Consider the following 116,800-nt stretch of genomic DNA (forward strand, 5'->3'; position numbering starts at 1 on the left):
GGATATAGTTGTTGTTGTTGTTGTTTTTTAATGATCTGTCATTGGGGTTTTGTGGGGGAAAATTTTATGAATCAAAAATACGACTGGTATTGGTGGTAGATATCGGTATCAGTGACTACTCCAGTTGAATACTTGTACTGGTATCAGTCAAAAAAAAAAAAGTGGTATCAGACTGTTTTAATTATAGTAATTTACATAACCAAGTAATGATTTCCCCCCCAAAATTATTATTTTTAATTATTGACTGGTTTATTATTGAACTATAATTAAAACAATAATTATGATAATCACGAACATATTATTGATATAATCATATTCATATTGTTATCATCCTTATTACTAATAATAATTTGCCAAATAAAATGAATAATTAAGTCTACAATATTCTCACGGGATTTATCATTAAAATAACATTAACGCTAACGACTACTACTCGTACACTGCAAATTCTGTAGAGTAAATTTGACTCTATTTAGAGTGGGACCAAATAGACTCAGTAATATTTACACTAGGAAGAGAGCAAAATAGATCAAACAGACACTGAAGGTCATGAGTTCGTTCCTCAACCCTTGAGTGACATTTTTTTTCAATTCTTTATTTTATTTTCCTCCAAGTGTAAATATTACTCTAAAACTGATTTGGTCCCACTCTAAATAGTCAAACTTACTCCACAGAATTTACTGTGTACTAATCATCATACAGATACAATAATAATGATGATGATAATAACAACACATCATCATCATCATCATCATCAACAGCTTGTTATGCAACAACGTCTTTTATTCCGAAATTCAAATTCGAACCTGCACATCTCAAAATCAAGAAAAATGAAGCTCAGATAGCACAGACACTGTATATTGCATACCAATGATATTTTCTCCGTTTCAATTTGACACAGATATACTTCCATAGCTTCCCTTAATACGTTCCATCGGAATGACTGTCACTTGTCCCAAAACAGATTGAAAAATCCATTACCTGGCATTTGTGTTCCGGAACGCGCAAGAATACCTTCGACACTGTTCAAACAGATTATGTAAAACACTGAAACACGAAGGAATCGCTGACTTCGTAATCAGCGTGTCAGACACACAACAGTGAGTGTGCTACACATTTAGCGTCATTACTTCTGCTCCGTGGCCGCTGAACACGACTCGGCACTTCCCCACCCCCCTGCAGGAATTAGGCCGGTGTGGTGGCATGCAAGCAAGGCGCGACCCCACGTGGTGCCAGTGACAGAAAGGCGTGGGACGTGAGATGCCACACCATTAATGAACTCAAAGGTTAATGTGCAGACCAGGCCCAGACCGCACACAAATTTAAATAGTGCACTGAAAATAGACTCGCTGGACACACTTGCTGGAATGCAAGCGTGTGGAATTGGTATTGAATACAGACTAACAATGTCATTGCCAAATTAATGTGTAGAAGAGGTATCATGATATCATGATACTATACTATGAGTCATATTTTGATTATTAGGGATTTGTGGTTCGAGATGTTTCACAATATTAGTTGTACTAATTTTGGGTCCTAATTGTGGTCAAATCACAGTAGCTGTATCACAATGCTAGTTGTATATTGATACCAGCTAACTTGTAATGCAAGCTTATTTTTATACGGTCCGTATCGTTATGCTAGTTGTATCGTCAGGGTTTAAGTGCACATTTTGTTGTAAATGTACAACAAAAAAAAAAATTCACGTTTTTCATACTCCTGTTAAAAAGTGGCCAAATATGGTTACCAAATACAAATGTGGTTGCATCTTTGTGTTCATTGATACAGTAATTTTTATAGTCAGAAATTTACAATTAACTGTTATGGTTCAAAGAAGCGTAAAACATTGGGTCATAGATTTCTGTTGAGGACATTTTCGGTCACTAGGTGGTTACATGTTACGTTGATAGCAAGAACAGCACATTTGTCTTTTCAAATTCTGAGAAATCGGTATAGTGATTCCCCTGGCGCGCCTGACAATTTGGTGACTGAAAGTAGACTAGACCTTAGACAAGGTGAAACCAGGTCTAAGTTGTGGTGGATCATGTATGTATCATAATGCCATCTGTAGTTACTAGTTAGTATTTTTAATTCCTGTTGGTTGGTACTAAATGACATGATAATAAATGCATGTGATTTATTACCAGTCGGCAGTTAAATAGGTATTTACTGAGTGTATTTTTTCAATACACAAACCCAAGTGGATGCAACAATGACCTTTCTAAGAAAAAGAAGAAGAATTGCAGCAGGACTGCACAATATCGCGATTATGGTTTAGTGTTTTGTTCATTTAAGATCTTATTACAGTCTGAAGACACAAAGAAGGATTAAGGCTAACTTCATTTTCGCCGCGTCGGCAGATTGTAAACGTGCCTTCATCGATTATCAAAGCAATTCCTGAACAATTTTCCACTTTGGAACAGCGGTGACTCGCTACGTGTGGCTGGCTTGCTTTTAAATAAAATGCAGCACGTTTTTTGTGATTTTGGAAGCCTTTTTTTTTTCTCCCTGTTCTATTTGCCGCCGCCCACATTCTGTCAGGCTATCAGACGCAAAAACGGCACGTGCGGCGTTAAAGGGGGGGGCGGACAAGACATGAGGCATCGGCAAACTGGGCCTAATAGAATTCAATGGGTCGACAACACCAAGGTCATGCTCAGAATTTGTCTTCCTTCTTCTCTATCCAGGATAAAATATGTAATAACTCGTCTCTTATCCGCTGAGCTTTGACCGAATGTGTTCAGCATTAAGCAACTGGGAAAAAAAATGCACTCGGAACGCGGATGCAGTAACAAACTGAAAAAAACTCAAACCTTGTGTAAACTTTGCCCGTTAGCGAAGAATAATTGTGAATTAATTCCAACGTGAGTGCATCTGGTCCACAATTTATGATGAAGCATTAGTGTGTTTTCTTACAGTTTGCTCTCAGCGGCGAGGAGCAAATCAGGATTTGCTGCAAATCATTTTTGGGATGATCCGATCTGATTTGTGATACTTGCTGTGTGGTAATAAAACAAAAGTGTATCATGATACTTAAGACAGGTCCAAGTCAGCTTAATGGTGCCACCAACGTTTACTGTCCTTCCACTGCAAGGAAACCAATGTGAATTGATGGTGTCTGAGCGTTGTGATATGTGCTGCCGCCATCTAGTGGCGGGGGTATGAAGCGCATTATTTTATCTCAAATAAGTGGCGAGTCGTATCTTAAGACACCACTCAATTTATATATATATATATATATATATATATATATATATATATATAAATATATCTTTATTTATTATAATTAATCGCATGACTTCAATAGTTAACTCACAATTAATCACAACTTTGATATCTGTTCTAAATGTACAATAAAATGTACAATAAAAAAACATTTCCTACGTTTTCATACTCTTGTTAACATAAAAGTGGAAAACATTTTTAAACTAATAGAAACATGGCTGCATCTTTTAGTCATTGATAAAGTAATTTCAAAATCATTATTATTTATTTTTCCCCATATGTTATTTCTTCTTTTTTTTAATCTAAGAAACACGGAGTAATATGTCTCCATCGTCTCCCCCTGTTGATCATTGTTTTCATGTTTCTTTAACGGGCTGTCACTGAGGGGGATTTTTTTTTAGGGATCAATAAAGTCATCAGATTTTGAATCAAGGATACGTATCATTTTGGGCGACTTTAAATGTACAGTTTTTATTTTTTGTGTGCATGTTTTTATTCAAGTACTTCTCAAGGGCAGTATGGAAAATATGGTTGCAGTACACATCTGGACTCACAGTCAGAGCGGTACCGCATGAAGGGCCTGAATCAAGATTCAAACCAAGAACCTTTTGGCTGCACGGCAGACATGCTACCCACTTTTTTTTCCAAACGCACTGCCCTTCAAGTGGTCCCACTGTGTGCAAAAAGTTTTTTCGACCTAACCATACCCGAAAAGCACACTGTAAAGGACAAGGGCTTGCTAATTATTGAGGAGCGTGACTCCAACTTACACTTTCACTTTCAGTCCTTTCCGAGGTGAAATGCAACTTTTGCCCCAAGGCTTTTTTTTTTTATTTCCTCGCCGTGGCCAATGTCAGACTTGAAATAAAGTTTGACTATGCGCTTCTCTTGATGGTTCCTACAGGAAAGGTCAGCCCCTATAGCGCGCCGTAGTTCCTTTGGTGCACGGCGACGTCCGTCACGCCGTGGACCTGCGAGAGCTGCCGGCAGTGCATCGACGCCAGTAATTTCCTGGGCCCGGCAAGCGTGGGCACCAAGTGTTCAGTCAGGGTGACGGTGGCTCGGCTTCCGATATCTCTGAGGGGAGGGACGGGAAATGACAAGTTATAAAAATAAAAAAAAGGGGTGGGGGCGGCACAGTCACAGCGGTTTGTTTTTTACTCACCCATAATGAATCTTTCGAGCGGTGGCAAGGCCAAGTCCCTCCACATGGAACATGACCGACTTCAGCACCTGAGGTAGCGGGTTAGTGAAGGAAATCTCCACCGCCATCTTCTCCCCGACAACAGCCTTCCCCATGGGCTGGAACGTTTACATATTTAAATATCCAATGTTTAATTCCCTCATGTGTTGTGTCCGTTTTGCAGTAAACTTCAACCATCTTACCTTTAAAAGCAGGTCTGGGGTCCTGAGTCGGAAATTGAACTGAGTGGCGAGGACCTGCTGCGTCTCTTTGACCCGGCCCGACAGCGTCAGCATGAGGGCAGCCTGGTCCACCAGTTGGTCCTTGTAGTCTTTGTACTCCAAGGTCCACTCCAAAACCTCCTCTAAAAGAAATAAAGATGACACGCGCCATTAAAAAAAAAAAAAAAAAAAAAAACATCCCACTGCAATCACACAAGTGACTGACAGCCGCGCTGATTCGTCCTGCCATTTGATATATTGTGTTTGTGCTCAAAACCAAGTGAGGCAGACGGCGGATTGCCAAGACTGATAAAATTGTGGCAGTCCCATCAGCGTCCTTTCAAGGTTTAAATGTGGTGGAAGTAGGAGGCTACACTGAAAGCTAGTCAACAATAAACAGACACTTCATTGAAAAGAGAGCGTTCAATTCAATATAGTACATCGTGAAGTGCGAAAACCGCGCCGTGGTGAAACTGAATCACGCTGACAAAAAAGAGAGTGAGGGTCTTTTATCCAAGAGGACAGGGCAGTGAAAAAAACAGACACTCGAATAATGCAGCATCCAGAACTAAGAAATTGTATTTATTTTTTTATTATCTATGAGGAGACTGTGGGGAAAAAACAAAAATACAATACTGCAGTGTACGGAACTAAGCAGTCTTCTTTTATATATGAGAATGTGGGGAGCAAGAAAATGGATCAGTGCAGAAAAGCAGAAACTGTGGAGTTTAACATTACAGAGTCAAGAGGGGTCTTCTTTTATTCAAGAGGAGACTAAGGGCACTGAGAAAATGCAATGCTGCAGCAAAGCGTAGACTGTGGTGTATATTACTACAGTTTCTTGACCTTACAAGGTTTTCTTTTATCCAAGAAGAGACAAAGCATAGTAAGAAAACGGAGCACTACAGCAAAGCAGAGACTGGGGACTATAATATCAGTGTCCTAAGTTTAGAGGTCTATTACCAAGAAGAAAACTCTTGAAGCAAAACCCAAACTACGGGGTATAATGCTGAAGCGTCCAGAACTAAAGGATTATCTTTTATCCCCCAAAAAAACAGGACAGCTGCAGTAAAATTGAGATTATGGAGTAAAGGGCACTCACGGTTATTGGGCAGCAGATCCAGGTTGGTGTGGTCCGTCCTGACGGTGGCCTTATGAACGCCGGTGTAGTACATGATGGCCACCTGGCTGTGCAGGATGACGTGTCGGTGCTCTGCGCTGCTGTTTCGCAGCGTGATGGTCAGCTCGGCGTCCCGCCCCATTTGGGGGCCGTCGCCCTCCATGGCCACCTTGATGAACACATCCTCCACCTCGGGCGAGGAGTACGCGGCCGCCTTGGAGCCATAGCGACATGCCGTCTCCACAGCGATGCGCTCCGCCTCCGTTCCTGACCGCATAACACAGAGGAAACTTTTCAAATTCATATCAAAGGACTCTAACGCATACACTTACCAGCGAGACTACCAGAGTCAGTCAGATGAGTGACGAGCTCCAGTTCGAAGATCTCAAAAGTTCCAGTTTACGCATACACTCGCAGGTGAGATGTTAGATGAAACAAGCAAAGTGGAAGAGAAGACGGTTGAAGGACAGACTAGCTAGCACACTAGCGTGTGAGTCCAACCTGCTAGCTTGCTAGCGAAATCAAGAACAGTGTTATGCATACACTCACTGGCAAGATGCTGCTCACTGTTACACTCACACTCGATGGTGAGGTACGACCCACTGTTAGACATGCACACTTGCCGGAAAGATATGATCCACTGTTACACATGAAGTTCAGAGGTGAACCAGCCCATCATTATGCACACACTAACTGGTGAGATCCAGCCCATTTTTACGCTCTAACTAACTGTTACACGTGCAATCACCAGCAAGGTCCAAACCCTGATACACTAGCCACCAAGATGCAGCACAGGGTTATGCATACACTTCCTGGTGAGATACAGCACTTCGTAAGATTGTTGCACATGCATTCACTGGTGAAATCAAGAACTGTTATGCACACACATGCCAGCAAAATTCAGCCCACTGTTTAATAGGCACCCGCCAGCAATGCATACACTCACTGGCAAGATAGTTTTTGTGATTAGACGTGAATCAGTTTAATTGCGTGAATGTTTATTATATCATACCTTCAGGATGCTTGTAAAGGTGCGTGATGTCGCTGCGTTCGTCCGATCCGACAGCCTTGGTGCTGATAAAGTGGCCCACGACTTTCTTCTCGCTATAGATTTGAGAGAAGGTCCCGTCCGGGTTCCTCTGCCAGTAGATTTTATCGCTGTTCACCTGAGGATGTCCGGAGGGGAGAAGAAAAAAAAGCGCTCAGAACAGATGCAAAGTGTCCCTTTTGACGGGCGCCATATGGCGGAGTGTTGTTACACGGGGCACGAAGGTATGCTGTCAACGCTCGGGTCTGGTTGTGTCACTCGTGTAGGTGCCATTGCTCAGTGACAAGACTAGTACTCATAACACTGCTGGTTTGATTCCCATTCCGGCCTCTGGTTAAGCTACATTTTCAAGGATGTGTTAACACTTTTGAGAACAACAAAAAGGAGATGAGGAGTCTAAATCCCAGAGTTATGTGTTTTTCTTTAATCCAAGAGGGGATTATATGCAGCAAGAAACAGAGAAAAACAGAGACGGTGGAGTATCCATAAGGACACTACGGGCATCAAGAAAAAAACTGTGCTGAAGAAAAGATATTTGTGGAGTATAACGCCGAAGCACCCAAAGCTAAGCGGTCTTATTTTATCCAAGAGGAGACTTTGGGCAGCGAGAAAACTGAGTGCTGCAGCAAAGTGGAGATTGTGGAGTATAACACTGCAGCATCCAGAGCTAAAGGGTCTTTTGTTTTGTCTGAAAAGAGAGTGAGGGAAGCAATAAAGTGGAGCGGTGCAGTAAAGCAGAGACTGTGTGAACACCAAAGCATCCAGAGCTATAAAGCAAGAGGACACTAAGGGCAGTGGGGAAAAAGGCAGATTGGAGTAACATAAAACATCATCCTGGGTTAAGCGATCTTCTTTAATCCAAGAGGAGACTAAATGCAGCAAGAAAACAAAGTGGAGCATAACACCCAACGTCCAGATATTAAGGGTCTTTTTTTTTTAATCCATAAGGACACTAAGGGCAGCAATAAAATGGACCTCTGAAGAAAAGCAGAGATTATGGCGCCTATCTACGCAGCATTCAGAGATAAACAGTTATCTTCTATCAAAGGGGACACTAAGGTGTTATTTTGCTAACCAAAACAGCAGCAACTACACAAAAAGCCACCCGCAACCGATACCCCCACCCGCCCCCACCCACCCAACCTCCATCTCATCTTTGAACACATCATTTGTGACCCGATCGCCATCGACTGACCTCGGCAAAGACAAACTGGGCGTCGTGCTTGAGGAAGACGTGACCGTTGCGGATGGCGGCGAGAGAAGCGGGGCCGCAGCGGAAGGTGCCCTGACTGGTCTCCTGGGGCGTGGCATCCAGCGCTTGCCAGCCACCCGTTCCCGGGGGCAAATCGTGACGAGCCATCCAGCAGTCGTTCCACACGTGGAAGTTCCTGCACACATCGCACACTTCAATCAATGACTCTTGGTGAACGATCATGTCGTCACTCTATGCCAAGAACGTATAGTGACAAGCAGAACAATCAGTTCATTTAAAAGCCTCATCCGGAACCTTTTAAACCCACATTTTGAAACCCTAACCCTCACTTGAAACCCTAATTTGATGCCGTAACTTTTGTTTGAAGCCTCAAACCAGGCTTAAAACCTGAACTGGAAACTCTACTTTCAAGCCCTCATCCACCTAACCGGTCTTGAAACCATAATTTGAAACCCCATACCTGACTTGAAACCCTAATCTGACACAAGCCCTCGGTTGGAACTCTAAACCAGGCTGGGAACCTTACTTTGAAATCCTAACCAAGGCCTAATTTGACACTCCAATCTGGTCTTAAAACTCTCATTTGAAACAGCAACCCTGATTTGAAACCTTTGATACCCTAACCTCTCTTGAAAGCAGAATTTGAAACCCTAACCCAGGATTGATGCCCCAATTTGACACCCAAATCAAGTCTTCCAACCCAAATTTGAAAGCCTAATTCCTTCTGAAACCTTAATTTGAAATCATAACCTTTGTTTGAAAACTTTAACCCTGACTTGAAACCTTAATTTAAAGCCCCAACTTCTGTTTGGAACCCCAACCCAGCTTTAAACATTAACTTGAAACCAAAATTTCAAATACTAACACTTGCTTAAAACCCTACCTAACTAATTTGATACTAGCCCTCGTTTTGAACTCTGACCCAGGCCGGCAACCTTTGAAACCCTAACCAAGGCGTGAAATCCTAATTTAACACCCAGAATCAACACTTTCAACAATCAATATTTGTATGATTTATTTATTACTGTTTGCTTCTGTGCTTGTGGCCACACGATGTTGACACTCTAATGGAAATATTAGATTTTTTTTCCCCCTCAAATGTGGACTTGGATCGATTTATTTCAGTCACGAGCGCGTCACAGAACTCAATTTATTTTTTCACCATGATGACACCAAAATGTAAGTCATCGAGCGGCGAGGCTCACATGAAGCCAATATCAATCGTACTGCTTTTTTTTTTCTTTTTTTTTTTGGCAATATACATTTCTTCATGTATATTTTCGCTACTTGGCCGCACACCAATCATCCATTTCCTCTCGGATGAACTGGTGTGTCATGATGAGTAAAAAGCGTAATATTGGACACAGCAGGACGAGGACGGCGATTGCACACACCAGACGGAGTCCGAATTCAGATGAGTCAAAGGCTGCATGTTCTCGTCCAGGTACACATCTGTTGTCAGGGAGACGTCGGTGTCGTGGGCTGAGCTGTAGTTGGTCACCGTTCGGCTCGGAATGCCCAAACACCTCAACACTGCGCACAAAAAATCGCCACATTTTGCTTCAGTAGAGAAACAACTGCTTAGGAAATAGAAAAGAAAAATCGAAAAGTCCAGTTGTTGACTTGGATATCAAATCACCTTTCGCCATTGAAATGAATGAGAAATGCAAAATTAATCCATTGCGGTTCCCATAAAACACATTTTTTGTAACGTGTGTAAAATACCAAAAGCAAAAGTAATTTGTCATTATGAAGTTTAGTGTAATGTGACACACCACATAGAAGAGGAATGTTGCTCCAAAAAAAAAAAAAAAAAAAGAGGCTTCAATTCTCTCAACTCTCCACAAGTTTGTTGAATGCGCAAAAAAAAATAATAATAAAAATGACGCACTTAAGTATAAACTTGGGCCCGATCGATATGGCTTGAAGCCGATGTTTCGGCAGAATAAAATTCAGATAACTGATTAAGTAGCCGAATAATTAAAAAATATACAACAAATAAAATAATAAAATATATTCTGGTCTTATAACGCTTATTAAAATTAAAATAGGAATTACAGGCAGAACATTTGACTGCTTTACAAGTTACAGTTTGTCCTTTAGGAATTCTTTGAAACAGATAAAAAAAATAAAAAAAAATCAGTTGATTTTTATTTTTTGGGGTGGTGTTGAATGACATCATGTTTGTCTTATGCTGTAATGTGTGAATAGGGGGGGGGGGGGGGGGGGCAAGAAATGGACCTATGTTTGTGCATTTGAATGTTATAATCTGGGTCAGATTAACCCATGTTGAAAATATAGGAAAAAGTCATGGTTTAAACTTAGTCTGTAGGCCTCCATATTTTTTCATTTACGGTTGTTTACTATTAAAAACTACGGAGGAGGATTAGGGCCAGTGAAGAGATATTATTATTGTCAGAATTATGACTTTAATCTCAGAATTCTGAGAATAAAGTGAGAATTCTCATTTTAATATCAGAATTTTATTGCTGACTTTAAAGTCAGAATTCTAAGAATAAAGTCAGAGTTTTTACATTAAAGTCAAAATTCTGACTTTATTAGTGCTACTATTATGCTCACTTTAAAATGAGAATTCTGATTTTAAAGCGAGAATTGTGACTTTATTCTCAGAATTTTATTGCTGTCTTTAAAGTCAGAATTCTAAGAATAAAGTGAGAATTCTGACTTTATTTAGTACCACTATCATACTCACTTTAAAGTCAGAATTCTAAGAATTAAATCAGAATTATGACTTTAAAGTGAGAATTGTGACAATTTTCACTTTAAAGTCTGAATTTTGAAAATAAATTCTGACTTTATTGTCAGAATTCTGACAATAAAGTCAGAATCCTGCCAAACTTTTTTTTTCTTTCTTCACTGGCCCTAATCCTCTTCCGTAATTTGCATCGCATTATGTAATGTTTTTTGATGATTAAACATTAGAGCGGGTCACATTAACCCATGAACATTGTTCAGAAACAAACACATGGGAGAGTTAAATGAGCTCAGAATCAGCCAGCCGATTTTCTGTAAACTTCTAACGGTCCACAAGCTGGTAGTCACATTGAACTTGAAATTTAAAAATGGCAAAACACGAACATGCAAGAGTTCGTATTCCTTCGTAACCAACCTGTGGTGACGATCCCGGCAAAGATCCAACATTGGCCGTACTTGACGGGGGTTCCGTTGTTTTTGTGGTATTCCGTCAGTATTTCCATACTTCCACTCCAGACGGTCGGACATGTTCCTTGAGTGTAATTTTCCGACCAGTTTCCCTCCACGACGCCTTGGTTATCGCGAGAGTTGATCTACAGTCGATGATGACAGCAAAGACTATTTAAAAACAAAAACTAAAAAGACCAAATGATCCCATTTTCTCACCATGCCTGACACGACTCGCACCACATTGACAGGGTCCCCCCACCCAGATGGAGGAGTTCCACTCTTTTCCAGGACGAACAGACACGCGTCCAGGATCCCCTCGTCGAACTGAATATGAGCAAAACCCGTCAACGTGCGCTTTAAATTCTTTCTTACTCACTCCTCACCTGTCCGTAGTCCCACGTCCGGACAGCAATTTGGTCCTGCGTGCCGTAATAGATGCGGCCCACGTCGTTGAGGACGTACTCCTGACGCTCGTCTTCGGCGTCCATGAAAACTGCGTCCTCTGACAGCAGGAAAACAGAACCAAAAACAACAATACTGTACGTAAGTTGCAGTCGGGTGACGGGTGTGATACATACCGATACAAATGGTGCGATACAATTGATAGGCAGTACATTTGAAAGTGGAACGATGCGATTCAGTTTGATGAAATGCACTCTTACATCTTTGAAATCAAAACCGATTATACGACTCAAATCATTTTTTGTTACATTCTTAGTTCATACTGTATTTAAAGTACTTTTGGCTTTCTCTTGCACCCATGGCTGACAACGAGGCACTCTAAAGGAGCCATGCCTGCCCGCAGCCACTGTCCACACGCTGGCATTCAAGTCTGCCTTAAGAAGTAAAAATCCCTTTTTCTTCATCTTCAGTCTTCTCTGGGTGAAGTTTTTGCACTCAAGGCCGACAACGGGGCGCTCTAAAGTTGCCGCACCAGCTGACTATATGAAGGGAAGATGCATTTTTGGGGTGTAGGCATAGTTAGGTAGCTAACTGCATGTCACAACTGATGCGAACAAAAGTGCTCAAGTTTCTATAAAGTGCACACTCACAGGCAACAATGAGGCACTCTAAGGCAGCCTTGCCAGCCTGATGGCTTGGTCTACGCAGGTAACTGAAGGTACAAATGAATGTTTACCTTTATACTTCAGTACATTTTAGAATCTGCACTTTTAAAGCATTGAATCATTACTTTGAGATTGTTTTCATTATTATTATTATTTTTATTTTTTTACACAAGTACCATATCAGTAATTTTGTATGAGTAGAATGTGAGAATGTCAGTAGAGTGTGAGAACTTTTATTCCATCTGCTCATTTCACATAACACAAACACAAAAGTCACCACATCTCATACGCCGCCATGACACAAAGACAAGAGAAGCATCGATTGCATTTTCACTTGCAGCAGCAGCACTTCGTCAACACTTGTCAATTAGAGTGGCTTGTGACACATCGCACGCATTTCAAAGTCACTATTTGGGAACATTCAGAAGGGCTCTCTCACACAGACATATTTCGGTTCAGAAAAAAAAAATATTGAGTTGTTTAATTTCACACTTGTTTAGTGGGGGCAAGCGTACCAAAGCCCAATTTGTACACATGCATTTAAAAAGTCAATTTTCCATATGTCTGCTCTTTAAATTGACTTTAGCACAAGCACTAAGTCATCAGATGGCATCCATGGAACATTTTGGACAACAAACACAACCATATGGTGTGCATTCCGTACTGTAAACAAGCGTGTTGTTATCATTATGATTTCATTTTGCTTCAGGGCTCTCCACTTGCAACAGTTTTTCTCTCACTAAATGTTCCAGGCTGGTGCGCCAAAATTAGAAGCAACAAAAATCCTGCAGGTGATCAAAAATGTGCCATCCAAGATTTCGCATTCCAAGTTTGGTTTGTGTGCTGATTTCACGCGATAAAAATACATGAAATTGTTTCCCGTTATTCTCAAAGTGATTGGCTCTGTCCTGTCTCTTGTCGATTGAAGAAGTGACATTTTTCCCTTGACATTTACAATACCAACATTTTCAGAGGGAAAAATGTAATGATTAAAAAGAACAAAGTACAATTTTATAAAGATAAAAATTTACAATCTCATAAGAATGAAGTAATATTTGTCTAAGTCGCAATATTATGATATTAAAGTCTAATTTTAACAGAGGAAGGAAGTGAAATGTCAAAAAGTATTTTACTCTTCTTCTAGAGCAACTACTGTAATAATATAACTATTTTTGTTTAAAAAGAAAGAAAAAAAGGCAAAATTCTAATTCTATTCTGCTATTAGGCTAAATTCATTAGCATAATAGCCTGTATCGTTTTACCAGTTTGCTCGCTAAAAATTGTGTTTTAATTATCTATTATTATTATTATTATCTGTGTAGCTTCTCCATCATCGAGCTCATGGTAATCTTCAAAAGTTGACTGGAAGTACTTAGACTCTTCTTGTTTGTTGAATTAGTTGTACTTTTTCTTTTTTTTTCTGGGAAAAATGACAATTATGCGATTAGGCTAACGTTCTATTGGGCCGGTTTCCCTCTCATGCTTGTATGGATGGAAGATCAAAACTGCCAAAATAAAATAAAATAAACAAATGACTAAATAAATAAATAAAAACAGATAGAAAAAATATAATTCAAAAAGTAATTACAAAAAATAAATATAAATGGAATTAAAAACAACAATATATATATATATATATATATATATATATATATATATATATATATATATATATATGTATATATATAAATAAATAAATAAATAAAAGTAAAATAAAAAATAAAATAAAAAGATTCAAAAACTAAAAATAAATATAAAAAATAAATGTGGAAATACAAAAATAAGTATATAAATAGAATTAACTAATAATCAATAAAATAAAAATCTATTAAAAAAAATCAACATTTATTAATTTCATGCTGCAGATGCTCTATGAGGTCGAAATGTTATTCAAATGAGGGGGCGGTCCTAAGTGTGTCTTGGGTAGGGCTGTAAACTGCCCATCGACCAACTCAAGTCGCATGTTTATATCCATTTTTATTTTCACTTTTGTTCATTTATTTAGTTATGTATTTATTTTGAATTTGGGTAGTTTTGGTCCTCCATAGTATGCACTTTTATGATCTGAGTCAGACTCACGGACCCCCCCTGGAGTTCCCTGAAAATGCGTTTTGAGAACCACTGCAGTGTCAAAGATCGGACAGACCCCCGACAGGGACACGAATCTTATACATTTGGTATTGTTAGTGTTTTTCCATTGTGCTTTTTTTGTTTTTTACCGTCACACCAGGGGTTGAACAGCACATAGATGTCATTAGCCGGGTCGTGTGCAGAAATAGCACGTCCGCTCGGACACTCCGTTTCCACCTGGAGGCGATAGCGGCCGACGGCGGCGCCAGCCGAGGAGTTGACGGACAGCTTCAACCTGGCGCCGTCCCATTCCACAGGGGCGGCCTGCCAGCGGTTGTCCTGCAGCACTTCCACCAGGGGGATAATGACGTGCGTTCCCTTTGACACCGTCGGCAGAGGCCCTGAGGGGGAAAGTAGAGGCGGGCACTCGTGAACCTGTCTCGCTACGCCTCAGAGATCAGCAGGTTTATTTATTCTGCTGCCACACCTGCATTCCGACATCGACAGGTTTGCTCTGACACGCCAGAGAAGGAGTAAAAACTCACAAGGCGCTGCTATGACGACGACAACAAACACTCATAATGGAGGAGGAGACACTTTCCACACTTTCAAATGGTCTCAAGGTGTCTTAATAAAACATCAGTGACATCCATATTCACATTTTCTATACAGTAACACTTAATAGGGGTGCACAATTAATCAAATTCAAATCGACATTGCAATGTAGTACAATGCTGGACAATAATGGTGGCCACAGAAAATATTGGCCATTTTCACTTAGGGGTGTACTCACTTTTGTTGCCAGTGGTTTAGCTATGACTATTAATTGTTGCATTTCAAGTTATTTTCAGGGAACTATAATATTACACTTATATAAACTATACACTGACTACTTAAATCTGATATTGCTTATTGTAATACAGATAATTTTTTTGCTTGTTAAAAAAAACATGGGTATGTGGAAAAAAATAATGGCATATTAAATTGTACAGCCATACACATAAGTGTAAGAAAAACACACACAACTGGTCTTCTTCTAACACAAGATCCGTATCAGCAAGTTTGCCTTTACTCAACAAATAAATAAATAAATAAAGTTGAATATTCCATTTTGATGGACGCCATCATGTTTTGATGTATTATTAAGTCCGTAGGCTTTGCGGCGATGTAAATAAAACACAGCACTGCATCACCCTTGATACTTCGACATACTCCAAAAATGATGCTCTAACTAAGTCTACTCCATTCCCTGCCAAATGCAACCTAAATCATACACTTACTGTGGAATTTGTACTTTTTTAGAAATTGAGAATTGTTACAATTTTAGAGAACAGAAGGGGAACATAAAAAAAAAAAAACAGCCTTGAGAAAGAATTTAAAATATTTCTCAAAAGAGTCGATGAAAATGTTCAAAATGAAAATCTCCAAAGCTCACTGGAATTGAAAGTGTCTGCATTAAAGCACCTCATGATGCTGGATGGATAAAATAAGTACATAGCTTTGCCTCATTAAAATCTGTTTATGGTAGTACCATATAATGTCATGTAAAATATAAACAATAATTACGAGCATATTTTTTTTATCCTCTGTCTCTATGTATTATTATGTACCCAAGTGGCAAGGAGCAGCACAATGTCCATTGAATTTAAGCACAAACCGTGGCAAAAAACGATTTAATTCTTTACATGCTATTTATTTATGTCATTAATGTATGTTGTCATGCAGTAGAATATTATCTAGTTATTTTCATTGCAAAAAGAAAATAATTCCAATCATTTTTGTCGTTCGTTTTGAGAGGCAAGAACAGATTTATGGCATTTCCATTCATTTCAATGGGGAAAGATGATCTGAGATATGAGCATGAATACAAAATCTCAAGGCACCACTCCTTTTTTTTTTTTTTTTTTTAAATGACAAGTCATGATTAGCATATGAGCATACGTTCAAACGGAAGGCTGATTCTCATGCCCTACGTGGCCTTTGAAGCATCCGCCGTGTCCTCACTAAAATGTAAATGTGACCTAAAAAAATAACGAAATCATAATCGCTGACTCATTCGCAAATGAGCGCATGGCAAACAATCATTTGATCTCATCTGCAGTCGCACTCTGAAAGCGCCAATTGCGCGTGCGTGTGGTAATTTGTTGTTTGGTTGCAGTGCTGTCGCTCGAGATGCCCGCAAGGATAAGCTTAGTTAACAGCTTCATAACTTGGCCCACATCAATTATCATCAGGGGTGCCCAAGTTCGGTCCTCGAGAGCCCCCTATCCAGCATGTTTTCCATGTTTCTCTCCACTAACGCACCTGATTCATGATCAGGATCGTTATCAGGCTTCTGCAAAGCTTGCTGATGAGGCTGATCATTAGATTCAGCTGCGTTGAAGGAGGGAGACATGGTTAGGGGCTCTCGAGGACCGGACTTGGGCACCTCTGATTTACATGATGACACACACGTGCTGCAGTTGTTAACTCATTCACTGCCATAAATACTTTTTTTTTTTTTTGAAATTCGGGCGGGTCAGGCGATTAACATTTTTGAATCGTAATTAATATCATGACTTCACTAAATAACTCACAATTAATCACATATTTTATATCTGTTCTAAATGTACAATGAAAAAGTTGTTCTAGGTTTTCATACTCTTGTTGACAAAAGTGGAAAAAAATGTTAAACTAATAGAAATAGTTCGTATGATTTTTGTTACGTTTATAGCCGTGAATGGAAGTGAATAAGTTAATGAGAACCAACAAGGTAGCTTTAAAAATAACTAAAGAAATAAAAATCACCAATGAGAAATTACATTTCTGTTTGAATGCACTTTTTTTTTTTTTCTTACTTCTTATTTATTTATTTATACTAATTAATTAGTTCGGATTTGGTCATTTAATCTACATGAGTTTCACTTTTAGAATGGAAGTACTGAAATAAATAAATAAATAAAAATAGATAATGTTCTATGGGATTTGAATTTATTTTTAATTGAATACTATATATGAATAATATTGGATTTAAAAATAATAATAATACGAAAAACAGAGTAATAATATAAAGACATTTTGTCTAGTGTGCCTTTCTTAATTTTCATTACACAGACACAAACGAATGTAAACAACGCCGCTACTTTCAGTGACTCAGTAAGTTGCAATCATATTTGATTTAGTCACATTTGTTTTTTTTTGCAGAGGATAAAGAAATATATGCCTGCGAGTATTGTGATATTATATACTTTTATCCCATTCAATAGTATTTTTCATTATGGTAGCGATAAGCGAGCAGGAGGATTCTTAAGGCAACGTTTTTGGGTTGTTGTCACCACTGTGATACTAATGCTAATGCCATTGGTTAAGCTAATGTCCTCAAACATTGGGTTTTTGGCCGATATTCGCCCCGCCGAGCTGCCAATTCATAAGCGGAGAAACTTGGTTGGGAGCTGTGATGAGCTTAATGGGTAGGCAGGCACTCCAGAGAGCAAACTATTTGCATATGATACAAGAAATGCCAATTCTCCATAATATATCTCCTTCCCTATACTGTATATTAAGTGTTCCACAATCCACTTAAAGATCCGCATGAGACTACTTGACTCTAATTGAGGGATTTCATGCTGCATTTTAAAGAGTTTCTGCATAATGATTGCCCCCCCCCCCTAACATCTTTCACCGCTGTTCTATGTTAATACGCCCACAGAATAAAACTAATCATTAAGATACAACTCGTGTTTATAGAAAGCTGTTTGACCTTTTTTTTTTTCTTCTAAATCCTTGCTCTCCATCTTGAAGTACACGTACTCGTCTAGTACGCTATTTGTTCTCACCAGAAGAACTTCTACGTGATACTAATTGGACTAGTTGACATCTAGTAGTACTAGTAGCACAGCTTGTTAGGGACATTTGCTTTGGACTCTACAAAATTGCTGCAGTTGCATACATTCAATCACAAGACGAGACAACTTAAAACATTAAAGCATCAAATCAGACAACATAAAACACAGGCGCAATCCATAAAAAAGTAATGAGATATTTTGGACTCCAACTTTCACACACACACAAAAAAAAAGTTCTAAACGGTAAAGCGGACACAGTAGAAGCCGCAGATGAATAATGTCAAAACATGCCACGGACTAAAACAGAGATCAGAAAATCAATCGAGTAAAATATGAACAAGGCACACAAAAAAACAATTCTACAGACTAAAAACAGTGAAAATGTTGTAGTGATTTGATAGCCAACATCACAAAATGGTGAATTGCTGGCCGGTGTTTGGTAAGAACAATACAAATGGGAGGGGCAATGTCTTATTTCAATGTTTACCAACACAACGAGGCACTCTAAAGCGGTTATGCCAACCTGAATTCCAGGTCCACACTCTGGCTGTCAAGACAGACTGAAAATAAAAATAATTAAAATTCTCCCCCTCCTCGCTCGTCTGCCAGTCTCTCTGTGACATGCGCACACTCACAGCCAAAAATGGTGCACTCTAAAGCAACCATGCCAATCTGAAGTCCTGGTCCACACTCTGGCAGTCAAGTCGGACTTAATTTATTTTTTTTATTCTCCCCTTCCATGCTCTTCCGCCAATATCTCTGTGACGTGCGCACACTCACAGCTGAGAACGAGGCACTCTAAAGCAGCCACGCCAGCCTGAAGCCCTGCTCCACACTCTTTTTTTTCCCGCCCTACTTGCTTTCCTGCCCTCCGCTCTGCAACATGCTCATATTCCACCAACAACGAGGCACTCTAAAATGGCCACGAGACCGGACTAACCGAAGGGGAAGATGTATATTTTGGGATGTAGTGTTCGCGAGCTAGCTAACGGCATGTTGCAATTGAGCTGGATATGTAGTGTCTTGTCTGCTACATGGACTTTAAAATGGATCTCACAAATGGAATGCACAAGACCTTCACAGCACTTGCTTTCAATCTCGCAACAGGTGACATAGGCAGAGTAGTTTGCATACGTTCACACCAAGTGGAGTTTTTTTGTGTTAAATTACAGCCTAACATCTTGTTACTGGTAGATTGCACAAAGCACCAGAGTCGGCCTCAAACGGTTGAATTTCAATCAAATGTGCGAAAAGTAAGCACAGTTGTTGTTGTTGTGAACGGCGCTGTTTGTGCTCAGGTTCATGCGAAGACATCCGCAGTCAAGTGCCTTTCAGATGTCGGGAGTGCCATTAGTTGCCAGCTGGATGCGTCTTTGTGCTGTCACATCAAACGGGCTGGGACAGTGGAAAACGTGTCCTTCTATAGTAATCCCCTTTTAATCCTCACAAAAACAATATAAGGGACTAATTACCTCCGCTGAGCAGGTTGCGCTTTGAATTGATTAATTTGTGGCTTTTATACATAAATTTGGATTATCCATGGATGTCCCGCTTATTTTGAGTTATAATCATCACATTGTAAAAACACAGGAGCCCTACTATTCACAGGGAATAGGAACCGGGTCGGTCCAGGATAAGCAAAAATCTGTATATAATTGATTATAATAGCAATGGGGAAAAAATCTTTAAAAAAAAAAGGGGGGGGGGAGAAATAAACCTCCAAGTGTTTTTTTCACAAAAAAACTAACAACAAAAAAAAAACCTTTAAACTCATTCACTCCTAGCCACTGAAGTAACCCCCTTTGGTCCCGGCTGTTTTACTGGATTTTGACTGATTTTGCAACCTACCAAAAGGGAAAAAGGTATATTTCTATCTGTTTGCATTTTGCAGCAATTAGCATTAGAATGTAGCTACGTTTCATCATTATTCACAAATCTGTTTAAAACAGTGGGGGGAAAAGAGCTTTTTGCAACATGGCCCTGGTTGTCCTCTTATACTCTGCTGCCACCTGCTGGCCGTTTTTGTAATAACTACCATTGCTTCAAACATTCTCTTCAGTTCAGAGGCTGCATCAAAGCCTTCTGTATGCACTAGCATAAAAAAAAACATAAAAATGTAAAAATACATCTTTGGGAGCAAATAGAACATATTTATACGTTTTTGGGAGCAAATTAGTCAATAGCAGGGGGCCTAAAATTGAACCCTGCGGAACACCATATGATAGTTTTTAAATTGTAGTTATTTCATTCGTTGTTTTTTTTAAATAACTAATAACTAAAATAACTTTGGACCCAATTAGATGTTACCATTCGATCCCAGTTTATTGCTGAAGGGAAACATACTCTTCACAGCCCCCCCCCCCCATATTTCGACTACATGTAATTGAGTCATCTGGGAACTGCTTTAAAATGTTTAAAAAATAATAATAATAAGCATCATATGGCATAAGGCAAGTTTATTTGTATAGCATCATTCATACTCAAGGAAAATCTATAGTGTTTTCCAGAGGTAACAAAATCGTGATTCAAAACAAAATTAAATGAAAAGAGCCTTGCTTGGAGGGGTCTGGTTAAGAAAGCCTTTACATTTCATGGCTTCTCTGCATCGTGGCTTCCAAACACGGATGCACAATAACTCTAGTTAAGTCCGGCAGCCAAGCGTCACATGCAGCTATAATTGCTGGATGCAGACGGGCCCCTGTCGCGGCATCTCCAGACGACAGCGCGAGTGGGATAAACACAAAGCTCCCACCGCGTCTGTGGCAAGCGCAAGGGCGGATTGTCACTCGGAAGGACCGAGCGCTCGGCGCCGGCTCGCTTTCTGGAGCATAGCAACCGAGAGTGGTTGCCATAGCGATAGTCGGCCCAAAAATCCACCCTCCTCCCTGCGCCTCACCCTTCCATCTCGCTTTTTTTGTCAATCTCCTCCTCCCCATCTCGCCGAAGAAATTGCAGCAAGATGTCCTTATTCCATTCGTCAAGTCCGAAACCTGTTGGCGTTGCCCTTCGATTTAGCAGCTGCCATTTTTAGACAAGGCGGCGGCCAATGTAGGGGCAATTCTCACACGTGGAATTAGAATTCCCACCCATGCCTCGGGAGAGGATGTGGCCACTGATAGGAATTAATGAAGTCAAAACGGAGATTTTTCCGGTTACCGGTATTTTACTCGACGACGTGACTCACGATGAGATTTTCGAGATTTGACTTGCAATAACAAACACTATGGCGATTGCCGTCAATTCATCCCACTTCACAATAAGCAGCAACTTTGACAATTAATGAGCAATTATTTAATGAAAAGACTACAAGCTGTTTCCCCTGGTTGAAGTTTACTGTCAAATTAAACAGAAAACTAAGAGAATTAGAGAAGTTGTGTATTTACAACAACCACATGACTGCCTAAAGAAAGGCCTTGCTAGCCTAATACTAGCCATTGACATGCTAATGACTAGCATTGTCGCAGTGTTGGATTACGGAGCAACACATGTACATGTAGAATATCACAATACTCGCAGGCACATATTCTTTATCCTCCTATATAATGTGATGTGACTGTATTATACTGCCGCCTGGTGGCCAACGCAGGCGCACTAGGTGGAGCAGCAGAATGAAATGAAGCATTAAATATGAAGGACCAACTTAAAAATAAATAAATTAATTCATTCATTCTATTCAGTTATCTTATTATAGAGTGCTAATTTCCTTTTTAACTCATTCACTGCCATTGACGGCTATAAACGTAAAAATTTCATTTGAACTATTTTTACTAGTTTAACGTTTTTTTCTGCTTTTGTTAACAAGAGTATGAGAACCTAGAAAAAAAAGATTGTACATTTTGAATAGATAAAATTTGTGATTAATCGTGAGTTAACTAGTGAAGTCATGCGATTACTTAAAAATTGTAATCGCCTGACGCCCCTCATTTTTAATAATATTTTCCTTTAAAAAACTAAAAATAATAATATTTTTTTTTTAAATATATATATATATATATATATACATATATATTTTTTTAAATAGTATAGTTATAACACTTCTCTAGTTAATTCACGATAAAATTTTATATCTGTTCTAAATGTACAATAATTTTTTTTTTTTTTTTTTTATACTCTTTAACTAATAGAAATTGTTCAAATGAATTTTTGACGCCTATAGCAGTCAATGGCAGTGAATGGGTTAAAAAAACACATTACAAACATCTTGGTTGGGTTTTTGGTGAGGCGGAACGCATTAATGGCATTTCCATTCATTTCAATGAGGAATGATGATTTTATACGAGTATTCTGATTTTCAAGCGTGCTCACAGAATGAATTAAACTCTCAAGGTTCCACATTATTTGTAAAAAAAAAAAAGGAAATATAAATAGGCCTACTTCAGTACCAATAGCTGAAAAATATTGTATTTTTCACTGTCCTGCTCCATATTTTTACAGTGTGAGTACAATTGCGACCCCTTTGACTGACCCGTTTTGAGTTCCAGGTGAAGTTTGTCCGTGTCCGGCCGGAACGCTCGCGTCAGCGTGAGCCACATGTGAAACATCTGCCCTCTCCGGATGATGAAGTCGTCGCATTGGTAGAGGTGCGTGCGGTGCGACAGGCGCTCGGCTCCCGTTTTGCTCTTCATCAGCTCGATTGATTTCACCTTGAGGGGAAGCTCTGTGGAAGCGGAGCACACAGACGGGTAGATGAGAGTCGACCGGGGATTTGCGACAACTAAGAGATCAGGTGCGCCCTACAGGAAAATATCCACTTTCACGTAATTGGTGCATTTGTTCATCTAACTATGGAGCTTCATATAGTGACAGGTACGCATTTAAATGTGCTTTCTGGCACAGAGGTCAACAAGTTTTACTGTGAAAAGAGCCATTTTAGGTCAAATAAACAAATAAAAAAAATGGAACCACATGACTGTACCCCAAAAGCTCATTAAAGCTTCATCATAACACAAAAATATGCAGTATACAATACTTTGAGATTCATTTTCTTCTATCTTTCGTCTTCTGAGTAATTTTTCATACATTTTTAGTCTTTTTTGCCTTTATGTATATATGGCAAAATTTCTGCCTCTCTTATTCACTTTTTTGACATTTTATGGCAAATGTGTCAAACATGCGGCTCAGGCTCACAAAAGGGTTTAATCAGGCCCGCGAGACGATTTTGTAAAAAAAAAAAATATATATATTGTAATGTCAGACCAATTAATCAGCCGGCCACAATCGAAACATATGCATTTGTAATTTTACAAGCAGTCCTCAGGTGCGCAATGCAACACACACAATGTACACACAATTGTCCTGGATGTCATTATTTTACACAAAACTTAAAAGTTATGTTTTTTGAAAAATAATAATAATAATTTAAATTATAGACCGACATAAACGTGTTAAATACGACACAAATTCAATTACTGGTAACACAAATACATATGACAAGGATTAACGTCCTTATAACTGCGCCACACAATGCATTCTGGGAACAATGTATATGCAAAACAGGTAGATGTAACATGTCCAAAACTCATACAGGCAAAGTGTTGTTGCGTGCTATTTGCATTTGTGTTATTTTTTGGAACAACAATATTACAGTTAAACTCCGTAATTTAGGGCTGGCCCACAAATCGTGAAAATATGTGTATAATTGACGACAATAGTTTTTAAGTTATACCATTATTTTACCAATCCGGCCCACTTGGTAATATATTTTTCTCCAAGCGGCCCCTGAGTTTGACACCCCTGTTTTATGGCCTTTTTTTTTGCTTTTTTTTCTGACTTTCTTGCTATCAATTTTCTGCCATTTTCGTCAATTCTGCAGAATTTTTATGGTAATTTTTGGGGTTCTTCTTTTGTTTTTGTACAATTACATACTGATACTTTTTGAATGTTTTCTCCTCTGCCTTTTTGGGGGTTGGCAATTCCAAAGGCATTTTATGGTAATTTTTGCTTTTCCTTTTTTGTTTAGACTTTTTGGACTTTTTTTTTTTTTTTGTAATTTAAGAAAAAAATCTTTTAACTTTCGTCTCTCTTTTTCTGACTTTATTTCAATTGTTTATTTTTCCTTTCATCATTGATTCATTTGAAGAATATTTTATGTAAAAAAAAAAAAAAAAGATATATGTAAACAAAATATAAATTTCTACTCATTTGTTTTAGAGATCCACAGGGAGCCACAGGATAGGGATTTAAGAGGCACATGTGGCTCCGGAGTCGCATATGCCAGGGGTTACATTCCATATTATTTATGTATATTTAGAAAGCTTTAAGCATAATGCTAATACAAAATATGCTCGTGAGGTGCAGGTACCATGTTTGCGCGCTTGGTGTCGCCATCCATCACGCTTTACACTGTAGTATCTGTGACGTGAGCGACATGGGAATCAATCAACGAGAGTGTAGATTCGCCTCCCTCCAAATATAGTTTTTTGGTGTGCCATGAGACTTTTCCAATGTAAACAACATGCCTTGGTTGAATGAAGGTTGGGAAGACAATAAACAATATGGCGACCTACCTCCAAGCTCGCTATCGCCTGTCGCAGGCGTCTTGCCGAACTCGCCGGGGTCCTTCCCCTCTCCCGGCCCCGTCACCAGCGTGTTGGCGATGGCGATGGTGATGTCGTCGTCGGTCTCGGGGTAGCAGCACTGGCCCACCCGGCGCAGCCACCGTCGGCACGCATTGTCTTTGGCCTCCTCGTGGGGATCCTCGGTGCCCTCCTCGGGGTCGCCGTCAACCGCGGTGAGAGTGACACTTGGGAATCGACCCACGGCTGACATGTCTCGAAAGGAGTGCGTCTCCACCGGCATCCTGAGGACGAGATAAGAGAAAATATTGATTGAATGTGAAATAAATTTCATTTCATACTCTCTGTGGTTTTTCATTTATTTTTGATACACTGAAAATTTACGTTTTTTGTTATTATTGACTCATGACTCGCCAAATAATGACTTCACTCCACTTCCTTTAAATTTAGTGGAAACTCGACTGGCTTATAAAATTGCCAATAATTTCATGCAATTTTAAGGAAAAACGATATAATTGGATATATAGGTTAATAGGTATATATGGGGTGTCAAAATTTGAGTTAATTTAAAGTTCCTTTAAAGCACTATTTTTTTACGCTTAATTAACGCCCACACCTTGCACTGAGCCGTCATCAATGTACAACATTAAATGTTTATGCCATCTACTGGCAGAAAAAAAAGACATCAACACAAATTAATGTCTCACTTTTTTTTCTCTTTTTTTTTTACAGTGAAGTTGAGTCTTAACTTCAAATAACTTTGTGAATTACTATGAAATTACTGTAACAATGAACAAAAAGATCCATTTATTTTTGTTAACAAGAGTATGAAAAACTGAGGGGAAAAATATTTTATTGTAAATTTTTTATTGTTCATTTGGAAAATATACAAAATGTGTGATTATTTTTTCCAAGAGAGTAAAAATTAACCCCAAAAAAAGTAGTTGCATAACTGTGCACACCCTCTCATAACTGATGTGGCTATGTTCAGAATTAACTAATCATACTCAAACAAATGTTAAGTCACTGAAATATAGAATCTGCCATGTACTGTTGGAAAAAGTGTTACGGTTCCGTATGTTTGCCGCAAACATAACACTGCTCATTATTAAAAGAACACCATACCTACAATGAAGCATGGCGGTGGCAGAATCAAGCTTTGGGGCTGTTTTTTTTTTTTTTTTCAGATGGAATTTGGGACAAGGTGAATGGAACAATGTACAGTTCAAAACAAAACCTGAGGCTTCTGTTAGAAAGCAAAAAAGTAAAGAAAAACTGTCAGTAGAAACTTACTAGAACAGCTGAACTTTAATTGGACTTCATCAGAGGCACTTTAAATGGTAGCAAGTGTGTGCCAACTCCCATTTAACATGACTTTGAATGTGATTGTTTCATTCTGAAAACAGCCACATCACCAGATATACGAGGCTTCTGCACACTTGCCCCACAAAAAAAAACAAAAAAACTGATCAGGCATTAAATCATAATTAGAGCTGCAGCGTCAATCCAGCCTTAAGTTAAACGTTCAACACCTTCCAGTGATTGATCCTACAGCTCGGCCTGCCCGTGCCAAGGACCGCAGACTCCAACCCGCCTCTTAAGCCTTTCCGTAATAAAACCCCATTCAGATGTAGCTTTAAAGCGCCATTAGCGATGACTCACTTTTAATTAGCACTATCATCCTTTTGTTTCCTGACAGCCCTGCTTCTTCCTCCTCTCCTCTCTTCATCTCCCTTGCACTAAAATCGGCCGCTGCTGCTCTCAGGGGGGCGGGGGGTTATCATTCAACCATAACCTGTGATGTTAAAACAAAAATGACGAATGTGTTTAAATAGGATTTCAAAGAAGCTCTTGTCATAGCATTGTTATAGTAATTATACATTATTTTTGTCTGTCTCTCCAGGCTTGTTCTCTGACAATATTTTGTCAATACAACCTACTGTGTGATTCAATTAGGAAATATATTACATTTTTATTTTCTATGCCCATACAATGACTTTTTGTTTCTCTATGTGCTCAAGCTCAAAGTGTTAGTGAGGATAAGAGGTATGTAGGATGGATGGTAAATTATAATCCTGACAATCCCAAATCACCGGCAACCATAATGAGGATAGCGCCACACAAAATGGATGACGCATCGATGAAACGAAATGTTTGTTTTTCAACAGTTTGATACTTTACCAAGAAGTCACAAAACTCTTACAATCTAGGGATTGCAATCTTTTGTCTTTCATCCCTGGCTTCCTCCCTAGTGGTCAGAAGCAGGAAGTACAATGTGCTGATCCCATCAAAGGCTGTCGAGATCCAGTTGAATGATGCCCATTTTGATTGATGAGCGAGGGAGGCCTTGAGGAAGTGAGCGTGTGCTCTGATTTACAACTCCATACAGTTTTACTTTTGATTAACTCACAATAGCACCTTTTCTAAACCTCATTTGAAAGATTAGATATTATTATACAAGGTTTTCTTTTCCAAAAATTATAATTGTGTATTTTTTATTCACGGAGGCCGCACTTCATCACTGAGCCAGTTACACTTGTCAATCAGTGAATTTTGCTCACAAAATAAAATAAAAAACGAAAATGCTTGTTAAAAAACGAAAACTAACAAACTACATTTTATGTTTACAAAACTAACTAGAGAAAATGTCCTTAATTTTAGTCTTTGGTAATTTATTCAATACATAAACCTTTGGGGCTGATTTTAAATGTGATTTTAAGTATATTTTTGTTCCGATATTAACTGGAATAAGGACGTTTGAAGGAAGTGAAGTGATGTCATCTAGCAGCAGCCAATAGAAAAGCACCTTCAGATGACGTCACGACAATTCGTGCTCCAATGGCTCGGCTCGCCTGCTTTTTCGTTTAACTCAGCCAAAATGCAACGCTAGGTTAGAAATGCATTACTTTTTTTCATTTTACCGTGGTGTTTATTAAATTTTGCAAATAAAAAAAACTACTACTGAAACTAAAACTAAACTCAAATATATATATATATATATATATATATATATATATATATATTTTTTTTTTATATATATATAAAATAAAAAAACAGAATCCCCTTGAAAATTAATTAAAACGAACTAAATAAAAAAAACTCAACTCAAAACAAAATAAAAACTAACTAAAATGAAAATTCCAATAATAACCCTTGTTCTTAAGCTAATAAGCTTTTGACCTTCTTGCTTCTGCATAGTCGCTTGAAAATGTTGGATCTTCACCCCGCCGAGCTACCGACTCGTGCAGAAGAACATTGCGGATTCGACAAATCTCAGAAAATCTTGCTCACAGGCATATTTTTGAAAATAAGAAGGTTACAAAACCAACTAAGACATTTTTGCATCGCCTGTCCCGTTTAATGCTTTGTTTATTCTTTTCAAAGGGGTGCTGTGAAGCGCTGCGCCTCACCAACAGTGGCGCTTTGAAGAACATAGCAATGTACCAACAATGGGCTTGCACTGCATTCATATGAAAATGGAACCCAGACAATGAGTGGGCTGCAAGCAGACAGACAGACAGACAGACAGACAGTGGAGAAAACAACTCCTTGAATTTCAAGTGCGTCACGTTGCTGCCGAATGGCTCAGGGCCCTTTCACAATGCGCCAAAAAAATCCACAACAACCTGATGAACAGCCGAGATATGCGCACAAGATGACAATCTTCTTTGCATTGTTGACATTGGGGATGGCTTGGCGAGGAAGAAGTTGCTATTTGGGGGCGTATTAGGAATTAAGCCAAATTCAGATTTTTTTTTTAAGGCAAATACGTCATATGTCAAAATTTGAGATTCTACACTGATTGAATTACTTTTTTTTAAATATAAATTGTGACTGATGGGATTTATACAAATTGTGGGAAAAATAATGAGTGCTATGATATTGGCAATAATAATTAAAAAAGAAAGCAAATGTTTAGAGAAAAAAATGTATTAGTCAGCTGGCGGTACCGCATTACTTTTCTACTAGACAGCGTGATGACCTGACTAAATAAAGCTCAATATAGACCCTCAGCACCAAGATAACACAAAATAACGCCAAAGCAACACTTTTATATCAGATGAGGGTGAATTCACTAATAGTGAATACTGTATGTGGAACACTGTAAAAAATTAAATAAAATCATCCCTCTATGCCAATGACATATAGTGACAGCGAGACCATTTAAATGCTCATCCACTAGATGGCAGAAGGTACAATGAAGCTGTGTGTTCACCGATACCAAGTCAAGTCATCTTGATTTATACAAGTACAGATACCACTCGTACTTTTTACATGAAAATTTCCCCTAAAAATAACAAAGACAAATCATTTGAAAGAAATTGTATTTTTACTTAAAATTGCATGAAATGAATGGCAATTTTAAACTTGTCTAATTTCCCGTTCCTGATCATAAAAGCGCAGAAAATTCCATAAATGAAGATCATAAAACAAAACAAATAAAAGAACCCCACCCCCAGCACCAATCCCCCCCTCCCGCCCGCGTGATGTCAGATCCAACATGGCTTCCTGCGGGAGGATGCTGCCGAAGCAACAAGGCCCACTTGTGACCCGCTTTGCCTGCAGGCTGCTTGTTGTTGAGGATGGCTGGCAAAAACAAAAGGGAACATTCACTTTTGGAATGTTGCGCTTAAAGGCTTGCCAGGGTTGCAAAGATTACACACTGTGCTTGTTTGTGAGCTCGCCACGGATTTAATTCAGCACAGCGATGACAACAAACGTACAAAGTCAAGTAGCCCAAAAGTGGTACACTTTGGCTAACTACAGAACTGGAACGGTGACATTGGAATGGCTCTCAGAATATGAGGGGAAAATATGTAGATGACGAAATATCAACGACATGCACATATTTTCTACAAGTAGATACTAAAATACATTAAATGCATTTAGTTTGCACTAGGGGGTTATAAGTTGTGGTATGTGGTTCACATTGGGTATAGCAATAGAACAAAATGCTAAATATGTGTTTTTCTTTTGTTTTGATTTGTAACAAAATAAAATAAAAACATTAAATTATTTGTAACAGCTCTAATATTTTTAAGAGCGCAGGTTTGCCTTCCTTTTTAGGAAAGGGCTACATTGTTTTTTCAGTTTGAATGTTTTAACTTCTATTTAGGAAAGTATAACAATATTTGTTTTCTTTCATGGAAAATATTTATTATTTTAAAGAAAGTGCATCATCAATAAATTGTCTTATTTTTAGGAAAGTGACACAAATAGTTTGTCTTCTTTTTAGAAAAATGTACAATAAGTTTTGTCTTCTTTTTAGGAAAATGCTTCTTCGATTTTCATTTTAGGATAGTGCAACGTCAACATATTAACTTTTTAGGAAAGTATAACATCAGTATTTAGTTTTCCTGTAAGCAAAATGTAACCAAGTTTTTCTTCTTTTTAAGAAAGTGCAACGTCAATATTTTGACTTTTTTTTTTTAGGAAAGTATAACATCAATATTTTATTCTAAGCAAAGTACAACGCCAAGTTTTTCTTCTTTTTAAGAACGTGACAACTCAGTAGTTTGTTGTCTTTTTTAGGAAAACCATATTGTCCTATTTCGGAAATAATGCAGACAAGTGCGATTTTTTGTAACATTTTCACCAATGTGAATTATTATTCTACAAAACTACAACTGGCAACTTTTTGCTTTGACTCCGTGTGAAGAGCCAGAGAGCGGCTCTTTAATTGCCACTGGAAGCACCGAGCTGCTTCCCTGTGAGGCACGGGAGCAACGGCTCAGCATGGCCGTCAAAACAACAAACAGTGAAATATCGTGCATGAAGTGCTGCGAAAGTAGGTTGGAATGCAAGTCATCACCAAAAGGCCCAACAGTTCCCACAAACTACAAATAAAGGTACTCTAGAGCGACTCACTCAAGTCAGTGGCAGACGAATTGGGATACAAAAGAGGAGGGCGAGCGGAGGCGTAAGAAGAACTTGTCTTTCTTTTCCCGAAGGCTTTGTGGTGTTTCTGAGACTAGTTGCACGCTCATGCCTCTTTTTAAGTAGGGCTCAGACGCTGAAGTCACACCCTTCTTACTACACACCCACACACTCATTTGAATGCTACTTTTGCCATCCAAATGACATCATAAACGCCACAATTTGACTTGACACAATGTTTAAAAGTGAGTTTATTACTGATTTAGAAGTATGATGACTTACTTTGTCTCTACCTCGACGTGACTCCTTTGGCGGCGCGACGTATGTGAAGGAGGAGTCGACACCTTCGGGAGAAAGAGAAAGGCTTGAGGAAGAGGTCTTGGTGGTCCATGTATACACAATCGGACTGAAATGACATTAGATGACTGATTCTTGTTATCCGCACTGACAGGTTAAGTGGGTTTTTAGCAAGTTAACTCTGAAGTCTGTATAGTAGAAGAATAAAGGAAAACTACTCACCTGTTGAAGACGACTGCGACGGAAAGGAAACATAGGAGGGTGTTTGCAGGAGCAACAAAAAAATTGGCCTGTTTGAAGATTAAAACTTGGGGGGTTAAAAATGACAAAATGACATAAACTTGATAAATATATATATATAAATAAATATATATATATATTTATATAAATATATATATATAAATAAATATATATATATATATTTATATAAATATATATATATAAATAAATATATATATATATAAATAAATATATAAATAAATATATAAATAAATATATAAATAAATATATATATATATAAATAAATATATATATATAAATAAATAAATATATAAATAAATATATATATATATAAATATGATATTTCTCAAATTTGCGTATCAAAAAGATTGACCTAACACAAGGAGCTAAAAGGGAAGAGAGAAAAACAAAACGTACACATTTTTGAGTTACGTTTGCAATTTATGAAAAACTTTTTAATGGTTAAATAAAAACGATAATAATAATAAATTTAAAATAAATAGGATTAAAGTGTGACTCTGTGCCAACACATTCCAGTTGCATCATTTCGGCTTTTGTTGTATTATAAAGTTCAACAATTCAGGCTCATGACCCCATGAAAGGAACAACAGAAAGAATTTTTTAAAAAAGTGTCCCAATAGCAGCAGCTGAGTCAGACGACACTCCCTTCTCTTGAAAAATGCCTGAGCGAGTCATTCAGTTTAATACATAAATCACACGGGAAGCGTTCAGTTAAGGCAAGTGACACCATTTAATGTTTCTTTATAGATCTGTGGTGACTGGGCACTTCTCCTGACATGTACAATAAATACAATACATGTTATGCGCCAGCAAGTGGCTGGAAATTCACGACGACAAGTAGACAACATCGCTATCATCATCATCGTTATAAGCCTAGGCAATTAAAGCAACAATAAGAAATGTTGAACAACAGTGTTTTTCCTATCGTCGTACAATTAAGAATAGTGGTAGGAAACTTTTTAGTACATTAAGATAACACATCAAGACGTGATTTTATGTTGCGGGTTAAATCAACCCATTGAAAGGATTTTTTTTGTTTTTGTAGCGAGCGTAGCGGCTCATTACATATAATCAACTGTTAATTTGATTGGAATGGGAAGTAATTGAATAAAGAGATAATGTTAAATGGGATTAACGTTTCTCACACTTACAGATGAAAAATGACCCATTGTTTTTTTAAGAACATTAAAGGTGTATTCAAGGATTTTCTCGAAAAGTAGAAGCCAAACGTCTGTCACGTTTTAAAAAATGCGCACGCGGAAGACCATCCTATCAGCCGACCTCACTTCATAGACGGATGTCAACTTGCGACTCTCAGCTATTTTCAAAGTACAGTGTTATCTGTACGCGGTGAGCTCGGTGGAGCTACAACGGTGAATGGCTGAATCTGAGAAACAATCATTAAGACGATCCACCCGAAAGACGCAGCGACAAAAAAGTCATTGAATACACCTTTAAGAGGCTTGCAAAGTGTACTTAACATCTTAACAATGCTGAGTGGAGGTAATGACATTTTTGTTTGAGACACGAGGATACATTTTGGGTCAAATTGACATTACTGCTGTGATAGGAAGGTTAACGTAATACGTACATTTTGGTCCTGATATTGAAAAATGTGCATAATATATTTTGAGCATTTGTGTGACCCTGATGAGGACAAGAGCAATTTAAAAAAATTAATGGATAGATGTTTTGGGGGCCTTTTCTTTTTTTTTTAAATAGAGGTGTAATTTGTTTTTAAAATGTCATGTGGCAGATTATGCTTCACAGGGCGGTGTTTCAATATTTGCTGAAGGCCTCCGTCTCAATTGGTGCAAACAGGCTTGATATGTAATTGCATGATTTAGTCATGATCTGGTTGAATGATTCTCTAAGTGTGTTATGTGTACAACTAATAGTACATAGTGATAGGCGAAAACAAATCACTGCCAAAGTACAGTTCGGTTGTATTTAGCTTTTAAGTTCAATAAATGCATTTTATCTTTCTGAACGTTTTGTTTTGGTATTGAACTTTTGTATGCAACACTTTTTAACTAAATTATTTAAATTGGGTTGTTTTCCCCTCTAAATGTAAGCAGTGTTAATGTTACAGTGGCTTCCATGAATATTAAATGCCTGCATTTTAACGTATATATTTTAGGTGGTACTTAGTGTAAAAAATTTAAAACCATCAATCTCGATTCCAATGGGCTCTGCTTACATTATGACAGCAAATGGAGTTTCATTACTGTTGCTTTAAGTGACTTTGAAGCTTATAAAACGTGATCATGCGGATCCATCCACACACTGCCAATTTGTTCCATTATTGGAGATGTTGTAGCATGCATTTGGAGGTATTAATAGACCTTCACTCACACATTGAGAAAAAGCACTTATGACTCATGCACACACACACATACACACAAACAGACTTTTCATTGCAGGTGTTTTGATATCTGCCTTCAGAGGCATTCAGACGAGTGGGGGCTGTTTTGATCAAATTCCTACCAAACAAGTGCAAGTGACAGCACACTTGGAAGAAAAAAAAATCAACCACTCACTCCTTCACAAACCGGCCGCCAACGGCGTCAGCGTTAACTTTGAGTGACGGGCCCGACTCCCGCCGCCGGCACATCAGAGCAGGAGACACGTCACGGAAGGCAGGAGCTCAGCTAGACGCGACTCGGCGTCGGCGCTCTGAGCGACGGGGTTGCCGCGGAGATCGAGATGCCGCAGCTTGGGGCAGGTGGCGAGCGGCTGCAGGGCGGCCAGCGTGGAGATGTCTGAGCGTGCGGGGTTAAAGGAGACGCCTTTTATGCGGGTGTTGTTCAGGTGAGATGTGGCGATGAATACGCTCCATCATCTGCAGGCATGACACTAAAACAAAACATGAAGCCCAAATAGAAACGCAATGAATAGAGAAAGTATCACCCCCATCACAGGCTCTGGATGGTCAAGAGGTGCTTCCAGATGACTGGACAACTACAGAAAATGTGATCAGGGTGACAGGTAGGACAAGTCCTTGGTGTGTGTCATCTGCAAGGAAAGGAGATAAGGAGACTTGGTGGTGGCATGAGGAGGTGCAGAAGTGGATCCAGAGATAGAGGTTAGCTAAGAAGAAGTGGGACACTGAGAGGACTAGGGGTGTTAGAAAAAAATCGATTCGGCAATATATCGCGATATCACAACGCGCAATTCTCAAATCTATTCGATATGCGGCCGAATCGATTTTTAAACATCAATGTTCTATGGGAATATTCAACAAAACGTTTTACTTAGGGTTAGGATTCACACATTAAGCATGGAAGAATGTTATATTAATGGAACATTACGCCTTAATATTTTATTTCAGTGCTGTTCAAACATGAAACAGACGGCAACCTGTTTGTTAAACGCAGCGGCTCAGTTATAAGCCTGAATTTTCAGATAAATAAATACATTTTCATACAAATCTTACAGTGTACATGTACAAGTTTACTGATGAGTATTTTTTTTTTTTTGAGTTAAAAAAAAATTGCACTCATCAATTTATTGATTCGTATCTGTATCAAATCGAATCGGGACCTATGAATCGTATCGCCAGGTACTAGGCGATGATTCACACCCCGAGAGAGGACTGCAGAAAGTAGACAGGAGTGCAGGTAAATGCAGCGTAAGGTGAAAGTAGAAGTGGCAAAGGCCAAACAAGGGGCTTACGATGACTTGTATGCTAGGTTGGATAGTAAGGAAAGAAAGACTGTTCTAAAAAGGTTGGCAAGGCAAAGAGACAAAGATGGGAAGTGTGTTGACAGATGCCAGTAGTGTGATGGGGAGATGGAAAGAGTACTTTGAAGAGTTGATGAATGAGGAAAATGAGAGAGAAGGAAGAATAGAATGAGGTGACTGTTGTGGACCAGGAAGTAGCAAAGATTAGCAAGGATGAAGTGAGAAGGGCATTGAAGAGGATGAAGAGTGGAAAGGCACTCGGTCCTAATGATATACCTGTGGAGGTATGGAAGTGTCTAGGAGAGGTAGCAGGAAAATTTCTGACTGGGTTGTTCAACAAGATCTTAAGATAGTGAGAAGATGCCTGAGGAATGGAGGAGAAGTGTGCTGGTGCCCTTTTTTTTTTTAAGAACAAGGGAGACGTGCAGAGTTGTGGCAACTACAGAGGAATAAAGCTGATGAGCCACACGAGGAAGCGATGGGAAAGAGTTGTTGAAGCTAGACTGAGGGCAGAGGTGAACATTTGTGAGGAGCAGTATGGTTTCATGCCCCCCCCCCCCCCAAAAATCAATAAAAATAAAATAAAATAAAAAGAGTACCACAGATGCAGTATTTGCTTTGAGGATGTTTATAGAGAAGTACAGAGAAGGTCAGAAGGAGCTGCGTTGTGTCTTTGTAGATCTGGAGAAAGAAGAGTTTCAGCTCAAATGAAAGGAAAGGTTTATAAAACTGTGGTGAGGCCAGCGATGTTGTTTGGTCTGGAGACAGTGCCACTGAGGAAAAGACCGGAGGCAGAGCTGGAGGTAGCAGAGATGAAGGTGCTGGGGTTCTCTTTGGGAGTGACCAGGATGGTTAGAATCGGGAATGAGCACATCAGAGGGACGGCACATGGTAGAGGCTTTGGAGAGAAGACTGAGATGGTTTGGACATATCCAGAGGAGAGATAGTGAGTATACTGGCAGAAGGATTCTGAATTTCCAAATACCAGGCAGGAGGTCATGAGGAAGACCAAAGAGGAGGTTTATAGATGTAGTTAAAGAGGACATGAAGGTAGTTGGTGTGAGAGCAGAGGATACAGAGGGCAGGGTTAGATGGAGGCAACTGATTCGCCACGGCGACCCCTGAAGGGAAAAGCCGAAAGGAAAAGAAGATTACAACTGCACTCTAATTGTGTGCGTGTGTGTGTGTGTGTGTGTGATATTGCAAGAGTCTCCTGTGCACAATCCCCTTTGGGATAACCCAAACATTTTTAATTGTAGCCGAGCACTACCAAGACCATGAAAATCAGTCTAAGCTTTTGGGAGACCCGATGGGATTTTTTTGTTTGTTTGTTTTTTTGCTGTGTGGCATAAAAATAACATAACACGACATATCCCGCAGTGAAGCAGGGTGGCAGCAGCATAATGCTTTGGGCTTTCTTTTTTTGCTTGTCAACATAGAGGGTGGCCCAAAACCTAAACACGTCTGCAAGAAATTTGAAGAGAAGAAAATAAAAGTATTCCCGATTGGGCTGCCCAAAGCCCAGACCTTTATTGAACTCTAGAGGGAAAAAAAGTTGTTGTTATTGTCACATTTGCATAATGGATCAAATTAACTTTTTGTGACATTACCGGTATTTTAGAAAATCATGAGTGTAGTGGTTTAATATTGCACGTTGACTGTAATCTAAATAGTAATTCAAATTGATAACAGGTCAAATTTACCGATGGCAAAGTTAACATCAGAAAACGGCAGAAGCGCTCTCTCAATAGATAATAATAATGGAATGATTTTGGCTTGAAGCAGCCATGTTAAGTAGAGTCCTGGGCTTGTGATTTGGCAAGTTCCAACTCAAAATTTGGACCTTATTCATTATCGCCTACTTTGTTTGCACCATAAGAAAAAACAGCTATTTCAACAGAGGGTATGTTGACTCGCTAGCCGCTGTCTTTACACAGTGAGCCTGTCCAAACTGAGAAAAACAAAGACATACAGTAAATGCCTCCTAACCTTCAGAGCTCATTAATCGCTCCTAAGATTAAAGGAGGAAATGAAGCACGAAGAGGAAGGTGCCGCAGTAACTTAATGATGCCTGTTTGTTTTGTGAAATGGCAAGTTGTGAACATTGTAAATACAATTACAAGCTGCAAGTGAAGATGAATGAACCCTCACAGCCACTTTTTCATGTGGAATCCTCCAAATGATCAAACTTTGACGCCCTGCTCTTCCCACTTAAATGGTGCAGGCAAAAAAAAAAAAACATTTACAATTTGGTTCCTATTCTAAATGGTGCTTCCCAACCTGTATTGAGCCAAGGCCACATACTTTATATTAGAAAACTCTCATGGCCCACTGCTAAACAAAAATGTCACAAAAATTATAAATCCAAAACTGATGTTGATCTGATGATGATCTCGTCTTTGTTTACTCTCAATTGCACTTGTGAAATCTGAGCCCTTTTATTTGAACACAAAGCTATTATTAGGTGTGCTCTCTAGTGGAAGAGCAACACCGTAATTGTTTTACCTATCACGTTATGTCGCTCATATATGGATGAGCAAAGACATTATTTGTGGTAAATAAATAATTTTCGGGCCTATTCAGTTCAAGTCTACTATACCTGCTCTCAACTGGCGCTCATTTGGACACCTATCCGATGTCCTTACTTTTTTGGTGTTGTAGAAAAATTATAGAGGTTTATCAGAGTATTTTGGAAAAAACTATTTAGATTTAACAGTGTACAGTATTGTGGAAAGATTATACCCCCCCCCCAAAAAACAAAACAAAAAAACAACATTAATTCAGAATATAACTGGTAAAGGAAGACTTTTTTTATAACGGGCAATAATTTCTATTTAGACAGACGGCAAAGTGTGTGTAAAAAGATTGCTGTAACATATGTACATTTTTACTTTACCATTTTTAATGTCTGGCTACTAATTCCATAGCAAACACACCACTCTGTTTGGCTCAAAAATGTGTAAAAAAAAATAAAATATATATTTATTTACATGGACTCTCTTTGCACGCCGTCAGATGCTCGCGCTTGTTTTTGCAGCGATGAGCCAGAAACGCTTGGTCTTGATTCTCACATTTCCTGAGTCACCGCCAACTGTGCGCGGAGATTAAATATAACATTCAGCCCCGTAATGCTGTTGACGTCCCCTAGAGCATAATGATAACGTGTAAACATAACGCCGCACCACACAGAGGATCCCTTTGCCTGTACGGATTATTTATTTAGGTTGACTTTTTCGCTCTCACTGCGACTTCTTGCTTAAAAGTATTGTTAATCTGGGCAACAAACGTCTACAAAAATAATTAACATGTTGGCGGCAGTAGTTCAGCCTGAAAAGATTTAGCTGGAGAACCAGAGCGTTCATTGCAAGGTCAATTTCAATAACAGATGGACAACCGGGTAATTAGGACTGACATTGCTCCTTTGTGTAAAGACAATTTCCCTTTTGGGCTCAATAAAGTACAATAAAAACTGACTACAATAGGACCTGGTGGAATAAAGAGCAGCCAAATCATCATGTCCGGCAGGTTTGTTTGACTCACTCTGGCGGTAATTAACATTACAAAGTGTCTGTTGCAGGCATTAAGCATATTTTTTTCTGAACCACAGCCTCAGCTACAGGATCTGCCCGACTACCCCCAATGCAAACGGACTGTAACTGCACCAAAAATGACTTTTTCGCTGCCCATGTGCCACCATGACAAAGTTTAAAAAAAAAAATGAACGCTTGCAGCTCGCTACAAGAGTTAGCATGTCTGCAATTGGTGAAATTAATACCATTTGCTACTGAGGCAGATCACATGGTTAAAGTGGAAGTCAACCATAAACATTTGTTGACAATATGTTATATGTGACCTCACTAGTCTAAACACGACATTCTGATTAATATTACATTTGTGGAATATGAGTTATGAAGCAAAATGCAGCTCCCCACCCCATCTCAGGGGGGCGGCAATTTTGCCACTTCAGTTAACTGAAGATGACATCATAGTTGCTCAGTTCTCAGGTAACAACCAATCACAGCTCAGCTTCACAAAACAGGTGAGTTGTGATTGGTCGTTGCTTGAATATTGATGGCTGGAGCACCACAACTCAAGTGGCAAATAGAATAAAAATATTGAAATATGAAGGATACTATTGTTCTTCAACAGGACCTCCTCCAATTTGGGCAGGCAGTAGACTCCTTCCAAGTCTTCTATGGAGTTGTCATCAGCCTCAAACACCTACAAGAATCGAAGGCATGAAGTGGAATGCGACATATTGCAAAGCACACAAAAAAGAACAAATATGAGCAAATGGAACAAGCACAGTCCCGACAGGACAAATATTGAGTTTGCGTCTTTTTTCACCTCCAGGCACTGCAACATGGAGAAGTGAGCGGAAATGCGCCGCAGCTGGTTAGAGGACAGATTTATGTGAGTGATGAGGAGCAGCTGGTCCAAATGGCACAAGGTGGTCAGGTTCTGTTGAGTGTGGAAAGAAGCCAGAAATGACTCCACCAAACCCTTGGCGACTGAGTGGCGGGAAAAGGATTTTGTGCGCAAACCTTGTCGGAGACGCTGAAGACGTGCACTTCAGCATACTCCATTTTCAAAATGGTGTTTTCGATCATAAATTTGCTGCAAAGGTCGCTGTAATAGGCCGAGCGCATGGAGTCCACTTCCTGAGGGAGAGGAAGTAATGAGCATGTTGCGCGTGAATACATCTCCAGTTAATAGAATGGACACCAAATTGCTGTTGCTTACTTTGAGAGTTTGGAAATGATTGAGCGTCTCTTTTTCGTAGCCAAGGGGGTCTAGCGCCCTCATCAGTAGAATAATGGTCAGCAAGCACCCTGCAGGGAAAAGCAAAGATACAGTAAGTGCACAAGATCAACACCAAATGGGAAAAATGTTTATAACTGCTGAAACTATTTCAAAATCATTTTCCAACGTTATTCTCGAAATAAAAGTCTTAGTTAATGTCATTAGCCTTGTAAATTATTATTATTTTTAATTAATTAATATTCGTATTTCAAATGCCGTCAATGTTTTGGAACACCGTATGAAACTGATAGCAGCTGCTATCTATGATATAACCTCAGCCAAGGTTTTAATACAAAACACACACACACACACTCACACACACACAGGCGATTTAACACAACCACTGCCAGTTTTAAAATGAACCAAAAGCCAGCTATGGTTGGCTGGAGACCAGCGGCGAGACCTGGTGCTCTCTTGCTCTCTGCCTTGGGAGGCGCTCCATGCCAGAGGGTCTGGGTTTGAGCCAGACGCATCTGCAACAAAACTGCTATCTGATATTTGAAGCCAATTAAAGGCTTACAGAGGAATGACTTAGATATAGCGACAAACTAATGTTTGCCAGAGAGCGGTGCTGATATCTCCGTGGTGGGGGAGTTCATTCAATAAGGTCCTTCTCGCTATGCAGGCTGTGTTTCTCTACTGTCATTTAGCAGAAGGATGATTCTAAGTTAATAATCAATAATGTGAGGATGCGTGATGAGAAACACATTTTCCATTCGGAATAGAGCACTTGTCAGATGACAATTTCAACATCTTGTTTTTTTAATTACACTATAGGGACAAAATTATTGACACGGAACTTCTTATTTATCCATCAACGAGCGCTTGTCCACAAGTACAAAAAAGTCATTGCAAAGTGCAACACAGTATGAGATTTATTTTTACTCATGGTGGCAGCACTATCACCAAGCTGCCGAATTACCATTGCTACAGTGGGTCATTGATATATGACAGTTCTGTTGCTACAGCAAAGTTGAAGTAGTTCTTAAGTCATAATGAGGGAGAGGGAGTGGGCCAGCCTGCGAATAGTGAGAATCCGCAGATAATTGACATCCATTGAAATGTATGGGGAGGAGCGGAGTTTGTTTGTTTTTCTAAACCCCCAAAATTCTTCAAAGCACTTCACAGTGTGTTTTCCACAAAAAAATTGGGCAGAAAAAATGGCCAAAAATATTTTCAAATATTTTTAAAACATTATTACAATGGGGGGGGGGTTATGAATATGCAAATCTGTGGGTGTCGAACCATGAGTATGTGGAGTTCAACTGTAAGTAATACTATATTTGTATGAAAAAACACTTCTTGGTCATAAATACAAAACAATCAAATGAACGATTAAATATGGAGGTAAGCGAGCATCTTGTGCCTTGTGACCATGCATTCTTACGCTGCCAAAAAACGAGTTCATTGCTCTCCGTTCGTAACCTCTAAACCTTGAATTTCGGAACGACATAAACCGAGGACACAAACATCACAACATAATAATCCATTTTGACAAGTTGGTCGAAACAGTTTGGCTAAGATGTATATTCCAATTCTAGCCTGGGGCTATTTATTATCCACGTGCCGGAATACATTCATCGATACAATGAAAGCTCCTCTGATTGAAAACTGCACCATTGCCGCAAGGTGCTTCCAAAAACGTATCATTTCTTAATCTCTCTGACCAGCACCTGCGACGAGACAGTGCCAAGCAGCAAATAAGACTTCTCGGTTCTGTGAAACACACATACGCATAAAAAGAAATGGAATAAAAAAGCACTTACACTTATTGAGCGGCTCCAGTTCTAGCAGCTGGTTACATGATTGTAACTCAGACTGCAACACCGAGCTCTTCTCCACAGAGAGCTCACTCCTGTGGAAAAAAAAAAAAAAGACAACACTTTCATATTCTAATAAGAATTCTGGAGAGGTTAAAAAGTCACGCTTGTATCATCGACCAAATCATTACCTGAAGAGCTCCTGATCCGTGGCAGAATCGCGACACCAACTCTCATTTCGACCTGAGGATAGGAACTTTTGTTTTGAAAGTTGCACAACAGTCTTTTAAAATATGACCACGCTGGTACAGACGGTCCATGGTTTAGTTTCAAATCGCTACTGCTGTAAATCGAGTTCAATCTAGTGCGAGACTGATATGCATTTTTTGAGGGTGATGCCAATTCCGATATTAGGCAGATCAAAATTTGATAACCCATTAATCAGGCAATTATTGAAAAAATATTTTGTTTGTTGATAGTTTGGGGCACTTAACATAACAATAAAGACATGAATTAAGGCAGAACATGTGACTGTTTTACAGTACTTTGGTTTTTGTTTAACTTTACTACACAAAGAAAAAAAATCCTTTTTTTTTATGTGTGTGTGTGTGGGGGGGGGGGGGGGGTTGAATGTCATTATCTTGGTCTTATGTTGTACTGTAATGTGTTCATGTGTAGTTTTAAAAAACCATCTGCATATTAATTTGTCTGGCCCTAATACCTCATCATTGGTCATTATGAGTTCATTGTATGCCATTCAAAACTTATAAACACATCAAATTTTCTTGAAAATGTCTTGGGCGGTGGCCAGTTTACTTGGGTGGCCCACCCAAGTATTAACATGGTGCGGGAAACACTGTCATGTGTTGGTGCCATCGTAAACAGAGGGGAATGGGAATTAAAATGTCAGAAGGGGTTTATAAAGCTCCCAGGGGACAAAGTAAAGAACTAAGTGCTGGTTCTTATTGAGTGAGAGTCAAGGTGAGTAAAGTTCTTGACACTAATGGACCTTATTGGCTTATTGTGCCCTGTACCAATTGTACATCTATAAAGGAGCATTCACTTGTGCTAACTATGTGACACTCACTCTCCACGCTGGTCCATTTGAATCATTTAGCTGCAAAGAAATGGACAAATACAATTGGTGCTTCACCTGTGTACAGCGCACAGTCTCGACGAGTGTGTTTTTCGCACCAGTGCACCGTCAGATTGTGTTCATTTGAGATGTCGCTGATGGATCCCGGAGGAAGATTGCAGATCTGAGTCATGGTTAAGAAAGTTAAACAGAAAAAAAACCCAAAATGGAGTTCAAAAAGTGAGAAGGATAACTGAAACCAATTGATCATGGAAGTGCAAAAGCGACCTGGTCCCTTTGCGTGAGTCTGCATACCAAGGCAGGTTGTTAACAGCGAGAGCGCAAGCGACTAGCTTAAAGGTTTATTTTTTATTTTTTTATCTGAAGCCACTAATGGGAGGCACACTAACCGCTGATAAATCAAACATTCTCAATCACACTGCCCCTCCAAGGACATTCAATTTGGTACCACTGACTATTTGCTTATTAGCAGGCTTAAGAGGATCCTTTTCCCAGAATGGATCCTCATCCATTCCAGGCTACTCAAGTGCCATTCTTTTAGCCACTCCCAGAAGGACTTTCCTGCCAGGACAAGCTGGAAGAACTTTTTGGCCAATAGCTCTTGCTTTTATTTTGATGGGCATGTGTGCAGGTGGTACAAAGTGAACACTTAATGGCAGCTTAGCGACTTTATTGCTATATTGGGCAACTTTTATGACTAGCAAAAATGCCGACATTGCCCCTCATGTTAGCAACATTCTTATTTCCTACATAGGAAGGGGATTTGTTAATCATTTGGGAGTAGCAACTTCGGATGGCTAATATTAGTTAGCAGTTGGTGCTCAAAATGTAAGAATACTGAAAACTGATGAAAACTCTAAACATTGAAATGTTCAACAAAATTATTATTAGTCATATAAACATTATTGTATGACTATTTTATCAACACTGACAAAAAGAAAAAAAGAAAAACATGCGCACAGATTTCTTTGCACCCAGACCAGGTTTAAGGCACCCGAGCCGGGTTTAGCAAAGCAGCCCCAGAACAAAACTAAGCCTGCTGCTTGTGTTTGGTAAAGTGTTATTTTCTTTGTATGCGCAGTTTAGGAAAATTTGTTGGGACCCTTTTGTTAAAAAAAATAAAATAACATTTTTGGCATTTCAATATGCATTTTGGCCAATTTTGCCGGTTTCAACTTATTTCAATGACGATTGTGGGTTTTTCCAATCTTTAATAAAATGATCTGTGCCAATTGTAGAAAGAAAACAACACTCTTTGGCACATATGTATGCTAGTGCATTTTTTTTCAAAATGATCTGTAAGTCTTTTATTTCAAGATTAACATAAAATTATTGTGTAATGATGAAGTGTTTTTGAAACAACAGTTTCTAAACATTTTTGTATGGGCTTAAAATGTTTGTTTTTTTCACTAGTCATAGTCCCTTATTCCTCACAAATAATGGCCGTTCTCAAATATAACACCCATGAAACTGCTCGACCAATGAGCTACCAACAGTGGTTTATGTCACCTATATGGCATGGTTGGCATATTTGGAACTGCCGCTATGCAGGTAGAAATTCGGCACCTACTGAGAAACCAATCAGAATAAACGCTACAGAAAACAGATGAATGTAATATTGGTCGGCCATTTTCCAGGCTACTCCTAGCAGAAGCCCTGCAGGCAAGTCAAGAGACTTAATAGAATTGCACCTCACAAAAGCAGATCCCTCCCAAAAGGCATCAGTTGTCTCGATTTGTAAATAAACACCGTCTGTGTCAGCACTGACAAGTTGAAAGAAAGAAAAAAGCAAAGCCTTTGGAGGAAAGTTCTTTTGTGTGATAGTGGTAAAAGGAACAATCTCAGTACATGACACAGACAATTGTATCAGCATTAATTAATTTAGGCCCTACTACGGTAGTTAGCTGATTAAACAAGATGCTGCGGGAATTGAAAATGAGAGGGGAGCAAAGCTGACTGCAGTATTCTTCTACTGACTGTGAGCTGGAGTCTATCTCGGCTGACTAAGTGAGCAGCCAAACAAAGCAGTCACACTTGCGTGCAAGCATCACAGTTTGGACAGAAAAGGATACCCAGACAGGACAATGTTTAAATCGTGGGTGGACGCTCCTCCAGTCCACTTGCTGCGGCTGACCATCCAGCACCAACAGCAGACCACCGGACTGCACCTGCATGAGAGGATGCGGGGCAGTAAAACATAACAATAATGTGACATATATAACCGAAAACAAACGGGAGCTTGTAACTCACCTGGACTGGCCTCGAAAAGGCAACAGCCACCCTCTCTTCATCCCGACTGATGAACACACAACTTATCATCTCTTCACGCTCGGCTGTCACGCAAAAAGAAAAACGCATGAATTAAGTTGTGACCATCGCTGCGTTGAACAACGATAACACACTTGAACACCCTCACACAAATTTAAACGCACACAAAATCACACATTAAAAAATACACTTAAACACACTTGAGCGCATTTTAAACTTTTACACACAAGACATAAATTCAACTAAAACACCACTCAAACGCATACTTACCCCAACACACACTTAACTCATTCCAACCCCAAAACGTATAAATACGTTTTTAATACTTTGTCCTTCACTCCCAAAAATTTATTTATAGCTTCTGACATGAAGAGGTTGCTTAAAGCATGGTATTTATTACAAAAAAAGGCCAGCATGTGGCAGCAGCGTATAAGAGATCAGCCAGGGCCATGTTGCAACAAGCTCTTTTTGCCAGTGTTTTCAACAGGAATATGGATATTGATGAATCTTAGGTATATTCTAATGCTAATTGCTGCAAAACGGAAACAGATCCAAATATACTCTTTTTTCTGCTGAAAGAAGAGACTATTGTTTCTTTGGGTAGGTTCCATGTTTTTATAGCAATAGAACAGAATATTCTGTGGACCTTGCAAAATTAGTCAAAATCCAGTAAAACAGCCGGGAGCAAAGAGTGTTGCTTCAGTGAAAATAGCTGGGAGTGAATGAGTTGAAGACCTATCACATACAAACACAAAATGCTAAATACACACACGTGAAGCATGTACGCATACACACACACTTTAACACACCTCTGCCAAGCAGCCAACGATAGTAGAACCAAGCACTCTGATCGTTGGGGTCGGTGAAGAAAGCGTTCTGCACAAGCTCATATTCTGAAAAGAAAAAAAACACATGCTGTCAATGTGGCCAATTTCCCTAGAAAACAATTAATTTCAGTTGAGTTGAATTTAGCAGTTCATTCAATCAGCCAAGCTACTAACATGGCCTTGTCTTACCCTGAAGGAGTGCTTCATTTTTCTTGCGTAAATTGTTACACAGCATCATATTGTCCTTTTTCCTATGTACGAATGTTAATAAACCACTTTGTTTGCAACAGTGCGGGCTTGTTTTATGTTGCGCATGTCAGACCCTAGACTTGGGTGTAAAAAAAGCTGGTTGAAAACAAACAAGGTGGAGTTGGGTGAGAAAAGAGGTTGAATTGCGACAGCCACATCCCAAGGGCACAGGGGAATGAGGCTGATTGAACTACAAACACAAGTATGCAACGATGCAAAGGAACTACAACAAAAATAGTAACATGTCATAATTCAGTTTGTGAACATATCAATAATCATCCTTGAGTAATAGTTTTCAAATTGGTCAGCTTATTACAGATTGCTCATGTTTTGTCTGAATGTGGAGATGGGATTCCACTGCTGCTTGATTGATTAATTATTTTTTTGTGTTTTGAAGAGATTATATTTTCAAAGTGGCTTTTGCAGCATTCCATTTATCTGCACTGTCCTTAAAGGAAAAAGTTTGGACACTGCTGGTTTAAACTATTACAGTCAATTATAAACATGGGGCGGGGGAGTCAATTACTTAGGGCTTTTCACTATTCGCTCTGCTTCAGTGGTGCGAATAGTGGGGAATTACTGTAGGGCATTATGGTCGCCGTCACTTTCTTTCTTGACATGCATCGTTTGTCCTGCGTGGTATAAATCCGCTCTAAAGTACAGTGCTTACTCATTCAGAACTATGTCGGTGGAAAAATATTAGTCAGCAATATTCTTTGCCTGCAGGCGTGGAAGGAAGACTTTTAGCAGAATATGTCTTTACATTTTAGAGTCAGACTGCCCCCTGTGGGTGTGCGCTGTGTACTACCGTCTGCAGCGGGTTTACCTTTGAGAAGCTGCTCTTCACAGACGCGATGGGAGTGGGTCTGCGGCGAGGGAGGCGAGGAGCCTGACGGGGGGGCCGATTCAGGAGACTGCGGGTGGAGCAGGGGCAAAAGGGTACTGCGGTAATGCCAGCTGGAGTAGTTGGAAAAGTTGGAGCCGATGAGACGATCGGTGAACTCTAACTCTTTTCCCACAGGGACGGCGGATTTCTTCACCACGATTCGGCGGTAATCCCAGCAGTGAACTGGCGGAGACAGTGAAACATGGGCTGCGGTTTCAGATAAGTGCAGGCAGGGTTTTTTCTAATTAATTAAGAGGTGGCCGAGCAAGGCCTTCTTTGCTGACCTTGACACTACCGTATAAGGCACAGCATCATTTTAAGTGGCCCACAAAGGCAAATCATGTGTTGACTTCATGTTTCTTGCAAGCTGTCTTCACTTTTAACAACAGTGAGATATACCGAGAAGAGTTTTTGTTAACAATCACCCCTTTAAAATACATTGAGAAATAATTGAACAACAATTTACTGGCTTCTGATTTCAAACTAGTTATCCACCAATTTGTTGTGTATATGTGATATAGAGAATGATGATGTGATTGTGACCCATGACAAAACTGACCCCTGGTATAAACACTGACCTGCATTTAAAACCCAAACTCCACTATTTGTTGCATGAAATTACATAAATGTATTCCCAAAATTTTATTCCCAAAATTTCATCCTGTTTTTCTTGGCTGCACTGCTTCGAGTAATGGTCACGATGGTACCAACTCGGTCTCAATTTCAGCCGGGAAAAATCCTGTAAGCATGAAGGATCTTCTCTTCAAATGGAATCACTCACAGTTGCGGTCATCCAGGCTGAGGCAGCGGTCGCACAGGCTCAACTCTCGGGCCCAGTCCATTTGAGGTGCCCGTTCAGAGACCCAGCTTCGGTGGTGCCAGCTGCCATATGACTTTGGGTTGACTTTCAGGCAAGACTCCAGAAAAGATAGCTCGGCTTGGTACATCTTTTGCACTTCGCTCTCGTCTCTGAAAGCAAAAGTCAACCAAATGTGTTCAATCACCTCAGGGGCTTACAATTTATAAAATGTAAAATGGTGGCTAAGCTCACTTGATGGTCTCCTGATGCATGAGGATCTCTCTTCTGAAATTCCAAAGGGTAGCAAAGTCAGGGTTTGATGATAGCAGCTGCTGGGTCAGGTGGAGGGCCTCTTCGTCGCAAACTCCCTCCTTCCTCTGTCATGACAACATTTTAGCATTACGGCGAATTAGAGCTGAGCAATAAACCAAATTAATTCAATAAATTGCCATTTTGAAAATGTAATTGTTGAAAATTTGCTAAATTGTGAAATCTAATTTTGTCTTCTGGATTATTAAAAGCTGTTGTTCTTACGTTCTGTTACATCCAGATGTTACAGAGTTGTAATTTTGTTAACTATGAATGTTAAGTTTATGTTAAAACTGATTTAAAATCAGTATACATTATTGTTGCTTGAACATTTAGCACAGGAATTATTTTTTAATAAATGACACCTTTAAATAAACTTTTGTTGTTGTTGTTTTTTTTAGATTAAAATCGATTAATATCGTAAGCATCCTGAATGACTGGGAAAAAAATAAAAATCGAGATTTTATTTTTGGGCCATATCACCCAGCCCTACGACGAATCTGTTTATTATAGGGGATAAACTCAAGACTCACCCGTGATAGGTAACGATCAACAATATAGACATTAGACAGACCACATAATAAAAAAAAAAGAAAAAAGTAATTTTCAACTTGAAAATTAAAATTGAGAGTAAAATAGGATAGAGAAAGAGATTTGTTATTGAAAAATACAAATTGCTGTACATCACAAATGTCCGCAATATACGGTACTTTGGATTTGTACAACAGACAAGCAAATATGTTCCACGAAAAAAAGAAATCTGTGATACAGCAGGGCCACGGTAGGTGAACCGCAATCTAGTGGGGAAGCACTATACTTCTGAGGAATTAAGATGATCTATTTTGACTGTAAAGCACCTTGGAAAAACAGGCATCTCGTGCTGCTGTGTATATCTTCAGTTTCTTCTCCCGTTCCTTTTTTTTCTCCTCCTCTTGCTGGGCGGTGGACTTTATCTTCACTCGACCGTGCTGAGAAAATCAAAAAGGAAAGAATGGGCAAGTCATTCATTAATTTAGACTTTTTTAAAGTATCTATCAGTCATATGCAAATATGATAGTGTGATAAAGATGCGGCTAAGGCATTGGCAAAGTGATGCATCCATCACTCACCATATTTTACTGTAGGAAGGAGACTTTCCTCAATATCTGTATGCCAAGCCATAAAAAAGAGATATTTAGGGTCAAACCTGTTTTGTGAATATAACACACAAACATAAAGTTGACATTTCAACAGATTTATAAGTCGAGCATCCGTGTGATGCCACACAGTTGATCAAATGAATGAAAACTTGAGTTAGCGTCCTAATTAGCTCCGTTCCTAGTAAACAGCAGGCAGTTATTTCACAAAAATAACAGCGCACTTCTATTAAAAACAGAAGGACGTCTGTATGGAATAAAAAGATGAGACTCCAAAATACGTAACACAGACAAACACACACCTTGTCTTTACCTTGTCGTCTTGTGAATATTTGAAAAAGAAATTTGATTCATGACAGTCATCGGCGTTTACTTCCGTCTCGTAAAAATGACGTCACCATCGCGCAGTTTGCAGTATTTTGCTGCTCTCTAGTGGGGGTATTTGATAAAATTGTCACATAAGGGGCAGTGGGCACTGGGCACTCTAAATAAATTCATAAATCAAGCAGGGAAATAGGGTTCAATCTTTTATTATCTAGATATGGGACATGCACTCAATTTTGCCATTGATCACTGTTACTTTTCGTTTGTGCTCCTCTCAGAAAGATGCGCTCTGGATGGTTAAAAAGGGGTTTTCCGCATCTATTTTTAGCTATGACGTATACAGCGTAATCCCCTTTATCATCTTGTTTTCGATTTGATGCGTTGCATGCAGTACTTCTATTTTTCTGCAAGCGAGGCGGGATAACTCATCTTCCCCCCTTTTTTTAATGCTGAAAGGAAGGAATTATATTGACACAATTGTGTAGTTTTAGAAATTTGAGGTCATGTATATGCGAAGATACATCCAACTTGCACAATGATGAAGAGGATAATATGGTGCCATTCCCCAAACAAATCCGAATTAATAATTTACTGCACTTATACTCAGGTTGTGAAATCGATTCTTGTGGCGTATTTTCGCTATAAGTCGGTCCACACAATAGGAAACTGTAGACATCGAGGTCTCATCTTAATCTTTAAAATGTCGGAACTTCCTTAATTATTGACGTACTGACAAAATGTAAACACATTTTGCTTCATTTTTCCCTCAAGCTCTTTTCATTGACATTGGTCTTGCTGAAGACAAAAAAGTTTAGATTGATTTTATTTATTTTGGTCACGTAGGCCTACCCTCTGAATCTTGCGCCTTCATCTCAGCAAGGCCTTTAGGACACATTGTAGGCCTATGATTCCAACACGGTTTGAGGTTGTTTCACTTTTAAATGTACAAAATCATGTTTCAAGGCAGTCGCGTGTGTATCTTGCGTTCTTGTAACACGAGAAAGTATATCGCAGATTTTTGAGAGGAACATATCTTCCATATTTTCTGACATGAACACAGATTATACATGTAATAAAGACATTGAAATACGAATCAACCAAACTTCAGTTATTTTTGACTAAATGACACCTCCTTCCGTCAGAAACACTACTACTTCACTTTCACCTCGACTGTAAGAAATGTTTTATTTTTCTATGAAATTCATATTCACAATGTGCACATATTAAGACATGAAGAATTGCTTACCCCAGATTTTGCAGAAAACAAATTTCCATCTGGAGTACAGAGCATAAAAGCAAACAGAACATATATATACAAATACAAATAAAATATAAAAAAAACTGGCAGGTTAAGAGCAAGCAAACAAGCCGGAAAACATTAAATGGATTATCAGTAATAAAGACGTTCAAGTGGAATGAACTAGAATTGGACAACAAAACATGACAATCGGGATCAGGATCTCGCTAGTTACAGCACTATTGAAGTGAAGAAAATCAGTTGATTTCTGATCATCTAAGTCATTAATTACAGTCCATCTGTCACGTTCTTTTTCTCAATGCTGCTTGTCGTTGGCATATTTGGAACACTTGGCTGACAGAGGCACGTTCAACTGCAAGCATGGTCGCAATCGACGGCGCAGTGAAAATATGAACTGGATTATTACCAATAAGTACGTTTTCGACATGATTAAGATCATCAGCAAATTCTGCATACGTCTGATAACGATCCTGTTGATTGGAAACAGTTGCGTTGTAGTAAGCCTCACCCTAAACTCAAACTCACCCACCCAACCTGTTCTTACTTAGGTATGCTACTTTGACTGGATACAAAGGACAAGAACGAAAAGCACAAGAAGGAAAAGCACAAGAAGGAAAAGCACAAGAAGGAAAAGCACAAGAAGGAAAAGCACAAGAACGAAAAGCACAAGAACGAAAAGCACAAGAACGAAAAGCACAAGAACAAAAAGCACCACATTGATTGCACAGCCATGACATATAAGGAGAAAAAGGGACAACCAGCATCCTCAGTGACTTAGTCAATGATGACAGAATTGATCAAAATCAGTGATTTTTTTTTTGTGCTTCTTTAAGGACTACCTAATTTATGAAGGTTAGATTTGTATTGAGCGTTTACACACTTTTATGGCCTTATATGAGAAGACTGGTTTTTTTTTTCAGGTTTAAAAATGGCCTTTAAAGCAATTGCTATGACGGAAACTTGGTTAAAGGAAAGTCAAATAAAAAATGTACAGATCAAAGGATAGAATATGCACTATGCAAATAGATTGGGTCAAACTGGTGGCGGCGTTGCTCTTTACGTTGACACACGCTTAAATTGCAAAATCATAGAACAGAAAAGTATGGCTGTGATTAATTTGATGGAAGCATTAACTATAGAAATAATTAATGATATGGGTAAAAATCACTTGTGTATATAGACCGCCTGGTTCAGGAGCTGATTTGTTTACAGATAGAATTATTAAAATGTTTGAAGATGTCACAAACAAATCAATCATTGTATGTGGTGATTTGAATTGATATACAATTCTGGGGTCAGTATTTTTTCTTCTTTATATGAATGATATTACAACCATTTCAAAATGGCAAAAAATGTATTTTGTTTGCAGATAACACCACTTTGTTTTATGCCGGTAAAAATATATACAATGTATTACAACTAATAGAGATTGAGTTCAAGAATATTATGAAGTTGTTCAATGTGATCAGTGTTAAAATATATATATATATATTAAATGCCGCTAAAATTATAAAATCACTAGTTTATTTCTTATTTCTCAGCTCTTTGCATGCTGTTGCAGGTAAATAACATGAATTTATATAAAAGTGAAAATCAAAACGTCAATGTTTTAGTTATCATGTGCTTTATTTAGGCACACAGTACGCGTGATGGCCAGGCTTACGTGCTAGTTAACTCTCTCTCTCATTAGCCAACATGCAGATCTTTAATAATCACACTACTGAAATACAGTAGATAAATAAAAATACAGCTTGAATAAATAAAAACAATCACAACTCCAACCACTCACTTTAAAATAAAAAAGTAGTTTTACTTACAGTGCATACGTACATTATTGATACTTGTGTCATTTAATGTCAGATTTAAGACTTTAAGTAAGTAATCTATAAGGTTGACGTTAGTTTCCACCAAACTTAATTTATCTTAAAATACTTGTTTAACTCAAGTATTGCTTCCAATGGCGCTACATGAAACTTCCTGGCAGCCTTTCAAGGACAATTTACTAGACTTTTCTATTATTATTCATGAGTGAATTAATTTAAGCAAGTATCAAATATTTTCTTTCTTTTTTACTTTATTCATTCATTTTCAATAACATTTATTTTTTATTTTATTTAGGACCTGGCAGATGAACTAACAACTTTTTCATCGAGCCGCCGACTACTGAATCCTAACCTCCAATTCCACTTGCAATGTGAAAGCAAAAAGAAGTGAGCGCCTTTTCCCCGATTGGCAAACCGATGACATAATGATGGTCAGTCATCCAATGTTGAGAGAACTTGTGATCTATATCCCGACGACTCTGAAAAGTTGAGCGACATGGTAAAATCTTGATCTGTGCTGACTTGAAGCTGAGATAGCCAAACCAGAACTTTATCCATTTCTTGGGTGGATCCACTCACTGCAAATGAAGACGCAACATTTTAATGGACAGGCATTGGTGATACCGTTTTGACCGATTCTGCATGAGAGGTATCAAATGATAAATTTCACATTTTTCCCTGTGGTCAGGTATGATTTTGAAAGGGAACAGCTTAGATGCTGACATCTACACAATGAGATACGTTTACGTACGGCTAGGCACCGCGAAGTCCATGCTGCGCCGAAGTTGATGGTTTGACTTCATAATGTCCCTATTCAGCTCTTCAATCTGTTGTTCAATACCTGACTGCAAAGATTTCTTCTTGGCCTTGGCCTTGGCACCTGGGTCTAGACCCATGAAAAGCAAACATGAAAACCGAGGGATATTGAGATGATTGATTGAAATCACATGGAATTTAACAGTACTTACTCAGTGTCGATGGATAGGGAACAATCTCGTTTATGTCCTGTTGCAGCTTCTCAAGCTTCTCCTTGAAGTCTTTGAGCAACATTAGCTTTTGGCTCCTTGTCGCCTGCTCTATCACAAGTTGAAGAGTATTTTTCATTATCTTCTTCTGGAACTTTTCCTCAATCCTCAGGCAGATGTCGTTCATGCGGGGGTTGAAGAGGCAGCCTCGGTTCTTTGCTGACATGTCTTCTATCTTCTTAAACAGCTTGTAGTGCTGGCTAATATCGTTATCTGTCATGTTCAGGCAGTGGTATCTGTTTCCACACTTGTCTACCAACCATCGCAGCGCACGGTGTTCCCTCTCAATATACTCCTCCAGGGATCTGTCTGCCAAAGTGTCCACATTTTTGAACAGAACCATCGTGTGGTTCCAGATGTTGTCACCAAAGAGCTTAATATGATCATCCAGGGCATCCTGATTGGCCTGGTCGAATTTGCATTCCATGGAAAGCACAATCAGAACAGCGTCAAAACCCGCAGGGCTCAGGGTCAGACCACTGACTATTTCTTGATCCTGCTCCGAGGTGCACTCAAGCTCGTTGTACCAGCCCGGGGTGTCGACTACTGTTACTTGCCTGCCAGCAATGTGTACCTCCTGGGCGATACACTCCTCATTATGCTTAGCGGGGAACACTTTGCTCTGCAGGAGGTAGTTTGCTATTGTTGTCTTTCCTGACATCTTTTCACCAAGTAGCAAAATTCTCAGCTTGTTCAATGTTTTGACAGGACCTGTGAGGAGAAATAAAAATAGTAGTTAGTAGTAAAACGCCTGTTTGAAAGAGTGTAAGCCAAGTACTAAGGACACAAATAGCAAAATAGAGGTGGTGAAGCAGTTTGTGAAACAAAGACCGACCTGCATCAACCTAAAAGTAGTAAAGTTTTTTGTGTTACACATATCCATCTTCGACGGTGGACAGCAGAAAATAGAAAAGGTTTGCACACCTTTTCATTGAGTTTACTCCAGAGTTGAAAATAGTTGCTTATCTAATACAAAAGAGTTGAAAATAGTTGCTTATCTAATACAAAAGAGTTGAAAATAGTTGCTTATCTAATACTGTTCCAAATTGTAATAAAGCCCGTATCTCACTGAGTGGCGCAGGCTTGGGGACGGTTCGCGCAAGTAGCGAGTGTTGCTTTTTCTTCCAACTTCCTAAAGTGTTGCAAAACATTGCAAAGCCTCTTACCACACTGTCTCAAACCCTCTTTATCCTCTCAAACCCGTTATCTTGTAGCGGAGACATTTTTAACATATTCAAAATTTGATTGCAACAAGAAAATGGGTTTGAGAGTATAAAGAGGGTTTAGAGAGTGTGGCAAGAGGCTTTGCAACGTTTTGCAACACTTTAGGAAGCCGGCAGAAAAAGCAACACTCGCTATGTGTACGGACTCTGCCAAACCTGCGTCGCTCAGTGAGATACGGGCTTAAGAATCACCATCTGTCTTTTCCAAACACTCTCCCAAACATTCGCCTGTTGTCTGTAATTATCTCTAAAAGTTGCTAATGATTTTCACCAACATTCATCAGAAAAGTTGACGTATCCGACTACCTTTGCCAGTATTGGCCACACAGTATGATACTACCTTAAGTGTAACTTAGTTGTGAGATAGATACCTTTCAATGCTCTGGTGGAATTGGCTTGACTTCTCAATCGGGCGGCTATTGCCACTCTTCTTTCTTTCTCCTTCAGGTCCTTCAGCATCTTCTCATTGGGTGTAAAATGTTGCCATCCATTTCCTGCCAGAGTCAGAACGATTTTCTCCAGTAGCATGTCTACCTGACTGCAGTCGTCTGTGTTCACGTTGTCCAGGACCTGATATCTGTTACCGCACCGTTCCACCAGAGACTGCAGGGCATTCCCCTCGCTCTCGATGTATTCTTCAATTTTGTGTGATCCCAGCCAGTCTCCATGGCTGAACACCACCACTGTGTGGTCCCACACGTTCTGTCCGAGCAGCGCCACGTGAGTGGTTGCTGCTTCCAGGTGCCTGGAGTTAAACGAAGCATCTGCGTCGATCACCAGCAAGAAAACATGGGGCCCAGGGAGGCACATGGACATGCTGTGTAGTATCTCATCCTTGATCATTTCAGTTGTGTCGCATGCGGGGTAGCCTTTCTGCCAACTCGGCGTATCCACGACTGTTATCTCCACCGAGCCCACTGAGCCCTGCCGGACCTGACAAAGCATTGTTCTTGCTTCTTCGTGCTCTTTCATTCCCAAGATGGTGTTCCCTACAGAGGTTTTTCCAACAAATTGGCTGCCCAGGAGAATAATACGAAGTTCCTGGACGGGTTCTGTTTCTAAATTTATCAGAATAAAAACAAGAGATTGTTGTTGAGTCGCTGACTTTAAGAAGACCATATCTGTTTTATTTGTGGGTGGGTTTTCAGTGCGATGCTTACCTGAAACGATCATTTCCAATTTCTTTCTTTGTTCCAAGGTCCGGCTCAATCTCCTTTTGGCTTTCTGAGCCACTTCTTCTTGCGTCTTCTTAATGGTGTGGAACATGCTTTTGTCTAGCATGTAGAAACTGTTGTCATTTTCATTGACCATGTCGTCAATATTCTCCATCAGCTGTATGACTTGAGATGAGTTGCTCTCGTCCTTGTTGTTGAACACGTGGTATCTGTTCCTACACTTATCTACCAGCCAGGTGAGCGCTTCACCCTCGCTCTCAATGTGCTGCTCAATGGTCTTCTGTCCCAGGTAGTCTCCAAAGGTGAACAGCACCATGGAGTATCTCCATGCCCGCTCCCCCAGCAGCTTCATGTGTTCTTGCACGGTCTGCCTCTGGTTGAAGGAGAAGCTGGAATGTGTGGGTATGACAATGAGGAAGACATGAGGTCCAGGTGGATACTTGGAAGTGCAGAGCTTAAGTTGCTGCTTGTCTCTCTCTGGGATCTCGCAGAGGGAAGATGCGTTCTTCCATCCCGGAGTGTCAACCACCAACAGGTTCCAGCCTTTGACTATTTCGTGTCGGGCTTCCAACTCAGCTGTTCGAATGCGACCACACTCGAATATTTCTTTTCTCAGTATGGTATTAGCTGATGAGCTTTTACCGCTCTGTCTCGAACCAATCACGACCAGTCTTCTGTCTTGTATATGTTCTGTGCCTGGAAAGCAAAAATACTTGATGTTATAGATGATCATCAGACAATGAAGCAGACTAAATTATTAGTTATAATAGAAAGCTGAGCTCTAAAGTAAAAAATAATTTAATTTCCCTCTTCAATAAAGTAGATCAATCAGTCTATCTCAGTGGTTCTTAACCAATAACAGGTGAGCCATGATTGGTCATGTTTAGACTTAATGGTGGCACATACAACATATTATTGGAAAGATTGGTCTGGCTGTGATTGACAGCAGCAACTCACGAAGAAGCCGCTTAAGGAAGTGTGTTCGAGAATGAGCAGGTCACTTCCTGTTGATTTTAGGCCACTTCTGAGTCACTTCCCGTTGAAATCACGTCACTTTCTGTTAAAAATGGGTCACTTCTCGGGTATAGCTAGCTCATGGTATCAATTGGTGGAATATATTGAAGTTGGAAAGTGAATCAGATGAAAAATGTGGAAGTAAATGTGAAATGTAGAATCTCCCATTAAAAATGAATGTGGAATATAGTAGGGTACAAAATGGGGAATTGTGGGTAAGGTGTGAATTTTGGAACTGAAAAAGATGGAAGTGCTAATGGCGTGAATTGGTGGAATATCATGAAGTTGGAACGAACTGAATCGAGTGAAATATGTATAATATATGTGAAATGTAGAATCTCCCATTAAGAATGAGTGGGGAAAAGTAGGGTACAAAATGGGGAATTGTGGGTAAGGTGTGAATTTTGGAACTGAAAAAGGTGGAAGTGTTCATGGCGTGAATTAGTGGAATATATTGAAGTTGGAACGAATTGAATCGAATGAAATATGTATAAGTATATGTGAAACTTTACACTAAATACACAGACTAACGACACAACAAGACACACCTGGGGCAAGACACAAGTGGCTGAGGGCACTGATTGGATCACACGAGGAAGGGCAGAATCACAAGGAAAACAGAACCCAAAACATGACAGTTTAGGTGTCTAATAAAATAAGTAATTCACAGAAAACCAGTAATCAACAATTCCTTCGCTTAGGAAAAATCCGTTTTTTTTATGGCGTCTGTTCAAATGGTTACACTCAAAAGCACCAAACAAAACAAAACCTACAAGAGCAAGGCAAATGTCGGACCCCCCAGCAAAGTAAAGAAAAGTAAACACCAAACATATAAACATGAACTCTTTGTTGACAATTTCATGTCCATTGAACAGGTGCAGGAATAAACTCACCCTCCTCATCCGCCATTCTTCCTGATTTCTTCTTAAAATAAAGTGAAAGCGAGCACTGTAATCCACAACAAATACTTTTTTTCCTCTTTCTCTATTCTTCACCAAAAACAACTTAAAAGCAAAGTACTGTGAGATTTATCTCAACAGTCTGCCTCACCTTGCAGAACTGCGTGTTGTTAGGTGTGTTCATGAGGAAAAGCCGTCCTACTGGTTTAGTGAGGTGTAAGGTAAACACCCAAGATGCAAGATGCTAGATGCAAGAATGACTCATATAAATATTTTCATGTTTTTTAATACAATAAAATGGCAGCATAAGAATAATATACACATAGGCACATGAAAAGTCAAAACGCCAGAAAGGCAGAAACATTAGATAATTTCGTAAACAGAGTAACAACACATCAAAGTTTAAGTTTCAAAATACAGCTCTGTTTTTAATAAACGGCGCCCCTGTGCGGTCGACAACATGTGGGCACACAGCAGTGATCACTCGGCATACTGTCATCTCTCCTCTTTTTCGATGCCTTGACAAATGCACGCAACCACACACGAAAAAAATACTCTAAAACGCTGACAACTGGTTCGAGGTTCTCTGAAGGAAAACAGGAATGGTTGAATTGGAAAAAATACTGTTTTAAAATGGCCAGCAATGACTCCTGAGACGCACACACATACAGGCAAAATGCAAAAAGACAGTCAAATGTTCGATACCACTTTTGTCAGACCAATACCGTGGTAAAAACTGAAATCTTAAGATATCATTTTTTAAATGTAACCTAAATTTGTTAATTTTGCTTTGACAAGTTGTTTTTACTTAAAATAAAATTGCCAGACAACATCATTCTGCTTATTTTAAGATACTTATTACTTAATCATCTTATTTGATAAAGCAGTCTTGGCATTGAGTGTTAACAGCCAGTTTTAAGTACTGTGAGGCATAAAACAACCATTTTCCACATTTTAAGACGACTAACCAACATTAAAAGCCCTGAACTGGGGTTTCATAAATTTAATTATCTTATTTAAAGATTTTGCACAATCTAGTAATAAGATAAATGGAAAAATACAAATCTGAAAACAATCAGACAAAAGTGCAATTTAGCTCTTTATTGTAACCATTTTTTTCCATGTAAAAATTAGCTCTTTTGTTATATTTAATAAGCTCATCATTCCTATCTCTTGTAAATGCATTGCAAGCTCTGTGGTCTAGTGGTAAAGTGTCTGCCCTCAAATTGGGAGGTTGTGGGTTCAACCCCTGCCTGGGTCATACCAAAGACAATTAAAAACAGAACCTGTGTCCCTCTTTGACACTCGAGGTAAGTTGGCCAACCGTAAATGAGTGCGTATATATTTAAAAAATATATATATAGTACTGCTTGAAAAAAATCAATGTGACTCTTTTTTATAGTCTAAAAATACTAGTTTCTTATTTTCCAAAATCTTACAGGTAAATTTAAGTAAAAATGTTCTTGTTCTGTTGGCAGATCATTTTGCTTATTTGAAGTAATAATTTTCTTGTACTATATTTTTTTCTTAAATTTTCTACTGTACTTGTCCTCCATATGCAATGCTTTGCAACTCTTGAGTCGTCACGATACTGACACCACTATCTTTGATACATAAAATAAAAAAAATATGTAATAATGATCCAGCTGTAACAATTACACAGAATTATAAAGAAATACCGCAACATATACCATTATAGCATTTTTCTTCTAACTTTCATGAACTTAATGGCAAATTTTGAATCCTCTAAATACAAATTTCTAGTTCCTTATCGAAAAACGGCCACAAGAGGGAGGCTGAGGCATTGGCAAAGTGATGCATCCATCACTCACCATATTTTACTGTAGGAAGGAGACTTTCCTCAATATCTGTATGCCAAGCCATAAAAAAGAGAGATATTTAGGGTCAAACCTGTTTTATGAATATAACACACAAACATAAAGTTGACATTTCAACAGATTTATAAGTCGAGCATCCGTGTGATGCCACACAGTTGATCAAATGAATGAAAACTTGAGTTAGCGTCCTAATTAGCTCCGTTCCTAGTAAACAGCAGGCAGTTATTTCACAAAAATAACAGCGCACTTCTATTGAAAACAGAAGGACGTTTGTATGGAATAAAAAGATGAGACTCCAAAATACGTAACACAGACAAACACACACCTTGTCTTTACCTTGTCGTCTTGTGAATATTTGAAAAAGAAATTTGATCCATGACAGTCATCGGCGTTTACTTCCGTCTCGTAAAAATGACGTCACCATCGCGCAGTTTGCAGTATTTTGCTGCTCTCTAGTGGGGGTATTTGATAAAATTGTCACATAAGGGGCAGTGGGCACTGGGCACTCTAAAAAAATTCATAAATCAAGCAGGGAAATAGGGTTCAATCTTTTATTATCTAGATATGGGACATGCACTCAATTTTGCCATTGATCACTGTTACTTTTCGTTTGTGCTCCTCTCAGAAAGATGCGCTCTGGATGGTTAAAAAGGGGTTTTCCGCATCTATTTTTAGCTATGACGTATACAGCGTAATCCCCTTTATCATCTTGTTTTCGATTTGATGCGTTGCATGCAGTACTTCTATTTTTCTGCAAGCGAGGCGGGATAACTCATCTTCCCCCCTTTTTTAATGCTGAAAGGAAGGAATTATATTGACACAATTGTGTAGTTTTAGGAATTTGAGGTCATGTATATATATGCGAAGATACATCCAACTTGCACGATGATGAAGAGGATAATATGGTGCCATTCCCCAAACAAATCCGAATTAATAATTTACTGCACTTATACTCAGGTTGTGAAATCGATTCTTGTGGCGTATTTTCGCTATAAGTCGGTCCACACAATAGGAAACTGTAGACATCGAGGTCTCATCTTAATCTTTAAAATGTCGGAACTTCCTTAATTATTGACGTACTGACAAAATGTAAACACATTTTGCTTCATTTTTTTCCCCTCAAGCTCTTTTCATTGACATTGGTCTTGCTGAAGGAAAAAAAGTTTAGATTGATTTTATTTATTTTGGTCACGTAGGCCTACCCTCTGAATCTTGCGCCTTCATCTCAGCAAGGCCTTTAGGACACATTGTAGGCCTATGATTCCAACACGGTTTGAGGTTGTTTCACTTTTAAATGTACAAAATTATGTTTCAAGGCAGTCGCGTGTGTATCTTGCGTTCTTGTAACACGAGAAAGTATATCGCAGATTTTTGAGAGGAACATGTCTTCCATATTTTCTGACATGAACACAGATTATACATGTAATAAAGACATTGAAATACGAATCAACCAAACTTCAGTTATTTTTGACTAAATGACACCTCCTTCCGTCAGAAACACTACTACTTCACTTTCACCTCGACTGTAAGAAATGTTTTATTTTTCTATGAAATTCATATTCACAATGTGCACATATTAAGACATGAAGAATTGCTTACCCCAGATTTTGCAGAAAACAAATTTCCATCTGGAGTACAGAGCATAAAAGCAAACAGAACATATATATACAAATACAAATAAAATATAAAAAAACCTGGCAGGTTAAGAGCAAGCAAACAAGCCGGAAAACATTAAATGGATTATCAGTAATAAAGACGTTCAAGTGGAATGAACTAGAATTGGACAACAAAACATGACAATCGGGATCAGGATCTCGCTAGTTACAGCACTATTGAAGTGAAGAAAATCAGTTGATTTCTGATCATCTAAGTCATTAATTACAGTCTATCTGTCACGTTCTTTTTCTCAATGCTGCTTGTCGTTGGCATATTTGGAACACTTGGCTGACAGAGGCACGTTCAACTGCAAGCATGGTCGCAATCGACGGCGCAGTGAAAATATGAACTGGATTATTACTAATAAGTACGTTTTCGACATGATTAAGATCATCAGCAAATTCTGCAGACGTCTGATAACGATCCTGTTGATTGGAAACAGTTGCGTTGTAGTAAGCCTCACCCTAAACTCAAACTCACCCACCCAACCTGTTCTTACTTAGGTATGCTACTTTGACTGGATACAAAGGACAAGAAGGAAAAGCACAAGAAGGAAAAGCACAAGAAGGAAAAGCACAAGAAGGAAAAGCACAAGAAGGAAAAGCACAAGAAGGAAAAGCACAAGAAGGAAAAGCACAAGAACGAAAAGCACAAGAACGAAAAGCACAAGAACAAAAAGCACCACATTGATTGCACAGCCATGACATATAAGGAGAAAAAGGGACAACCAGCATCCTCAGTGACTTAGTCAATGATGACAGAATTGATCAAAATCAGTGATTTTTTTTGTTGTTGTGCTTCTTTAAGGACTACCTAATTTATGAAGGTTAGATTTGTATTGAGCGTTTACACACTTTTATGGCCTTATATGAGAAGACTGTTTTTTTTTTTCAGGTTTGAAAATGGCCTTTAAAGCAATTGCTATGACGGAAACTTGGTTAAAGGAAAGTCAAATAAAAAATGTACAGATCAAAGGATAGAATATGCACTATGCAAATAGATTGGGTCAAACTGGTGGCGGCGTTGCTCTTTACGTTGACACACGCTTAAATTGCAAAATCATAGAACAGAAAAGTATGACTGTGATTAATTTGATGTAAACATTAACTATAGAAATAATTAATGATATGGGTAAAAATCACTTATGTATATAGACCGCCTGGTTCAGGAGCTGATTTGTTTACAGATAGAATTATTAAAATGTTTGAAGATGTCACAAACAAATCAATCATTGTATGTGGTGATTTGAATTGATATACAATTCTGGGGTCAGTATTTTTTCTTCTTTATATGAATGATATTACAACCATTTCAAAATGGCAAAAAATGTATTTTGTTTGCAGATAACACCACTTTGTTTTATGCCGGTAAAAATATATACAATGTATTACAACTAATAGAGATTGAGTTCAAGAATATTATGAAGTTGTTCAATGTGATCAGTGTTAAAATATATATATATATATTAAATGCCGCTAAAATTATAAAATCACTAGTTTATTTCTTATTTCTCAGCTCTTTGCATGCTGTTGCAGGTAAATAACATGAATTTATATAAAAGTGAAAATCAAAACGTCAATGTTTTAGTTATCATGTGCTTTATTTAGGCACACAGTACGCGTGATGGCCAGGCTTACGTGCTAGTTAACTCTCTCTCTCATTAGCCAACATGCAGATCTTTAATAATCACACTACTGAAATACAGTAGATAAATAAAAATACAGCTTGAATAAATAAAAACAATCACAACTCCAACCACTCACTTTAAAATAAAAAAGTAGTTTTACTTACAGTGCATACGTACATTATTGATACTTGTGTCATTTAATGTCAGATTTAAGACTTTAAGTAAGTAATCTATAAGGTTGACGTTAGTTTCCACCAAACTTAATTTATCTTAAAATACTTGTTTAACTCAAGTATTGCTTCCAATGGCGCTACATGAAACTTCCTGGCAGCCTTTCAAGGACAATTTACTAGACTTTTCTATTATTATTCATGAGTGAATTAATTTAAGCAAGTATCAAATATTTTCTTTCTTTTTTACTTTATTCATTCATTTTCAATAACGTTTATTTTTTATTTTATTTAGGACCTGGCAGATGAACTAACAACTTTTTCATCGAGCCGCCGACTACTGAATCCTAACCTCCAATTCCACTTGCAATGTGAAAGCAAAAAGAAGTGAGCGCCTTTTCCCCGATTGGCAAACCGATGACATAATGATGGTCAGTCATCCAATGTGGAGAGAACTTGTGATCTATATCCCGACGACTCTGAAAAGTTGAGCGACATGGTAAAATCTTGATCTTTGCTGACTTGAAGCTGAGATAGCCAAACCAGAACTTTATCCATTTCTTGGGTGGATCCACTCACTGCAAATGAAGACGCAACATTTTAATGGACAGGCATTGGTGATACCGTTTTGACCGATTCTGCATGAGAGGTATCAAATGATAAATTTCACATTTTTCCCTGTGGTCAGGTATGATTTTGAAAGGGAATAGCTTAGATGCTGACATCTACACAATGAGATATGTTTACGTACGGCTAGGCACCGCGAAGTCCATGCTGTTCCGAAGTTGATGGTTTGACTTCATAATGTCCCTATTCAGCTCTTCAATCTGTTGTTCAATACCTGACTGCAAAGATTTCTTCTTGGCCTTGGCCTTGGCCTTGGCACCTGGGTCTAGACCCATGAAAAGCAAACATGAAAACCGAGGGATATTGAGATGATTGATTGAAATCACATGGAATTTAACAGTACTTACTCAGTGTCGATGGATAGGGAACAATCTCGTTTATGTCCTGTTGCAGCTTCTCAAGCTTCTCCTTGAAGTCTTTGAGCAACATTAGCTTTTGGCTCCTTGTCGCCTGCTCTATCATACGTTGTAGAGTATTTTTCATTATCTTCTTCTGGAACTTTTCCTCAATCCTCAGGCAGATGTCGTTCATGCGGGGGTTGAAGAGGCAGCCTCGGTTCTTTGCTGACATGTCTTCTATCTTCTTAAACAGCTTGTAGTGCTGGCTAATATCGTTATCTGTCATGTTCAGGCAGTGGTATCTGTTTCCACACTTGTCTACCAACCATCGCAGCGCACGGTGTTCCCTCTCAATATACTCCTCCAGGGATCTGTCTGCCAAAGTGTCCACATTTTTGAACAGAACCATCGTGTGGTTCCAGATGTCGTCACCAAAGAGCTTAATATGATCATCCAGGGCATCCTGATTGGCCTGGTCGAATTTGCATTCCATGGAAAGCACAATCAGAACAGCGTCAAAACCCGCAGGGCTCAGGGTCAGACCACTGACTATTTCTTGATCCTGCTCCGAGGTGCACTGAAGCTCGTTGTACCAGCCCGGGGTGTCGACTACTGTTACTTGCCTGCCAGCAATGTGTACCTCCTGGGCGATACACTCCTCATTATGCTTAGCGGGGAACACTTTGCTCTGCAGGAGGTAGTTTGCTATTGTTGTCTTTCCTGACATCTTTTCACCAAGTAGCAAAATTCTCAGCTTGTTCAATGTTTTGACAGGACCTGTGAGGAGAAATAAAAATAGTAGTTAGTTGTAAAACGCCTGTTTGAAAGAGTGTAAGCCAAGTACTAAGGACACAAATAGCAAAATAGAGGTGGTGAAGCAGTTTGTGAAACAAAGACCGACCTGCATCAACCTAAAAGTAGTAAAGTTTTTTGTGTTACACATATCCATCTTCGACGGTGGACAGCAGAAAATAGAAAAGGTTTGCACACCTTTTCATTGAGTTTACTCCAGAGTTGAAAATAGTTGCTTATCTAATACAAAAGAGTTGAAAATAGTTGCTTATCTAATACTGTTCCAAATTGTAATAAAGCCCGTATCTCACTGAGCTGCGCAGGCTTGGGGACGGTTCGCACAAGTAGCGAGTGTTGCTTTTTCTTCCAACTTCCTAAAGTGTTGCAAAACATTGCAAAGCCTCTTACCACACTGTCTCAAACCCGTTATCTTGTAGCGGAGACATTTTTAACATATTCAAAATTTGATTGCAACAAGAAAATGGGTTTGAGAGTATAAAGAGGGTTTAGAGAGTGTGGCAAGAGGCTTTGCAACGTTTTGCAACACTTTAGGAAGCCGGCAGAAAAAGCAACACTCGCTATGTGTACGGACTCTGCCAAACCTGCGTCGCTCAGTGAGATACGGGCTTAAGAATCACCATCTGTCTTTTCCAAACACTCTCCCAAACATTCGCCTGTTGTCTGTAATTATCTCTAAAAGTTGCTAATGATTTTCACCAACATTCATCAGAAAAGTTGACGTATCCGACTACCTTTGCCAGTATTGGCCACACAGTATGATACTACCTTAAGTGTAACTTAGTTGTGAGATAGATACCTTTCAATGCTCTGGTGGAATTGGCTTGACTTCTCAATCGGGCGGCTATTGCCACTCTTCTTTCTTTCTCCTTCAGGTCCTTCAGCATCTTCTCATTGGGTGTAAAATGTTGCCATCCATTTCCTGCCAGAGTCAGAACGATTTTCTCCAGTAGCATGTCTACCTGACTGCAGTCGTCTGTGTTCACGTTGTCCAGGACCTGATATCTGTTACCGCACCGTTCCACCAGAGACTGCAGGGCATTCCCCTCGCTCTCGATGTATTCTTCAATTTTGTGTGATCCCAGCCAGTCTCCATGGCTGAACACCACCACTGTGTGGTCCCACACGTTCTCTCCGAGCAGCTCCACGTGAGTGGTTGCTGCTTCCAGGTGCCTGGAGTTAAACGAAGCATCTGCGTCGATCACCAGCAAGAAAACATGGGGCCCAGGGAGGCACATGGACATGCTGTGTAGTATCTCATCCTTGATCATTTCAGTTGTGTCGCATGCGGTGTAGCCTTTCTGCCAACCCGGCGTATCCACGACTGTTATCTCCACCGAGCCCACCGAGCCCTGCCGGACCTGACAAAGCATTGTTCTTGCTTCTTCGTGCTCTTTCATTCCCAAGATGGTGTTCCCTACAGAGGTTTTTCCAACAAATTGGCTGCCCAGGAGAATAATACGAAGTTCCTGGACGGGTTCTGTTTCTAAATTTATCAGAATAAAAACAAGAGATTGTTGTTGAGTCGCTGACTTTAAGAAGACCATATCTGTTTTATTTGTGGGTGGGTTTTCAGTGCGATGCTTACCTGAAACGATCATTTCCAATTTCTTTCTTTGTTCCAAGGTCCGGCTCAATCTCCTTTTGGCTTTCTGAGCCACTTCTTCTTGCGTCTTCTTAATGGTGTGGAACATGCTTTTGTCTAGCATGTAGAAACTGTTGTCATTTTCATAGACCATGTTGTCAATCTTCTCCATCAGCTGTATGACTTGAGATGAGTTGCTCTTGTCCTTGTTGTTGAACACGTGGTACCTGTTCCTACACTTATCTACCAGCCAGGTGAGCGCTTCACCCTCGCTCACAATGTGCTGCTCAATGGTCTTCTGTCCCAGGTAGTCTCCAAAGGTGAACAGCACCATGGAGTATCTCCATGCCCGCTCCCCCAGCAGCTTCATGTGTTCTTGCACGGTCTGCCTCTGGTTGAAGGAGAAGCTGGAATGTGTGGGTATGACAATGAGGAAGACATGAGGTCCAGGTGGATACTTGGAAGTGCAGAGCTTAAGTTGCTGCTTGTCTCTCTCTGGGATCTCGCGGAGGGAAGATGCGTTCTTCCATCCCGGAGTGTCAACCACCAACAGGTTCCAGCCTTTGACTATTTCGTGTCGGGCTTCCAACTCAGCTGTTCGAATGCGACCACACTCGAATCTTTCTTTTCTCAGTATGGTATTAGCTGATGAGCTTTTACCGCTCTGTCTCGAACCAATCACGACCAGTCTTCTGTCTTGTATATGTTCTGTGCCTGGAAAGCAAAAATACTTGATGTTATAGATGATCATCAGACAATGAAGCAGACTAAATTATTAGTTATAATAGAAAGCTGAGCTCTAAAGTAAAAAATAATTTAATTTCCCTCTTCAATAAAGTAGATCAATCAGTCTATCTCAGTGGTTCTTAACCAATAACAGGTGAGCCATGATTGGTCATGTTTAGACTTAATGGTGGCACATACAACATATTATTGGAAAGATTGGTCTGGCTGTGATTGACAGCAGCAACTCACGAAGAAGCCGCTTAAGGAAGTGTGTTCGAGAATGAGCAGGTCACTTCCTGTTGATTTTAGGCCACTTCTGAGTCACTTCCCGTTGAAATCACGTCACTTTCTGTTAAAAATGGGTCACTTCCCGGGTATAGCTAGCTCATGGTGTCAATTGGTGGAATATATTCAAGTTGGAAAGTGAATCAGATGAAAAATGTGGAAGTAAATGTGAAATGTAGAATCTCCCATTAAAAACGAATGTGGAATATAGTAGGGTACAAAATGGGGAATTGTGGGTAAGGTGTGAATTTTGGAACTGAAAAAGGTGGAAGTGTTCATGGCGTGAATTAGTGGAATATATTGAAGTTGGAACGAATTGAATCGAATGAAATATGTATAAGTATATGTGAAACTTTACACTAAATACACAGACTAACGACACAACAAGACACACCTGGGGCAAGACACAAGTGGCTGAGGGCACTGATTGGATCACACGAGGAAGGGCAGAATCACAAGGAAAACAGAACCCAAAACATGACAGTTTAGGTGTCTAATAAAATAAGTAATTCACAGAAAACCAGTAATCAACAATTCCTTCGCTTAGGAAAAATCCGTTTTTTTTTTTATGGCGTCTGTTCAAATGGTTACACTCAAAAGCACCAAACAAAACAAAACCTACAAGAGCAAGGCAAATGTCGGACCCCCCAGCAAAGTAAAGAAAAGTAAACACCAAACATATAAACATGAACTCTTTGTTGACAATTTCATGTCCATTGAACAGGTGCAGGAATAAACTCACCCTTCTCATCCGCCATTCTTCCTGATTTCTTCTTCAAATAAAGTGAAAGCGAGCACTGTAATCCACAACAAATACTTTTTTTCCTCTTTCTCTATTCTTCACCAAAAACAACTTAAAAGCAAAGTACTGTGAGATTTATCTCAACAGTCTGCCTCACCTTCCAAACTGCGTGTCAGTGTTGGTAGGTTGTGTTCATGAGGAAAAGCCATCCTACTGGTTTAGTGAGGTTCACGGTAAACGCCCAAACAGTCGGTAGCCTATGAATAGTTTTTTTTTTATGTCAACCCATGGCGACGTTTCTCTTAATGCCTTGCTGAAAATGCCTTGTTTTGGAAATACGACAGCGTTGTCAGCGGTGCAAGAATGACTCATATAAATATTTTCATGTTTTTTAATACAATAAAATGGCAGCATAAGAATAATATACACATAGGCACATGAAAAGTCAAAACGCCAGAAAGGCAGAAACATTAGATAATTTCGTAAACAGAGTAACAACACATCAAAGTTTAAGTTTCAAAATACAGCTCTGTTTTTAATAAACGGCGCCCCTGTGCGGTCGACAACATGTGGGCACACAGCAGTGATCACTCGGCATACTGTCATCTCTCCTCTTTTTCGATGCCTTGACAAATGCACGCAACCACACACGAAAAAAATACTCTAAAACGCTGACAACTGGTTCGAGGTTCTCTGAAGGAAAACAGGAATGGTTGAATTGGAAAAAATACTGTTTTAAAATGGCCAGCAATGACTCCTGAGACGCACACACATACAGGCAAAATGCAAAAAGACAGACAAATGTTCGATACCACTTTTGTCAGACCAATACCGTGGTAAAAACTGAAATCTTAAGATATCATTTTTTAAATGTAACCTAAATTTGTTAATTTTGCTTTGACAAGTTGTTTTTACTTAAAATAAAATTGCCAGACAAGATCATTCTGCTTATTTTAAGATACTTATTACTTAATCATCTTATTTGATAAAGCAGTCTTGGCATTGAGTGTTAACAGCCAGTTTTAAGTACTGTGAGGCATAAAACAAACATTTTCCACATTTTAAGACGACTAACCAACATTAAAAGCCCTGAACTGGGGTTTCATAAATTTAATTACCTTATTTAAAGATTTTGCACAATCTAGTAATAAGATAAATGGAAAAATACAAATCTGAAAACAATCAGACAAAAGTGCAATTTAGCTCTTTATTGTAACCATTTTTTTCCATGTAAAAATTAGCTCTTTTGTTATATTTAATAAGCTCATCATTCCTATCTCTTGTAAATGCATTGCAAGCTCTGTGGTCTAGTGGTAAAGTGTCTGCCCTCAAATTGGGAGGTTGTGGGTTCAACCCCTGCCTGGGTCATACCAAAGACAATTAAAAACAGAACCTGTGTCCCTCTTTGACACTCGAGGTAAGTTGGCCAACCGTAAATGAGTGCGTATATATTTAAAAAATATATATATAGTACTGCTTGAAAAAAATCAATGTGACTCTTTTTTATAGTCTAAAAATACTAGTTTCTTATTTTTCAAAATCTTACAGGTAAATTTAAGTAAAAATGTTCTTGTTCTGTTGGCAGATCATTTTGCTTATTTGAAGTAATAATTTTCTTGTACTATATTTTTTTCTTAAATTTTCTACTGTACTTGTCCTCCATATGCAATGCTTTGCAACTCTTGAGTCGTCACGATACTGACACCACTATCTTTGATACATAAAATAAAAAAAATATGTAATAATGATCCAGCTGTAACAATTACACAGAATTATAAAGAAATACCGCAACATATACCATTATAGCATTTTTCTTCTAACTTTCATGAACTTAATGGCAAATTTTGAATCCTCTAAATACAAATTTCTAGTTCCTTATCGAAAAACGGCCACAAGAGGGAGGCTGAGGCATTGGCAAACTGATGCATCCATCACTCACCATATTTTACTGTATGAAGGAGACTTTCCTCAATATCTGTATGCCAAGCCATAAAAAAGAGAGATATTTAGGGTCAAACCTGTTTTATGAATATAACACACAAACATAAAGTTGACATTTCAACAGATTTATAAGTCGAGCATCCGTGTGATGCCACACAGTTGATCAAATGAATGAAAACTTGAGTTAGCGTCCTAATTAGCTCCGTTCCTAGTAAACAGCAGGCAGTTATTTCACAAAAATAACAGCGCACTTCTATTAAAAACAGAAGGACGTCTGTATGGAATAAAAAGATGAGACTCCAAAATACGTAACACAGACAAACACACACCTTGTCTTTACCTTGTCGTCTTGTGAATATTTGAAAAAGAAATTTGATTCATGACAGTCATCGGCGTTTACTTCCGTCTCGTAAAAATGACGTCACCATCGCGCAGTTTGCAGTATTTTGCTGCTCTCTAGTGGGGGTATTTGATAAAATTGTCACATAAGGGGCAGTGGGCACTGGGCACTCTAAATAAATTCATAAATCAAGCAGGGAAATAGGGTTCAATCTTTTATTATCTAGATATGGGACATGCACTCAATTTTGCCATTGATCACTGTTACTTTTCGTTTGTGCTCCTCTCAGAAAGATGCGCTCTGGATGGTTAAAAAGGGGTTTTCCGCATCTATTTTTAGCTATGACGTATACAGCGTAATCCCCTTTATCATCTTGTTTTCGATTTGATGCGTTGCATGCAGTACTTCTATTTTTCTGCAAGCGAGGCGGGATAACTCATCTTCCCCCCTTTTTTTAATGCTGAAAGGAAGGAATTATATTGACACAATTGTGTAGTTTTAGAAATTTGAGGTCATGTATATATATATGCGAAGATACATCCAACTTGCACGATGATGAAGAGGATAATATGGTGCCATTCCCCAAACAAATCCGAATTAATAATTTACTGCACTTATACTCAGGTTGTGAAATCGATTCTTGTGGCGTATTTTCGCTATAAGTCGGTCCACACAATAGGAAACTGTAGACATCGAGGTCTCATCTTAATCTTTAAAATGTCGGAACTTCCTTAATTATTGACGTACTGACAAAATGTAAACACATTTTGCTTCATTTTTTCCCCTCAAGCTATTTTCATTGACATTGGTCTTGCTGAAGGAAAAAAAGTTTAGATTGATTTTATTTATTTTGGTCACGTAGGCCTACCCTCTGAATCTTGCGCCTTCATCTCAGCAAGGCCTTTAGGACACATTGTAGGCCTTCTGATTCCAACACGGTTTGAGGTTGTTTCACTTTTAAATGTACAAAATTATGTTTCAAGGCAGTCGCGTGTGTATCTTGCGTTCTTGTAACACGAGAAAGTATATCGCAGATTTTTGAGAGGAACATATCTTCCATATTTTCTGACATGAACACAGATTATACATGTAATAAAGACATTGAAATACGAATCAACCAAACTTCAGTTATTTTTGACTAAATGACACCTCCTTCCGTCAGAAACACTACTACTTCACTTTCACCTCGACTGTAAGAAATGTTTTATTTTTCTATGAAATTCATATTCACAATGTGCACATATTAAGACATGAAGAATTGCTTACCCCAGATTTTGCAGAAAACAAATTTCCATCTGGAGTACAGAGCATAAAAGCAAACAGAACATATATATACAAATACAAATAAAATATTAAAAAAACTGGCAGGTTAAGAGCAAGCAAACAAGCCGGAAAACATTAAATGGATTATCAGTAATAAAGACGTTCAAGTGGAATGAACTAGAATTGGACAACAAAACATGACAATCGGGATCAGGATCTCGCTAGTTACAGCACTATTGAAGTGAAGAAAATCAGTTGATTTCTGATCATCTAAGTCATTAATTACAGTCCATCTGTCACGTTCTTTTTCTCAATGCTGCTTGTCGTTGGCATATTTGGAACACTTGGCTGACAGAGGCACGTTCAACTGCAAGCATGGTCGCAATCGACGGCGCAGTGAAAATATGAACTGGATTATTACCAATAAGTACGTTTTCGACATGATTAAGATCATCAGCAAATTCTGCATACGTCTGATAACGATCCTGTTGATTGGAAACAGTTGCGTTGTAGTAAGCCTCACCCTAAACTCAAACTCACCCACCCAACCTGTTCTTACTTAGGTATGCTACTTTGACGGGAATGCTGCTTTGTCGAGAAACCGGCAGTTCCAGTCCATATCAACTGTTGATGAGAATTAGGACAAAGGTGCGGCGCTGGATACAAAGGACAAGAGCGAAAAGCACAAGAGCGAAAAGCACAAGAAGGAAAAGCACAAGAGCGAAAAGCACAAGAAGGAAAAGCACAAGAAGGAAAAGCACAAGAAGGAAAAGCACAAGAAGGAAAAGCACAAGAAGGAAAAGCACAAGAACGAAAAGCACAAGAACGAAAAGCACAAGAAGGAAAAGCACAAGAAGGAAAAGCACAAGAACAAAAAGCACCACATTGATTGCACAGCCATGACATATAAGGAGAAAAAGGGACAACCAGCATCCTCAGTGACTTAGTCAATGATGACAGAATTGATCAAAATCAGTGATTTTTTTTTTTGTGCTTCTTTAAGGACTACCTAATTTATGAAGGTTAGATTTGTATTGAGCGTTTACACACTTTTATGGCCTTATATGAGAAGACTGGTTTTTTTTTTCAGGTTTAAAAATGGCCTTTAAAGCAATTGCTATGACGGAAACTTGGTTAAAGGAAAGTCAAATAAAAAATGTACAGATCAAAGGATAGAATATGCACTATGCAAATAGATTGGGTCAAACTGGTGGCGGCGTTGCTCTTTACGTTGACACACGCTTAAATTGCAAAATCATAGAACAGAAAAGTATGACTGATTAATTTGATGGAAGCATTAACTATAGAAATAATTAATGATATGGGTAAAAATCACTTGTGTATATAGACCGCCTGGTTCAGGAGCTGATTTGTTTACAGATAGAATTATTAAAATGTTTGAAGATTTCACAAACAAATCAATCATTGTATGTGGTGATTTGAATTGATATACAATTCTGGGGTCAGTATTTTTTCTTCTTCACCACTTTGTTTTATGCCGGTAAAAATATATACAATGTATTACAACTAATAGAGATTGAGTTCAAGAATATTATGAAGTTGTTCAATGTGATCAGTGTTAAAAAAAATATATATATATTAAATGCCGCTAAAATTATAAAATCACTAGTTTATTTCTTATTTCTCAGCTCTTTGCATGCTGTTGCAGGAAAATAACATGAATTTATATAAAAGTGAAAATCAAAACGTCAATGTTTTAGTTATCATGTGCTTTATTTAGGCACACAGTACGCGTGATGGCCAGACTTACGTGCTAGTTAACTCTCTCTCTCATTAGCCAACATGCAGATCTTTAATAATCACACTACTGAAATACAGTAGATAAATAAAAATACAGCTTGAATAAATAAAAACAATCACAACTCCAACCACTCACTTTAAAATAAAAAAGTAGTTTTACTTACAGTGCATACGTACATTATTGATACTTGTGTCAGTTAATGTCAGATTTAAGACTTTAAGTAAGTAATCTATAAGGTTGACGTTAGTTTCCACCAAACTTAATTTATCTTAAAATACTTGTTTAACTCAAGTATTGCTTCCAATGGCGCTACATGAAACTTCCTGGCAGCCTTTCAAGGACAATTTACTAGACTTTTCTATTATTATTCATGAGTGAATTAATTTAAGCAAGTATCAACTATTTTTTTTCTTTTTTACTTTATTCATTAATTTTCAATAACGTTTATTTTTTATTTTATTTAGGACCTGGCAGATGAACTAACAACTTTTTCATCGAGCCGCCGACTACTGAATCCTAACCTCCAATTCCACTTGCAATGTGAAAGCAAAAAGAAGTGAGCGCCTTTTCCCCGATTGGCAAACCGATGACATAATGATGGTCAGACATCCAATGTTGAGAGAACTTGTGATCTATATCCCGACGACTCTGAAAAGTTGAGCGACATGGTAAAATCTTGATCTGTGTTGACTTGAAGCTGAGATAGCCAAACCAGAAGTTTATCCATTTCTTGGGTGGATCCACTCACTGCAAATGAAGACGCAACATTTTAATGGACAGGCATTGGTGATACCGTTTTGACCGATTCTGCATGAGAGGTATCAAATGATAAATTTCACATTTTTCCCTGTGGTCAGGTATGATTTTGAAAGGGAACAGCTTAGATGCTGACATCTACACAATGAGATATGTTTACATACGGTTAGGCACCCCGAAGTCCATGCTGCTCCGAAGTTGATGGTTTGACTCCATAATGTCCCTATTCAGCTCTTCAATCTGTTGTTCAATACCTGACTGCAAAGATTTCTTCTTGGCCTTGGCCTTGGCCTTGGCACCTGGGTCTAGACCCATGAAAAGCAAACATGAAAACCGAGGGATATTGAGATGATTGATTGAAATCACATGGAATTTAACAGTACTTACTCAGTGTCGATGGATAGGGAACAATCTCGTTTATGTCCTGTTGCAGCTTCTCAAGCTTCTCCTTGAAGTCTTTGAGCAACATTAGCTTTTGGCTCCTTGTCGCCTGCTCTATCACACGTTGAAGAGTATTTTTCATTATCTTCTTCTGGAACTTTTCCTCAATCCTCAGGCAGATGTCGTTCATGCGGGGGTTGAAGAGGCAGCCTCGGTTCTTTGCTGACATGTCTTCTATCTTCTTAAACAGCTTGTAGTGCTGGCTAATATCGTTATCTGTCATGTTCAGGCAGTGGTATCTGTTTCCACACTTGTCTACCAACCATCGCAGCGCACGGTGTTCCCTCTCAATATACTCCTCCAGGGATCTGTCTGCCAAAGTGTCCACATTTTTGAACAGAACCATCGTGTGGTTCCAGATGTCGTCACCAAAGAGCTTAATATGATCATCCAGGGCATCCTGATTGGCCTGGTCGAATTTGCATTCCATGGAAAGCACAATCAGAACAGCGTCAAAACCCGCAGGGCTCAGGGTCAGACCACTGACTATTTCTTGATCCTGCTCCGAGGTGCACTGAAGCTCGTTGTACCAGCCCGGGGTGTCGACTACTGTTACTTGCCTGCCAGCAATGTGTACCTCCCGGGCGTTACACTCCTCATTATGCTTAGCGGGGAACACTTTGCTCTGCAGGAAGTAGTTTGCTATTGTTGTCTTTCCTGACATCTTTTCACCAAGTAGCAAAATTCTCAGCTTGTTCAATGTTTTGACAGGACCTGTGAGGAGAAATAAAAATAGTAGTTAGTTGTAAAACGCCTGTTTGAAAGAGTGTAAGCCAAGTACTAAGGACACAAATAGCAAAATAGAGGTGGTGAAGCAGTTTGTGAAACAAAGACCGACCTGCATCAACCTAAAAGTAGTAAAGTTTTTTGTGTTACACATATCCATCTTCGACGGTGGACAGCAGAAAATAGAAAAGGTTTGCACACCTTTTCATTGAGTTTACTCCAGAGTTGAAAATAGTTGCTTATCTAATACAAAAGAGTTGAAAATAGTTGCTTATCTAATACTGTTCCAAATTGTAATAAAGCCCGTATCTCACTGAGCTGCGCAGGCTTGGGGACGGTTCGCACAAGTAGCGAGTGTTGCTTTTTCTTCCAACTTCCTAAAGTGTTGCAAAACATTGCAAAGCCTCTTACCACACTGTCTCAAACCCGTTATCTTGTAGCGGAGACATTTTTAACATATTCAAAATTTGATTGCAACAAGAAAATGGGTTTGAGAGTATAAAGAGGGTTTAGAGAGTGTGGCAAGAGGCTTTGCAACGTTTTGCAACACTTTAGGAAGCCGGCAGAAAAAGCAACACTCGCTATGTGTACGGACTCTGCCAAACCTGCGTCGCTCAGTGAGATACGGGCTTAAGAATCACCATCTGTCTTTTCCAAACACTCTCCCAAACATTCGCCCGTTGTCTGTAATTATCTCTAAAAGTTGCTAATGATTTTCACCAACATTCGTCGGAAAAGTTGACGTATCCGTCTACCTTTGCCAGTATTGGCCACACAGTATGATACTACCTTAAGTGTAACTTAGTTGTGAGATAGATACCTTTCAATGCTCTGGTGGAATTGGCTTGACTTCTCAATCGGGCGGCTATTGCCACTCTTCTTTCTTTCTCCTTCAGGTCCTTCAGCATCTTCTCATTGGGTGTAAAATGTTGCCATCCATTTCCTGCCAGAGTCAGAACGATTTTCTCCAGTAGCATGTCTACCTGACTGCAGTCGTCTGTGTTCACGTTGTCCAGGACCTGATATCTGTTACCGCACCGTTCCACCAGAGACTGCAGGGCATTCCCCTCGCTCTCGATGTATTCTTCAATTTTGTGTGATCCCAGCCAGTCTCCATGGCTGAACACCACCACTGTGTGGTCCCACACGTTCTGTCCGAGCAGCTCCACGTGAGTGGTTGCTGCTTCCAGGTGCCTGGAGTTAAACGAAGCATCTGCGTCGATCACCAGCAAGAAAACATGGGGCCCAGGGAGGCACATGGACATGCTGTGTAGTATCTCATCCTTGATCATTTCAGTTGTGTCGCATGCGGGGTAGCCTTTCTGCCAACCCGGCGTATCCACGACTGTTATCTCCACCGAGCCCACCGAGCCCTGCCGGACCTGACAAAGCATTGTTCTTGCTTCTTCGTGCTCTTTCATTCCCAAGATGGTGTTCCCTACAGAGGTTTTTCCAACAAATTGGCTGCCCAGGAGAATAATACGAAATTCCTGGACGGGTTCTGTTTCTAAATTTATCAGAATAAAAACAAGAGATTGTTGTTGAGTCGCTGACTTTAAGAAGACCATATCTGTTTTATTTGTGGGTGGGTTTTCAGTGCGATGCTTACCTGAAACGATCATTTCCAATTTCTTTCTTTGTTCCAAGGTCCGGCTCAATCTCCTTTTGGCTTTCTGAGCCACTTCTTCTTGCGTCTTCTTAATGGTGTGGAACATGCTTTTGTCTAGCATGTAGAAACTGTTGTCATTTTCATAGACCATGTTGTCAATCTTCTCCATCAGCTGTATGACTTGAGATGAGTTTCTCTTGTCCTTGTTGTTGAACACGTGGTATCTGTTCCTACACTTATCTACCAGCCAGGTGAGCGCTTCACCCTCGCTCTCAATGTGCTGCTCAATGGTCTTCTGTCCCAGGTAGTCTCCAAAGGTGAACAGCACCATGGAGTATCTCCATGCCCGCTCCCCCAGGAGCTTCATGTGTTCTTGCACGGTCTGCTTCTGGTTGAAGGAGAAGCTGGAATGTGTGGGTATGACAATGAGGAAGACATGAGGTCCAGGTGGATACTTGGAAGCGCAGAGCTTAAGTTGCTGCTTGTCTCTCTCTGGGATCTCGCGGAGGGAAAATGCGTTCTTCCATCCCGGAGTGTCAACCACCAACAGGTTCCAGCCTTTGACTATTTCGTGTCGGGCTTCCAACTCAGCTGTTCGAATGCGACCACACTCGAATCTTTCTTTTCTCAGTATGGTATTAGCTGATGAGCTTTTACCGCTCTGTCTCGAACCAATCACGACCAGTCTTCTGTCTTGTATATGTTCTGTGCCTGGAAAGCAAAAATACTTGATGTTATAGATGATCATCAGACAATGAAGCAGACTAAATTATTAGTTATAATAGAAAGCTGAGCTCTAAAGTAAAAAACAATTTAATTTCCCTCTTCAATAAAGTAGATCAATCAGTCTATCTCAGTGGTTCTTAACCAATAACAGGTGAGCCATGATTGGTCATGTTTAGACTTAATGGTGGCACATACAACATATTATTGGAAAGATTGGTCTGGCTGTGATTGACAGCAGCAACTCACGAAGAAGCCGCTTAAGGAAGTGTGTTCGAGAATGAGCAGGTCACTTCCTGTTGATTTTAGGCCACTTCTGAGTCACTTCCCGTTGAAATCACGTCACTTTCTGTTAAAAATGGGTCACTTCTCGGGTATAGCTAGCTCATGGTATCAATTGGTGGAATATATTCAAGTTGGAAAGTGAATCAGATGAAAAATGTGGAAGTAAATGTGAAATGTAGAATCTCCCATTAAAAATGAATGTGGAATATAGTAGGGTACAAAATGGGGAATTGTGGGTAAGGTGTGAATTTTGGAACTGAAAAAGATGGAAGTGCTAATGGCGTGAATTGGTGGAATATATTGAAGTTGGAACGAACTGAATCTAGTGAAATATGTATAATATATGTGAAATGTAGAATCTCCCATTAAGAATGAGTGGGGAAAAGTAGGGTACAAAAAGGGGAATTGTGGGTAAGGTGTGAATTTTGGAACTGAAAAAGGTGGAAGTGTTCATGGCGTGAATTGGTGGAATATATTGAAGTTGGAACGAATTGAATCGAATGAAATATGTATAAGTATATGTGAAACTTTACCCTCGTGACAGGTGCCAATACCAATGACAGCATATTTTAAGTGTTCTATTTTTTTCCGTCCATTGTTTATTGTTTTAAATTGTTGTTGTTTTAAATAATTTGTCAGTAAATAAAAATGATTTACTTGATAATTTTTTTCAAAAGATACTCCACATTAAGTACTTTATACGTACAGTAATAGAGAGCAGGACTGTACTTCCTCAAATAGTTTCAGTTAGAACTAAAACACAGCTATGCTCCCACTGAATTCAACTCTGTCGGTTTCCTGGTCTTTCTTTGTGCCAACAATGGAAATTTTTAACTAATTGGCATTGGCCGCTTAAGGAAGTGTGTTCGAGAATGAGCAGGTCACTTCCTGTTGATTTTAGGCCACTTCTGAGTCACTTACCGTTGAAATCACGTCACTTTCTGTTAAAAATGGGTCACTTCTCGGGTATAGCTAGCTCATGGTATCAATTGGTGGAATATATTCAAGTTGGAAAGTGAATCAGATGAAAAATGTGGAAGTAAATGTGAAATGTAGAATCTCCCATTAAGAATGAGTGGGGAAAAGTAGGGTACAAAAAGGGGAATTGTGGGTAAGGTGTGAATTTTGGAACTGAAAAAGGTGGAAGTGTTCATGGCGTGAATTAGTGGAATATATTGAAGTTGGAACGAATTGAATCGAATGAAATATGTATAAGTATATGTGAAACTTTACACTAAATACACAGACTAACGACACAACAAGACACACCTGGGGCAAGACACAAGTGGCTGAGGGCACTGATTGGATCACACGAGGAAGGGCAGAATCACAAGGAAAACAGAACCCAAAACATGACAGTTTAGGTGTCTAATAAAATAAGTAATTCACAGAAAACCAGTAATCAACAATTCCTTCGCTTAGGAAAAATCCGTTTTTTTTTATGGCGTCTGTTCAAATGGTTACACTCAAAAGCACCAAACAAAACAAAACCTACAAGAGCAAGGCAAATGTCGGACCCCCCAGTAAAGTAAAGAAAAGTAAACACCAAACATATAAACATGAACTCTTTGTTGACAATTTCATGTCCATTGAACAGGTGCAGGAATAAACTCACCCTTCTCATCCGCCATTCTTCCTGATTTCTTCTTCAAATAAAGTGAAAGCGAGCACTGTAATCCACAACAAATACTTTTTTTCCTCTTTCTCTATTCTTCACCAAAAACAACTTAAAAGCAAAGTACTGTGAGATTTATCTCAACAGTCTGCCTCACCTTGCAGAACTGCGTGTTGACTGTTGGTAGGGTGTGTTCATGAGGAAAAGCCGTCCTACTGGTTTAGTGAGGTTCACGGTAAACGCCCAAACAGTCGGTAGCCTATGAATAGTTTTTTTTTTATGTCAACCCATGGCGACGTTTCTCTTAATGCTTGCTGAAAATGCGTTGTTTTGGAAATACGACAGCGTTGTCAGCGGTGCAAGAATGACTCATATAAATATTTTCATGTTTTTTAATACAATAAAATGGCAGCATAAGAATAATATACACATAGGCACATGAAAAGTCAAAACGCCAGAAAGGCAGAAACATTAGATAATTTCGTAAACAGAGTAACAACACATCAAAGTTTAAGTTTCAAAATACAGCTCTGTTTTTAATAAACGGCGCCCCTGTGTGGTCGACAACATGTGGGCACACAGCAGTGATCACTCGGCATACTGTCATCTCTCCTCTTTTTCGATGCCTTGACAAATGCACGCAACCACACACGAAAAAAATACTCTAAAACGCTGACAACTGGTTCGAGGTTCTCTGAAGGAAAACAGGAATGGTTGAATTGGAAAAAATACTGTTTTAAAATGGCCAGCAATGACTCCTGATCTCAATCCGATTGAAAATCTTTGATATGAGCTGAAATGTGCCATTGAGAAAAGAAACCTGCAAACATTCAAGAACTTGGACAATTTGCAAAGGAAGAGTGGGGCAAAATAGCAGCGGAGAAGTGCAAGAAGTTTGGAGATGGCTACAAGAAACGTTTGGAAGCTGGAAAAGGGTGTGCAACCAAATATCAAAGAGGGGTGCCATTATTGCTGCACATGCTGTGTTTTCTATTTCTTCTTTGGAATTATATTATGTAAGTTGAAAAACAATTTCCCTTGCTGAATTACTTTGGACACACAATTAAAAGGTCCTGATGATATAAATTTGGTACATTTCCATTTATTTATGAAGATATTGTCGAGATAAAAAAAAAATGAAGGGGTGCCAATAACAGTGAGCTGGACTGTAGCTTCACGTCCTCGATAGAGGCGAGTGGGAGCCTTTATTTGCCCGGATACAGCAGGTTGGACATCTCCATCCAGGACAGATCCCACTGTACCTCCGTCACATCCTGCTTAGTGGCTGGAAGAACGGCTGCAGGAGTTTCCTCGCCAGAAACTGTCCAACAGCTGCGCGTGTAAAGCATCTTGTACCTTCACAAGAATTGTTAAAAGGATCAATGAGATTCCTGACACTAGCAGGGGAGGCAGAGGGGGTACGTGCCCCTGCTCAAACGTGATTGGACCCCGCAGAGACTACAACGTGTTCTGACTTGTTTACAAATTCGCTACCATAGGAATTGAACTCCGTCATAAACCGAGGAAATGCTGTATAGTGAAATAAAAGGTCATATCTTTTAGGATGCCACTAACCTGAAGTGATGAATTAGCAGGATAGCAAGTGGGAAGAGGATCAGAAGAATGCCTGAAACAACGATCCATATCCAGGAGCCTGTAAAAAGAACCACCCATATGTGTTTTAATGTATACTGTAGTGATGTACTTCAAAAATACTCGTGGATGTGGCACATAAATACATTCAGTCACCTGCTATATCATTCTTTTGAGACAATTCTTAGACGATTAGTCAATTTTATCAATTCATTTGAGTCTATTTGTCTGCATTTTTGTAAATCAAAGTGTACTGCTTCAACTAACAACATGGCCGCATGCTACGTAGCTCACAAAAAGCACAGTTATCACTACCAAATTAGTGGATTGACTTTCTGGATTGACTTTCTGCTCCAAAAATAACAACATAAGCGGAATCATTTTCACATTGTTCTCCGTACGGCAAGAAATGAGCCCGGTAGCTTCCGAGACCCAAATATTCTGCAGAGGTCTCCTCTCCTCATCTGTGCAACTCTGCGTGTGACAACATATGATTAGCAGCAGAGCCGTGCAGCTGTGCCGCATTTAAAATGTTAATTAATGATCATGTTTACATTCAGAACATGTTTTGTCCCATTTTTGCCTATAAAGAAAGATTTATTTGAAGTGGTCTACAGTATATTAATTCTCTAGAAATTGATGCAAATTAATGCTGGGCGTTCTGGAATAAACTGGTATCAGGAGAAATTATGAAAATTTCAGAAGAGAAAATACAAACATTACTTCTTCATGTGCTTTTTCTACAAATAAAGGGGGGGTAAACCAATAAAAATTGGAAATTGGATTTTAGTGGCGAAAATGCAGACATTTTATGAAAAGGCCAGCATTCACCTCTATCGCATACAAATCAAGATAGTGACATGTATTGATGAGTTTACCAGAAGTGGAGCCAGCTGACACATCCGCAGATAATAAGCTGCCTAGAACAAACAGAAAAGACACCATTGAGCAACTGAAAGGAGAGAAAATCCAACAGGGATGATCTTACTTCTTACTGATAACCAGCTCTGTGGGCTCTCCAGCTTTCCGTCCTGTGACGCACACTTGTAAAAGCCTTCGTGCACCTTGCTCACATTCTCTATGGTTAGTTTTATTTCTGTGCCTGGACCGGGAGAACTGTAGGAGGACGTTTCGACGCCATTCCTGAAGAAGGTGGTCTTTGTGTGGTTGCCTTTCCGGTAGCGACATGCTAACACCACGCTGCCCCCGTGGGGTACCGAGAAGGCAGGGGTCCTCATGATGACCGGACCAGCTGTGGGACACAGATAAGTAATAAAAAAATAATAAAAAATCACAATATGCTGTGTTTGCATCCTTCTGAGGACTCACAGCTGACAGTTATGTGGACCGCGTTGCTGCGGCCTTCAGCGCCCTCGCACCAGTATAGCCCACTGTGGCCCCGAAGGGCAGAGACGACACAGGTGCTAGATCTCCCTGGACTGACAAAACTGTCTGGTGATAACAAGCATGCACCAGTCTTGGAGTCAGCAGTCCTTATTAAGTGGCTGGTAGAAGTTTGCCTCAGGACCCAAGCAGAGGAGTTAGTCAGGGTCTCAGGGCAGTGCAAGGTGATGGTCTCACCTACGAACATGTGCCTGGTGCTGGGGGTCAGAGTCATGGAAGGTGGGGGCAGCTCTGAGACACACACACACATACAGCCAAAATACAAAAAGACAGTCAAATGTTCGATACCACTTTTGTCAGACCAATACCGTGGTAAAAACTGAAATCTTAAGATATCATTTCTTAAATGTAACCTAAATTTGTTAATTTTGCTTTGACAAGTTGTTTTTACTTAAAATAAAATTGCCAGACAAGATCATTCTGCTTATTTTAAGATACTTATTACTTAATCATCTTATTTGATAAAGCAGTCTTGGCATTGAGTGTTAACAGCCAGTTTTAAGTACTGTGAGGCATAAAACAAACATTTTCCACATTTTAAGACGACTAACCAACATTAAAAGCCCTGAACTGGGGTTTCATAAATTTAATTATCTTATTTAAAGATTTTGCACAATCTAGTAATAAGATAAATGGAAAAATACAAATCTGAAAACAATCAGACAAAAGTGCAATTTAGCTCTTTATTGTAACCATTTTTTTCCATGTAAAAATTAGCTCTTTTGTTATATTTAATAAGCTCATCATTCCTGATACTGACACCACTATCTTTGATACATAAAATAAAAAAAATATGTAAGAATGATCCAGCTGTAACAATTACACAGAATTATAAAGAAATACCGCAACATATCCCATTATAGCATTTTTCTTCTAACTTTCATGAACTTAATGGCAAATTTTGAATCCTCTAAATACAAATTTCTAGTTCCTGATCGAAAAACGGCCACAAGAGGGAGGCTGATACAAGTATCGGGCCAATAAAGCGAGTACCGATACCATGAAACAAGGCCTGGTATCGGCCATCACTGCTTAATAAGAACATAAAGTGTTTGTTTGTTTTTATTCTTGTCTACAAATAGTTGGGTTTCTATAGTGACACCCACTAATTGTACAATGAGCAAAAAAGCTATATCTGTGATTGCCTATAAATGTAACGAGATCATGACAAAGAAATGTTTCTATTCAACATGTCTTTGGACTAAGCACAAAAACAGCTAGTGGCATTGTTAATGTGGGCCCCAAATCAATAGGTGATGAAGTGCTTCCTCCATAAATGAAAATGTCTGTCTTTGTGTGTGAACCGCCAGTGACACCCTGATAAAGACAAGCACTACACAAAATAGATGAACGGATGAATGGAGATGAATGTAGTTTATAGTTGTATGGCGCCTCCAAGTGGATAAGAGTGTGAACAGGCTGCAGCCAGTCGAGGGAAAGTCTTTCAGACTTTTGTGCTGTTTTCATGCATCTAGTAAAAAAGACATCTATCAAAAATGCAAAGAATTGCATTTAATCTAATGCAATTAATGGTTACCAAAACATCACTGTGACTATTGCCAAACAACAAAATGTTTACTCACCTGACACACTCAGAGTAACTGGCCTGCTTAGGAGCGCTACTGTAGTGTTACTGTCGAAGCAGCACTCAGCCTGACACCAGTACCTGCCGGCGTCCTCCCCCATCACGGCGGTGATGGAGTAGCTGCTGCCAGAGGGCAGGTGCCGGGGGTTCTTCCCAGGTTCATTCCGGAACCAGCTGTAGCGCCACGCCAAAGTGGAGTTGGACGCCACCGTGCACCGCAGCAACACACACTCCCCAAGGAAGATTCTCATTCCCGGCGGCCAGACGGTCACGCTGACCTTCGAGTCGTCTGGGTTGGAGGTTTGATTGTGATTTAATGACAAATGATGAGAGATCCTTCACACTTAATGTTAATGTGTGTCTAATATGGGTGCAATAGAGTGGAGAATGGCTGTGCTGGGCAATTTTGGAAATATTAAAAGTTGGACATTAACGAAATATATTTTCGAAAACATTTTTACTTTGGTTTATTTGCAACTAGTCCTTTAACCAAGTGAGGTCATTGCTCATTAAAATTCATGACTGCTGAATATTGTCCTTGGGACAGGGGAATTCACTATGCGGGATATAAATTCAACTTAATTAGCATTAAACTTGTGTCTCTCTCACGCCGAAGTTCCCAGTGATAAACCGTCATGCAATTTTAATTTAAGTTCCCATAAATTATTAGAAATGCCCATAAATTCCCATATTAATTCCCAGCCTTGCAAAACAATTCAACTCACTATAAGCAACAGTTTGGCAAAAATGTTACAATTAATCGAAAACAGGCTTCAACTGATTATTGCCACTCACACTTTCACATTAAACATAAAGCAAAGAGAATTACACATTGTGTATTTAAAACAACACAGCTTTGCCATCTTAATGCTAACAATGCAAAACACCATTGACATGCTAACGTTAGCATCTATAATCGCTGTTTTAGAAACAATGGATATTTAAACATGAACAATAGAGCAACACATTTAGACAGATAATATAACAATACTCACAGGCATATATAGTTTTATCCTCTATGAAAAATGATTAAAACGAAACGGCATCTTACTGAATCACTTAAAGTAGTAGTGCAAGAGGTGACGTCTATTCTTCTTTGATTTTGTCTGCAGGAGTGTACACTTATACTGCCTCCCAGTGGTCAAGGGGGGCACACAACATGGAGCAGAACAATGTGCTGGAATGCAGCACGAAATCATGATGCACAAACTGCTTAATTTTTTTTTACATTGTATTGATTGAATTATATTATCTTATTATTCTATGTTTTATTAAGTACAATATGCTAGTGTATTTGAGTGCTATTTTCCCTTAATAAGAGACAAACATTTTTGGGGGTGGAGGATCGTCTGGAACGGATAAATGGCATTTCTATTCACCTCAAAGTGGAAAGATGATTTGAGATACATGGGTTTTGAGTTACAAGCGTAATCACTTACACACACAACTTCTCAAAGCAACACTGTGTATAGCATTTATTTACAATTATAGAGCAGAAATATTATTTTAACAGTTTCTGGTATGTAGTGATATTTTAATCAGAATTATATCTGATATAATTGATGATATGATGATATAATAAATCATGTCTCTATTTGTTTCGTTTGCTGGCAGTTTCCCTTGTCTCATGACACTTTTGAGGGAATTTGTTATAGTGCTTACCTTGTGAAGCTGCGACAAGGAGTACAAATGCTGCTACATCTGAAATAAAAAACACATTTTACACACACATACACACACACGATCGTGGCTTGAACTTTTACCAATGTTGCGCAATATACAATAACAATACAGCAAAATGTTGTTCATGTTGTATAATTTCAAAGAGCCAACACAGACCAAATATTGGAAAATAACTCAAAATTAAATGGCATTGTGGTACAAAACAATTATTTCCAAGTTTTGTGAAAGCCCTGCAAATTGCGTTTATGTTTTGCAATCTTTACTATGCAGGGCTTCACAAGTCTGGACCAGGCACACACACACACACACACACACGCACCCCCCCCCCCCCCCCCACACACACACACAGTTGTAGTGATCCTTGTGAGCCTTTTACACGTGTGATGTAACACAGGACAGCCTCTCACTCCTTAATGAATCTTTTACGCGGACTAGTTGTCCTCATGGGAGTGCCAGGAATGTGCAATGTACTTGCTGTATTTTCCTCTCTCTCTTTCTCTATCACATACATAAACACACACATACACGCACTTATTTGCGCAATACCTTGCTTGAAGGCTAAATTAAAACTAGACAAGGTTCCTTCCACAATGCATTCTCTGTGATGCAACAAATGCAAATGTAGCTACCATTAAAAACATTCAGCTTCTTTAGAAAAATAAAAAAAAACATTCAGCTTCCAATAATTAGGCCAGCTCATTGAAACCATATATTTTAATGATATTGAATCCATGATTGGGGGGGGGGGCTATTAAAGTTAAAATCATGAGATGCCATACTTTGTATTTTTATCAGAATACGTTAGATGACAATCTAACTTAAAAAAAAATACAAGAATTTGCAACCATTAATTTACTCACCCAGCAATGAAGAGATGAGGATGATGTTCATTCCGTCCAGACTTTGGGATCTTTCGCACAACCAAAAAGAGAAATATTTAGAAAATGTGTATTTGATAATAAAAAACATATATATTGGCTTTTCAGTCTCACGTGTTTAATTTTTGGCAGTGCTCGTACAATGCAAAAGGCAACGACAGTAGGCAGTCACAGCAGATAGTGATGGTCATCTTGGTGGAGACATTTCCTTCCTGTGACAAACAGTAAAGAGGCAGAGCATCAGATAAGGGGGAAAACACAGGGTAGGGAGATGTGGGGTGAAAGATCCCCTAAACTAAATAAAATTATTTATTTAAACAAGAGCTAAAGTCTTCAATTAACCTTACTTGCGTGGTTTTGAAAAGTGAGAGGAACACTGAGGACTCAGAAAACAAAGACTGGAGATGATTTTCAAACACAGAACATCAGCGTTTTGCACTTCAGGGCCACCGTAGAAATGTGATGCACACACGCTAAACGTTATGGGGTAGATGCCACGCACTTCCGACTTCCAGGTTTCACACATCAGCGCCGTTTCCGGCCACTGCTGGCCGAGTTCCAACACTCGCACCCCCACCCCTGCGGCCGGGAGGGCGTTTCCGCTATCTGAAATGCTTCGGACACTGAGACAGACACTACACACTCGCAGCCTCGCACCTGTTGACTGGAACGCGCAACCGAGGGGCATAAAGGCGGAAGAGCAAGTACTGTGACATGGCCCACATGTTGCAAACCAGAAACAATAACAAAGTTGATGGGTGAAAACCCGGAAGTCGGAAGTCCCGTGGCATTATAGTCCATATTACCATGCTGCCCAATGATGGTAAGGTAGTTAATTTTACTCACATTCACACGTAGATCTGGTGTCTTCCCAGTGTTCCCAGGCTTGAATTACGACACAAAAATTGCTAATTTGATCACCCCAATTTTTGTTATGAAGTGACCTAACAGACAAAAGTTTGCAGTTTGAAACTGCTAGCAATATTTCCAGATTTTCCACTCCCGCCCGCCATTTTGACCAAAGCCACACCCCTCACTAATGTCAAGCGCGCTACCGTTGTTCTTAGCCATAGCTGCTACATAGCTAGGATGATCTATTTTTGACTGTTACATTGTTGTTACCCTTGTTTTGTCTGGAGAGCTGTCCACTTCCTTCTTTTTAACTTTTTATTTCTAACTGGAGGTGAATAATTAGGTCAATGAAACCGAGGCTGTCTGTAGAGTGAGTTTGGGTGAAATTTCTTGATCAAGGTGTAAAATTCATGGTATAAAATCTATAGGCCAGTCAGGGATAATTTTTCCAAAAATCATTTAAATAATATTCTACTGTCAGGTCATACAGACAGCTTTAACATATGACAAAGTGTTTCTTTTTTCCCTCAAGTTCTCCTTTAACTCAAATCTCCCGCAGGTAACCCCTCCCACCCTCTTCCCTTCTCCCCCTCACCCCTCCCTCCTCTTGCTCCCCTCCTTCCCTTCACACACATCCATCCTCCCATAATCCATAGGTTTTCTTCCGGGAAGCTCGTGCGCGCTGCAGGAATGCCTGCAAAAGCGACCATTGTTATTGTCCGTGATTGAGGAAGAATAACAAGAGGGCGTCCATCCAGAAGAAGAAGAAGAAGGAGTTAAAAAAAGGAGCAGTGGGGCCAGCTGCTGCAGCCTGCAGCCTGCAGCCTGCAGCCATGGCCGCGAAAGAGATCACCGTTTTCGGCTTCGCGAGTGTGAACAAGGACATCACAGGTGGGTCTTCTTGTGCTTCTGCCTCTTGAACCATCCCCCGCCCTTCTCCTCCCCTTCCTCCTCCGCCTCGCTGCGGGCTCGAGTCGGCATCGTCCGCGCCCCCTTCTCCTCTCCTTCGAACGCACGCAGTTTGTTACACGCGTGACATCTTTTTTTTTATATTCATGTGCAGATGCATGCAGGAGTGAAACGTGGAGGTTTACTTAAAATGCAGCTTTACTGTAAAGAAGCCCGCGCACGGCATGAAAATTGTGTTGTAACAGGATGTTACGATAATAGGTAGGCGATTTATTAGATTGCCATCTGATTAGAAGCCTTTAAAGTGTGTCATTTCAGGGGTTTTTTCTTCTGCCATCCAGTGTGTGGAAAAGGGAGGGAGGGGGTGCTCTAAGGCAGATGTTCCATGCATCTTTTCAGCAGTAATACCTGATCAAGGCCAAAGTGTTCAAATACTCTGCTATTTTAGTGCTATTTTTACAATTGCTGTATCCTAGTGAGCACAAACACTCTGGTTGGTTCTGGTGCTCTGTTAATTACTCGTAATGGCCCTTGGAGTCGCACTGTGATGATTGAATCAAGCATCACTTCATTCAAATCAACCTCCACCTTCCTGGTAAAAAGAAAAAAAGGGGGTGGGCTGCTCCGGAGCGAGGGGGCAGAGGGGGGGGGGGGGGCAGCCTGTAGGCTGGCACAAGGTCGTCTAAAGACCCCCTTGTGTCTCTGGGGGGACGTTGCTGTCGGCTGAATATGTGTTTCTGTAATTCACCTGAAGGGCATTGCAGTGGACTGGTGAGTGACACGTCGCTCTCACAGTTGAGCAGTCTCAAGTTTGAACCTCAGCTCAGTTTGCATGCTGCCACATTTCAAAAACATGACAGTTAGGTTCACTGAATACTCGGAATTGCCCTTAGTTGCAAATGTGAGTGTAGATGATTGTTTGTCTATATGTGCCCTGTGATTGACTTAACGATCAGTCAAAGGTGTACCCCAGCTATCGCCTGAAAGTCACATGTGATAGGCTCTAGCTCACCTGCAGATGACGCACACACAAGATACTTAATTAGATACACCTGCATATTCCAGGAGCGCCCATGGGTCATGAAATCAGTTTTCCTGATTTATTGGGCATGGACCCTCATCAGCTGTAATAATAATTACATGACTCATTTCTATTACTAGAACATGTGCTTGCCTACGGTGCGAAAATGCTGCTTCCGTGGATGTCACAATTTACCAAACAATTTGTTGTCTACTGGTATATTTAAATTTCCTAGTGCCACTGTATGTATTTTGTGTTATTCAGGCTAGCATGTTGGAACACAAAGTGAATATATAACTAGCAACAAGTATGTGCTCAAATGTCTGTCATGTCATGGGAAACTCATTGATTGTTAATTAATTAGAAAATACTTCACTAAGTGTCATCTTCTTGTCTCTTTCATCCACAGACAGTATCAGGAAGGTCGTCGAAAAATCAACCATCAAGTTCATTTGCGGTATTAAGCTCGACACCAAGAGTGGTAAAACAGAGGACCGGATACTGGTAAGCTTGAAGGCTTCGTTAGTATTTATTATTATTATTATTATTATTAGTAGTAGTAGTAGTAGTAGTAGTAGTAGTAGTAGTAGTAGTGTGACGAGTCGGTTTGTATAGTGCCCAGTTTTCCACGTCAATTTACACCACATGGAATGTGTCGTTCAAAACGAGACATGCTAATGGACGTCAACATGGCAAGGTACGATGGTCTGATGTATGCACCAATCGCAAACTCATCTACTTGTGATTATTTTTTTTATTCTGGAGGACTCAAGGGTCATAAAGAAAGCAGGCCTCTTTAGCCAAATGGAATGTCTAGAGCTAAAGGGGCAAGCTAACGTTAGCATGTTTGTTCAGTTTGTGACAATGAATAATTTGCTTGACCAATAAGTGACTAGCGGTTGAATCTTGGGAGCCATTGTGCTAGAAAAACTTTCTGCCATACGTATCATTAGCGAGTAGAGAGGATCCTCTGTTGAACAACCACTAGACTGCGATGTTACCCTCCAGCACAAAGGGAGGGTGCCAAAAAGTGATGTCTGGCTACTACTTTTGATAGCTTTCCCAACTATTTTTCTATGGCATCTCCAATTGTACCAAATTGTACAGCTTGTTGAAAAGGGGATTTTGTTAAGCACACGAAAAAAAGACTAGGGTAGGAGGGTGGGTTCCTTAGATGCCACCGTGGAGGCAGTAGGGGGGCTGAGCAGTCCACGGCGTTTGAGTCCAGGGCACTTTCATCTGAGAATATGGGGCAGAGATGCAAGATCTCTTTTTTTGTTTGCTGGAGTAAAGTATTGCCAGTTTATCTAGATTCAATCTGGCGCAATCAGCTCGCCCGCTATGAACTTGGAATTGATGAAAAGGGTGAAGCCAGTGGCTTTGCATCAACTGCAGCCGTGACTCATGAGAAGGATTTAGATCAAGATTTATACAACGTTCAATCACTTTTGGTTTTATGACTTAAAACCTACAGTAGCCGCAGTTGTCCTGCCTGCAAAACCCCGATAGGCCAATGAGCTTTTATCCCGGCCTGAGCGGGTCTGGCTTTTGGCAGCTTGTGCTGCTTTGTGGATGTGTTAATGATTCATCGTGTGGCAAGAGCAGGCAGTTAAATAAAAAAAAATTCTTGCATGTGCAGCCTTTGATTTCCACGCACTTTGATATGTCTAAAAAAAATCCTTCCAATAATCTCCCTCCATAGCACCTCTCATTTACCGCTTTCTCTTTAGAAGGGGATGCCTGGGTTATGTCGCCCCTACTGGGCCCCCGCGTAGTAGATTTTAGAGCTCGATCTGAGTTTGATCAGCCACGCTGGTTCAGGGATTTTTAAATGCACTTCAGTGTCATGTTCGTAATCCTCAGGAACATTGAGTGGGTGGATGGGAGTGCGAAGTCAGATGAGTCAAAACGCACTGGAGGTTACATTCCGTGCTTTGGGCTCTGACACATGAAAGACTGTAGACGATTGAAGAGTTCGGAAGAGTTCAGTTCTGTTCTGTTGTAGTAGTTGCGCGGTCGTAATGATGTCCCTCCTGCTGCGTCAGCGCGCTTCACATCCGTTTACTCTTAACTATGCCTCCAACTGCCGACTCATTACTGTAATGTGATACAATCGGGCTTTATCGACTCAGTCTATCTATCGAGCATCCCTCTCCTGTGCATGTTTGGAAGTAGTCCACCTCAGACTCCTTACACGCCACATAAGCCGGCAGGTGGTGGCTCTCACAAACACGTGCCAAGCTCCCACGTTGACATGAGGGCATCATACTAAGTGTCATTGCTATTCATGTAAGAGCCTCCACGTTTTGAACAGTTTTAACAATTTATCCAAAGTACAGAGAAACATGAATATGCCCTTGATGGAGGGGAAGGTCTTGAGTAAACAGAGGTTGAAGACAATTATGTATTGAATTCATCACCTTCATTACTACACACAAGAGATTTGGTCAAGCTCTAACCTTGCAGAGTTTATTTTTAATTGTTTTATATAGAGTCATCAAAGACTGTCAAATGTTGCATTTTTATAGAGTTGCCCTGTCCACTACATGGTTTAAATTCAGTCACAATCAAACAATGGCACTGAACTGCCTTAAAATCAAAAACGGCAGATTTCCTGTGTCTTTTGAAGCATGGATTTGTCAGACCTTTTTTTTGTGGTCCAACTTATGATAGACATGCCTACTAAACTGTGTGTTGCTAAGTAAAACTGGCACATTGAAATTGGGTCGCAATTCGACAAAATTTGTAAGACAAGTTAATCTTCATAGCAGTCCTACAAATGGCCAAAATTACCCTAAAATGGCAGCTTCAAATCAAGTTGGCAGACTTCCTGTGGTTTGCTAGTCATGAACAAATGTACCACCATGCTCCGCCCATAAGCATTGGTAAAAATTTTACATTTTCGCCATTTAGCTATTTTGGATTTTTTAAATAATACATTTGAATTGCAGAGTTGTTTTGTTCAGTAGCGTTTGTTTGAAAGCTTCCAGTTCTTGGTTTTCATTGGTAATGGAGGAAACACATGGAGAGTCTTTGGTCTCGAGGGAGTGTTTTAGCCGGACCTTCAGAGTGTATGAAGTAAATGATTGGGGGCGACGGTGCAGAAGATGTGAGCAAGAGTAGCAGAGGGCAGTGCTCTTTGCTGCTGGTGGAGAGCATCAACCTGCCAAAAAGTTACCTCTTTGGCTCTCTGCGAGACACTACCTGACTTTTTGAGTTGTCATTCATCAATGAGGATGGATGTGGACTACATACTCCATGTGGTGTTCTTCAGAAATAGGGTTGGTAGCTGGTCAGAATTATGTCAAACTAGAGGATGCTAAGCGAATTAGGCAGCTAGCTCTGTTTGTCAAGAGTCAATCTGACTGCTAGCATAGCCTGGGGTTGTTAGCACGAAAGTCCAGTATACTGTATGTGCTACTATATAATGTAAGTGTATTTTTTAATATGTAGCGTATTTTTGACGTGTTAGGGCCACCATATTTATTTATTTATTGTTCATTTGTGACAATACATGAAACAAGTCTGATTTAATGGGCTTTATTTTGATACCTAGCGTAAGTTTAGCAGAAAACATGGAGTAGAATGGCTATTTGCGCCATTGTAGATGTGAACACAGACGATTAGCTTTCTTACCAATGGAAGTGGCTTCTGGCATTCACTTTAAAGTCAGTTTTGGGGTATTCAACAGCTTTTAATAAAGTCTGGGGTTTTATATAAAGTACAATTTTATAGTTTGCTATTACTCTTATTAAAAACACATGACACACATTTTTGTTCCATTTATTTGAGTGGCCGGTACGGTTATTAATTTCAATGGTACGATTTGAGATAAGTGTGTTTACAGAATGAATTAAACTCGTATCTCAAGGTACCACTGTATTGTAAGTTTTATGTCTTGATATCTTTTAGTTGCTGGAGTTGAACTAACCTAGCCCAACACATATTACAACTCAAATGCTGAAGAAATAATGTGTTTCCCCAAAGCGCTAATGTAAATGTGGTAGGAAGGTTGTGGTGGCTTGTCGAGCCCAAGGCCTCTTTGTGCAGATATATGAGCCACTTTGACATTTGCTCTTGCTAGACATATCACTAATGATATATCTTTTGTGAGAATGTGAGTTGAACATTTTTTTCCCTTGCCTGAATCTATGAAGTCATCTCCCCAACACAGAGGGGCTTTTAGTGGGATCAATATGTGAGCATGGACAGAAAGCAAGATAGGAGACTCATCCTCACTGTCTTGTATATTGTGCAGAACGTTTCCGTCCTATCATAACCATTAAAACTCTCTGGACTGTTTTCTGCTGGGTGGTGTGATTCAGCAGCAAACTTTTCCACAACAATGCATCGATATGTTTTGTCTCTACTCAGGTGCTGGCGATGTGGCGTCTTTACTTCCTGGCGCCCAAGATTCCCGCCAAGGTACAGCGATGTACATTTCCACCTAAATTAGGAATCTTCTCTAACTGAATGTTCGATGACAGATTGAATCCACGTTTAACTTCTTGGAGATCCGAGCTTTGAATTCACACCCGGATCACCAGGTGAGTTTCGACACAAGGTTATACAGTAGATTGAATATTAGCTGATCAAAAATTCTGCTTTTGTAAATATAAACACTGTTTTATTTTTGTATATTGCAGTGTTGTAGTTTCTTAATAGTTCCCAGAAGTTCCATCTCGATTTAGTGTTTTGAGACCAAATATAGCAAAATATCGCTTTTCACTCATTGATTAAATGGTCATGTTATCTTTGTATCAGGGCGCGGCCGATTAAGTGGCCGGCTGATTTAATTGTTCGATATTAGCTCTTTTAAAATTCTGAAAAAAATGCCCAATTTTTTGCCCAATTTTGCAGATTTGTTTTTTTTTCTTTCTTTTAATTGGCTGATTAGTTAGTTATCAGAAATGTATTCTGTCGAATATCAGAATAAAAAAAATACTGTGTAAATAAAAGCAGAATGTTTAACAGTTCTTTCATTATTTTTTTAGTGTACCTAACCAAGTCTAAAAAAGTTTCCTGCGCAGGTCATTATCGACACCGACAAGTCCACCTGCTGCCTGAGGTTCGAGTCACGTGACCACCTCAACCATGTGGTCAGCCACATCAATTATGCACTCTCACGGATATTCAACAACTCAGTGTTTGCGTAAGACTCACCAGTTCTCAACTGGAAGACATAATAATAATCCTAACGCCCCTGAGATCTCCATCTTTACTCCTTTTGTGTTTGCGTGACTGCTGCAGCCCATCCATCTGTCACTCTGACAGCGATCTTTCCGATGGCAGCAGGAAGTATTCGCCTAGCTCGGAGACGTCGGTGGAAACCCAGCGGGCGTGCGGTAAGAAAAATAACATACACGTACAAAGATTTTAGTTAGGATGAACATCAAATAACTTGAAAAATAAGTCAACGTATTGTATATACTGTTGTACATGCTGCCTCCTCCTTAACTCCCACATTTGTTTTATTGGCCAGTAAGAAACTAGATAGATAGATAGATAGATAGATAGATAGATAGATAGATAGATAGATAGATAGATAGATAGATAGATAGATAGATAGATAGATAGATAGATAGATAGATAGATAGATAGATAGATAGATAGATAGATAGATAGATAGATAGATAGATAGATAGATAGATAGATAGATAGATAGATAGATAGATAGATAGATAGATAGATAGATAGATAGATAGATAGATAGATAGATAGATAGATAGATAGATAGATAGATAGATAGATAGATAGATAGATAGATAGATAGATAGATAGATAGATAGATAGATAGAGATCATGAGCGTTCTTTTCCATATAATGTGGTATACTTACGATCTTGAGATTTTGGTGAATATAGATGGATAGACATCTATACAAAAATAGCAACACACACATACAGTACTTGGAACCATCCATGCTCTAATTTTTTTATATCCAAATTATGGTCACCCAACACAAGAGGAAGTCATCTTTCATACATTTAGTCTCCCAGATGTTTATTTTCTCAAAGAAAGAAAAACTTGCTGACGTCTGTTGCCGCCCTCAGGAGGCTTTTCAGAGACCTACGCCGCTCTGTGCGACTATAATGGCATCAGCTGCAAGGAGGAAGTGCAGTGGGTAAGTAAGTGCTTTGAAATGTTTCACCATGCCAACAGGCGGGTGAGTAATGTCAGAGGTGGGGGAGTCGAGTCGCATGACTTCAATTGTAGAACTTTGGATTTTCTTGGTTAAAACTTAGAAAAGACTGAACTTGGCTTAGACTTGCCCGTTTGCATTTTCTAGACAATGTGCACCTAATTTAGTTTTTCTCTCTGGGATGTGCGCACACTCACAGCTGACAACAAGGCACTCTAAAGCCGCAATGCCAGCATGAATCCCTGCTCCACACGCTTTGTTTCCCCTTTTCTCACTCTTTAGCTTTTCTCTTTGTAATGTTCACACACTCGCAGCCAACAACAAAGCACTCTAATGCAGCCACGCCAGCAAACGATCCAAAGGGAAGATGAACTTTCAGGGTGTAGGCATAGCTCTCTTGCTATCTGCACGTCACATACAACCGCTTATGTGAACAAAGTCGTTCAAGTTCTTATATAGTCCGGGAGGAGCAACTCATGCCGAAAAGTGCGTATTTTTAGCCAACTGAAATAGTGAAAAACATTTCACAATCTCCACAGTTGAGTACTACATAGTTCTCAATCTTTGCACGTTTTTTTTTTTTTTAGCAATTACCTTCAATATGTTTAGAAATAAATAAATAAAATAATAAACAATTTGAAATATTATGTGCTAAGAGTCTAATGTGCAAATATATGTTGTTACTGAGCAATATTGTATGAGTTGATTTATGCCTTACTGTACACATGTGTAACTTACTCCAACCTGTGGGAAATGTCATCCCTTTCCTCTAGGACGTGGACACCATCTACCATTCCCAGGACAACCGTGAGTTTAACCTGCTGGACTTTAGCCACCTTGAGAGCAGGTGAGGATGGAAAAACACAAACATATTAAAAAAATTTTTTTTAATAAATACCTGATGTGGACGCACCATCCCCCAGGGATCTGGCGGTGATTGTAGCATCGGTGGCATACAACACGTGGTTCACTAAGCTGTATTGCAAAGACCTGCGCTTGGCAAGTGAAAATTAATCCGCGGCTGTATTGTTTTGTTGTTTAGCGGGAAGCTTACATGCTCATATGCTTAATTGTGTCCAGGGCTCAGAGGTGACTGAGCAGGTCCTGCACACAGTCAGCAAATCATCCAGCCTGGAGGAGATCACGCTGGAGAATGCTGGGTTGAAATCGTAAGCTAAAAATATATTTTTTTTATTCTAACCAGAGGGGCGCTAACATCAATTTTACAGCTGACCTGCGAAAGAGGGTTCAGCTCAAGTGGAAACTTCTTAAAGTGGTCTCGGATTGAGCCTCAAATGTTAAGCAGAAAGAACTTGTGAAAAATGTTCAAATGTGTATGTTAAGGCATAGATAGACAGATAGAAGGACCAAAGATGTTTGATGCATGGTGTGGAATATGGATCTTTAACTATTCGTTTAGTTAGTTGGATTTGCTTGACTGACTTATTGAGTATTATAATAGACAATAATGTTAAGAGCGCAATCCTCTACATGGATAGATATTTGACATATGACGTGTTATCATTCGGATCAATACGCTGTGTTGCAGAGATTTCCCACAGAAGATGTCGGCCGCTCTCTCCGAAAACCCCGCCGCTGTCATCCACTCACTCAACCTGGCCCACAACTCTCTGGACAACCAAGGTAGAGTGCTCACATGCGCATATAAGCGAATATTTTGCTTTAAGCATAACCAACCACACTGTCTCAGTTTCACCATTCATCCATTTTTAACCGATGTCTATCAAGAATCAAATGTTTGACAAGCATCAGGGCCTCTTCACTGGAACTTAATTTTAAGGGGGCGACGCATCTCTGGAAGTTCTAGGGACCGTGTCTAAGTGTCCGTTAGAGAGATGCTTAAGCGCTAATTGCTCCTGATGATTTGACTGCCACCACGCATGGATGCCTCAGCCACCAGCGTGTGACTGTGACTGTGAGTGCTAATGTGAGAGCAACGCTACAAGCCACAATGTTCAAAAATGACTCACATTTTCATGGTTCATTATTCACAAATTCACCTATTTCACGGGTCAGAAACCTTTCCTGTCAAAAGAGCCATTTTAGGCCAAATAAATTACCCCAAAAAAATCTGTCCAGAGCCATAAAACATTTGAGCATGAAAATGTCATACCTTTTCTGAAATAAATTTTCTATTTTGGCATTTTTGTGGATTTTTTATGGTAATTTTCAGGATTTCTTCTTCTATTTTTGCTAACTTTGTTTCTCTGCTTTTTTAAATTCAATTGTCTGACATATTTGGCAATTTCATGAACATTTTATGGTAATTTTTTGCTTTTGTTCTTCCTTTTTGGATATTTTAAGGTAATTTTTAAAACTTTTTTTTTTTATCTACCTTTCGTCTCTTATTTCTGAAATAAAAATTTGACTGAAATTTTTTTGTATAAATTTTTTTTTCAATCTAATTCATTAGTTAATTTAAATCAGATTTTATTTAAAAAAAATATGTTCAAAAAAACTAAAACTAAGTAGCAAACATTAATTTCTACCAAAAAAAATTAAGAGATACACAGCCACATATGGCACCAGGGCCGGAGGTTGCAGACCACTGACCTTCAAAAAATGAAAAATTCACTTGGGTTTTTATTTATTTATTTTTGTGGAATCTCTTCCCAGATATTTGCTAAAAAATATTCTCCATTTTTGTGCTCTTTCTAAAATACCCAAAGATTTGATAAGATTTTTCCAAATCCTTGTTTAAATCGGAATTGGTGGCAAGGAAGTACTGTATTATTTACATTTATTTATCTCCCTGTTTGCAGGCATGGCCAACCTGATCCAGCAGATGTGCCATCTCAGCAAGGGTCTCCGTCTCCTCAACCTCTCCAAGACCTCGCTCACCTCCAAAGGTTCGCAAAAAGCAAGACAAAAGATGAGAACTGTAGTTTTCCTGGTTGATGCCCCACAATTTTTGATTAGAGGGCAGTTCTAAAATTCAAATTACATTCTACCAATCCACTTTTTCTCATTCACGCTTGTTTAACCATTTAGGGGTGGTGTCACTTTCTATGGCGCTAAACTCCAGTGATGAGTACTCCAACTCGCTTCTGCACCTGGACCTGAGCAAGAACCCCGGCATCCTGTCTGGGGACGACTCCTCGGTCAGGAAGCGTCGTACATTTGTTGAATGTAGCCACTTTTTCCTTGAATCCACTGACGTTTCTTCTTTCTGTGTTTGCAGAGCTTGTATCTTTTCTTGTCTCAGCCCAACTGCCTGGTGCATTTGGATCTGTCGGGCACAGATTGCTCTGTGGACTCAGTAAGGCTTTAACAAAGAAATGTGCCCATCGTCCACTCAAATTTAACCGTTTCCACCGTGTCTCTCGCAGCTATTTGGGGCTCTTCTGAGGGGCTGTTGCGCTGATCTCTCCTTTCTGAATCTTTCAAAAAATTCCTTCTCTCACAGGTTAGTCCTATCTCTGAGCACTGCCTGAGCACAAAGGGCTGAAACGCTTAACAATATCCTTTGAAACTCTCCCTACCGCTCCATCCGTCCTCCCTTATTGATATCCTCTCATTCTGCCATTGTCCTCCATCTCTACTTTGGTTTCATTTTTATAAAACAGAATTTAATTACAGTGAAGCCCTGTTTGCCGGGGGGGATATATTCCAATCCAGACCCATCCGCATTAGGTGAAAATCTGCCTTTTAGAGCAACCATACACATTTTTTTAAATAGCTTTACGCCTCACACATTCTTTAAGTGCATTTAAACTTGTTGAACACTTTTTAAACAAGTTGTTAATGTATTCAAACACACAAAAATTGGCAAGCATAAAATATATAGAAAAAACTTTACGTTCAGTGCTGTGTTCTTTGAATACTGCTAGATAGCCGTAACTAATATACAGTACTCAGTTTTAAAAGATTTTAAGTCAGCAATCATTAAAAATAGTGACAGCCAAATATAGTTTTATTTAATGGTCTGAAGACAAAAAAGGCTTTTTTGGGAGGGCTGACACAGATTAATGTCAGTTTATTTCATTTCAATAGGGGAAAAGCGATTTGATATACAGAACGTAAACTGAGTCACGATCTTGGTCATGGAATGAATTAAACTGAATCAAGGCAACACTGCATATATATATTTTTGAGAATCTCACTGGAACTGTGTATTTGCTCTGCATGGGTGCAGTTTGAGAGCTCTCATTGTGTATGAATATTTAAGTGACCCCCACTCATTGGCTGCCTCTGCGTGCAATGTCTGTACTCTGCGCTCAGCATGTCAACAGCATCCACTTTGTCTGTGTGGCCACTCTCATCTCATCCATCTGGCTTCCTCTTTACTTATCTGTACTCTTACTGTTCTTTTTTTAATCTGACAGGAAAGGGAAGGATACGCTGCCGTTGTTCCGTCAGTTCTTCAGCTCCGCCTTCAGCCTCACCCACGTCAGCCTCGCCGCCATGAAACTGCCACCTGACGTCCTCAGGTATTCCTCAATTTTCTCTAATACGTACCTGATTGGTGGCACAGTGAGCTGGACTTGATCCCAACTGACTTTGGGTGAAAGGCGGTTTACACTTTGCACTGGAAAACAGTAAAAGCATCAATTGTATTTTCACTCCTTGAAGTAGCACTTCATCACCATGCCAGTGACTCCTTGAGAATGCTGGATCTTCAACTAGCCTAGCTCCAAATCATGGGTAGAGAAACTCATTGTGTAGCCACACTGGAACATCACAATTCTGTAAAATCCAGCGCTCACTTCCAGACACATTTTCAGACATGTGCAGTAGTAAGATTTACTTGGTTGTTTAATTTCACACTTACTTTAATTGGTGAGAAGGCACTCCAGGCACACAATGATTTGTATGCCAACACCAATTTCATGTTCAGGGATATATTCAGGTTCTTCTTCCTGGCTCCACAGAGCTCTCCTCATGGGCTTAACCTCCAACCCTCACATAAACGACCTTCATTTGGACATCAGTGGCTGTGAGGTGAGTATGCAGACAAAAATAATACCTGAATCTGTATTGGTATGTATGGAATGTATTGGTATTATACTTAAGCTTAAAATATATAAAAATAAATATATGGCATATTGCGAGGTGTGTCTGGAACCCCGACTTTGAATGAGGGATTACTCCAACAGAGAACCAGAAAACAATGAACGACTCTTCTACATTCATGTGCTTGTGTCCCTTTTTCTCCAACCCTCCAGCTTCGATGTGCAGGAGCCGCCGTCCTCCAGGAGCTCTTTCCCAGAGTCACTTCCATCGCCACTCTGGACATCTCAGACAATGGTAAGGTGACACGAGGTGACATATCCACCGCCCCCTCCACCTACCCTCCCTCTGGCCTTGCCTGTTTTTGTCTAGTTTGCCCCAGAGCGACTTTTGATCTGTTCTCGTGTCGACAGGTTTGGATGCAGACTTGCTCACGGTGCTGCCCGCCCTCGCCAGACACCCCTCACTAAAGCACCTTCATCTCGGCAAGAACTTCAACATCAAAAACAGGTGATCTGCGTCGCGCCTTTAATGTGGTTATTTGCGTCCCGGGTCGTGCGTATGCTTGCAAAAAATAAAATGAAATGCTGTGAGCACAGCATGTGCCAGCTGGAATTAACAGCTCTGTTGACTCTACTTCACTTTTCATATGCCACCGGCTTCTGACTCGCGATGCAGCTGCAGCAAAATTGCAATAATTAGCCTCGACTCATTCGGTCTTCACGTCTTTGCATCCGCAGGGTTCTGGATGAAGTCCTGCAGAAGTTGGTGCAGCTCATACAAGAGGAGGAATGTGTGAGTGAGGATGGCCCATCCAAATGGACACCAATTGTGATTTTATAAGGACTAAGATGATGTTCAGCAGATAGTACTGTACGTCTTCATTCAGAATATGCCTGAATTTGAGCATTAAGATTATAAACACCTACTGACATGAAATTGGGTGGACATCTAACATCCTTGGTGGAGATACTGAGAGAAAAAAAAAATCCTGCTAACGTCCCGTTTGTCTGTAACATGAATTATTGCTTTCTCCCTGTTTGCCCTGTGCTCCACCATCTCTATATAACTATACACACATGTCTAGTCAATAATTCATACATACAGTAAGTATATCAAATCACACTGAAACACGTTCCCGATTCCGCTTCAGGCACTGCAGACCCTGTCGCTGCCCGACTCACGCCTCCGTTCCCGGGGCACGGTGCTGGTCAACGCCCTGGGGAGCAACACCTGCCTTAGGAAAGTGGACCTGAGCGGCAACAACATGGACGACATCGGCGCCAAGATGCTGAGCAAAGCCCTGCAGATCAACACCACGCTCCGGTAACGATGTGGAGTCCATTAAAGCGGGGAAAGGGATGTGGTTGCAGGCAGCTGTTTGACGGGGTGGAAAAAAACGTGGATGATTTGGTGTTCATCATGTGCATGCTCACTGCAGGAGTGTGACATGGGATCGCAACAACACCTCTGCAGCAGGATTTCTTGATGTGGCCAGAGCACTCGAACAGTAAGCGCATAAGAATGCCCATCGTGTTTTTATTGACTGGTTTTGGATGGTTTAAATTTGCTCACTAATTGAAAGAAACTACATTTACACTACATTTTAAATCACTCAATTGCAATTATTTTCCTCCATTATTATGCAGCTTAGAAATGACTCAAATGAAAAGCATGTAGCTCCAAATTATTGTTATTATTATTTAGAGGTTTTTGCTGAACATGAATTCAGAAAAGCACATCTCTAATTCTTTTTATAATTTTATTTTGATCCATATGTTATTTTTGGCGCACATTAAGATCACAAAATCATTTATTTCAAAATAATAATAGTATTATTACTTTTATTATTATTGTAATTATTAGTAGTATTATAAAAGCCACGCACCAAATTGTGCTTGTTTAAAAAAAATAAAAAAAAATTTAAGGGGAAAAAATCTCTTATAAAAACAAAATTTATGGTTTATACTTTAAAACAAAAATAACTCGGAAAAGCATGTTGCTGTTTTTTTTGTGGAAAAAATATATACATATACTGTATCTTTTTTGCATAAAAGTAAATTAACTAACAAAACATACTGGAATTTCTTTTCATGTTTCAGGTATTTATCCCCCAATGGTTTTTGGGCAATAAAAACAAGGAGTTGGTTGGGGTGTCACAAACCATGTACTGTATCTCCAAATTATTGTATTTGATTACTAAAAGTTGTTTTTAAAAATGCATTCATTAAAAAAAGAAAAAAAATACATCTCTGTGTGAAAAATGTGTCCAAGTGTTTATCAAAATTTGTAGTTATAGAAGACTAAAATACAGTATGTATCTCCAAATTTTGCAAATATTTCTATATGTTTTTTAATGTAAAAAAATGCACTAATTATGAGGTGTCAATTTTTGGGTGTTAATACAAAAAAAGCCAAATTGACTACAGAGAGCATTGTATCTTAGAATTGATATAAATGAGCACCTTTAGTAGGATCTGTTGTGTATTTTATCCTGAAAAATATCATACTACTAAGTGTAAACAAAACAGGTCTTAATATTATATGTTTAGTATATATGTATATATTGGTTAGTATATATTATATGTTTCATATAGCTGCTAAATATAGTTTATATTGTCTTCTTTTTCTTTAGTTTTGATGCAATTTTCATCCATTCCTGCCTCAGAGTGTTATAGAATGCAGAAATAAGCGAACATGTAGTTGTTTATCTGAATTTTTTTTCGGTGCAGTTATATTATCAGTCATAAGACTTGCAGTGCAAATGCAGCCCAAGTTGAAATTGGCAACACGAGCTTGGCAAATTGATGCTCTCCTCCTTGCTATCTGAAAATGTTCAGCCGTTGCTTCAGGCCAAGTAGGACATGGTTGAAGAGGGTATTACTCACTCTCTCGCACGGGGGGGGGGGGGGGGGGGGTATTATAGGATGGGCTTGTCCAGTGGGGATATTGAACTTAACTAACCCTTAAATATGGAGGTAGCCGTGGATAAATGCTTACCATGTGTGGCTGATGCAACTCATTCCCACTTCTTCTCTTCTGCCCTCTTTAGTAATTTCACCCTGCAGTACATGCCTCTCCCACTGAGCGACATCAGTCAGGCATACCGCAGCGCCCCAGAGAGGACGGAGCAGGCACTGACCAAGGTTGGTGCGATGTCTTTTGTTCCTATTTGTAGGTGGTTAAGTGTGCCTAATTCCGGACTTCCTGCATAGATTCAGCGGGCTCTGGTGAGGAACAACCAGACTCAGCGGTTCTCCCAGCGTCAGGCTCTTCGACTGCATCAAGGCCTCGTCACCAGCACCGCAGAGCAGGTAGTGCTGGTGTTTAGTGTTGATTTTATATGAAACTTAGCATAATAATATAATTACAGAGGCGAATGCTGCAATCGGTAGTTTGTGCAACAACATAAGAATACGTGGTCATTTTATACCAGATGAGACAAAAATAGTTATTCCAGCCAGAAAACAGACAAACATCGAACTAAACAGACAAAAATCTGACAAAATTCTGACAAAGATAGGACAAAAAGACTGATGAATATGACAAAAATGATAGAAATCTAACAAAAATAAAATAAAAGAATGACCAAAGAACTAAAAAAAAAACAGATTTTTTTTTTAAAAAGCACACAATAAATTACAAAATACAGCCTGACAACAAAAATAAAACCTTATCCAAACAAAAACTACAAAATACAGACAAAAACCTGTTAATAATCAGACAAAAATCTGATCTAAAAAAATACAAAAATCAGACAACAATCCTGATAAAAACTACAAAAGAACGACAAAAACTGCAAAAAAGCTTAAATAAATACAAATATCTGGCAAAAAAGAAGACTGATAAAAATCTGACAAAAATCTGACAAAAATCTGATGAAGTCTGACAAAACCCGCCAAAATTGCGCAAAAGAAACTGCAAAACATCTGGCATAAATCTTACAAAAATCTGACAAAATAATGACCAAAAGACCTGACAAACATGACCAAAAAAAAACAAGTACTGACAATCGTACACAATGATGACCAAGTCTGAAGCAAATACCAATCTTTCGGGGAAAAAAACCCTAAAAATAAGTCATATAAACCAAACTAAAGACTGACAAAAAAATACAGCAAACATCTGACAAACCTGGGGAAAAAAAATCGCAACTTGTGAAAAGTGTGTGTCTGTATGATTGTGTTTTTTCGTTTGCAAGGTGATGGAGCGTCTATGCGCACGTGTTCAGCAGCAGGTGTGCCTGCTGCGAGGCGTCGGAGAGGCGGATGACATTCAAGCAGCCAAACAAGTGCTAAAGGAGGCCAGGAATTCCCGCGCGGTGAGCCTTGTGAAGTTCTCCGTCACGTGTGGGGCAAAAAAAAAAAAAAAAACTGAACGCATGTTTTCTCCTCCAAGCTGTACCCCTCCTTGTGCGAGCTGGCCCACGTGCTCTCGGTGGATGGGCCTGTGCGCCAGCGTCTGGACTCGCTGGCTGGTGAGCTTGCCAAAGCCGCTGACAAGGAGCTTCAGGTAGCTTCTTTTTTTTTAAGAACTTCATTTAGACCAATTTTTTTTCTTCATGACGCAAATCCCAATTGTGCCACTTGAATGCGAACAAAAAAAATGAATTGTGTCATTTAATCCATCTGAAATGACTGCTGCTCTTGTGCAGGTGATTGTAGATTCGATGGTGTCACTCTGCCGTGAGCTTTGCCCCCTGTCGTCCGCCGCGGCAGAGCGACTGACCCCGCCGCTCTCGTCCGTCTCGGACCGCGTGTCCGTACCTCGCGCCGCCATCCGCACCGCACTGATGGAAAGAGCAGCGCAGGACGTCCACCGAGCCTTAGAGTACGTTTTCCATAAAGTGGACAAACTACTGTTTTTACACTTTCCTAAAAACAAAAAAAAGGAAGACATGCTATTGATGTTGTTCTTTAATAAAAAGAAAATATTGAAGCTAGCTAGCACGTTTTATGTTTATATATAAAATAACATTTTATATATATATATATATATATATATGTATATATATATATATATATATATATATAGTAGACAGTAATTTGTTCATTTGAGAATATATCAAAAATCAGTTCATTTTAAAATGTATTAATTTTGTTAACACACTTTCATACAAGTTTATCTTCTTTTTAGGAAAATGCAACATCTATCGTTTGTCTTCTTTTAAGGAAAATGAGCCACATCAATTCTTGGTCTTCTTTTTAGGAAAGTCCAACATCAATAGTCTGTCTTCTTTTTAGGAAAGGATAACACCAATTTTCAGTCTTCTTTTAAAGAGAGTGGTACATCAAGAGCTGGCCATCTTTTTGTGAAAGTGTGACATTAATAGTTTGTTTTCCTCTTAGGAAAGTACAGTATCAATAGGTTGTTTTTATTTTAGTAAGGTGCAACACCAATAGTTGAGCTTCATATTAGGGAAACACAGCATCAGTAGTTAGTCTTTTTTGAAGGGCGCAAAATCAGTTGTTCCTCTGCTTTTTTTGGGAAAGTACTTGGTTATCTATTTAGCAAAGTACAACACCAATAGTTTGTCTTCTTTTCGCTGTAGTAAGGGTGGAACAGTCTGGTATGATACGGTGTCAAATATCAATATCTGATATCACTCACTCCAATTAGCTCTAATTTAAAACAAAACATGAATAAGTCACTTGCTTTTGCTCATTTACCTTCTTGATCTTCCGCAGAGAAGTCAAATTGTCTGTGGTCTCTTATCTCACCAACTCCATCGTGGACCAAATCTTGCAGGAGCTCTACGCCTCCCACAAGACACTGGTAAATACAACATTGCCAAAGCTTATGTTCACATGTACAATTACTAAAGATGGCTCCCCATCCCAGACCCGGCAGGTGTCTCATCTCAAACGCTGGGATGGATCGTGCGAAGACGGAACGGGCTGGAGGTTCAACAGACACAGAGACTCTTTGGACATCACTGAGGAGGATCTCGGCACCAGTATAGTAAGTGAGGGTACGCTTTAAGGAGAACGATAGGGAATAGTTTGGTCCTACCAGGTATAAGGTGCCCCTGCTTTTTGTCAGGTTTTTGGTATATTTTTGGCACTTTATTTTTTTGCTAGATTTTTGTCATTTCTTCTCAGCTTTTTAAATGTTTTGTGTCTTTTTTTTTTGTTGCATGTTTTCTCTACAAAAGGTAGCTTATAGGGGTGTCTTTAGAGGAGTTCCTCAAGGGTCTGTTCTCAGCCCCATTTCTTCACTTTATAAAGTAACTTCTCTGCAAACCTTCTTGTGTCTTTCCTAACAATCAAACTGTATAAATTAAAAGCCTCAAACAGCTCTGTGTTTTTCACCCTGAAGGATCTCAGGTGTTATCTGTCATCTTCATTTTATATTTAGCTCTCTTTTTAGTTTGTGCAGAACATTTGCTGCAACAGAAAGAGGCTTTAAAAGCAGCTTTGTGTTTTTGAAACTCCCACTGGCTGTCTTTGTATTCTTTGGTCTAGATGCCATGTTTCTGTCTCAAGTCTTTCAGCATCTTCCTCCCTTCCAGGACACAATCGCCATTAAGAAGCGCAGCTCGAGAACAAGACGAATACGACCCGTCTCCACCAGGCTGAGTGAGTAGAGCCACACATCCCGCCTCTCCCTCCTTTTTCCCGTCAGACCGCCAAACCCCCCTGCAGTGACACAAATTGCTCCATTAGCGTACTTTCTGATGAGCCCATTTTTTCCCCTTTGCGGTGTTGCCGTCTGAAAGATGACTCGATGCTTTTTTCAGTGGCGGCTAAACTGTAATGGACATTTCAAGGAATTTTCCTGATTGATGATAGGGAAGATTAACAATCAAATATCAATTGATTGTTAGCTGTTACCGGCAGTATGGTGTACTAATGGATTGCATGTCTGCCTCACAGTCAGAGCTTACGAGTTTGATTCTTACCAGCGACCAGTCCCGGGTGTACTCATCTATATTGTCTTGGCCCTCAGGTCTCTGTGACGACTCCAGCTCCTCGCCGCCCCCTTCCATCCCGTCCTACTCCACACCTCTGTCCCGCTCAGCCTCTTGGGAGGGCCTGTCTGAGTTGCCCACGCAGGGTCTGCCACTCCACCACGTGACCAGGGTACGTCCAAGGCCTCCACGCAGGCACAAAGGAGGATACCTACCAGCCGAGACGGTGAGGGGCCTTTCACTCCAAATATCTATTTCCTCTGTTAATCCAGCCATTAGTAGGATTCACATTTTTTACGAAAGTAGAAATACATAATACAGGTACTATATATGAAAATAATTAATACAATGCGGCAACACATGAACGTATATTCTTTATCCTCCGTGAAGAACAACTAATATTACTGCAGCTTCTTCTTTGTGTGTTTCTGTATGTCTGTATTTTGCTGCCATCTGGTGGCCAAAATGCACACATCAGGAGCACATTACGGGGATGTAATGGATTAATGGGATTTCCATTGACCTCAGTGGGGAAATATGATTTGAGTTACAAGTGTTTTGAGTCACGAGCATGGTGACGGAATGTTCTAAACTCTTAAGTCAAGGCATCACTGTACTGGTAAAGCAAAATTATTACTTTTAACAAAGCAGGGAGTAGGACACCGTCAGTTATCAAATGTTGGGTGTAAAAGTACAAAGTTGTCAAAAAATAAATACTCAATAATCTGCTTGAGTACAGTCATGAGTTGTGTTACTTTTGTTAAATTTGTTACTTCCCAAGACTACTTAATGGCTGACACACACACAATTGTTCTCTCCATATGGGGCAATCTATACAGATTAGATGGCTGCACTTGGCTCACGTCATCTCACTGGAGATGGCAATCCATTTCTTTGATTGCATTTATAAATAGAACGTACTGGAAGTGAAGTAAGCCTTAAACACATTTCATGTGTCATGTTCTGTGTGATCAGCATTGTAGTGAAAATGGAGGAATAAGCCCACTGGATGATGGACTGCCAGATTTTTATACTAAAAGAGTCCTTCCAGATAGGTAAGTGTTTCCTTTTTCCCATTGTTAAAATCTCTTCAATCTTAATTTTTATTATTCATTGAACTCAGCACTTTGGTCTCATTTGTCCAAGGTGCCTTGAATGCACCAGGGATGAGTGTTTTTGAACATATTGGGACTTAAGCTAATTAAATACTGTTTGTCCGAGGGTTATTTAATGCACTAGTGAAGTGTGACTTTTTGAGACATTAGCGAATTAGTAATTAATTTCAGAAGTAATCTCCCATGATAGAGTTGCCTAAAAAGCACAGTGTAATGTGCATTAGTCTTTGAAATCAACTCTTAAGTCTTTCTCATTTGTCCAAGGGTCCTTGAATGCACAAACAAAATGTTGTTGTTTTTTGCTCTTTATTAAATACTTAATTTATAATAATTCTGGCACACTATAAAATGCTTACAGAATTGCAGTGCTTACACCTTCATTTTATGTGTTCAAGGGTACTTGAATGCACCATGAAATACTTCATTTTGAGGAGAAATCTGCAGCAATAAAAGATGCATTTCATTTCATTCTTTCCTTAGTTCTTATTTTTCAAAAGGTTCCTTGAATGCACCAATGAAGTGAGAGTTTTGGTTATAAGAAACATTGAGGATCTTTAAACGCTGTACTTAATTTAGAAGAAATCTGCCACACTACAAAATGTAAAAAGTTATAGCGATTTATTTTTTTATATTCCAATATCCTTGAAGAAAATTCTGCATTGGAATATAAAATGACAAAGTAAGAGGAGGAATTTAACGATATAAACCATTGTATCCGGGGAGATGTTGCCTAGCAACAGTCAAACAGCAGAAGGTGAAACCGCAAACACGCGGGTGTTTTATCCAATGAGGTCCTGACAGAGTTGACCGAGGACACGTGGCATGATTGTGCCAGACGGAGTCGCCGAGTTTGTCTGAAACACCAACTCTGACCGTCTTCTTCTCCTCCAGTCAACTCTCCTCTCTGCACAACACACACTCACTGAGGAGGAAGAAGAGGAGGAACGTACTCGCCATCTTCGGTTTCCGCAGAAACCGCAACCAGACGCTGCCCAACCAGGAGTCCGATGCCGACTTTTACAGCGATCACGCCGTTACTACGGCACCAACCGGGTTTGTATATTTAATATATAAAAAGCCCCTTTCATTTGTCTGCCAGACTCATAATTTTCTTAATTCTAAGGGAAAGGTACCAAAATTACCAAAATATTACATGTAAAAATCCTGGTAATATTGTGGTTCACATAGCTGTGGTCTCGGTCCTGCTCGGTGTTCCATTAACAATGAATCTTTACCTTCTTTTAGCTGTTAAAAGATGACGCTACCAAAATACCATCTGCTCCGCATCTTTTGAGTGCCCTAAAATGCTTCTTCGTAGTTCTTTTGAGGACACTTGGCGGCCGTGAATCTCACAAATATCCCCGACAAATATGTGCCTCATCTAAATATGCCAAGCGACTTATGGTGTACACTGTACACAAGCGTGAGGACACAGATGCCGACGACAGCCAGCAGCTTGCGCTTATCTGTGCCAGAAAATGACTACAGTAAACCTTGTCCATTAATTTATTTTATTTTTGTTTTTCCTGTGCAGGGTCACATATAGAGAAAATCAAACAACCATTCTCATATTCACACTGTCAGTTGGTCATTATTTTTTTGTCACTTTAATCAGTTGAAGCCCCAAAAATCATGATTTTTTTTTTTGTAAAGAACGGTAGCAGTGAATTGTATAAACACATTTTTTTTTTTTTAAATAATGAAAAAAGACAATGTAAAGAAATTACCTGGTTTTCTTTAGCAGTGATAATTTCGTCGAGGAAACATTTTCATCATATTTTTCGTCACAATTTTTTTTTCAGACAAAAATAAAACGCAAATTAAAATAGAAGCCATTCATTGAGACGATGACGATTTTGTCAATGACTAAAACTAAAACAACACTGTGATGAAAATTCACAAAATCTAATCAGAAGAAGGAATGAAATGCAGGTGGGAGAAAAGAACCACTCAAAAACTGTTCACTGCACTTTATTTAATGTTCAAACATGTTTACATTTGTTGTGCAGTTGTAAGATTAATCTCAGGCAATTATGCATTTTTTACAAAATGTATTTATTTAGGTGAAAAGTTTTAGGGCGGCATATTATTGTCAATTCAAAACATGTTTCATTGAAACAAAGTTTAATAACAACACAGTTGTTTTAAATGTGTCTTGCGTTTTAAACTACAGTTAAAAATAGCTGTGTTATATAATAGTTGTATAAAAGTTTCAATGGATGCTGAAAGAAAACTTTGAATAAATTGTCAATTTAATTGACTAAAAATGCTCTCAGATGACTAAATTATGACTTTAAAACTTTAATTGATTTTAGTCAAAAGACTAAAAACTAAAACTAAATTAAAATTAAAATGAACACTGTTCTTATATGTGTATTGTGCCATTTAAAAAGGTAATGTTAAAGCTTTTTTTTTACATTATGGATGCTCCACAAATGCCCAGATGAGTATGAAGAGCCCTGAATGTTTTACACTGACTGGACCCTGCACACTCCACAGTTTCTTACCTCATTTAAAGTCATGTCTTCGTTTGTCAACTGTGGCTGTCGCTTTGAGATCGTGCACGTACTCGCACGCGCACAATGAATGAGCCTGACACAGTTGCTGCAGTTACGCTTTGGGCCAGAGGTGGCAGTTGCAAGTAAAAAAGTGACAAACTGCACAAAGATCCTTTAAGTGTAGTTACTGTTTGTCTTGACTGTTCTGCTAACTGTGTTCTATCTCCAGGATGGCCACAGAGAACGTGTACACCCTCCTCCAGCCCCCAAAGTCTGCCGCCAGGTCTCCTGTAGACGGACCCGATGGGAAGAATACTCTCGTTTTGAGTCCGCCGCCGCCAATGCCAGGCATTCCACATTCAGGGATGGGAGGAGGCAAACACCCCTTTTACTCCCCCACTGAGGTACAGTCGCAATCAAGTTAACTGTAAAAGCCGTCTTAAAGGGGAAGTCAACCTTAAACATTTCTTAACAATAATATGTTACATGTGACCTCACTAGTCTAAACATGACATTCTGATTAATATTACATTTGTGGAATAAGAGTTATGCAGCAAAATTCTGCCGTTTCTATACATCTCAGGGGATGGCCATTTTACCACAGGCAACAACCAATCACAGCTCACCTGATTTCCGAAGCTGAGCTCTGATTGCAACTGTGATGTCATTTTTACTCAAGAGCAAGTGGCAAAATGCCTGCCTTCTAAAATTGATTAAAACGGCTGGATTTTGCTGCAAACGCAATATTAACCAGATTACCGTATTTAGACTTTTCAACAGCGCTCCGAAAAGGATGCAATGCCCGAGCATTCGCAAATGGAGGCCGACAAATACTGGGCGGATGATAAGCAAAGAACAAGCGAGGTGCTGCAAGCCGAGGACATTTGGATAGACGGCAAGTCGGGCAAGCGGCACACACAGAGGCGGCGCTCGGACGAGAGGCCGGGAGAGGCGTGGACCGTCGACAGACACACGGACCGACAAATGGACAGACAGTGGACGGCAGAAAGACACACGCAGTGGCAGATCGATCGCAAGATGGAGAGACAGCGACTGGCCGGCAGGCAGATTGATCGCTCGTGGTCGGAAGGCAAGCAGACGGACGTACAGCTGGACGCCCAGTGGACGGACAGGAGTGTGTGGAAGGCGGACAGACAAGCCCAGGCGCTTCACTTTACTCAAAGGCCGTTGCCGCCGTACCCTTCGGACAGGACGCCGTCGCCCAAACAGGAAGTGAGCACGGAGGTAGACGCACAGGGGGAAAGACGCGTCAGTCCTGATGCTAGCGTAGATGGGTGGAGGAGCGGCTACGCGGGGCGGCCAGTGTCCTGCGTGGCGAAACCTGAACCCCCGCCGCAAAGTAGCAAACCCAACTTGTCCAAATTGAGGCAAAGGCATCGGTTGGAGAGCTCCGATACGCTACCTGGTAAGAAAACATGACAACGGTAGCTGTTTATTTCTATTAAGAGTACAGTGTTCCCATGCTATATGGCGGTTGATGCCTGTGAGTATTGCTATATTATATTTGATGAAACTACTTGGGGGAGGTAATACAAAATACAACAGCGAGTATTCCTCTGTTGCTGCAGAAGAGGATGACGATGGCGAGGGGGAGCCGGCCAGGATGGACAAGAAGGACCAGGAAAAGAGAAGAGATCTGGAGGGTCAACCTCCACCGATTCCTGAAAAGGTGTGAGGCAATGATGAAAAATATTCTTCCAGTTAATCACTTTACACATTAATTAACACACGTACTTATCGGGGTGAACAGCCAAAGACGACATCATATGTGACTTTCCTGAAAGAACCGGCTCCGGAGAGGAGCTTGCCCCCTCCACCTTTGCCCCCTCCATTCAGCAGACCTGTGCACGGGCTGCCTGACAGATCTTCCAGTCAAGGTCGGTGAAAATGAACTCTTTTTTTGGAATTTCAGCCTCACACTTGCCATGTAAACGTTGTTGTTATTTTTGCACAACCGCTTTAAAGCGCAGAGGGACAAATAGGTGACAGTCACAATGACAGATGTGTCAATGTTGTCGATTTATAAATAGCTCATTTCCCACGACGTGCTCGACGAAGGCCGTTGACTTTCTGTCATGTAACGACAAAAATAAATGTGATTGTGCCGTCTTTTTCTAGCAAATAATCATCAAACTTTGACACGATTCTCCGCCTTCATTAGATGGCTTAGGCAAAAAAGCTTGGCAATGTAATGTCGCCCACCTGTCTAGGACACAGGCTTCTATTGTGGCTCATTTGAGCTAATTCCCAAGTTAGAAGAACTTGGAATTCTCAAAGTGGTAATTCGGCATTTGCAACTGATCGGTATCGTGTCAAAAAAAAAAAATCTTCATTTTTTAATGTAACAAAGCGAAAAAATAATGCTATAGCTTAGTTGCATTTTACACAATCTAACATTTTGTGTTTGTATGGAATGAAAAATAAGTCTTTTTTTTTCTCTTGTTAATGAATTGCCAAAGTATTGGATCAGGACTCGGAATTGGCAAATACTCAGAATCAATCAAGTGAATCTCACTTGGACTCTGGTGCAAAAAAAATGTCTATTGTGACATACGAAAAAGCTTTAAGAACCCATGCCTCCATTTGCACAGGAAGTCAGCCATTTTGGTTTGAAGCAGCCATTTTGTACTTTGACAAACTTTTACATGGGACCCAATCGGAAGCCGGTATCCAAGATAGAAGAGCGACGCTAAACTGCCAAGCATTTTTTAATGTCGATGAAGTATGATGTCAAAATATGATGGCCCATTTATTGCATTTGTATTTTTTCAAACCTATAAATGGGCAGGTTTGACCTGCAACAAGATTTGCCCAATGAATGAATCAATCAGGTGTGCTTCCTATTGTTTCCTGTCCCTCATTCAGGCGAAGAAGGAATGCGGCCTCAGGCGCCCGTCAAGCCCCAGAGGAATCGAAAAGCCATGTCGTGCGATGCAGGTATCGCCTATTGATGTGGTCAGCAAGTCTATATGTCAACGTAGCGTATGTGCATAGCATTTTGTATCTTGCTAACGTTGCTCAATGTCTCCTCCATGTCCTCGATGAACTCAGGCACGGACAGGGACAGCCCCAATAGCATTGAGAAGCCCCCAAATCGCAAACCCCCAGAGAAAAAGCCTAGACTGCCCCAAAACAGAAATAAGTCACTGGACTTGTCTGGTACATGTCTGCTTTTTATATATATTTGTCTGTTTGTGATTGTGGAAGCATGCAACATTGTTAGTGTGGTGTTTGTCTTGTATTGAAATTTCCACGATTTAAAAAGGTAACCAAAAGTCTTTTTTGGCCATCAATGTGCTAGAAAACTAAACAGTTTTTGTAAACTGGTAAAATTACTATAATCAAGGGGTCCCAAGCACTAAATTCCCCGAAACTCAATCAGTAATGCCCCCAGGCAAATTTAAAAAGAAAGAAAAAAAGTCGCAAAAATGGTGTACATGTCTATCATAAAGGACAAAGTCTCAGGAACTGAATTTGAACAGGAAGTTAGCCATTTTGGTGTGATGCAGTCATTTCTCCATCAGTAATGGCCCTTGCGAAGTTAGAAGAAGAAAAAAATAGCCCCCACCACCAGATTCTCCGGTCAACATAAAATTTTGTGAAAATTTATATCATAACAAGACGCATAAAAAAAGTCTCAAGGACCCATGTCTGAAATTAAACAGGAAGTCAGACATTTTTGTTTGTAATGGTCATTTTGAGCGAATTACACAGATCTTGACCAATTCTTACTACGGAATTCACCCGAGGCGTATAGGTGACGCTAAATTATCATGACCACCCCCCCCCCCCCCCCTCTCTGCTGCCTAATGTGGGAAGAGCACAGCATTTGATGATCAATTCAAGGATTTACCAATAAATTATTATTGTATTTATAATGACATAGGAGTAAAACGCCTGTCATGATTCTTACTTTAGATGGATAAGCTTGGACATATTATATTTGACATAAATCATCTTATTATCTGTTTGTCTTCACAGACAGCTTCAACACCGGACCCGGTCACAGTGAGCTGGTGTGATGATGTCACAGCAGGGCGGATAGCACCCACCCACACCCACACACGCGCAAATCTGCTCCACTCATTTAACACTGTTTGCTTCTTGCGAAGACCCCCTCGTACCATTATCATCGCCCCCGATCTGACTCGTGGCTTGTAAAACGTCCTGTTTTTTTTTAGTCATATTATTAGAATGTGATTTCTACAACTGGAGTGCCCGCCGACACAGCCGACTGCCTTGAACATGACTTGAGGATTTATATCTGAAAGGTGATATTATATTTTATAGAGAGAGAAAAATCAATATAGTGTATGAGCACCCCTCTATATCACAAACACACTGTATGAATGAATGTATGAATAAAAATGTAATGGATACATCGTTTTTTCCAGACTGTTTTTGTACTTTGCTTTTGAATTTTACTCATTTTTTAAATGTTTTGCTTATTAGTTCATTCATCCAGCCAGAAGAGTATTTGTGACACTGCTGTCGTACCAGCTGCCAAAGGCGCGCCATGGACTTGAGGTCAGGCTCTCCAACACCAAACCCATCCTTTATTCTTGTATTTCACCAGGGGGGGGGGGGGGGGGGTGGGGGGTAGAAATGAGTCCATTTAAACCACTCAGTAAACATGTATTACTCCTCTCTGTGATTTGAGTTTCTGGTTAACCCCCCCCTGTTACGGTTATTTCTTGCTATACAAAACTTTTCAGCATCTGCTTGTGCTCTTTACTCAAGACTCTGCCACATTAAAATGCCTCATTATCTGCCATTAGTCCGGCGGCGTTGTCTGAAACGAAGCGCTAAACGTCCATTTGGAGCCATTAATGACTCAAGTGCTCACAAGCATTTACTGTGTGAAGCGCGGCTGCTTTGATTTTCGCCATCACAGGTGGATGCTATTTATACGCCTCAGAAATCATGTCAACCCTCCCACCCCATCCGCCACCCTTCCTGTGTTGGCATGGCGACAGCATTTCCCGCCACAAGCTGGAGAATATGGAACAGCAGGGGGCGACTGATCACTACAAAAAGACAGAGGCAGGCACTGGACACACACACACACACATCTACACATTCATACACAACTGCAACCTTCCAGGTTGTCATAAGCAACCGTTGCCCTGACCTTCTCTCCAATTCTGCTGTAATGAGTCAGAAACAAGCCTGACAACACACACCAAGCCATACTTGAAACTCAAAAGTTTTAATGTGACTTTCCACGACATGTCCAGTTATTTCTGTACAGCCATGTGGAACAATATCTTGTCAAAATAAGTCTTCAAACCATGGCTACGGTTTCAAACGAGGGTTAGGGTTTCAAATTGGGGTCTCAATCCTGGGTAAAGGTTTCAAATAGAGGCCAGTGCTGTAAATTGGGGTTTCAAGATAGGATTAAGGCTTCAAATAAGGGTTAGACTTCCAAAGTAAAGTTTCAATACAGGATTGGGATTAGGATTAGAGTTTTAAATTAGAGTTTCAAACCTGAAATAGGGCTTCAAATTTTAGGGTTAGAGTTACAAATTAGGATTTCTAGCCAGGATTGGGGTTTCAAATTAGGGTTTCAAACATGGGTTACTGTAAATTTCCCAATTAAAGTATCTGAGGTTTTAAATTCAATTTCCTAATCTGGATTAGTCATTTGAGTCAGGACTAGAATTCCAAATTAGAGTTTTAGGGTTTCAAACATTCCGGTTCCAAACGCTGG

General features: G+C 39.6%; 7 protein-coding genes across 23 annotated transcripts; 1 reads left to right on the plus strand and 6 right to left on the minus strand.

Annotated features, from left to right (window-relative positions):
* Positions 1-657: 657 nt before the first annotated feature.
* LOC147166291 (protein-glutamine gamma-glutamyltransferase K-like) lies at positions 658-31,083 on the minus strand. Of its 3 annotated transcripts, XM_086090184.1 has the most exons (15): positions 30,811-31,083; positions 26,314-26,446; positions 24,643-24,935; positions 22,602-22,793; positions 14,462-14,713; positions 11,559-11,677; positions 11,392-11,499; positions 11,141-11,318; positions 9,405-9,543; positions 7,993-8,185; positions 6,762-6,915; positions 5,732-6,016; positions 4,612-4,772; positions 4,391-4,527; positions 658-4,302 (listed from the first exon to the last, which is right to left on the minus strand). In XM_086090184.1, exons 3-15 carry the CDS (start codon positions 24,932-24,934, stop codon positions 4,143-4,145), a joined length of 2,370 nt encoding a protein of 789 aa, XP_085946310.1. In that variant the 5' UTR covers position 24,935; positions 26,314-26,446; positions 30,811-31,083; the 3' UTR covers positions 658-4,142. The 3 variants fall into 3 exon arrangements, with proteins under 3 accessions (XP_085946310.1, XP_085946311.1, XP_085946309.1); XM_086090185.1 differs by lacking the exon at positions 26,314-26,446; XM_086090183.1 differs by lacking the exons at positions 26,314-26,446; positions 30,811-31,083 and adding an exon at positions 30,520-30,610.
* Positions 31,084-31,797: 714 nt separating this feature from the next.
* rabggta (Rab geranylgeranyltransferase subunit alpha) lies at positions 31,798-49,315 on the minus strand. 3 transcript variants are annotated; one of them, XM_086089934.1, is made up of 17 exons: positions 49,217-49,315; positions 48,877-48,912; positions 48,625-48,735; positions 47,711-47,835; positions 47,441-47,628; positions 46,600-46,842; positions 45,507-45,590; positions 44,680-44,762; positions 44,502-44,597; positions 42,487-42,592; positions 41,525-41,576; positions 41,340-41,428; positions 39,514-39,602; positions 39,315-39,431; positions 39,118-39,231; positions 38,904-38,991; positions 31,798-33,848 (listed from the first exon to the last, which is right to left on the minus strand). In XM_086089934.1, exons 2-17 carry the CDS (start codon positions 48,877-48,879, stop codon positions 33,700-33,702), a joined length of 1,737 nt encoding a protein of 578 aa, XP_085946060.1. In that variant the 5' UTR covers positions 48,880-48,912; positions 49,217-49,315; the 3' UTR covers positions 31,798-33,699. The 3 variants fall into 3 exon arrangements, with proteins under 3 accessions (XP_085946060.1, XP_085946061.1, XP_085946062.1); XM_086089935.1 differs by having other exon boundaries at positions 49,206-49,281; XM_086089936.1 differs by lacking the exon at positions 31,798-33,848 and adding an exon at positions 33,855-34,101.
* Positions 49,316-50,393: 1,078 nt separating this feature from the next.
* Positions 50,394-59,764, minus strand: LOC147166293 (GTPase IMAP family member 8-like). Of its 2 annotated transcripts, none has more exons than XM_086089600.1 (6): positions 59,477-59,764; positions 55,717-56,427; positions 54,928-55,614; positions 53,277-54,044; positions 53,060-53,194; positions 50,394-52,886 (listed from the first exon to the last, which is right to left on the minus strand). In XM_086089600.1, the coding sequence occupies exons 1-6, from the start codon at positions 59,526-59,528 to the stop codon at positions 52,741-52,743; spliced, it is 2,499 nt and encodes an 832-aa protein (XP_085945726.1). In that variant the 5' UTR covers positions 59,529-59,764; the 3' UTR covers positions 50,394-52,740. The 2 variants fall into 2 exon arrangements, with proteins under 2 accessions (XP_085945726.1, XP_085945727.1); XM_086089601.1 differs by lacking the exon at positions 59,477-59,764 and adding an exon at positions 57,639-59,451.
* Positions 59,765-61,001: 1,237 nt separating this feature from the next.
* Positions 61,002-69,954, minus strand: LOC147166294 (GTPase IMAP family member 8-like). Of its 2 annotated transcripts, none has more exons than XM_086089312.1 (6): positions 68,049-69,954; positions 66,299-67,009; positions 65,510-66,196; positions 63,910-64,677; positions 63,687-63,821; positions 61,002-63,513 (listed from the first exon to the last, which is right to left on the minus strand). In XM_086089312.1, the coding sequence occupies exons 1-6, from the start codon at positions 68,062-68,064 to the stop codon at positions 63,368-63,370; spliced, it is 2,463 nt and encodes an 820-aa protein (XP_085945438.1). In that variant the 5' UTR covers positions 68,065-69,954; the 3' UTR covers positions 61,002-63,367. The 2 variants fall into 2 exon arrangements, with proteins under 2 accessions (XP_085945438.1, XP_085945437.1); XM_086089311.1 differs by having other exon boundaries at positions 63,687-63,827; positions 68,049-69,951.
* A 1,561-nt stretch (positions 69,955-71,515) lies between these two features.
* LOC147166295 (GTPase IMAP family member 8-like) lies at positions 71,516-79,706 on the minus strand. 2 transcript variants are annotated; one of them, XM_086089314.1, is made up of 6 exons: positions 79,510-79,706; positions 76,887-77,597; positions 76,098-76,784; positions 74,498-75,265; positions 74,275-74,409; positions 71,516-74,101 (listed from the first exon to the last, which is right to left on the minus strand). In XM_086089314.1, the coding sequence occupies exons 1-6, from the start codon at positions 79,523-79,525 to the stop codon at positions 73,956-73,958; spliced, it is 2,463 nt and encodes an 820-aa protein (XP_085945440.1). In that variant the 5' UTR covers positions 79,526-79,706; the 3' UTR covers positions 71,516-73,955. The 2 variants fall into 2 exon arrangements, with proteins under 2 accessions (XP_085945440.1, XP_085945439.1); XM_086089313.1 differs by having other exon boundaries at positions 74,275-74,415.
* A 181-nt stretch (positions 79,707-79,887) lies between these two features.
* Positions 79,888-88,058, minus strand: LOC147166296 (Fc receptor-like protein 5). 5 transcript variants are annotated; one of them, XM_086089321.1, is made up of 11 exons: positions 87,499-88,058; positions 86,767-86,864; positions 86,635-86,684; positions 85,754-85,792; positions 84,090-84,380; positions 82,684-82,737; positions 82,432-82,554; positions 82,091-82,354; positions 81,981-82,022; positions 81,085-81,163; positions 79,888-80,865 (listed from the first exon to the last, which is right to left on the minus strand). In XM_086089321.1, the coding sequence occupies exons 2-11, from the start codon at positions 86,841-86,843 to the stop codon at positions 80,715-80,717; spliced, it is 1,170 nt and encodes a 389-aa protein (XP_085945447.1). In that variant the 5' UTR covers positions 86,844-86,864; positions 87,499-88,058; the 3' UTR covers positions 79,888-80,714. The 5 variants fall into 5 exon arrangements, with proteins under 5 accessions (XP_085945447.1, XP_085945444.1, XP_085945442.1 ...); XM_086089318.1 differs by having other exon boundaries at positions 82,432-82,737; positions 86,794-86,864; XM_086089316.1 differs by having other exon boundaries at positions 82,432-82,737.
* Positions 87,442-116,117, plus strand: LOC147166297 (capping protein, Arp2/3 and myosin-I linker protein 3-like). Of its 6 annotated transcripts, XM_086089306.1 has the most exons (43): positions 87,442-87,475; positions 88,161-88,395; positions 89,844-89,938; positions 93,809-93,859; positions 93,922-93,981; positions 94,465-94,586; positions 94,685-94,779; positions 95,487-95,557; positions 96,349-96,422; positions 96,499-96,574; positions 96,656-96,744; positions 97,125-97,219; positions 98,359-98,445; positions 98,588-98,697; positions 98,778-98,855; positions 98,926-99,002; positions 99,922-100,026; positions 100,468-100,537; positions 100,762-100,843; positions 100,960-101,056; positions 101,287-101,341; positions 101,700-101,872; positions 101,988-102,056; positions 103,599-103,692; positions 103,762-103,860; positions 104,748-104,867; positions 104,945-105,058; positions 105,201-105,376; positions 106,234-106,321; positions 106,388-106,507; positions 107,058-107,124; positions 107,495-107,682; positions 108,432-108,511; positions 109,463-109,624; positions 111,299-111,473; positions 111,838-112,495; positions 112,659-112,759; positions 112,841-112,967; positions 113,956-114,027; positions 114,142-114,249; positions 115,072-115,361; positions 115,543-115,617; positions 115,985-116,117. In XM_086089306.1, the coding sequence occupies exons 2-41, from the start codon at positions 88,338-88,340 to the stop codon at positions 115,110-115,112; spliced, it is 4,479 nt and encodes a 1,492-aa protein (XP_085945432.1). In that variant the 5' UTR covers positions 87,442-87,475; positions 88,161-88,337; the 3' UTR covers positions 115,113-115,361; positions 115,543-115,617; positions 115,985-116,117. The 6 variants fall into 6 exon arrangements, with proteins under 6 accessions (XP_085945432.1, XP_085945435.1, XP_085945430.1 ...); XM_086089309.1 differs by lacking the exon at positions 87,442-87,475 and having other exon boundaries at positions 88,022-88,395; positions 111,850-112,495; XM_086089304.1 differs by lacking the exon at positions 87,442-87,475 and having other exon boundaries at positions 88,023-88,395.
* Positions 116,118-116,800: the final 683 nt, after the last annotated feature.

Source organism: Leptonotus elevatus, chromosome 11, assembly GCF_054856555.1.
Source record: "Leptonotus elevatus isolate MCC_2025b chromosome 11, RoL_Lele_1.0, whole genome shotgun sequence".
Lineage (NCBI taxonomy): Eukaryota > Metazoa > Chordata > Actinopteri > Syngnathiformes > Syngnathidae > Leptonotus > Leptonotus elevatus.

Coding starts and splice junctions, on each gene's coding strand:
- LOC147166291 (XM_086090185.1), bottom strand. CDS start 24,934: ATGCCGGTGGAGACGCACTCCTTTCGAGACATGTCAGCCGTGGGTCGA. Junction 11,678..14,461: donor GTTCAACCCCTGGTGTGACG/GTAAAAAACAAA, acceptor TCCTGCTGTCAG/AGGACGCAGTTTTCATGGAC. Junction 9,544..11,140: donor TGCCGGGATCGTCACCACAG/GTTGGTTACGAA, acceptor TTTTGTGCGCAG/TGTTGAGGTGTTTGGGCATT.
- rabggta (XM_086089934.1), bottom strand. Junction 44,763..45,506: donor TCGTTGGCTGCTTGGCAGAG/GTGTGTTAAAGT, acceptor TTTGCGTGACAG/CCGAGCGTGAAGAGATGATA. Junction 39,232..39,314: donor TCTTCAGCGTCTCCGACAAG/GTTTGCGCACAA, acceptor CACACTCAACAG/AACCTGACCACCTTGTGCCA.
- LOC147166294 (XM_086089311.1), bottom strand. Junction 66,197..66,298: donor ATTGGAAATGATCGTTTCAG/GTAAGCATCGCA, acceptor TGATAAATTTAG/AAACAGAACCCGTCCAGGAA. Junction 63,514..63,686: donor GGACTTCGCGGTGCCTAGCC/GTACGTAAACAT, acceptor CTTCATTTGCAG/TGAGTGGATCCACCCAAGAA.
- LOC147166296 (XM_086089316.1), bottom strand. CDS start 86,843: ATGACCATCACTATCTGCTGTGACTGCCTACTGTCGTTGCCTTTTGCA. Junction 85,793..86,634: donor CCTCATCTCTTCATTGCTGG/GTGAGTAAATTA, acceptor TTTTTATTTCAG/ATGTAGCAGCATTTGTACTC. Junction 84,381..85,753: donor CCTTGTCGCAGCTTCACAAG/GTAAGCACTATA, acceptor CCTCCAACCCAG/ACGACTCGAAGGTCAGCGTG.
- LOC147166295 (XM_086089313.1), bottom strand. Junction 75,266..76,097: donor TTCCACCAGAGCATTGAAAG/GTATCTATCTCA, acceptor TTCTCCTCACAG/GTCCTGTCAAAACATTGAAC. Junction 74,102..74,274: donor GGACTTCGGGGTGCCTAACC/GTATGTAAACAT, acceptor CTTCATTTGCAG/TGAGTGGATCCACCCAAGAA.
- LOC147166297 (XM_086089306.1), top strand. CDS start 88,338: ATGGCCGCGAAAGAGATCACCGTTTTCGGCTTCGCGAGTGTGAACAAG. Junction 88,396..89,843: donor TGTGAACAAGGACATCACAG/GTGGGTCTTCTT, acceptor TTTCATCCACAG/ACAGTATCAGGAAGGTCGTC. Junction 100,538..100,761: donor TGGACATCAGTGGCTGTGAG/GTGAGTATGCAG, acceptor CCAACCCTCCAG/CTTCGATGTGCAGGAGCCGC.
- LOC147166293 (XM_086089600.1), bottom strand. CDS start 59,528: ATGGCTTGGCATACAGATATTGAGGAAAGTCTCCTTCCTACAGTAAAA. Junction 54,045..54,927: donor TTCCACCAGAGCATTGAAAG/GTATCTATCTCA, acceptor TTCTCCTCACAG/GTCCTGTCAAAACATTGAAC. Junction 53,195..53,276: donor TCCCTATCCATCGACACTGA/GTAAGTACTGTT, acceptor TCATGGGTCTAG/ACCCAGGTGCCAAGGCCAAG.